Source organism: Aplidium turbinatum, chromosome 1 (genome assembly GCF_918807975.1).
Source record: "Aplidium turbinatum chromosome 1, kaAplTurb1.1, whole genome shotgun sequence".
NCBI classification, from domain to species: Eukaryota; Metazoa; Chordata; class Ascidiacea; order Aplousobranchia; family Polyclinidae; genus Aplidium; species Aplidium turbinatum.
This window is the reverse complement of record NC_137472.1, coordinates 33040026-33159056: the sequence shown is the minus strand read 5'-3', so window position 1 is coordinate 33159056 and position 119031 is coordinate 33040026. Positions and strand designations below refer to the sequence as shown.

The window sequence follows — 119031 nt, the reverse complement described above, 5'->3', positions numbered from 1 at the left end:
GTGGCCCATTTTTCTCTGCATGAAATTCTTTGGCCCATTAAGTTTTTATGTAAATAAGAACTATAAAATAGGTTTATAAACAACAAGCAGCAGAACATACTTCAAAAAAGATTATTTATTCAACCGACCAGTAGTGCGATGCTTGCTCCTGAACATTATTAACCAACATGTCAATTTTTGGAAGGGTTGAAGATAGCGCACAACGCATACCACCTTGAACTTCAAGTTGGAATATTGTTGGAATCTCCCAGTTGAATCCAAGCGCTGACACTTCACACTATCTTCTTTTCGTTGTTATCATTATCACACATCTTTATCCTTGTAATTTGGATGAAATTTTTCCAGGTGAAATTACAGTTTTGATGGCCTCAATGAATGATGACTGAAAACTTTATAACATAATACACATTCTCCATCTTCCTCTCTGTTATCAAAAATTGATGTAAATCCATACTGAATGTAATGTTCATCAAACTTAAAGCCTCAAGTATCGTCAATTCCACCCCCAAAATAATCCACAAAATAAAATGCTGCACGTACTAAAAAGCGGATTTGCAAAAATTCAAGAAGGCTATCGCTTTTAAAGATGGCTTAATTGTATCCACATACTAGTTCATTACATCAAACGGTGTTGTAAAAACTGAGTTGGTGTAAAACTTTGTGTTGCAATAAAAAAATGATGATTGCCACTTTGTAGCTAAAAACAGAAGCATCATCCATTGTTACTAAACAAACACACAAGTATAAAACTAACTACACTGTCAAAAATGAAGCGTTTTAATAAATCTCTCAGTTTTTTAAATAAGTCTGTGGCCCACCTCAAAATGCTTCTATGGCCCACCAGTGAGCCATGGCCCACTGGTTGAAAACCGCTGCTCTAGATAGATTTTTCTTGTGCTGCAATTGATATTTTAACGTCATTGTTATGTCATGATGCCTGTACACTGAGCGATTGTTACGACATGGTGTCACGGACAATCGTTCCCCAAATCAAACGTCACATAAAACCGTAAAGGTCTACTTAACCTGGCGTCTTACGTCATGGAATAGTGCTAAAAAATGAGCAGAGATTGCATCATCCCTTCGTAACACCTGTAAAACATTGCACAAGCCTTTTTAACACCTGTAGAATTGCTTCACAATGCCTATTGACTATTACGTCACAGATGCAATTTATGTGGTTTGAAATATCCCAAGTCAGTTTCGTCATTTTAGAATTTTCGCTGGAAAAGTTGGTCGAATATTAAAACTGTTTTGCTTGTGCTTACCAACTAGACAAAATTTCCGTCTTTTATCCCAGTAATTTGTATTGTGGTGACAAGTGTTAGTGCGTACTCTGTTGCGTCTCCTTTTCGACAGCCTGTGACTATTTTTTTCTTGAAATACAATTCGTGAAAAGACGTTTACAGAAGAGTATTTTTTCGGTGTCATAGCATACAGACAAAAAGATTCGGGAATTTTATGTTACAACTTTTCCACGGAGATATTATGGTTTTCCGCTGTGACCACTTGGAGCGTTGTGCAATATTTGCTCCTCTGGGACTGACATGTGCGAAGTGCTGCTGCCGATAAGACTTGCTAGTAGGCTACGTAACAGATAGTTTTATGATTGAGGTTAAAGTTATTTTGTGATATCTGGCAGGGTATGGGATGAAATGAAAGAAGTTTTTTTTTTTTATCTTTCATTTCATTTCCTTTACTTATGTAATCAACTGGCAACTTTTACTCAATTTATTTTACATTTTTTTTTTATATCTTAAAATCGTGTTAGAAAGTTAATGATGGAATTGAGATGGAATGATGGAAGACTGTCTTCCATCCCATCATCCAAATCTTTCATCCCGTTTCATCTTCCATCGCAAAATCTGTCTTCCATTCCATCTTTCATAAACTGTCTTTCATCTTCCGTGCAGGATAGGTTAGATCAACCACGTAGCAGCAAAAAGAGAAAGAATGGACGTCCGATTAATGATGATCAGGTTCAGGCTTTTTCAAGAGTTTGCACATATTTTGAGAAAAATGATGAAAAACATTTGGCAATTAGTAACCTTTGCAGTAAAATCAAAAAAATTTTCACGACAGTGAGTCCAGTGCATATGGTAACCGCTTAACCGGCAGTGGCACGAGAACTATTTTTCTTTAGGGGGGCTCAAGCTGCTGCAGTGTTGTCAGCGAACATTGAAAACTGGTAGTAAGCATTCGGTCCCCCTCCTGTGTATAAATAGATGCCAAAACGCACACATTGTAAATTGTAACAAATGAAAAACAGTAACAACAAAGCAGCTGTTCAGGAAATTAAAATGAAAACGAATAAATTAGAAAGTGATATGAAAACGACAGTTTGTGGAAATGAGTTCTCACACGCTTCCGAAGATTGCTTTTTACTCAGGTGCTTTTTCCATGAACTCTGTCATGAGTTTTTAGACATCGACATTGTCCAAAATGTTTTGGTGGACATGCATCAACGCAAGATGAGTATGGTAAGTCTTTTTTGTGTCATTGAACGTCTCAACCACATTTTTAGGCGCCATAGAGTAGTAAAGGAACGTTCTGATGATGCAGCTGAAACCTGGAGGCAAAGGCAGAGTTCCACAAATTTTCGCGTTTCTTTGAAAAGATCTAGTGTTTGAGGATGTAGTTGTGATAGTATCTCAGCAAACTTTTGAACGGAGTTTGCGGTTTGTCCACTTACAACATCGCTCAGCAAGGTAAGTTTCGTTTTTAGGTGACCTTTTCTGATGGCATCGGGTAAGCTGATCTCAGTATCAAATCTTTCCTCACCATTTGCACAGCTCAGAAGTACCTTCTCTCTGTTGGCTGCTGTAAGCAGATCCGCCTGGTCGAATCTTCGATCAAGCTCAGCTTGAACCAAATTAATGGCTTCGATGTATTGCCGTTTTCACGCTCTTTCTCCCCCAGGCAACAAAGCATCCGATTCTTCTGTGTTTCGAAATCTTGCTGGAGTTTTGATCATTTGGCATCTTTAGGTTATTGGCAGACGCAAAGACGTTCGCTGCTTCCATATGCTTGGAAACAAATTCATCTTTTCTGAGATTTTTTTATCCGTTTGCGGAGAATGGTGATGGATTCCAAAGCTGAAGAAGCAGAGACCTGCAGGTTGAAAAACTTCACCGCTGTAGGTAATCACAAAATAAAGCCACATCGTGCGTGCTTGTTTGACCAAGCCGAATATCTTTGCACGTACGTCTCCTCTCATCGCACAAACGAACAAAACGAGACGAAAAAGCAATATCATTTATTATTGTAATGTTCAGAAGTAGGCTACAGCGTGAAATGTAAATATTGCAGAATGATGTCCAATAAACGATGGACCGCCGTGTTAATAGGGAGGGTGGCTAGTACCGCTACTGCGAGGTGTAAATCATTGTGATTGACGACTCTTTATTGCGAATGATGAGCGCGACCACATGTAACAGAAACTCGATTCACTGTAGCAAGTATTATTCGAATAATTTTCTGAAAATATGTTATCTACCTTAAACTATTAGAATTTTCTAGGGGGGGCTGAAGCAATTATCGAAAATTCCAGGGGGCTGAATTAGCTCTAGGGGGGGCTTCACCCCAGGCCAGGATTTAGGAGCAGAGAGTGTAGGTGCCGCGGGCCCCCTTTTGAAGGACCCCCGACGTGAAAAAATTGTGATTTTGTATTTTTTTTTCAGCCTTTAAAGTTTCTGCAAAATGCAGTGCAGTGCTGGATTAATGCTACTGTAGACGTTGAGGTAGTTTTTCGCGCGGAAGGCGAAAAAAGTGCCCCAAGCCCCACATCAGGTAAATCCGGCCTTGTTTCAGCCCCTTGAGCACCCCTACTTCCCGCACCCCTGGTAACCGGTATCTGAAGTCCAAATTGCTTGCGCATTATGGAGATTTTGTATTTGTGGCTAAAAGTGAGGAGTTACAAACCATTGTAACTTTTCTGAAAAAAAAACTAGCAAAATTCTACGTGACTATTTCAAAGTGCCAAACAAGGATGACGAAGATGCCCAAAAGAAAGCAATAATCGCGAAGGTTGCCCAATTAATCAAAGGTGATATTAAGACTCTAGTCACACCCATCCTGAACGAGTATCCAAAGATCACAAACTTACAAATCGAGTCAACTCTCGGATATGTTCCCCAAAGCTTGCGATATATGCTCTAGCAACTTCTAGTGGAAAAACACACTCGCAAGAAGCAGGCAAGTATTTGCCACTCAATAATTCAAGCAGTTTTCCCAAGAACAGTCGTAGCTCCTTTACAGCTGGGCCTTGCTGCACAGATGCACCAACATTATCGCTCCAGGCTTCTCATTGACACCCTATCTGTCATGGTTTATTGCTCTTCCAATTCTGAAGTCCAACGCTTTGAGGAAAATGCAGCATCCACAGTTGCTCCAGATGTCCTTGGTGGACAGGCAATATAATGTAGATACAATGCAGATACATAGGAGATACAATGCTCCTGTTTGCTGCTGACAATGTTGACCACAACATAGTGACTTTAAATGAGAAGGAAACGTTCCATGGAATGGGAATGATTGCTGCTGTTACCCCTAGCCGGCAGGTTTGCTACACAATTGGTAGACAAAAATTGTGTGATCTCAAAGTCATAGATGAGACAAAAGTCTCAGTTAAATACTACCGTTTCGCCAAGTACGCAAGCAGTAACATCAAGTTCAGAACGTTACCTTGTTCTTCTTACGTTTGCGGCCGCCGCAGATCACGTTGTTACATCCAGGCGCCGCAGCCAATGGATTGTGTGTTCATCAAGCGTTGTGAGGTCCACATATCTGTCCTGGGGTCAATATACAGGACAATGGTAGATAAAGTGTTGTAATGTACAGTCCAAGAATCTGAGACACACGCAAAAGATGGTGAATGGGCGAGGTCCCATTGGAACATGTTGCTGTAGAACGTTACCAAATCTGCATGATGCTGACCGCAAAATTGATTTGCTTTGGGAATAGTCACTCAAATTTAATGTAAATGTTCCGAACTGGCAAGGAATAATGAGCACAAGGTACAGTAGGTGTGAGCATCCAGGTCAAACGTATGTTCTCTTCCTACTAATGATCGTTTTAAACATGTCAAAAACATGTTTTCTATCCACACTTGACTTCATCTGCAAGCTCACAACAGGGCACAACATTCCACCTATTATAACTTTTGATCAGTCATTGTGTTGGAAGGCTTCTGAAATTTTTGATGAAGTTGAGGACTCCAACTAAAAGATGTCTTGTTACTTGTTAGTTTCCATACGCTCATGAATCTGTTGGGTGCCATCGGGACATTGATGGAGGGAAGTGGACTTAAGGAAGTCCTAGAGACGACAATCTAAGGCGAGAATGCTGTGGTACACACGATGAAGGGAAAGGCTGTGCAGCGTGCGCTTCGAGGACATCTCCTAGTAGACCACAGCAGTGTCTCACCAACCAAATTGTCTCAGAGATCATTGAATGTCTCAGAGTGAGATTCGCCTACTTCAGGGGTTCCTAACCTAACGTTGAATATTAAGAAGCCATACTGAGCTGGAAGTTTATTGGAAAACATTCCTTATAACTGTTGTTAAAATTTTTATTCCAATCTATTTTTATCTTACAACTAGCATTATTTAACGCTATTTGTAGCTTAAGCTATAAAACAGTAGATGATATCTATCAAGAGCAATCATTTGACATAATTAACGCCCACTATCCCACAGCGTTGTACGACTTTTCAAAGCAACTGTGCTCCTTGTTGACAATTGACATGACCAGGGATGCCAGCGAAAAATTTCCAATAAACTTAGATCGTGTGTTCAAAAAAACCTAGATGAAGCAACAAGCAAAGAAAACCCAGATCCAAAAAAGATGTAGTAAAGCGGTTTAAAGTACCTGCATGTGCTTTTAACACCACTTTATATCATTACACAGAAGCCTCAGAAAGCTGCAACTACCGGTAGTAAAACGTAAGCCTATATATAATTAGGCTATACATATAATAGATGCTTGTTGGTAGTTATTATGGCATATAACTATATACAAAAACAAATGGGGTTCCTGTTCCAACAGGGCTATTGTTCGTCCACCAAGGTGCACAGCCAGAGATGGGCAAGATCACCAGTATTGGTGATCTTGAAGATCAAGATCACCAGGAATAGGTGATCTTGAAGATCAAGATCACCAAACTATGTGATCTTGAAGATCAAGATCAAGATCGTGATCTTGAAGGTCAAGATCACTTTCAAGATCACTTTTTTTTGTACTTGAAAAAAAAATGAAGTTTTTGATCAATGATGTTGCAAAAAATAGTTACTATGAGCAACCTGGGTAAAGGTATATAGTTGGTATTGCTAACTTTTACTTTTAATTACTCGATCGCTGGCCTAAGAATTGTGATAAGTTAGTGACTGTTGCTATTAGGCCTATCAACTGTTGACGTAGTTTGCGTAGAATCGCAACGTCACACCCAAGGCCGAGGTTAATTACAGTAATTCTGAAAAAGTCGCAAAATTTGCCATTAGTTTTATACTTTTTATTTATAATAAATAAATAAAAATAAACTTTGAACTACATCATTTTTTACCAAATTTTTGTCTGGTTCATGTGAGAGTTTTTATTCGTGTTACTATGTAGTTTTAACTTTCACTGTAATATGTCAATGTTTATTGCACCATTTACCCATCTGGCAACCTTGATACTGTTTTCTGCTATCAAAAAAGTTCAGAGGTTTGCGCTCAGACAAACCGTTCCATACTCAGACCCTAAACTAGTCTTGTTGATTTGCTGCAATAAACCACTTTACAAGACCAAAGTCGGCTAGAGTCCAGATTTTTTAAGACCGCCATTCTAGACTTTTGAAACATCTCAAATTGGGTCAAAGAAAGCAAATATTTCTTTAATATTCTTATACGTCAACATAAAGTACACGGAAGTTGACTTCTTTATTATGACCAACACAAAAAACTTTTTCAATTTTGAAATGGCAACACTGACCAGATTAGATGGAGACTTTAAATCGTCGTTTGTTGGACATATATCATATTAACAGTGGCTTTATGTTAGTAGTTTCTACTAACTACTTTTTACAGTACGAGTTCTAAAAAAATGCCTCTATCTACTAAGTAAACTTCAATTTTAAAGTGATCTTGATCTTATTATTCTTCAAGATCAAGATCACACAAAAAAAGTGATCTTAGTGGTCACAGCGGTAAACCATAATCTCTTCGTGGGAAAATTGTAACGTAAGATTCCCAAATCCGTTCGTCTGCATGCAATGACCCAAATATAACCACACACTTTCGAAACGTCTATTCAAACAGTGTATTCCAGTAAAATTAGCCCGAGGCTATCGAAAATAGGTGTAACGCCTACACCTCTAAAAAAACTGTCACTACAATACAGATTAATTGGATAAAAGACGGAACCTTTGTCCAGCTAGCAAGCACTAAGCCAACAGTTAAATGTGCGGCCAACTTTCAAACAATCATTTTACGAATGACCAGAATAGATATCAATATCTCAAATTCACGTATGCAGTACTGTGACGCAATAAATGAAAGACAATTATGAAGTCATTCCAACAGGTGTTTAAAGCTGATATAATATTCCTGTTTAAACAGGCCCAAACAAGTCCAAACAAGTTTGACACAAGTCTATGAACGATGGTGCAATTTTGGCACATTTTCTAGCAACTTCCATGACGTAATATTCAGTAGACTTGAACGGTTTTATATGACGTTTGATTTGTACAGAGATTGGCCGTAACACTTAGATCAAGATCAAGATCACCAAAAAAAAAGTGATCTTAGATCAAGATCAAGATCACCAAAAAAAAAGTGATCTTCAAGATCAAGATCACGCCCATCTCTGTGCACAGCTGACATGTTTTTATGATTTTCAGCATTGCTTGGATCTATTTCTCCTAATTTTCTGTGCATGATGTAATCTTCTCTGATGAAGAGACTCAAAATATTTCTATATTCTGTAGAAACCATAAAATACAGCTTCTGCGGACGAGTTTTTCAGTAACAGTAACATAGTACATGTTTGAAATATGCAAGTAACATGCACAATGCAAAAGTTTTTAAGAAACTTTTTAAGAACATACCGCAAAAAAAACGAGCATATACTTTGTTCCACGATTTACAAGTGCATCATAAATCCGTTTTGCACCATCAACCTTGTCAGTCTTACATTGAGCCTGAAAATACAAAACCAGCGCTTCCAGGGGCGTTGACAGGGGGCCTAGGTGGTACTTTTGAACCCGGGTCTGGAATATTTAAGCTGCCCGGATTTAAAAAATCCCTCGCGACTTCAAACATTGTCAAGATCTTAACATAATCAGATCTAAAGGAATTGCCATCAGAGGTTAAAACAAACATTTCAGCCGTCAGATGGTAAAGTACCTGACCTCCTTCTGGGTACCTGGCCCATTTCAGCTTTCTGGTGGTAAAATAACCACTTCAGCCACCAATTAGTAAAATAAGAATTTAGTCTAGTATAGTGATTTCCTTAAACACGAATATTACCCCAAACACGAACTTCAAAATAAACAGGCTAATATTTGTTCAAACTCAAAAACTGAAATGACACAGGTAAGAAGATTGCTATCCCTATTTCTGCACTAAAAATTAGAACAAAACTATTTTCAGATTGCAGCAATCAGCAAATTTTTGACCGAGGCCCAAACACCTTTCCCAAATCAAATTGAAAACTTTCTTATTTTCTGCACTAACTTTGCTGTAAATTCTCTTCTGGTGAACCTAAAATGACCAGTAAAACATCAATGGAATCGGGAAGTAATACTCTAGCGCCATGTGACAAATAAAAGTTCATAAAAGCAACCGCTAAATAGAGATAGTAAGTTTTGCGGATTCAAGAAATTTTATGATTGCGCAAGATTTGTTAAATGACCATGCTTAAACGACATCAATAAAAGTTTGTACACAACCTTTATTTATTCATAACATTGTCCATGAAGGGGGCCCGACAATAAATTGGTACCGGGCTCGAGAAATCCTGTCAACGGCCCTACACGAAACGACAAGAATAGCTACGTAACAATAAGAATAGGCTTCGAGAATTTTTTTTGTGAACCAAACCAGATAAACAAAATACAAAGTAGTGAATTCAGAAAACAGAAGCTACTCGCGTACCACCTGAAAAACCTTCATGTACCACTAGTCGTACACGTACCGCAAGTTGGGAACCCCTGGCCTACTTGAACTTGAGCAATTACATATGTATCAAAAACCTAAAATGGCCATGCTTGCGGGCAGGTCAGACATCAGGACAACAGATGGACCAACAAATTAACAACTTGCTGGACACTCTATGAAAAACAAACGCAAACGAAGAAAGCCAAAAATGAGACGGAGAGACGAGATTGACAAAGAATGTGGAACAACAAACTGGTAGCCTACATAAAAACACACGATCAACTGGATTGGCAAGAAAAGGGGAAGGCCTTCGCTCAACAGTGGGCTACAACAAGCTGAAAATGATGAAGCGGGTCGACCTATGAAGGGGGAACGAATTTCTACCATTCTTATGGGCAGAATTGACTATGGCCGACTGGACTATGGCTAAAAATGATTAAATCTGTTAACAACTGTGCACAACGATCGGTTCATCTCGAAAATTGCGTTTTTTGCAAATTATATCAGTAAAGAACCAACACTGTTAATCAAAAGGGTGGAAACCTTGGGGTGGAAATTTCCAAGGGTGGAAATCTCTCGCGGCAAGGGTGGAAAGCGAAAAGAATAGCGGATATTTCCACCGTTTAGTATTCAATCCACTCTAAACTGTGGAAATACACACGCTGTTAACAACGAGGGTGGAAAGGCTGAGTTGGAAATTATTGAGGGTGGTTATTTCTCGCGGCAAAGGTGGAATGAAGGAAAGGGTGGATTGTTCCACCATCTGAAATTTGTTTACATCACAAAATAGAGATAATTAACATATAGCATCAGTAGCTTTGCGGTAATCATTCTTTTTTTTAATTTAAAGTAAATTTTAATGCAACGTTATGTGATTTCTTGCGAATATGAATAATTTGGAATATTTTTGTTTTGCAAAAATTAAACTTGATAGAGTTCCTATTTCTATTAGCGTTCAGCGTTCCTAGCAATTGAATTTGAACCACGAATCTATTGGAAAATATGGACATTTCCACTTCAAGCAAAAGGAATAAGGTAAAAATAGGATCATCCTAAAGGGTGGAGCACCCGTGGCTCAGTGGTTATCGCCTTCGGCTCTGGTGCTGGTAGCCCGGGGTTCGATTCCAGGTCGGGTCATACCAAAGACTTCAAAAAGGGTACGATTGTGTTCTTTCTTGCATAAGGTAGTGAGGATAAATCGGGTAATAATCTGGTGACATATCACCCTCTTCCAATCTGCCTTGAGCCAGCATGGAAGCAGTACGGCTCATAAAATCACATGGAACCCTGTCAAGTAACCCATCTTGATGCGCAATCTGCTGCAAGCGGAGATAGCGAATGATTAGGGTGGAAATTTAGACAGCCTGAGAGTGGATGCTGCTGAGGTGGAAATTTCTACCTCAGATGAAGGGTGGAATTTTACAGCTTTTGTGATGGAAATATCCACCCTATAAGTGTATAGGGTGGGTGGAAGTTTCCACAGTTTAGGGTGGATTTTGTTGGGGGTGGAAATCTCCACCATTGGTCAAGGGTGGAAATATCCACCATTTTTGGTGGAAAGATCCACCCTACAAACGCATAGGGTGGAAAACAGAGACCACCCCTAGGGGTGGAAATTTATACACCTTTCACTTAACAGTGAACCAATACAACGCGGTGAAATGAGATCCAGGTTAAACGGTTTGTGACGACACAGTTGAATAAAGAACTGAGTTAGCAGAATAATACAGCATGAAATCGTCGAAAGCAAGACAAAAAATATATGGACTCTCAAAATGTATGGAGAATCGTCTCAATGGCTACTACACCAGACTTTTAAGAAAGACATTCAACATTAGCCGGAAGCAACACTTCACAAACAAAAACTTTATGGTGACCTGCCACCTCTCACTGAGACAATCAGAGGACGAAGACTACAGCGCTGGTAGGTCACTGCTTTAGAAGTCAACAGGAAATTAGTAATATTCTTCTTTGGGAACCAGACTATGGTACTAGGAAAAGGAGTCGACTAGCAATAACCTTTCTTCATTAGTTAGAACAGAATACTGGAGTGCAGAAGCATAAACTATCGAATTCGATGATGGACATGGATGTTTGGAGAAACTATGCTAATGGTGTCCGGTATGTTCGATCGGATAATGATAATTAGCCCCAGGAGTTGCTAGGAATGAGCCTAGCTATCAGCCTGGGTTCACCTTTACACCACGTTGAAGCATCTCCATGAAGATGAGTAAAAACAAAATCAGCTCTTTACACACTCCGATTTTGTTGAGAGTAAATCTTTGTAGAGGTAGGCTAAGTTATTTTTTATGTAAGGAATTGATTGGTCGTTGTTTTCATGTAATCTAACTTTAATTTTCAACTGGATGGGTAGAAAAACAAATGAATTTGTCACTCAACCAATAGACGATAACTGGAGTCTGATTAACAACATCAACCTCAGAAAATTAAGATATCTCGGACATATAGCAAGAAGCCACTCGTTGGAAAATTTAATGTTGACTGGGATGGAACAAGGCAAACGAGCAAAAACTTGCAATTCAAGGATGAACAGAAATAAAAAACTTCAACAATATCAAGGAAACTACGTTAATGAGAAGCATGACCTAGGTAGGCTACTACTAAAAACAAAAGACAGAACAAAATGGAGAGAGTTAATATAAAAGATCAGCTGATCAAACATGATCAATCTGTTGAAGAAGAAGAATTTTAATTTATCACTGAAGGCTTGGAAAGTTTGCGTATTTCCTGTGGGATTTCATTCCATACTTTCGAACCTTGTACTTTTAAGCTAGAGCTTGATTTCTTTGTTTCAACTCTTGGCAAATAATTAAGTTGTTTGCTAAGAATACCTTGTGTTCTTATTGAAAAGATACTTAAATCATAGAAAGGATCAGGTACTAAGGCACTTCCTCTATAGGCGATCACAAATCTAAAACTTCAACTAATCATGACATAAAACTCTAAAGTTTTTGCTCGATGTCAATCTTTATACCATCGACGACCAGCTATCTCCCACACAGCATTACAATTTTATTTTGCAATTTATTTGTTGCAGAACCGATTTTCGTTCATAAAGAACTCATCAGGACAAATATTAACAAATTATAATAAACATTTAGTCGAAGTAGAAATATCCAGCAAGATCATAAAATTTGCAAATTTGTACATCACCATCATCTGCTACTTGTCTAACAAAAAATGTCCCAACGTTCCAAATATCACCAGTCGCAGTGCTGAAAAATTTCATTTTCATGTTTCCTCTGAAAATGATATCCCTAGCAGCTTCTAAACCACCATCAACATCAGGAGCAAACACCAAAACATAGGTTGGAAATCTAGCCGCAGCCAAACACGGATCTCCTCTTAGCAATGTAATTTTAATAGATACATGGTTGACTTAAATTTGGTCATAAAAATTTGCTACTCCATTTATTTTAACTTTCTTCTTTATCATAGCAGTAGCTTCAGATTGTAAAAATTTGAATGAAATTTTACAAAAGTTGTAGTGCTTATACACGGAAAAAGAAGAACTGTTAACAATCTCAAATGAAATACTGAAATAGCATAACACATGCATGAAAACAGCTCAAGAACAGAGCGAAAAATAGAAACCAAATAAGGTAATGCTATGTGGGAGATTTTTATAAAAGCTACGTCAATAGTAGAGGTTTCATAATCGCGTAATGCTGCAAATACGCTGCAAAACATTGCAGTCAGTGAGAATGATAGAGACGACCACATACATACCTATAGATACCTTGTGTTATGATAGAGTCTTTTACTCAGTTTATTTGAAATCGACAAAATGTCCAAAAAGTAGACAGATTCTCATTTTGATTTTGTAAGTATATTTTTTGAATCTCGTTCTTGTTTAGACGGGAGAAAATTTTGCAATTACCTGTACAGAAAAGTTCACTTGAGTAAATTTCCAGCCGGAAACCACCTCACTAGAATATTAAACAAACACTTGCCAGAGTCCACATCGTGACGTATTTGGAAGAGCAGCCTGGTGTTTGTTTCTTCGACCTTGCTTCAATAAAAGCCATTTTCTCAAAAGCCATTTTCTCAACAGTCATTTTCTCAACAGTTGTTTTTTCAATATATATATTTTAGTTTTCCAGTAAATAACGTGGTGTGACGAATCCACACCATTCGCTTTTTGAAACGTGAAATCGAATCGATTGGACAGTATGCTAAGTTTTCAAAGACGTACTCTTTTTAAACATGAATATTTTAGTGTAACTTGAAAATACTTTTTAAATTGTTTTGTGCTAAACACTCGTAAACCTAAAAAAAGTAGCAAATCGTTTCGTAATAAATTCAAAACGAAACAAAATTGCTTTTCTTTTATAATTAATAAATCAAAATAAAAAAGGTAACTCTTCATCAAAATGAAATCTTTAACATTCCTTCTTATGCGATCGGTGGAGTGACGACATATTGCCCAATGCTAAGGTGCCTGTGATTGATTTTCTACAACTACGAATAATTCTTGCAATCTTGCTAGCATACAAGCTTCTAAACTTGCCAGAAGATCATGATGTGTATATAGGCCTACCTTGAGCATTCGGCAAAGAAGCTCAATTTCTCGCTCTACACACAATTTTTCAGCAACCTCGAAAGTTTTCTCGACGACTTGAAATCGAGACACTCATTTGTGCCAGGGGTGCATTAATTAAATCAGACACGGTGCTGATAGTAGGGCTTATACTGTACGTTGAAGGTGTCATATCTCCATCGCAGAAAGAAGCGGGAGTAAAAAATTTGGGGTAATCGAGTCTAGCCAATTAAAAACAATTGAATTAAATTGATAATATTTTAGTTAAATTATTATTACAAATTAATAAGTTTTGCGGAAGTGTTGATTGTCTCCTGTTAATGAACAACAATAATATCTAGTTTTGGTTTATAATCCTGAACACAAACATAGACCGACATTATACAGTGTTTCAAGCTGCGTATACAATCAAGTGAACGCCGCACATCTTTTCATGCATGCTCTTTTCATTACCAGCCAAGTCAAATATCTGTTTAGATTTTCAAAGGTTTATATTAGGAACTGCAGCACTGGCTCAAGGTAAAGTACGAACAGCCCAATTGGTAGGCTAAATAAAATTATGCGATTAAAAGAATATGTGTCCAAATCAGAGTTGGACCAATTTTAATAGTTTTAGTAGTTTCAATTACAAATAAGTTACACCATCAAAATGTTTAATTACCTTACATTACAATTGTATTATTTAAAATTTTCAAACTACAATTACTCCTAAATGTAATAAATCACACCATTCAATTACAAAAATTCAGTGCCTCAATAGGCTGTCCATGTTCAGCAATGATTTTTTTACAGTGTGAGTTTATCAAAAGCAGTAGAATTGCATTTGACAAGACATCAAAGTACGAGAAATTACATTTACATTACATTATAGATAGCATATTTTAACACACAATATACGCAGAGGCGCCGGAGCGATTTTTGACTGGGGAAGGGGGGCAAGATTATGAAAAAACACACTTTTGTTGCTGAAAGATCTTTTTTTTTTAAGTTTTAAAATAAGATATAGCGATAATGCTCATCTATCAGCTCATTGTCGAGTAATGATACAAGTGTTCGGTATACAAACAACAATGGCACGGGAGGGCATCATGCTCTGGTATAATAATGTAACCCACTGCGATACAGAATTTTGTGTCGTGAATATTATTTTGAAGCAAAGAAGAAAAATTATAATTAAGCTAAAAGCGAATAGCAGAAATTGTTACATTGCAAAATGTGCAGTAGCTTACAATTCAGGGGTCCGCAAATACTTGTTGGCGCGACCCAAAGAACAATCGTTCGAAATCTTTACGGCCCAAACGTTTCAGAAGCATATAATTTTGCGCAAAATACTTTGCAATTTAATATCAATTTCAATACAGTGATCCCCGCTTGTTACGCCCACATCAGGACCGAACAATTTTGGGCTTATTGAGCGGGAGGAATTTTTTACCACTCCTATACCTTCAGTAATTCAGGAATGGACCAAATTGGGCTTAATAAGCGAGTGGACCTATTAACCGTGGGCTTCGTCGTCATCGTCGTGTAAGCCTCTGGGGCCGAGGGTCTATTCTTTTACCACCCCAGACTCACGATGTTCCCGGACTACACCTGAAGGCTACTAGAGAGCAGCCAGTGTTTGGTTTTATCATCCAAGACGCGCAGACCTTCAACTCCGTTAGATGGCTTGAAGGTGGTAGCCTACAGTCATTGATGGTGTGATCTGCGGTCTGTTCCTCGGTACCACATTCACAGGAGGAGGAAGAGGCTATTCACCATTGGTGCATCGTTTAGCGGAAAAGTCTGACGTCAGGCATACCCATACCTGTCTTTGTAGTGTCAGGCCTATGGAACATGTGTCGGCCTAGGAAATGAACGAATGTAGTCTAGTTGTACTTGGCTTCCGTTTAGAATTCCATTTATGGTCCGCCCAAATCGCCTCAGAGATGTTTTGTTCATCAGCTTCGTTGATCAGAAGTTGAGCGGCTGGCACGCATGGGTGTTTCGATTTCAGTGGACGGGAGTGCTCGTTTGGGGAAGCAGAGATCTTGTGGTGGAGAAGATGGGTAGGCTCCAGTGCCCGTCGGCCGAGAGACAGAGTGGCTTCTTCGCGACAAAGCTCAGCAGGTTGGATGCCAGCGAGAATGGGAAGATTGTCCAATGGTGTGGGACGCAGGCATCCGGTCACTATGCGCAGGGCGCTGTTTGTGGCAGTGTCGATGCTGTGGCAGTGAGCACTGCAGCACCAAACAGGTACACAGTACTCTGCTGAAGAGTAGATAAGGGCTGAGGCCGCTATGCGCAAAGTGTCAGCTCTTGCTCTTCAGCTGGAGCCTGCCAGGCGCTTAAGTAGCGCAGCGCGAGGTGTCAGTTTCTTGCACAGTGACACCAAATGGTGGTGATATGATGTGAGCGACCTGTCTTGTGTCACCCCAAGATATTTTGGTTCGGGGCAAAAGGACAAAGGTTTTCCATTGTTTTGAACATGTAACTCATGATCAGCTTCCCGATTGTTTAGGTGGAAAGCTGCTGCCACAGTTTTGGTTTCGCTGAGTTTCAGTCGCCAGTTCTGGAGATAACCTGAGAGAGTTTTCATGTTCTGGCTCAAGGTGTCTTCTAGGCTTTATAACCATGGGCTAAATAAGCGAGGACTAATGTACCACTTTGGACAGTAGAAATTTTCTTGTACAAAATTGTACGAAACTCAGCACGTCAAAGACTATATGATTATATGTATTTTTGAAATACAAGCTATATTTATAGTTAGTTTAAACCCTTTTGTGACCCACTGTAGATGGTCTCGCGACCCAAATTTGGGTCGCAACCCACTATTTGCGGATTCCTGGCTTACATGACCCTAAAAGACACCATTGCCCCCCTGTCCCCCCGCTTCCGGCGCTTCTTAATATATGGCACAAGTAGGCACAGCAATTCTACATTGTATGTCATGCATGTAATTTATCAAACCTATTTGTAACTTGGTCCATTTATTTTTTAAATTACAATTGCATTACACAACAATAAGTCTTAGTTGCTATTGTAATTACAATTACATAAAAATGTGAAATATATGACAATACAGCTACAGTTGTAATTCACCCAACTCTGATCCAAATAAGATGTTACAAAAAAAGATTATTGAGTATTCTAGCCTATTTGTCAAAGCATTAAAAAACCGTTTGAGTCATTATTGATCTTCAAGAATGACAAGTGACATAATGTTGAATAAATCTATAATTTCAGAATATTAATAATAAGAACTGAGATTTGTAGTGCACTTTGTTTTTATTGATCTTTCTTGTAATACGACGTCTTGCTAATAAAACCAAACGAAAAAACACACAGCAACTGTTGGATTTCCAAACATAAAAACTGAGATTGATCAAAGATTTCAAATTTGATAATTAGAATCACCCCGAAATGCAAGACACGATACTTCTACAGCAAGCTACATTTTATACAGCTTAACATTTAATTTGCAGAATTGGACTCATGTACATCATATCTGTAAATTTGTCCACTTGGATAGCGTCGATCGTGGACGAGACCTTGATCGCTTTGGGAGATGGACAATTGGACATGCACCAACTGAAGGTTTTTATTATTTGGATTATACGTAGGGCTGAAAAAAGTCACTCGGGTTAAATATTTATGTTAATGTAGCAGGTTGATGTAACTAGAGATGTCAAGTAGGCTAATGGCACCAAAAAGAAACGTTAGGTCGATGTTTGCTTTTATCTTCTTTTTTCTTTTCTTTTTTATTGAAGCTACAACAGATATTTGTTGTTTGTTGCGATGTATGACCGATGATCATGTTTTGATCACTTTTGAACGATTGAACATTATATGCAGCAGGGAAGTACTAGGAAGTACAATAGGTCTAAATGCTTAAGCATTTAATGCACAGTTTTAACTACTTAGCCTCACGATCGTAAATTTACTTTAGCTTTCAATTCAACATGCAAGTTTGTATGAAATTTCTTGCTTTTATTAAAGAAGTTTGGTATTTTGATGTGCATCGTCTACTACCAATAGCCTAAGACCTATTTTTGTGTTCTGAAATATAAGCCTAGACTATTGTGATTACGTTTATTAATATTTTTTAGATGAAACGCATTCTATTTCACGTCGTTTTGAATCAAATGTAACTTCTTATGTGGTAGCTGATGATGGTCATGGTAAGTATGAAATTCTACTTAAACAAAATTAATCTTCTCATTGGCATTAGCTCAGTTACTCCATCAAATCAAAACGTGGATCTATACTTAGCCTATATTTCCTGAAAAGCTTTAAGTAATAGCAATATCTAAACAAAGTTTGAACCGAAAGATGCAAGATGTTTTAATGAAACTTTATAGACAAGTTTTATGGACAGGAGCATGGTGGCTTTTTACAACAAAAATTGTACCAGCTATAAACAAATATAAAAACTAACACGGCCTAGCCCACTGTAAATCTTATTGTAAATTCAAGAACAAAATTTTCGACATTAGCTAATACAGTAGATTATTATTATACATAATGAATAAAAGCTTAAAATTAACATTAATTCAAATTAATTAAACAATTTGCATAGACTGTGACCTAAACCTTAAAAATAAAATTTACGAAACGATACCTCTTATTCTTGATGTCCAAACTTGTTAGTTGGTCACTCTGTGGGCTTTTAAGGCATGCAAACTAACTAACAACAAATTAATATATTTTGCAAAGTAGGCCCATTAGGTAGGCTATAGCTGGCTTTAAATACTGAGTTGATGTACAATAAGTCTCTTTTAAAACTATTTGGTAGGAGGTGATCAGTGCCAGTGTCATTCAACATTTTGCGAAGCAGTTCACACAGCAGAGACCTTCTTGTTTCCATTCGTGGTTGAATTTAGTTTGGTGGCCTCGTGCATGCTTTACATCACTTGGAGCAACATTGGAAAGTATCCTCCTCCGTGTGAGCAAGTAATCAAACCAAGCTACAAGTTTTATGGAAAATACACAGGTTGGGCATTTCTCTCACCATCAAAATATCATAGCTGTGCTAACAATCACCTTACAGTAGTATTAAACTACCAATACAAACTTTGTTTCAGAGTTTCGCGTCTTTTATTAGCCTACATAATCTTTAATTATAAAGGGTGTCCGACGTTTTCTTTGTAAACAGTTCTTCGCAAACAATTCTTCGTAAAATTAATTCTTTGTAAAACAATTCTTCCCAAAGCATCTCTTTGTGCATGCGATTGAGATTTGATGTATACGAAGCAATGCTTTACTAAGAATTGTTTTACGGATTTCATTTCACCAACAAGTGTTTACGAACAATTTTTTTACGAACAACTGTTTAGGAACAATTTGCCTATAACCATTATAAAGACTGCAAATAAAAAATGTGTAGCTCATTTCATTATTATACAGTTTTATTAGCAATGTTTAACCTTTACATTACGTTGGGATCCAAAGGACCCAAAAAACATTTTTGAGTGAATAAATTTTCTATTACCGTTGTCGATCGGGTCTGATACTCCTTGACTTTTAGTGCATTCATTTTACGAGATGTCTTCAATGATGTATGGTTATTGTCGTAGGCCAATGCTAATATGCCCTACAAAATTTGTATCATTTGCTAATGGGGTCCATTGAACTCCAACGTCTATGAACTTGTTTTCGGATTGAATGTACTATTGCACTAGGCTATGTATTTTGAGTGGCAGTAGTAATGTGAAATAACAAATCAGGTTAAGGTCGTTGGAGACATAAAATTGGAATGCCCTGCCCAAGAAAAGTACTTTTGTTTTAGTAGCTTACTTACTTCTAATTTAGTGCTTAATTTTGTAAACATACACTCTGCAATGCATGATAAACCAGATATTGATGCCAATTCGAAATAAAGTAGCCTAAGCCCGATGTTATTTTGTTTTGTAACTTATAAGAAAAAACCGGCTTCGACATTGTTTATAAAAGTGTGAAATTATACTGTAACTTACCATAGGAATGAGTAGACGGGGACTTCTAACACATCATTTCAACATGCTGGTTTATTTGTCTACTCTCATTGCGTTCATTGTGTTACCCGAACTTCATGCTACAAGAGGTAGACTACCGTAGCCTATTAAGCATAAAAAGGGGTTTCAGACTTTGTAAATTAAGAAGACGATAAGATTTTTAATGTAAACTATAATGTAAAAATGTGTTATGTAAAAATGTGGGAGATTCCAACGTCTAAATAAAATAAATCTACAACCATGTTCAAAAGCACGAAAACAGCTAAAATGTAAAAAAAGTCAATCGCCAATCCAACACTGCCGAATGACGACAATATAATGGACGGTATAGCATTGTTTAAATTTAGCCACAGACACACGACAAACAGAATAATTTTGGTAAAGAGGTGACTTTCTTTAACCATAAACAGATGAAACCAAGCAAACACACGGCATTTAACATAATATATTAAACTGAACATAAGCTATCTACGAACGTTTTCGGCCATACACTTGTTAGCCCTTTTTAAGTAACGAAAAAAGTTTTTCGTTACTTGAAAAGGGCTAACATGTGTATGGCCGAAAACGTTCGTAGATAGTTTATGTTCAGTTTAATATACAAGTAGAACAAACACACAAGCGATTTTTAGTTTGAAATTTCCTTTCGATGGCAGTGTATAGGTTATCGCTTTCCAACCAACGGCGTACAAAGCCACTGACGAAGTCTGAAAAGTAGGCTAGTCTAGGCTACTTACTAAAAAAATACAATTGACAAAATGAGCTATAACGAACGACGCAAGCAAAAACATTTTTGTGTGTGCTCATCTTGTGTCCATTTTTAACTTTGAATAAATCTGTTCAATCCTTTCTGCTCTTACTCTTTTCATTTAGTAGGCTATTGCATAAGGAAAACGTAAAACGTGACAAACTGATTGCAACGGGCAGGCTGTTTTAGTTCTCTTTAATTTTGACTTTCGAAACACTCGCCGAAAATTTTACAGGAGCCACATTGGGCGGTGTGACTTTCTTCCTGATGATGGTGTTTCTTGTCTTGCTTGGCACATCAGGTTCAAAACTGCCCGCAGCTGAAAAAACTTATTTCACTGAAAACGCTCAATTACTCTATTATGATGGGTTTCTGGTAAGTGTCCCAACTCTTCCATCATTATTGTACTTTGATACCGTAACTTTAGTTTTTGCGGCAGAGATTTGAGATATCGCATTAGAAAATTGCAAGAAAAACGGCAAAATCTAAGCTACCAATTGCCCTATATTCTTTATAGCCTAGGGTTGCCATACCGTCCGGAAAATTCCGGACATGTCCGGAATTTAGTGTTAAATTTTGCGTCCGGAAGGAATTTAAAAAAATGCTCAAATGTCCGGAATTTTATGATGGGCGTTTTGGGAGAATTAGAATTTTTTTTTCTAGAAAATTCGCTCAGCCAGCTCATTTTACTGCATCTGCAATCGTACTGTGCAACACTGCCATTTTTTTTACTACGAGGTTGTACGAAATTATGATGTAACAGAGCGTTTGATTTATCAATGATGTTTACCACTTAGAACTTTATGGAGCTTTGGAACTTTCTTGAACTTATTGACCGTTGTGCTGAATCAGAATTGGTTAGATATAGATCACATGCTGCGAAAATTACTAGAACATTCCAACAGACTATAAAAGCAGGCGATTTCGCACATATAATCAGAGATTTACTTGAAATGTCATAGAGGAAGCCTAGTGAAATTTTGATATAGAATCCTCGACTAATTTTAATGGCTAATAGTTCGGTAGCGCATATATGGTCTCATGAAATAGTCATGCACTGTCCGGAATTTTGCTTTTTCAAATATGGTAACCCTATTATAGCCTATCCTTATGGGTTATACACAATGTGGAAAACAATTGTAAGAAAGTTGGTCAGTTAGGACTCAAAATCTTTGCTAAAACCTAAATGTCTTTTGCAGATGGGTTTGGAAACAGTGATGCTTTTGGTTACTCTGGTTGGATTCTATCTTTTCTATAAAATCAACCGACCATTAGAGAGAGATATTGTTTATTTGCCTTTCTAATACGACTCGATATAAAGAAACACAATTACATACAAATCAAAATATGGCAATAGAAAGGTCTGGCAGCACCGAACAACCTTGCGGTTAACCAGTCAAGGTGCTGCCTGTCATCAGTCATCTTACATTGCAGCATCAGACATTATAACTGTATCAATAAAATATAATGATGGATGGAACAGTAGCTTCGAAATCGAATTGATTATATAAGGTTTTGTAGAATATTGAATCAAGACCAGCTGGGAAAACATGAGCATATAATGAATCATATCGTTTAAGAACACAAATACGAGGTTACATGAGATAAAATAATTTAACTGAACGATTTTAACGATTTAATAAGAACTTAACAAGGTAATTTTATAAAGTTTTTTAAACAAAGCAAGGTGTTTGCTTTTAATACATTCATCCAATTCACTCCACAATTTAGTACCCCGATGTGTCAGAAGATTGTGTGCCACGGATTTGTTTATTTGTGGAAGAAAATACTTCATTTTATTTAGTTGTGGAGTGTTGTGCGAGTGAATATTATCAAGTTTTATAAAACGATCTTGCAATACAGGCGGTAGATTATTATTGGAAACTTTATGCATAAATTTTGCAATTTCGAGTTTGTAAATATCTTCACGTTGTAAAATATTCAAAGATTTGTATAAGCTAGTGACGTGACTGAATTTTGTACTTCTAGTGATTGCGCGAATAATATTATTGTGTCTTACGTCAACTTCCTTGATTAGTGTTTTACCTGCAGTACCCCATATAGTAATACCGTATTGAACACGACTATATACTAGACTATAATATAACATAAGCAATGTTTCCTCTAACACATAGTTACGAAGGCGATAAAATTAGAAAAGATCCCCATGCTGGATCAAGTGCTTCTTGTTATATGTTTGTTGGGTCCATTGGCACTGAACATATTTTCTATGGTTGCTGTGTTAATTGGACCTGACAACAAGACCGTAACGTGGATTTTGACACTATTTCGCCCTTTTGTTGAGATTTTCCAAGTCCTGTTGCAGGTACACTATATGTAGCCTATAGGCTACTATATAACGCTTGATATTGATACAGTTTGGTAGCATACTAAAATTTCTTTTCTGAATGGTAAGAAAAGAAAGTTCTTTCGGGCCGTCAACACAAGGCTGGGCACTTATTAACTGTCTGCACACATTGTAGGCTCCTAAACGTTCTTACTTGTAGGCTGTCAACTTAGCAATTGTGTAAGTTAAAGGTAGCCTACACACATAAGCTACTGTAATGCAGATTGACATTTTTAAGGTGCAATCTACTACTTTAGCATGTGTAACCTAAAGTGTTAGTTTTTCTTATCTAAATTATAGCCTTTGTACCCTTTCCTATTTCAGCTGTTTCTGATTTTTCGAAAGTATTTGTGTTTATTCTAAAAAAAATTATGCTTTTCTGCAAAGCATACTTCACGTTGAATGTGCTTTGCAATATGAAAGGCTTCAAAAACAAATTAAAATGCACAAATCTAGTCAATGTGTTTTGACGCAATTGCTTTCTTCAACAGAGCTAGGCTGCCAAACAAAAGTAAAATCTATTCGTCCGTTCATTATAAAAAAAATCTCAGTGTATTCTTAATCGAAATTACAAAAAAAATATATGAATCATTGCATTTATAGTTGGTGTTCATTCTGTACGGACTAAAGCGAGAACCAGTTGCCTCCCAAAGTTCCAAAGAAACGGAATCAAGACTTCGTTTCGGGTGAAGATATAGAAGTGTTTAAGCACTTTGCTATTAACTTGTTTTTAATGGAGATAGTGGCTAGTTGCGCGCAAACTAAAGTAGGCTATCAAAACTGCAAACTTTGTTTACTGAGTAGTGAGTATGTTTGAAGCCTGCGGACAAATAGCGGACGCTTGTAAAGTGGTCACAGAACGCCCAGGGTTGGAATTGGATAAAAAAAAATTCTAGGCTATTCCGATTGTGAGGCCCCTTTCAGCCATAGAAATGAGTATGTCAAACAACCACTAGTAGTGAATTGGTGATGAAAAAATGTGCACCCAAGAGTTAAAATTAACGATTCGAAGATAACCAAAATTTGAAATTTAATTGTAAATTTTTGTGAAATATTAAAACAGAAAATGTTGGTCCAATAAAATAAGTGAACTTTATTGTTAAGGATGTGTTCTTCAAAGAAATATTGAACTTAAAAATTATTGTCTGGTCTGTACGAGAAATGCTAATAACAAAATAAATATAACTATACACGTGCTTGACAACAATAGTGATCACATACTGCATAGATCCTATATGCCATAATCTGGTTCAAAACACATAGGCTAATAGCAACGCACTTTTACCATAAAAACTGACTGACTAAAAAACCTTTTCTGGTCTTCCTCGTAGCAAAATCATCCAAAATCTTATCACAAATTACGTGCATTAGTTTGTCACTTTCAATACACAAGAATACTCAGTGCAGACAACCTACTGTAGCCTTTCTTGCAGAAATGTACGAATTTTAGAATTTAAAATTTAAATCCACATTTCGATCTAAAATTCAAATCTTGATTAGCCTATCAGCATTGTAAAATTCAAATGCGGTTAAATTCAACAACAAAAAACTATCGTTATAAGTTCGAAGGTAAGAAACTTACAGTAGCCTCCCGTGTAGACTGAATGCTCATTTGGAAAAAAATCTTGGCTATATTACAGTTTAAAATGAAGAACAATCATTTTTTGATAATTTTTAAGAAGACATCAAAGTAGCAGAAATACAAATTCAAAATAGTTTATTAAAAAAGCTTAAACCCAAATCCGATCGCTAATGTAAAATCCGGCAGGATTTATATCCAAGTTCATGACCACCTGTGCAATTTTGAGACATGGTGGATCTTAATCTATTTTTAAATCTTTTAAGTTTTGAAAATGATCCCCCTCTTGACTAGTTGGTAAACATTTAGCTAAAAAATAGTCGAAGTATTGATTCTGCATTTGGAAACGCCATTTAAATGTTCCGCTTGTATATAATTTAATAAAGGTCAGTATGAAAAAAAATTTACTTTTCTGTAGGCCTGTGATTATCTTTCACGAATAGGCTATGTGAAAGCGCAAAAGTTTATCAGTAAGTTTGATGTTAACATCTTCTTGGTACGCTATGCTTCCAGCAGTGGTTCAACAACTTGTTGGATTTCTTGCTTACATTAGGTTTGCAAGAAAAGAAAACATTTGCGCAACTTTGATAGGCTATAGGCCTATAGCTGCTTTTTTTCTTCGGCCAGAAAATTGCATTAACCTACCTCCTGTTTATGATTAGCCTACTTACTTTATTTAGAATTAATTGCGTTTCAGAAAGTTTCACGTTATCACCAAGTGAAAATTTCTACAAATATATATGTTCAAACGTTTTTTCATATGGGCTAAGCAGCATATCTTAAATTTTGAAGCCCCTAAATCTTGAGACCCTACGCTTCAGCCTTTCCAGTCTGGTGGTAAATCCGGCACTGTGTAGCTTCTTTAAAAGCAAAATCTCAGTAATTTAATTGATTAAGATTAAATTGAAAGAAAGCGTTAAATAGATTCGTTTGATTTTTCAGTATGAAAGAGCAATCCAGAGGTTTTGATCCAAACGGTGAGACGTCTTCTAACGATGGAGGAGAACTTGTTAATATGAACTATCTCCGAGGTCGTCAAAATTCTATTACGTCTATTGTGTCCAAACTTGCTAACGTTCAACCAAATACCACAGCAGAGCTTCACACTCAATACTTTCCAAGTGTGGAGAATGCTAATGTGCGTTTTCAAGAAAAAGAAAATGATATCATACCAACAAACAACGAAACCCCTGTTATGAACCATCCAGTAATTTCTGTATCTGCACCGTGTGTAGAAGAAAACACGGATTCAATTGAAGATAAAAAGAAATCAGAAGAAATTTTGGGTGAAGACCAAGATTTTCCAAACGAGAATGAACAGCTTTCACCCCAGAGCATTCTTAAAATTGTGTCAGAGACCAAAGTTACTCGACCGGATAAGCTCAGATCTTGGCTTCGCGATGTAATGTTTTTCTTGCTTGTAGCAAACGCATCTCTGTGGCTGTTTCAGTCGGTCAATGGAACAGCATTCACCATTTATCAATTTGAATCGATATTTTACGGAGCAAGTGGTTGGACAATAATCAAGATGCTATGCCGCCCGCTCAGTATATTCTTTCGTATGCATTCTGCTGGCTGCTTGTTTGAAATGTGGTCGTTCGCATAAATCCCGCATCAGTGACGAAGCTAGAAAGAAAACTTTATTGGGAAAAGAAAACTGTAGGGGAAGGGGAGGGGGAAAATGTCATCCAACATGATGGTTTTAAAACGTTGTACAGTACTGAACAGATTAATTATTAGCCATTTTTTTAAAAAGTGAATCTTTTTGTCTATTCTTTTTCAATTAGTCTAACACATACTAATAGACTACTTATTAAATGCTTATGATATGATAAAAAAATATTTCTATAGCTTACTTTGTTTGACCATTTAGCGCAGTGCTTTTCAACCCCTGGGTCTCGACCCAAAACTGGGTCGCCGTTTCATTTGGCTGGGTCGCTGTAAGATGTGGTGATAAAAGATAATGGCTCTTGAGCAAAGTTTAAACTGCCTACCACTCCTTTAGTTTTCGTAATTTCCACTATTCAAACTACCCCGCAAGTTTCACCCGACGATTTTACCACACACATTTTGCGGTGAAGTGTACACAATAGTACACACTAGACTAGGAAATTGTAACAATTAATTGCTTCAAAAACCACACCAAAACTTGATCTTCGCAAAAGAAGATAATAAAATCTTCGCAAAATTGTGCTAAGATTTTTAATACACGCATCTGTTGACTTTTCTAATGTGAGATGGTTATCTCGCGGCAAAGTACTGGAGAGATTTGTAACTCTGCACATGGAGGTGAAGGAATTTTTGATAAACAAGAAGCATAGCTTGGCAGAAGAGTTTGCTGATCAAAAGTGGCTTTTGTTTGTGGCGTATCTTTTTGATATATTTTTGCAACTAAACATCTTGAATAAATTTTTGCAAGGACCAAACATACTGTAATGTTGGTCAATGTATCTGAAATACTGATTGCTTTTACGGAAAAGCTAAAGTTGTGGAAGATGAAGATCGCGTCCCAGATACAGCATCATTTACTGTTTTGAAGTTAGTGGAAGATATGGAGTTAGGCTTCAACGATGTCCAGCTTGTAGGTATTTGGGTTCATTAATACGAGAATTTGAATGATTTATTGACATTCAGTGCGACAGTGTATTTATGAACTGTTTTAAGAAAGAACCCTTGGTCAATTTTGGACAAAAGTCAAGAATGAAAAGACTGTTGTTGGCACGCACGCAGTAAAAGCTCTCCTGCTATTTGTTACTACCTGCCTGTGGGAGAGCGGGTTTTTTGCACTTACTCTCATCAAAACAAAGGAGAAGATTGTCTTCAGCCTAAAGATGACATGAAATTGGCAATGGGCAAGATAACCCCAAATTTTGACAAACTTGTTGAAACAATACAAAGTCAAAGCTCGTATTAATTAAATTCGACATTTTGTTGTTATGTTTAACATGGCCACCTGGAGATGTGGCCTGATTTGTCACATTTTGCAGATTTTGATTGCAGCTACTGCTAGTGTTTGACTGACATTTTCTGAGATTTTTTTTACTTTTTGTTGTCTCCTAATGATATAAAAGCTTTTTGTTGCCTTGGGGAAGCAATAGCAAATGAGAAAAAGTAAGTTGAAAAACGTTGAATCAGACTGTTATTGAAAAATTAACAGTCTGACTAAAATCTTTGAAATTAAATTTTCTTGGTTTTTCAACATGTAAGGATGTTAAAACCTATTGTGTCATCTGGGGAAAACATTAAAGAAAGCGTAAAAATATAATTTTTAGAAAAATTTATTTAAACATTCACCCAAAGTTAGCAAAATCTGAAAATTTCTGCAAAATGTGACAAATCAGGTCGTATCTTTAGGTAGCCAATGTGTTTAATCGTGTTATATGTGGGTGTGGCTCATTTTTTCATGCTTACAAAGCGTTGTGCTAAATGTAGTCTTGGAAAATGGGGTCGCCAAATCTTCGCTATTAATTTAACCTTAGTATTTGGGTCGCCACAAATAAAGGTTGAGAAGCACTGATTTAGTGGAGAAAAGTAACAAGAAATCTGTTTGGACTTTTTATATTTCACCTAATCGTAGTCAACCTTCATTTCGCCCCGAACAAGATAAAACTCTGTCCAGGCTTGGTGCTGTAGCCTAACCATTGATTCAGAAAAAAGGTTGTTTATCAACACCAAATCAAATTTCTAAAGGATTGAATCTGGACTGTTCATTAACTTCGTTGTACTAGGCCTACATGTTACAACTCTGTTTTTTGTTTAATTTTCTTTTGTTGGCCAATAGTTTGTAGTTCTGCACTAACTTTTTATTGTGAATTTCTACTTAAAAAAAAATATCTTGATAAGTAGCCTACGGTGAAAGGTTAATGATTAACTTTCTTATTAAACTTTTTTATTAATGGACTGTTCATTGTACTGCATGTTACAACTTCGTTTTTTGTTTACTTTCCGCTTGTTGGCCAATGGTTTGTAGTTCTGCACTAACTTTTTATTGAAAATATCTACTTAAAAATAAAATTAACTTGGTACGTAGCGCACAGTGGAAAACTAATGTTTAACTTTCTTATTAAACTTTTTATTATGACGAAGTAATAGTGCTTTTATTTCCAAGTTTTGCTCACACCACTTCGACTTGATTCGTTATACTTACAGTATATGTTCTACAAGAATCTACAGTACTATTTAGTCTTAATCAATTACAAGTTTTTGCGTTGACTTGTCTCTTTTGTCATCCATAAGTAATTTCTCAGTTATGTTATCGTGACTATAAGATATAAATGCACATGTTGGTGGTTTATTTACTGATTAGCTTTGTTGTACAATCATTCCGTAATCTTTTTGCATCTTAGGGCTATATCATTGGACATTGGTTGTTTATTTATCTAATGGAAATAGTTTCTTTGTTGCAATGTCTGCTGACTACGTAAATTCTTACTCAAAAACTTCCTCTCTAGTAGCAAACAATATTTTCATGACCAGAAAACATTTTCTACGCCTGCGAATCTTGCCACAAAAAAAGTCCAACAAAACCTTCGTCACCACCTCTGAGTATGCAGACGTTCCTGAAATTCGTACAAAACTAAAGCATGGATCAAAAAACATTTTTCAATATTTCACTTCAACATGATAATAATAATAATAATTGTGTTTTTATTTGCGCCCATTGCGATAACATACAGTGAAGCGATACAACAGACGACAGGAAGCAGCGAAGTGACAATAGTGACATATAGTCTTCGAGTCAACTTCTCCTCTTATTTTGGTTTGCCATTAAGTGTCTTTGCCGAGACACACCCGCATGCTCTGGAGCGGTGTCGAACCCACGTCCTTTCGAACGTCGTGTAGACGTTCTCACCACTCTGCTACGCAGCCGGCATGGTTAGCTTAATAAAAACCAAATTTAAATCAGAAGAATTAATGACTCAGTTGGATTTTAAACCTAATATAATGTGCATAATGGAAACAAAATTAAAAATAGAAAATCCGTTAGTTAATATTGCTGAATATAACTTTATACAAGAAGATCCTCCAATCAATGCTGGTGGGGTTGGAATGTACCATCATAATTCAATCATGGTACTCTGAAAGGCAAGATCTACAATTTATAATTTTTATACTTTAATACTTTCACTTTAATTTAATACTTTAATTTTAACTTTGATTTCATATACTTTAACTTAGTACTTTAACACTTTAATTTAATAGTTTCAATTCTTCCAACGCTCATTGTATGTAAACTTGTAACAGTAAATATTTAGTCAGCTCTTTACTGGCGACATCCAAGTGGCTCTCTGTGACCTTTGTGCATTTGCAGTTTGTTTATTATTTCGTTGTTTTGTTTTGGCTATAAACAGCTTTGTCTGACGCAAATAAATAATAATAATAATCAAAAACTGTGAAAACATGTGGATAGAGCTGTCTCATACCAATTCTAAAAAAATATATTATGGGCGTTGTATACAGACATGTAGGCTAGGGAGGGCCGTCAATGCACTTTTTTTGTCAAATCCCTTAGCAACTCGGCTCAGATAGGAGGCTTAGGTCACAAACAAATAATCTGAAAACCTTTTTTAGATCGGGCCGCGGGAAGACGCCGCACAAAAAAATCAATATCACCCAAATAAAATAAAAAAAATTGTTTTTCCAAAAAAAAAGTAGCCTAAGGGAACGTTCAAATGTTACGTAACGCTTTTTTTCCGAATTTTTGACCCCCCCCTCCCCCATGTAACGCTTTTTTCAATCCCCCCCTCCCCCATGTAACGCTTTTTCACTACGAATTCAGCACAAAAAACTACCATTCCGTACTCGAAAGCGTTACGTAACGTTTTGCTTGAACCCCTCCCCCCCGATGTGACGCTAACGTAACGTTTTGCATAACCCCCCCCCCCCTCCCCCTCGAAGGCGTTACGTAATATTTGAACGTTCCCTAATTAAAAAAATAAAAAATACACAAAACGACGTAAACAGTCAGAAACAATCACAGAACGTAATCTTTCTTTGACTCAAAACGTGGACGCTGTGAACGAGCAGCAGTTCGCGTCAGAATAAGTTCATGTCTACGACGTAAAATACGACTACTATCATGGCCGATGACTTCATCGCTCACTTCGGTGGCGAGTTTGACTGCGCGCTCAACTGCTTGTGTGCAGCATGGAAAACTGTCAATCGATGTAGGAGCATCGGTCTCGACGAAAAGCTCTGTGAGCTGTTGGATGCTAAAATCGCGTAGAATTGATGGCTCAGTGAGTTTCTGCTGATTCCACCGGAGCAACTAGTATGTTGTCATTATTTGCATTCAATCAATCAACGTAAAATACGACTGGTAGGCTACCACACTAGCACTATTACGAATTACTGTCCTGAATACCTGTAATAAATTGCGAATTGTGTTTTAAATATCCCTTCACTTCACTATTATGATTATATGTTTCACTGAAACAGAACCCGATTATGGTACTTGCTTCAGTCAGTAGGGTAACACCCTACCTGTTCTGCCTTCACTGAGCACTGATACTTATCTGATACCTGTGTCGTCCATATACCCTGACTTCACTTTTTATAGGCCCTATAGGCTACTAAGTAGCCTACTTACTTACATACCGTTCCTTCACCTTTTATATAGGCTACCAAGAAACCGACTTACGTGCATATCATGCCCGCCTTTTATATAGGCTACCAAGTAGCTATCAAGTAGCCTACTTACTTGCATAGGCTACCCTTTCATCACCTTTTATATATGCTACCAAGTACTTAGGCTACTTGCATACCCCGCCTTCACCATTTATATAGGCCACCAAGTGACCTATTTATTTACATACCATGCCTTCACCTTTTAAATAGGCTACAAAGTAGCCTACTTGCATACCATGCCTTTACCAATTCCATAGACTACCAAGTGGCCTACTTACTTACATACCATGCCTTCACCTTTTATATAGGCTACCAAGTAGCCTACTTACTTGCATACCATGCCTTCACCTTTTATATAGGCTACCAAGTAGCCTACTTACTTGCATACTCTGCCATCACCTTTTATGTAGGCTACCAAGTACTTAGGCTACCGTACTTGTATACCCTGCCTTCATCATTTATATAGGCTACCAAGTAGCCTACTTACTTGCATACCATGCCTTCACCTTTTATGTAGGCCACCAAGTAGCCTACTTACTTGCATACCATGCCTTCACCTTTTATATAGGCTACCAAGTAGCCTACTTACTTGCATACCCTGCCATCACCTTTTATGTAGGCTATGGTACCAAGTACTCAGGTTACCGTACTTGTATACCCTGCCTTCATCACTTATATAGGCTACCAAGTAGCCTACTTACTTGCATACCATGCCTTCACCTTTTATGTAGGCTACCAAGTAGCCTACTTACTTACATACCAAGCCTTCACCTTTTTTATAGGCTACCAAGAGCCTAGTTACTTGCATACCAAACCTTCACCTTTTATATAGGCTACCAAGAAGCCTCCTTACTTGTATACCCTGCCATCACTTTTTATATAGGCTACCGAGTACTTAGGCTACTTGTATACCCTGCCTTCACCATTTATATAGGCTACCAAGTAGCCTACTTGCATGTTTAACTGTATGATGATTGATGAATCAACCATGTTTGATGGGTGTGCGGCGCACAAACTCTGAATATACGCCACTGCAATATCTAGGGTTGCCATCGACATGAACCCCAAAATAAGGATAACAGAAAAATTAAATTTTCATACAAAGTAAAACAAACGATTTTGAACAAATCTCAGCATTTATACGAGCCATTATATATCACATGCCATATTGTTTGCCAGAAACAATGTGTTCCAGCAACTCATTGTTCGTAAAAAAATACTTTGTGCATCTCAAGACAACTCAGGTCTAGGTTTACTTTTACTGTAGTAGGGATTTGGCTGTCATTCCACTAAGTTTATTTACTAACTGTTGAAAATAAGACAAAATAAGGACTCAAGTCAAAAAGAAGGACATTTCCTAGCAATAAGGACAGTAATATTTTCTAAGATAGAGTTCTTCAAAATAAGGACAAATCTTAGAAATAAGGACGGTATGGCAACCCTGTCAACATCCCTGGAATGGGGTGATTTACCGATTAGGTCCCAGTTGTGCGCCGTCTTCCTGGCGTTCAATTAAAAAATGGTTTTTGATTTCGCCATTTACTTGACAAACCTCCTAAGAAACTCGAGTTGCTAAGCGATCTGTTTCCGACGGCCCTCCCTAATGTAGGCGGGGCAAGTTGAGCATTTTTTTTAATCTATTTTTTTTACTAACATTTTCGAAGACTCAAGTATTGCATTTCAAAAACATGCTAATAAGCCAAGTTTTAAGACAAAAACTGGTTGGTTTTATTTTTATTTTTTGCACTGTATTCGAGTAACGATTGCACAACTTACCGCAAGTTATGCGACACCACCGGGCAAGTTGTGTAGCACCATGAGGTAAGTTGAGGCAAGTTGAGCAACATATTACGGCCAGCAAAAACACAGACAATTGTAAAAAATCAGCTAGTTTTACATTGATTCACTACCTCCAGACTTTGAAACTATGTAAAAATAGCTAGTAGGCTACAGCATTTGTAAATTAACAAAGGAGGTTTGCATAAACTTTAAGCGAAATCGTAAAAAAAAATTTAAGGCTCCTTTAGCATAGTCCCAAATAGGTATGGAGGAGAAGAAATATGCAGCTGAGGTATTTCCCCTTGAGCTCAACTGAACTATTTCCATCCACTTTACATCCCTATTTTGGGCTCTGCTTGGGGCTTCAAATTTTTTTGGAGGTTGTTGGAACAAATTTTTCAAATTTTCCTAAAAGCAGTTTAGTAGCTACAGCTAATCAATGTTCCATTCACTGAATTGACAAGGAAAAATCAGTCGCTTTTCACAACGTGCTGTTCCACCAACTGCCTTTGGTACGGGCAGTTTCTTCACAACATCTTCTTTAGGCAACGAACACACATCAATCATCATCCTCTTTGTAAATGAAGTTTTCATTCTTCTCTCGTGTTGTCGCTATATATGTCAGGGCATCCGTTGGTTAGCCATTGCCTGGTATCGTCGTTGATAGATACTAGGCCTTCCATACCATAAGGTGGTCTGTATAGCCGGAAATCCTTGATAATGTGGGCTGCCGTCTGCATTTCACCACACTCACAAGCAGCACTCTCTGCCAAGCCCCAGCGCAACATGTCTGCACAAGTATTCATTGATGTCACAAGATGATCCACCGCATTTTATCAAAAACCTTGTCTCAAGTTCACCATGGTCGTCGAACCCATCAATTTGACTCACATAGGCTAATGGCAAGCTCTAAATTTTCCTTGAAATCTTACCAAGATAAGATCGTCAACGAGCAAACTCAAATTGTCACTAGCTTGTCACTCTCTTCATAGTGTGAGCCGATTGCACTCACGCCTGAAATGGTCAATGCATCATCAGAGCCGGTTGCTGGGGACTCTACTACCACGATTCTCTTTCTTTTATATTTGCTTTGTTTGGTAGAATTGTTGCCCTGTTTTTACTTTCTCTTCTGTTGGGCCGAATTTTTTCTTTGTTGCTGAAGAAATTGTGCCTCAATGTCTTTTTTTTCTGTTGTATTGGTCAGAATGGTTGTTTTACCTTTGCGTCTGTTAATCTTAGTTTTCCGTGGAGCTGCTTTTGGTGATGGGTAAACATCAGCAAGAGATTTATAATTTCCTGCGGGCTCAGAGAAGTTCGGACAAGGGTTGGCTGGAGGATCCTTTAATGGTTCAATGGTTGGAGGAATGGAAGACTGTGTGATATCGGCATTAGCAACAGTATTTTCTTCAGGATCTCCTGCAGTCACAGAGTTGCTCTCAATAACATTTTCAACGTTCATCGGTCTGTCAGTTAGCCTACTAAGCTTGAAGCAAACTGTTCCCGACAATTTTCACCAAATCAAACGTCATATAAAAACCGTTCAAGTCTACTGAATATTACGTCATGGAAATTCCTAAAGCATGTGCCAAAATTGCACCAGCGTTCATAAGAATTGTGTCAAACCTGTTTGGGCCTGTTTGGGCCTGTTTAAACAGGAAATATTACATCAGCTTTAAACACCTGTTGGAATGACTTCATAATTGTCTTTCATTATTGCGTCACAGTACTGCATACGTGAATTTGAGATATTGCTATCTATTCTGGTCATTCGTAAAATGATTGTTTGAAAGTTGGCCGCACATTTAACTGTTGGCTTAGTGCTTGCTAGCTGGACAAAGGTTCCGTCTTTTATCCAAGTAATCTGTTCTGTAGTGACAGTTTTTCAGTGGTGTAAGGCGTTGCACCCCCTCGTTTTCGGTAGCCGTGGGCTAATTTTACAGAAATACACTGTTTGAAAAGAAGTTCAAGTGTGTGTTTCTTCGGTCATTATATACAGACGAACGGATTCGGGGAGGTCTTTTTGCAGAACCACAAACTCTGAATCACTAAATACTGTACATCAAAATTGAAAAGATATATTCCTGCCGACGAAAATCCAGATATATGTTACTTGGGGTCATGGCGAATAAAAATGCAGTTTTTGCTATTTCAGGGATTCTAAACATGCTAACTGTTCTTCCAGGGTTGCTGCTGATCCAGTTGTCCATTGCACCACTATAATATGTCTTGAATAGCCTATATACCTAGGCTACAGCTTTGTCGAGTGGCGGTATAATTTATGGGGTGTTTGCGGAGGTGATGTGTTGTAGGAGATGTATAGTAGGAGATGTGTGTGTAAGCATCACAATGTCTTGTTTTCTGGCAAATTCTACAGCTTTGAAGAAAATATGTGATTTGTGATTATCCAATAATAGCCAGACTTTTTCTCAGGTGAGCAGCTAGTATGTTCAGAAAAATGCTCCAAATACGTCAAAAACAAATCCTCATTCATTGACCCAGATTTGCGGGCCCATCCCACTGATCCAACAGGTTTTTTTTTTCGCGCAAGTGGAGTGTGATCCAACAGGATCAGCGGCAACAAATTCGACCTTGCAACGCACTCGTGGAAAGATGAAAAAAAAGGGATGGTAGGCTACTTCCTTTTGCGTTTATAGTGCATGCCACCGCTTATAGTAGGCCTACAGCAAACACATCAGCAAACACAAGGCTACATCTGTTTGTCAATATATTTATTTATACAGTATCAAGCTGTCATTAGTAGCCTAACCATATTGTAGGCTAAAGGCTATTTTAATTTTTATGATTTGTTGAAATAACCTATTTTTGTGATTTGTTAAAATAATCTATTTTTACTTCACCTGATCATAACAGATCCAAAATTGATGAAGAATTCATTCACCGTCTGCTTGTTAAAGGCCGTAGCTCGACCCAAAGAAGATGCCTCTGGTTTTCGATTAGACAGGTTATTTCGACGCATAGGCTAAATGTAGCCTTGTAGCCAATCATCTCCTAAATCAAGAAACTAGATTGTAAAATATAATAGGTAGCAAACATAATAAAAACTTGTGGAATTATCTTCCACATTAAAAGCTTACCTGCTGTTTTGTTCTTGTGCCAGCTTTGAGGTATGGGTGTGCCATTACTTGAGGCAAATTTGTAAGAAATTGATTGCAACTTATTAGTTGATGATGAGCCATAAAATATGTACAATAGGGTGGTTCGTTTTTAAACTTTTTTTTTAATTCTCTCGGGGTAGTGCGGAAATGGTGCCAATGAGTGAGAAAACGCCCATGACAAAATTTGAGATTCGTAACAAATTGTCTTCAGTCTCCTCATGGGGCTCAAAATTCGAAAAACGGGGTCAAAAACGCAATTTTTCCAAAAAATTAAAAAAAACATTTTACAAAAATATTTACAGTTTGGGTAGATACAATATTATTTAGATATATCTAATTAACCTAAAAAAAAAGCTGGAGTCACTTGAACTATTCCTTCAGCTTCCTCACAGCTTCTGAAAAATTTCCATTTTGCTGAAAATTTCGAAAAATTATCCATTCAGAGCAGACAGTCCCTTGTACCAAGACAAACTACAAAACATTCAAAATCAAGGAAAGAAGCTATTTGATATTGCTGATTGTAAATGTTTCAATTCTACATCTTGCACTAGTTCTGCTTCTAAAAATGTGACCTGCAAGGAGCAGGACTTCTTGATTGACCAGTGCACGAATAGAAAAATGATTATTTTTGGTATTGACCACCGTGAAACGATCAGGGTTAGAAAAATGAATCAGCGGAAAAACAAACGGAAACAGTGCCAAGGAGCACAACCAAATCAATACGTTCAGCGCAGGATTGAACTGGCTTCATCATCGTCTGAATGAGACATAGACACATCGGTAACATGTGAAGATATAGTGATGCATTAACTTGTGAAGGAGCTTGCTGACTCTGAGAATGTTTTCGGTAAAAGCAACCAAAGGAGAAATCGTAGTCTCTCGTCTGTTAGCTCAAGTGTGCGACAGAGCAGGTGTGTCTGACAGAACAGCAGCCTTTATTGCAAGCTCATTGTTGCTTGACATTGGGGTGATAAGTAAAAATGATGACAGCTATATGTTACAGATCGACGTAAAATTTGTCGAGAAAGAAAAAATGTCCGCAGAGAAGCACAAAGCTCGAGTCATGCAGATTTTGATTCTACATTTGCCATTTATTTTGATGGACGCATTGATGAAACACTTACAAATGTAAAAAAAGGCAGCAAGTTTTCAAAATCACTAGTTAAAGAAAAAGATATATGTATGTTGCAAGAGCCTGGATCAAAAGTTCATTGGCCATGTCACTCCGGAATCTGGTTCTTCAAAAAATATTTTGAGAGCTATTATAAAATTCTTTACTTCCAACACATTCAATCTAGATTTAAAATACTTGAGAGCAATTGGTTGCGACGTAACAAATGTAAATACAGGCACAAAAATTGGAGCTGTTGCACTCTTGGAAAGAGCGGTTGGCAGGCCATTACAGTTGTTAATTTGCCAACTTCATGGAAATGAATTGTCTTTAAGGTATTTAATTCAAAAACGTGATGGGAAAACAAGTGGACCAGGTGGATTCTCGGAGAAATTGGCCAAGCATTGGGAAGTTGCGAACAAGTTGCTGTTAACGTTAAATCTCGCGCAATTGTAACTGAAACTATAGAAGTGGATTGTGATGACCTAAGTACTGACCAAAAGTATCTATTTGAAATCCACCGAGCAGTATCGAAAACCATTGTGAATGATCCTGTATTTCAACTTGATCCTGGAACAATATGTCATTCACGCCGGCTGACGACAGCAAACAGAATTTTCCGTCTCTATGTGACGAAATCCAACCCATCTGGCACTTTAATTCTTGTGGTGGAAATTATTATGAAAGTATATACACCAATGTGGTTCAAATTAAAGTGCAATCCATCTGCTACACATGGTGCTAAGCACATGTACGAAACAGAATACGCTGCCTGCCAACAGAAGTCAAACAAATCGTTCCTCCAGTGATGCAAAGAAATAGATATAATGGCTATCCATCAAGTGTTTTGTTATACATGTTTGCTGACGATAGTAAAATTATTCGGGAACTTGGATTGAGAAGAGTTTTGCGTGCCCCAAAACTGATAGCAAAACGAAACAGGGGGAGACTCAGGTAAGTTGGCCCAGCAAAATGTAAAATTGAATTTGTGAGCTATACTAACAAAACATATGTTAAAGCGAATGCTATTGAAGCGTAGAGAATTTACCACTCTAAAAGTGGACATATTCTTGCATCAAACCAACATTCTCAGGTATATAATTTTTCAAGTTTTCCGAAAAAATTAAAATGGACCATCTTGCCTTTCTGTGCGAGTAATTTGGCCCACCATGGAAGGTAAGTTGGCCACGTGGCCGAAAGTGTCCATCTACGGTATATTAAACAGCGGAAAAGTTCTCTTTCTCCTCAATTTTATTTTCTTTCTAATATTATTATTTCTTGGTTTTATAGAGGCATACATACATAATGGTTTATAACATAATCTACTATTATAAAGCTGTATTTTACCTCAGTAAACTATTTTTACATGAGTAGCGGTACACAAAATAAGCTTTAGAAAATAACGAAGGCTTTATCAAATATCATGTAGTTGGAAGGGCATGCCTTCATTCCTGCCGTTCTGGTCACCTTAACGATACTGATAGGTAAGACCTTGTTTGCAGTACAAACCCCATTTTTGCATGGGTACCAATATCGGAACATTTTTTAATGTATCTCCGAAACGAGATAGGCTACATTTTAGACCGTCGCTTGAGAAGTGGTTGCATATTTTTCTTTGACTCACACCATTCTTCAACATCTTAGCTTTTCTTCATACACCTGCTCAGACACATTTCCGCGATTGGTTTTCTTGATATAATTACTTAGCCTAACATTATTCTTACCATGTGGGTTAAGAATAAGTTGTCGCAATCTGTGGCATAAAAACGATGTTAGGAAGTGTATTATTGTTATTGATCGTTTAATGCCGATGTAAAGCCGCGATTTACTTACTTCGTATACTTGATGATAGGCTACTTCAAGCTTTCAAAAATAAGTTATCGTATTAATTAGTCAATTATTATCATTCTATATAATACCTCATCATGAAGGCAAGTTGGCCATGGTGGCTAACGTACTCACCCATGAAATGGGCCAACTTCCCTGCATGGCAACCATATCGTAAAAACTAAAATTTATGTCAAATTATCGAGCTTCTAACAACGGTTTCACCGTCAAAGTGAGCCTTAATAACTACCCTTGCGCTGCACTCATTAAATAATAACCTTTCTTATATAGTAAGAAAAACCTCACTCGACATCTAAAAAATTCTAAAATCCAAACATTTTAAAAATCATAATTTTTCATACAAAAATCGGGCTCACTTGTTTATATTGCTTGCTAGAGCCTACCAACCTGGTGATAAGGTAGTTTCAACAGCACTTTCTCATTATGTGTATGATATGTAACAATAACTATTGTACTTAAAAAAATATTTATAGTGGGCCAACTTGCCCATTAGGCCAACTTACCTGAGTCTTCCCTAGTGTGAGAGGTTTTGAAATTCCAATCATAAATTTTGACACCACGGCATTTTATGAATTAAGTGACTGGCAAAACGTTGATCTCACACCACCACCTTTGCTGCAAGATGTAACAGATGACGTAATGTGCAAAGCAATCAGTCAAGGAACTCCACTACCGTTGCCAAGTGAGCTCTTCAAAATTCCCTGCCATAGTGCCACACACAAGCAGTGGAAAGAATGATAAAGTTGGTAACGCAGCATCCAGCAAAGTTTGTGGTCAAGAAAGCAGAGATGGTTTCATTAGAGCAACGTTACTGATTGATTGATTGAATCTTTATCCTCGGACTGGGAAATCTTCTTGAAGAGCTTAATCCTGGCAGTTTCGCATACTTGTAGAGGCTTTGAACCACTAACGCAAGCCCGGTCACCGAGATTGACAGAGTGAAGTTTCCGATTGTTGAAGTCATGTTGCCGGGGAATTATTCCATCCATTAGATGCCGCTGAATGGAGAGCAGTCCTTAACGTGCGTTGCTCAAGCGCACACCCCGAGAGTCGAACCAGCGCCGCGTGATCTTGAAGCTTTGAGCCGAAAGTTACCGCCGAAGTTTGACAATAAAAAGCAATTTAACATCTGAACAAAAAATTTGTGTTTTTTTTGTTTTTTTGTTGAAAACCTTGATTGTGTTTGTTGATATAATTTCGCTGGTTTGCATCGCTTTCGTAAGCCTTGCTGCTTGCTATTGTAACCGTTAGTAGGCCTACACCCTACAGCAGGGGTGTGCAACGTGCGGCCCGCGGGCCAAATGTGGCCCGCGAAGAAAAATTGTGCGGCCCGTGAAGATGTACCAATTTTGAATTGTGTGCGGCCCGCGAAACGTGTTTAGGGGAGACTGGGGTTAGTTGGAAAGCGGGGTTAGTTGAAAAATCAGCATTTTTGCAACTCCCGAAAACTTTTTAAAATATTTACTGCCACCATGTGATGTAGTTTGTCAAAACACACAATCCATGTTAGTTTCGATTTGCTGAGTCCAGGTATACCTGGTTGGGCGAACATTTTTTATTTTTTTAGCTATGAAGTAAAATTTTTGGCTCTTTGGGAAACATCTTATGCGTCCATGGCGTTAAAGATAGACACACGTTTTTTGGTGTGTGTTAGCTGTAGTTGTTCCACAATACTGAGAAATAAATAAATGTTGGTCAAATGAACCATGCTTGAATATTTTAGGAAAATTGTTAGTCATGTCCTGATGGGGCTAGTTGGAAAATTGTAGATGGGGTTAGTTGGAAAATGTTTTGAATACTTTTGAATTTTTAAATTGTGCTTTTGAAAGTAGTATAAGCTCTAATATACTTGTTTTTAGCACATTGTAAGGTTTTAGTTAGAACTTTGAATAACTTGGAAAGTACAAAGGACATAGAGTAAATAAATTAAAAAAATTATTTTTTTTCAATGGCGCCCTTGAAAAAGGCTCATGGCCTACTAGAGTCCATGGCCTCCAGGATGAGAAACCCTGGTTTAAAGTAATTGGTTGTTGAATTTATTGCTTTTTTACTTGAAAGAAAGTAATTTATTTGCTTACAACGACATGTAAATGTTAACCTCATGACGTTTTCCAACTAACCCCATGATGTTTTCCAACTAACCCCAGACATGGGGTTAGTTGGAAAATCAATTGTATGTTTGTTTATTTTAAATTTCCATTAAAAGCTGAATTGACTCAATACTTATTTTTGGTTGTAAGATACAGGACACCATAGGTGATAATTTAAGCCGCTTCAAGTTGTCAGGTTATGCACCAGTTGTTTTAAATTTCACTTTAAAAGAAAAACTTTCCAACTAACCCCTATAATTTAGTTTAGTCTGGTACATGTGAACAATTCATTGTGGAGTGGATTATTGTAATTTTGCACCTTCTGTTAACCATTTTAGAAATTTCCCACCGGCCACCGCTAATCCGTTGTATTTAATTATTTGGAACGTCAGAAGATCAGAGGTGGAGCCCTGCTATTGTCTCTGGCTTTGTCGCCTTTTTATTTGATCTCTTGCTTTAGACCTTTTGTAGAGCCGGCTTGCGTCAAATTTAGCAGTTGCCTAATGTAGGCCTAGTCTATAGGCCTACAAGCAGTTGGATCAGAACAACTTCATCCTAGCGGCCCATTCCTTGCCAAATTTGTTGAACCAGCCAAAATAGAAAATTTGTTAAAATTAGAAGTAAAAAAGTAGAGGCATTGGAAGAAAAAAAAATTGAAAAAGTGGCAATTGAAAAGGGCAAAACAAAACAATTGAATGAACTCAATGCAAGACTGCAGCAAAAAAACAGTACGCGAATGAGATGTATGGTCACATAAAAGGCTTTATGAACAAATTACGACTTTGAAAGCCACATACAGACAGGAAATCTTTTCCACTTTCCAACTTTGAGAGACCATGGAATGCATCCTGAGAAGAAAACTGAATTTGCAGACCAACTTGAAAAATTGTTGTAGGCCTATGAATTTTTGGCTCGTTTCAAGGACTTTAAATCTCATGAACATTTGTTTGGTATATTCTCTTCGGCATTCAACACAGACATTGACAAAGCACCAGGTGATATCCAACTTGAACTGATTGATCTTCAAGAAAAAACGGATTTGAAAGCAAAGTATTTAGAAATGAATCTTGGCGATTTTTACCGCAAACATCTCAACCAAGATGACTTTCCACATTTGAAAAAGTTCATGGCTTCAAAAATGGCTCTTTTTAGCTCAACGTATTTGTGCGAACAATTTTTTCTAAAATGGGCGTCATAAAATCTCCCTATCGATCGGTTCTGACAGACGAACACTTGGAAAATGGACTTCGAGTAATTCGCTTTATTGCTAGCACTTCCATTGAAGTAAATTTGGAAAAATCCGTGGGGAAAAGAAGCCAGCTGCAAACTTCTCACTGAACTCGTTTAAAGACTGTGTGACAATAGATTTAAATAGCAGTTTTCTTCAGAAATTTATACGTCTTAACTTATTATTTCTGCAAGGAGATCCCCTAATAATACCATATGAATAACAAAAAACTACTTTTTTGTGCCTGCAACTACTAGAAATCATATGTCAAATAAACATGCGGCCCGCGGTTTCACCCAGTTGTTTATATCTGGCCCTCCTGTAAAAAAGGTTGCACACCCCTGCCCTACAGTAACTGCTGTTGTTACTGTGTATTATCGTTCTTGAGGGCATTACAGAAATCTTCATTTGAAACATCATGTGTTAACTAAGTAAAAGTTATTTTTACCTTAAAACAGCAACAGAAACATGTAGCCTATTGTTGAAATTCTTTCAATTCTTTATCAGCTTTCGTTGTGACAACCACGGCTTCGTCAGTGACGTAAATTCAAATAAAAGACGTCACTTTTTCTTACCAAATTAACCCAATTCCATTAAAAACTAACACAACAGCTCAGGGCAGGTCAATAAAGAGAAATGCTATGACGTTTTGTGGTTATGTAACCACACACAAAAATGCGAAATTTTCAGCAAAATGGAAATTTTTCAGAAGCTGTGAGGAAGCTGAAGGAATAGTTGAAATGACTCCAACTTTTTCTTAGGTTAATTAGATATAGCCTATCTAAACAATATTGTACCTATCCAAACTAATTTTTTGGAAAAAGTGCGTTTTTGACCCCATTTTTCGATTTTTGAGCCCCATGAGGAGGCTGAAGACAATTTGTTACGCATCTCAAATTTTGTCATGGGCGTTTTCTCACTCATTGGCACCATTTCCCCACTACCCCGAGTGAAATTAAAAAATAACTTCAAAAACGAGCCACCCTAATGTAGCCAGGGGCGCCGGAAGCGGGGGGGCAGGGGGGGCGGATGCCCCTCCTGCCCTCAATTTTTCTGCCGATGGAGGGGCAGGGGGGCAATGGTGCCCTTTTAAAGTCATGTAAGCTACTACACATTTTGCAATATAACAATTTCTGCTATTCGCTCTTAGCCTGATTATAATCTTTCATTTTTGCCTCAAAATAATATTTACGGCACAAAATTTTGCAACACAGTAGCCTACAGGCCTTAAAACTCGTTTTTATTCGGCAGCCATCGTGGCCTACCGGGAGCTCCTTCTCGGCGGCCAAATCTGTGTGCTTGGAGGCCAAAATACAAAATAAAAATAACGATAGCACAAGTAAATAGAATTAAACTTGCAACAATGCTAAAATGATCACTTAGCGTTTTTGAAATCTGGGCTTGGGTGACGTCCTACAATAGATTCGTTGCACCACGCAATAACTGCTTTATCGGGATAGTAATCCAGTACTGATGCGGGACCATCTAACTCTAACGACACTCGCACGAGTGTCTCCAATGTGGCTGATTTTAAAGAAATTCGCCACTTCCCTAGAATTCTTTTTAGCAACGATAAACAACGACGATGACGGCAAGGTAATAAAATAAGTATTTCAATGATGTGAAGAACATTACTAAAAGAAGAATAATTTTTGCAAAATATGATCAAAAAATGTTTTCCCCTCGGACGTCAACTAACCTAGTTCTCCTTTTTAACAACGATTCAATGTCCGACAACATCGAATCGACATAAAAACGACAATATTGCCAGTCGACATAAATTAGCACTTCGGATTAAGACTTTGTTAAAATAAACGTCAGGAATTACAAACAAGACTTACAGCGCTGGGGATCGCAGATGAATATATTCCATCAATAACTAATATTCCCGCACAATGTGGTCACAGCGGTAAACCATAATCTTTTCGTGGGAAAATTGTAACATAAGATTCCCGAATCCGTTCGTCTGCATGTAATGACCGAAAAAGAAACACTCCTTTGAAACGTCTATTCAAAATTGTATTTCTGTAAAATTAGCCACCTGGTTGTCGAAAATGGGATGCAACGCCGTACACCACTAAAACTTGTCACTACAGAACAGATTACTTGGATAATAGACGGAAATTTTCGTCCAGCTGACAAGCACTAAGCAAACCAGTTAAACATGCGACCAACCTCTTCAAGCAACAATTTTAAAATGAATGACCAGAATAGATATCAATATCTCAAACTCACGTACGCAGTACTGTGACGTAATAGTGAAAGACATTGTCACGCAATTCAAACAGGTGTTCAAAGGTGATGATGCAATATTTCATGTTTAAACAGGTTTGACACAAGTCTTACGAACGATGGTGCAATTTTGGCTCATTTTTAGGAAAAATTCCATGACGTAAGATTCAGTAGGGGAGGGTGGGGTGGTTTGAACCACTTTTCTCAATATTCCTAATGTCTGCTTCAGGATTCAATTTTTCAGCAATTTTTTTGCATGACATCCAAGTCTAGGATGTACTTGAGCAAGCCCAAAGTGAATTTGCAAATGAAATTTATTACAACGAAAAATATAAAGTATTTTCAGAAAGTTCTCAAGTGGTTCAAATCACCCTTGGGTTGGGGTGATTTGAACCACTCAAAAGGGTGATTTGAACCACACTGGGGTAATTTAACCCACCTTTTCAAAGTTGGATAAATACACATTGTTTCACAAATAATCAATGAAAAAGATGTCTCAAACATTTACAGCGGTATAAGTACAAAAATAATAAAAAACATGCAACACAAACAACGACCAGTAACTGTCAATCAACTGTCTCGTAAGAGTAATTAAGCATTGTCAACATCAATATGTTATCATTCCAAATTGAACTCTTTCAGGCAACAATTGAATATAAAATGGCTCTCCCTTCTTGCAGTTCCTCCCGCTTTTTGTGGATTGGGTAAAACTTTTACTATGTCGCTTCGTGGAAAAGACCCTTCATCATTTTCTTTGAATGTAAATGATGGCTTTCCACTCTTATTTGTAGATGGAACCTTTTGCAAGAAGCGAGCTTCAGGCTCCTCGTCGATTGTGCCCACGTCATCTATCTTGCCAATGTAATGACGTGTGTTCTCTTTGGTATTAAATTTAACAACAACAAAATCTCCTACAGCAAGTTCTTTGGGATTTTGCTCTTCATTTACACTACTTCCACTCTCTGATGCTGTGTCTGACATATCGTCCAAAGGAACTGCATCATCCTCATCAGAACTTGAGCTTTCATTAAGAGCTAGCACACGTTTTGTGGGGGGTTTCTTTGGCTTTGGTCTAATAATTTTTTGTTTTCTTCTGAGCAATTTTTCCTGCTTTGCACGTCTTTCTTCGTGCTGAATTTTTATTGCCTGTTTTTCTGGAGTCTCTGTGAGAACCCGACTTTTTACTCGTTTCCTTTTGCGTTGAACTCTTGGGGTTTTGCTTGATGGTAATGGAATAACTTCGTTGGGTGGTATGAAGCTTTCTGAGGCGTGATATTCCTCGAGATCTTGCAATGAAGATACGGGTAAATGTGTCGCACCTTCAAAGAAATAAGCATTATCAGTTGATCGGTTAGCAATAGTGTTGGGAACTGCGGCCATAACATTAGCTTCATTCACTTCAGGTTGATGGGAGGTACTTGTTTGGGGATTTGGTCTATCACTCAGAAGTGATGGGGCAAAATCTGTGTCTGTGAATATACTTTTGTTAAAAGGATATATTCCTGTAGAGGCAAAGCCAGAAGTGATGTTCCTTGGCGTCATAGCGTTTAAAAAAGCCTCCTTAACGCATTGTGGAATGTCATAAATCCGAAAAGTTTTGTTGTTGTAGGTTCGCATCCATCCATCTACAGCCTGGTTGTAATAGCCTTTAAATGGCCCAAACACTGATTTATCAAGCGGTTGAAGTTTGTGAGAAGTGTGAGGAGGCAAAGTCAGCAATTCAATGCCACTTTTATCAGCAAACTCCACAGCCTCACAAGAAACGTGAGACTCATGGTTGTCGAGAATTAAGAGGACAGGTTGAGAGGGGGAACAACCACTATGCTTCACAAAATGTTTCAAGTAGACCAAAAATTTTTCTTCGTTAATCCACCCAGATTTGGTACCTTCTCCAATGGATTCTGCTGGTCCATGTCTAACAAATTCCTCCTTATATCTTACTCTTGGAAAGATAAACATGGGGGGAATGGCAACACCTGAAGCACTGACAGCACATACAACTGTTACAAGTTCTCCTCTCTCTGCAGATGTCACAGAACCAACTTGTTTTTTTCCTTTCGTTGTCACGATATGATTTGGTCTTTGCACGGTTGTGACACCTGTTTCATCAAGGTTGTATATTCTACTTGCAGCAAAGTTGTACCTAAAACACAAAACGATACAATGAAGCCTTTTTCAGATCATAAGAATTGCTAAGTACAAAGCAATGTTAGGCTATTGTTACGAGACCTGTCCATAACTCTTCCAAGGTTGTCGAAAAACTCCCCAACAGTTGTTTTGTTGAAAGCTGTCGCTCTTCCTAAAGACGTCGCTTCTGGTTTACGACATGTCAGATGGTGTCTTTCCTTGAAACCTTCAAACCAGTCAATTCCTGCAAAAGTTTATGGGAAAGAATTGAGAGGTGGTGTGTGTTGAGTAATGTCGAAAAAACAAACCAATGTGATCTACAATGTGCTACCGTACACAATTTTCCACACAGAATTAATAAACAAGTTAATCGTGTCTGATTAACGAAACGTCGGAAAATAAATGCAGATTATCACTAAAAACACCTTGTGATAGTTTTGCTTATTTTACACCAGAAGAGCGTATCATGTTATTGAATTAAATGCCTGGTGAACAGTCTCATTCAATTTTTAAACAACATAGGCTTAAAATAAAACAAACCTGCCATCTTAGAAACCACCCAGTTACTTGGCATCTGAATGTTGTTCTTGTCAGCCAAACTGAAAGCCAACTCACGGCATTTGGTGCGTGTGAGTCCGTGAAATCTATCGTCCAGGTCTTTTATGTGCTGTGCGAGCAGACTTTCCAACTCCCAAGGAAACACCAGACTTTTTACCTTCGTTCTATTATAGCCAATGTTTTCTGAGAGTCTACCATTATCAGATCCAGGACGATTGCACTCTTTGTAATAGCGACCTAAAGTGGTCCTGTTAATATGTCTTCTTTTGGCAACTTCTCTGATCGACATTCCATTCTTTATTTCCTCCAAAGCAAGCAACATCTCCTCACGAGTGGCTGATGCGTGGCTTGTAGTTCTAACATGTTTGCGAGGCATAGTGATGGAAATAAAAACTTAAATTCAACTAATGCTTGTAATTTACTGTGGCCAATAGGAATACCCTGTGTAAGCAATTCGCAATATTACTACAGTTAACATAGACTGTATAGCCTATTTATAAGTAGCCAAATGCATACTAAAGCACTAGACTTACAATACATTGACTACTACAGACCGCAAACTATTTCAGAAGAAGCTACTAAAACTTATTTTCTTCTGGGAGGTTTGAGCCACCGGTTCAAACCTCCCGAATCAACTGGTTCAAACCTCCCTGTTGCCACCATTTTAAGAAACTTGTCTAATCAGCTATTAAATCTTTCACTTACAGAGCATTTGCCAGCATCATTAAACACCTTTTAGATAGGACTACTCATGGTAGTATTAACTATTGCCTAAGTAAAACAGCGAAGATGGCATGCAGCTACAAACTGAAATTCCTAAAATTTACTTTTTGCAAGGAAAACAAGTTCTAACCTGCTTGCGCTAAAATCGCTGCTGCTATCGCTCTAACGTAGACATGCTTTGGAATCACTTTACTTCCTCTGTCTACAGACATAGTTACGTCATTTCTACTTTTATGGTATCCGCAATCAGGGCCGTTGACAGGATTTCTCGGGCCCGGTACCAATTTATTTTCGGGCCCCCTTCGGCCTTCATCGACTATGTTATGAAAATAAAGGTTGTTTACAAACTTTTATTGATGTCGTTTAAGCATGGTCATTTAACAAATCTTGCGCAATCTTAAAATTTCTTGAACCGCAAAACTTACTATCTCTATCTAGCGGCTGCTTTTTTGAACTTTTATTTGTCACATGGCGCTAGAGTATTCTAGGCTCACCAGAAGAGAATTTACAGCAAAGGTAGTGCAGACAGTCAGAAAGTTTTCAATTTGATTTGGGAAAGGTGTTTGGGCCTCGATCAAACATTTGCTGATTGCTGCAATCTGAAAAGCGGTTTTGTGCAGTTTTTAGTGCAGTGCAATGCAATTTTTAGTGCAGAAACAGGGATAGCAATCTTCTTACCTGTGCCATTTCAGTTTGAGTTTAAACAAATATTAACCTGTTTATGTTGAAATTCGTGTTTCGGGTAATATTCATGGTTAGGGAAATCATTATACTAGACCAAACTAAATTCTTACTTTACTGTTTGGTGGCTGAAGTGGCTATTTGACCACCAGAAAGCTGAAGTAAAGTGCTGTGTTAAGCCCTTTGTGGGCCCCCGGGGCCAAAATAATTTTGAGCCCCTTATTGGCAAGCAGACTTATGATAATGTAGTGTGTATGTTAACTGCACTGATATGGAAAGGTGGTTCACTTCACTAGACTTTCTCACCAGTTGAGAAAACAATACAAATGTAAATAAGAGCAAACACAGGTCTATCAAGTCATAGCTACACCTTTGCTTGCAATGAAAGCCAAAAGTGTTAACGATTTCTAAACATTACTGGCAACGGTCATGAAGCGTATGGGTCATTCAACCCAGATCTTATATCACACAGTAGAAGCTGGTATCAAAATTTGACATGCTTATCACATTGAGTTCATACAATTTTTTACATCGGACAAGACTTGACAAAATTATGAGAATTTTAAATTGGTTACCTACATTTACCTAATTGGTTACCTAAGATACATTTACCATAATTGGTTACCTAAGATACACTATTATTAGAAACCTGTTGTTAATCATGCTATATTTCACTAAAACATTTTTTTTATTAATTGCTTTATTTTTGGAACATTGTGGTTGTTGAATTTAAGAAGCACAATTATTATGAGCAGCAGTTGCTGTAATCTAACTGTTGAATTAACTTTTCTACATGTAATTATTTTTTCATATGCAAACACCATTGGTCATGCTAAAAACAGTTGTTATTGAAATGGTGCATAAGTGCTGACTTATGTAGATGAAGTTTAATAACTTCATCACATGTTGCAACTACTTCACAGGAATCACAGCATACATAAGAAAATTACTATGATCCTTAACAAAACGGAGCAATATTTACAGTGTAACACTAGTTAATAGGTTTCTAGGTAAGGTCTAACAGCTTCATCACTCACTGACAACTTTGCAGTACTCAGAAAGCCTTCATAGGTTACTGGTGCTTAATGAAATGTTATAATGCTTACTGCACAATACCGGCTAACTACTACCTAGTTAAACTTTTATAACTTCATAAACAATCATCAACCCAGCAGTGTACAGAACACAGCAGAAATATAACTAATAGTAAACACAGGTCTATCAAGTTATAGCTTCATCTTTGCTTGGAATGAAAGAAATGAAACATAAAGCAGCAACGATTTGAAATCACAAACAAAATACTGGCAACTGTCATAAAATACTTATTATACTGGTATCTAAATGTAATATGCTGGTTACACTTGCTGATAGCTACCTCTATAAAGTCAGGGATATTTATAATTGCGGGATTGTAAATGCTAAAAATGAAATGCTAATTAATCTATGAGAAATGCTATTTTGTTTACTGTTCACAATTTTTTAGCAATAAACAAAATATGACTGCACAAATGGAATAGGCTACAAATAAGACAGACATTTTTATGGCCTACAGTTAAAGGCAGGTTAATTGATTATATATTATACCTATTACACTACTCAATGTTCGCTTATTACTTGCTGACCTTTGACTTTGAGGTCAGTTTTTGAATTGTTTGTCTTACTTTTGGTGGTCGTTCTTAAGCTTGTGGCCTGCTGATCACTTTATCTGGTTCTTACCACAGCAATTAAAGACATGGGTAAAGATGGCATTAAATGCTTCATGGTTTCTGGTACATTCAAGGTTTAACATTTGGCTCAACATAACTTTTGAAAAAAAAAACTATGCAAAGACCTTGGAGAAAATCATTCCCTTGTTTGGAACATCTGCAAAACTTTTACAGCACGTCTGCACCATTGCTAATCATAGTAAACGAATGTATTTCAATTGCCATAACGGCAAAGCAAAGTTTGCTAGGTTCTGACAAACCTCCATGTTCAGCCATTTCAAAGAATTCCTCTTTGAGAGTTTTGTTTATAAATCTGAAATGTTCAAAGCAAGAATGTCGGTAGTTCAAACAAGACATCTTCTTTATGAAATGCTGAATGAAATCTTGGTACATAGCAAGGTTACACCATTCTAGAACTAGATTACCGGTTGTAAACCAGTAACATTCACTTTGAAGTAAAGCTTAAGAAAACAAAACACCCTGTAAAACCAAAACGTTAGTTAAGCTAAAAGTGCAACAGCCTTAATGCAGCTTCTGACACTTCAAAAATACTTTTACCTTGCAAGTTATACCGGTAGATGTAGAAAAAATATTTTATTGTTAAATGGGATATCAATAGACCAACCATACTTTAAGCTAGTCCAGTATTACAAAAAGTATTTCATGTGTCTTGTTTACTTATTGGCAAACTTCAAAATCAATCGTACCTGACTCTTAAAGTTTGTGCTAACGAGAAGCTAACCTACAAAACATGAACGCTTTCACCTTATGCTAAAGAAAGGTTTCAATCTATGCTTTTGCAAAATTTAGACAAGGCATTGCAATTAAGTTATGCAAATGTCTTATATAATTTGCCCATTTATGACAATCATTTTAAAATGAGCTGTCTACTTCGTGGTTTAACCTATAACAGTAGTACACATAGTATGGTGACCCTACCACTACCAGTGTATAAAGCGGCTTCAGTTCAACAGTTGCCAATTCCAAAGTTTTACCACAAAATACGAAAAAATAAACAACCAAAATAATTAAAACACATTTATCTTAAACACACCTTTGTAGGAATTGGGCCTGTCTTGATTTCAAGTATTCAATTGCAACCAACCTGTTTTATTTCAAATGCAGGTAATTTTACTAATGTTGTCACATTTTAACTTAAGATAATGTGGTTTTTAGAGATGTTTTGGTATAAGGGCCCAGCATCTCATTGGTACCGGTACCGGGCCTAAATTATCTTGTCAATGAACAAGTAGGCTACACGCAGTAAACTTTAACAACTAAAAAACAGATTGTTACTGAAACGCAAAAGTCAATTACCTGTGGGCCCCCTGAAATTCTATCACAAAATAACGACCAAGATAATGTGGTGATTTTAGAGATATTTTGATATAAGGGCCCAGGCCCAGCATCTCATTGGTACCGGACCTAAATTATCTTCTCAATGGAAGTACACACAGTAAACTTTAGCAGCTAAAAAACATGTTGTCACTGACACGCAAAAGTCTATTACTAGTAGGCCCCCTGAGATGGTGGGCCCAGTACCCAGAAGGGGGCCCGGTACTTTACCATCTGACGACTAAAATAGCAGTTTTAACCTCTGATGGCAATTCCTTCAGATCTGATTATATTAAGATCTTGATTATGTTTGAAGTCGCGGGGAATTTTTAAAATCCGGGCCCCTCAAATATTCCGGGCCCGGGTCCAAAAGTACCACCTAGACCCCCCTGTCAACGCCCCTGTCCGCAATAACAGCCATGGTTCAAACCTCCCAGTGGCTCAAACCTCCCCACTCTCCCCTACACCTGAACCGTTTTATATGACGTTTGCTTTGTATAGAGATTGGCCGTAACACAATGCAACAGTGGCGATTATGACACGCTGACCTAATTTTGCGTCACTCTTTGATACTACATATTTTCGTCAGTCAATCCACGATCATTCTATTGCGAAATTAAATAATTGGCTAGAAGAGACCGGCGGCCAAACTTGGCCGATTGAGGAGGTAGCACCGGCGGTCATTCAAGCACTACTTAGCGGCCATGGCCGCAGGCTGCTTTAAGGCTTGACAGTAGGTTACATCATTATAATATAGCATGATGCCCTTCTTTGTATACCGGACACTTGTAGGCTATCATTACTCAATACATAGTGAGCTGATAGATTAGCATTATCGCTATATCTTATCTTAAAACTTGAAAAAAAATTGGCCTTTTAGTAAACAAAAGTGCCCTTTTTTCGTAATCTTGCCCCCCCCACTCAAAAATCGTTCCGGCACCCCTGAATGTAGCCTACAAGTTCTTTCGCATGATTTGCCAAATCAGTCTCATGGTTTGCCAAATCAGTCTCATGATTTTCCAAAAAAAAATACGATGAGCATCAATAAATGTAGCCTGCTTGATGTTGTGTTAGTCTGATATTTTGTGTGATGACTGTTAAAAATTTAAATTCTATGGACTTTGAGTCTGATTGCAAATAAATAAATAAAATAAATAAATAAAAATAACGTTTTTTAACCATGAAGTGATTTTGTATGATCAAGTTAGATAATCTTTCTATAAAGCGAGTTAGCGTCATCTGGTTTATTCCATGGTTATTGACAACCGAATTAAAGGACTTGCCATATTAGCAACTTCATTGACTGCACTTCTAAGCACACTTTTGTCAATATTACCACGATCTGTCTTCCGTTTATTTATACGTAGGCCTACGGTAGGCTACCGGTACGAACCATTTTGCTATTCGCAATTAATTTAATTCTCGGTAAAAACAAAATAGGTAGCCTAAGAGACGTAAGATATCTACGAAAATTGAATGAGGCTGTTCACCAGGCATTAAATTAAATAATATGAGATGTTTTACTGGTGCAAATTAAGCTAAACTATCACAAGATGTATACAGTGACAATCTGCTTTTATTCCGACGTTTCGTCAAAAGACAGGTATGCTAGACAGGTAGACACTACCTGGTCTAGTCCCCTGAAGAAGTCAGTCGTGTCTGATTGACGAAACGTCGGAATAAAAGCAGATTGTCACTGTATCCATCTTGTGATAGTTTAGCTTAATTTGCACCAGTAGAACATCTCATATTATTTAAGATATCTATGGTTAGGGTAAGCTGAAACTGCGGAAAAATGTTTGCGGAAACTGCGATCAGCGAAGGTTAGGGTTAGAACTAGGGATATGGTTAGAGCATAGATTAGTCTATGGTTAGAGTAAGGGTTAGCGGAAAGTGCAGAAAATGTTTGCGGAAACTGCAATCAGCGAGGGCTAGCGTTAGGGTGAGAGGTTAGCGGAAACTGCGATCAGCGACTTCGGCTTTGTGCTATCTTTCTCTCGACCTTTTGAGGGGGAAAATTTCAAAATGTTTGCGGAAACTGCGATCAGCGACTTCCGCTTTTTTTAATTTTTTCTCTCGATCTTTTCATGGTACAAACTGAGGGTACAAACTAGGTTGCATCCTGCCATGGGTGCGTTTTGCTACAATTGACTTTCTAAAAAAATAACGCGTTAAAATATTTTTTAAAATTTTTGTAATTTGCGGTGTGCGGTGCAGTGTCAAAGTTCCTGATAAATTGCGGTGTGCGGTGCGCGGATAGATAAGTCAGTTATGGGTGCAGTGTGCGGATAAAAATTTTGGGTTTGCTGCATCTCTACAACAGACTGAACCATGGCTTAGGTAGCCTACTATATTATGAATTTAGAAAAAAGAGAAAAAAAGGCTAGTAAGTTTTTTTCTTTAACAATTAATATGAGTAAAAAAAAATTCTAAATTTTATAAAGGTGTTGCGACCGTGCCATATTTTAAACCAGGGGTTCCCAAACTTTCTGTTCATCGGTACCCTTTGATCAATTTATAGATTCGCTCGTGTACCTCCAAAATTTTCTCATGTTTTTGGCTTTAGAAAGTTTAGATATTGCAACAAATTAACAGTAGAGCTGCATTAGAAGACTGCAGTGCATACATGATATTTTGTGCCAATCAAAGCACACACAGTTATTCATAACAATGTAATCCAAGGCAGTAGCGGCGCCACGGGGTGGACTGGGGTGGACATGTCAACCCCACTCCTATTTAAGGCCAATTATGTAATTCGTCGAGACCCGATGAGAAAACTTGGGGTGTATGCAGGGGGTTAGGGGGGCCTAGTGACTGCGTCATAAATTAATTTCGACTTCTTACGTATGAATTACTTTTGCAGCACTGACATAAGAAGAAATAAAGGTGCTGGTTAAGCATCGCGCATCGGCCGCCTTGGTCAGTGACGTCATAAAAATGTGTGACGTCATGCAAAAAAACGCAACTACTTTTAGGAAGGGTGCAAAAACGCGGAATAGAAGAAAAAGCGGAATGGCTATTGATTTTTAAATATTTGTAGGGAATAGTGCCTCCAGCTTTCTCATTTCTGCTTATAGTGCCTCCAGTTTTCTCATTTCTGCTTAGATCGTTAGAAAGCACGATGCTTCATCTACCCGAATGAATTAATCGCCAAGGCGATTCGATCATTGTTCATCATAAGCCGCCACCCGTTTGCTGTGATCGGTGAATAGTGCCTCCACCAAATATGCTGTAGCTTTCTCATTTCTGCTCGGATTTTAACAATTTTCCTATCGTTGGAAAGCATGATGCCTCATCTACCCGAATGGATTAATTGCCAGTCTAAAGTAGGCATTACATTTATGTAGCGCTAACTTAAACTTTACTATTTTGTACCAATTCTTAGCAATTCATTTTTAAAATAAAAATACCAAACCAACACAAATTAAAAGAGTATGTCTTGCTTTATTAACCTAACAACTTTCACGTTTATATGTTATCTACAAAACGAGAAATCGTTGTTCAAACGTAACCGCTTGACGAAGCTTTTTACCAAAACAATGCAAACACAAAGCGATCAATTTCGAGTGTTCATTATACGCCGCCCACAGTTTGATGTGATCAGTGAATACTGCCTCCACCAAATATGCTGTAGCTTTCTCATTTCTGCGCGGATTTGAGAAATTTTTTCATCGTTGGAAAGCACGATACTGCATCTATCCGAATTCATTAGTTGCAAGTTTAAAGTATGCATTATATTGATCTAGCGCTAATTTAAACTTTACTATTTTGTACCAATTCTCAGCAATTCATTTTTTACAATAAAAATACCAAACCAACACAAATTAAAAGAGTATGTCTTGGTTTATTCATATGTTAACTTTTACATTTATATCTAATCCACAAAACGAGCAATCGTTGTTCAAACGTAACCGCTCGACGAAGCTTTTTTCCAATGCATTTTTCAAGGCGATTCGATCGTGGTTCAGTATAAGCCGCCCACAGTTTGATGTGATCGATGAATACTGCCTCCACCAAATATGCTGTAGCTTTCTCATTTCTGCTCGGATTCTAACAATTTTCCTATCGTTGGATGGCATGATGCCTCACCTATCCGATTGGATTAATTGCCAGTCTAAAGTATGCATTATATTTATGCAGCGCTAACTTAAACTTTACTATTTTGTACCAATACTCAGCAATTCAATTTTTACAATAAAAATACCAAAGCAACACAAATTAAAAGAGTATGTCTTGCTTTATTCACCTAACAACTTTCACGTTTATATTTTATCTACAAAACGAGAAATCGTTGTACAAACGTAACCGCTCGATGAAGCTTTTCTCCAATGCATTTTTCAAGGCGATTCTATCGTGGTTCAGCATAAGCCGCCCACAGTTTGCTGTGATCGGTGAATACTGCCTCCACCAAGTATGCCGTAGCTTTCTCATTTCTGCTCGGATTTTAACAATTTTACTATCGTTGGATGGCATTATGCTTCATCTACCCGAATGGATTAATTGCCAATCTAAAGTATGCATTATATTTATGTAGCGCTAACTTAAACTTTACTATTTTGTACCAATTCTCAGCAATTCATTTTTTACAATAAAAATACCAAACCAACACAAATTAAAAGAGTATGTCTTGGTTTATTCATATGTTAACTTTTACATTTATATCTAATCCACAAAACGAGCAATCGTTGTTCAAACGTAACCGCTCGACGAAGCTTTTTTCCAATGCATTTTTCAAGGCGATTCGATCGTGGTTCAGTATAAGCCGCCCACAGTTTGATGTGATCGATGAATACTGCCTCCACCAAATATGCTGTAGCTTTCTCATTTCTGCTCGGATTCTAACAATTTTCCTATCGTTGGATGGCATGATGCCTCACCTATCCGATTGGATTAATTGCCAGTCTAAAGTATGCATTATATTTATGCAGCGCTAACTTAAACTTTACTATTTTGTACCAATACTCAGCAATTCAATTTTTACAATAAAAATACCAAAGCAACACAAATTAAAAGAGTATGTCTTGCTTTATTCACCTAACAACTTTCACGTTTATATTTTATCTACAAAACGAGAAATCGTTGTACAAACGTAACCGCTCGATGAAGCTTTTCTCCAATGCATTTTTCAAGGCGATTCTATCGTGGTTCAGCATAAGCCGCCCACAGTTTGCTGTGATCGGTGAATACTGCCTCTACCAAGTATGCCGTAGCTTTCTCATTTCTGCTCGGATTTTAACAATTTTACTATCGTTGGATGGCATTATGCTTCATCTACCCGAATGGATTAATTGCCAATCTAAAGTATGCATTATATTTATGTAGCGCTAACTTAAACTTTACTATTTTGTACCAATTCTCAGCAATTCATTTTTTACAATAAAAATACCAAACCAACACAAATTAAAAGAGTATGTCTTGGTTTATTAATATGTTAAATTTTACATTTATATCTAATCCACAAAACGAGCAATCGTTGTTCAAACGTAACCGCTCGACGAAGCTTTTTTCCAATGCATTTTTCAAGGCGATTCGATCGTGGTTCAGTATAAGCCGCCCACAGTTTGCTGCGATCAGTGAATACTGCCTCCACTAAATATGCTGTAGCTTTCTCATTTCTGCTCGGATTTTAACAATTTTACTATCGTTGGATGGCATTATGCTTCATCTACCCGAATGGATTAATTGCCAATCTAAAGTAGCCATTATATTTATGTAGCGCTAACATAAACTTTACTATTTTGTACCAATTCTCAGTAATTCATTTTTTACAATAAAAATACCAAACCAACACAAATTAAAAGAGTATGTCTTGCTTTATTCACCTAACAACTTTCACGTTTATATGTTATCTACAAAACGAGAAATCGTTGTTCAAACGTAACCGCTCGACGAAGCTTTTTACCAAAACAATGCAAACACAAAGCGATCAATTTCGAGTGTTCATTATACGCCGCCCACAGTTTGATGTGATCGATGAATACTGCCTCCACCAAATATGCTGTAGCTTTCTCATTTCTGCTCAGATTTTAACAATTTTCCTATCGTTGGAAAGCATGATGCCTCATCTACCCGAATGGATTAATTGCCAGTCTAAAGTATGCATTACATTTATGTAGCGCTAAATTAAACTTTACTATTTTGTACCAATTCTTAGCAATTCAATTTTTAAAATAAAAATACCAAACCAATACAAATTAAAAGAGTATGTCTTGCTTTATTCACCTAACAACTTTCACGTTTATATGTTATCTACAAAACGAGAAATCGTTGTTCAAACGTAACCGCTCGACGAAGCTTTTTACCAAAACAATGCAAACACAAAGCGATCAATTTCGAGTGTTCATTATAAGCCGCCCACAGTTTGATGTGATCAGTGAATACTGCCTCCACCAAGTATGCAGTAGCTTTCTCATTTCTGCGCGGATTCTAACAATTTTACTATCGTTGGATAACATTATGCTTCATCCACCCGAATGGATTAATTGCCAATCTAAAGTATGTGACTTTGGCCACTTTTGTATGATGTTAATCCACTTTTTATCGTTTATTACAGGATATTAGTTGTGTTAGTGATCCATTTTCTTCAATTTTGGCTTGATGGAGTGCAGATTTATATTTCAAAAATTGACATGCCTATAGGAAATACAAACGGAAACCAGGTGCCAGGCCATATATTAGTGGTACATTTTCGTTCGATTAACTTGATATTTGATACATAATCACGAGTGCTGATTGTTAAAAGTATTTTAAAAACTCTAAAAGGGGCCACTGACACCCGTTTTTGGGGTTGGCAATGAGCATGTTTTGAAAAAATATTACTGCTTATAGCTTTTTTTAAAACACTGGAGTGAAAACCACTTATAGTTTGTTTTTTTTGATACTCTACGCATGGACCAAATGACTTCAAACTTGGTAATATGTAAGGGCTCTTGATAGCCCTCAATATCGGTCATAATTAAAGTTTTCTCCCAGAACCATTGTAAAATTAAAATGTCTCATAATTGGACCATAATTGGACCAAAGTCCAGGTGTCTCATAATTGGACCAAAGTCACCCCATTTTACTTCTCGTATTAAAATAGGCGATGTTAAACTGCTTCAAGACGTAAAATTTGATGCTGTTAAGACTACTGATTTCTGCATCATTAAAGAGTTTCTATTGTTTAATCTTGAAAACTGGTGTTGCTGCGTTTGGCTAAATGTGTAGCCTACTATTTTTGCTTGACCAACTGAATCTTGACTTCAAAAATTGCGTAGGCCAAGCACATTGATCCAACATGTCTGGAATAATTAAAAATGTTCAAGCAAGATTCAATTAAAGGGAATTAGTAAACACTTTTTGCCTATTGTCTGCTTATGGATATCATTGCTTAAGTCTGTTTGGAGTTCATGGTGTTGTCCAAATGTCATATCACTTTCGGAGTAATTGATGTTATAATAGTGAAGTTTAAGTTAGCACATAAATATACTGTATACCTTGGACATGCAACCAATTGATTCGGGTAGATGCAGTATCGTGCTTTCCAACGTCAGTAAAATTGTCAAAAAAGCTTCATCGAGCGGTTACGTTTGAACAACGATTGCTCGTTTTGTGGATTAGATATAAACGTGAAAGTTAACACTTAACAGATGAATAAAAGAAGACATTTGTGTTGGTTTGGTATTTTTATTGTAAAAAATGAATTGCTAAGAATTGGTACAAAATAGTAAAGTTTAAGTTAGCGCTTCATAAATATAATGCCTGCTTTAGATTGGCAATTAATCTATTCGGGTAGATGAAGCATAATGCCATCCAACGATAGTAAAATTGTTAAAATCCGAGCAGAAATGAGAAAGCTACAGCATATTTAGTGGAGGCAGTATTCACTGATCGCAGCAAACTGTGGGCGGCTTATACTGAACCACGATCGAATCGCCTTGAAAAATGCATTGGAAAAAAGCTTCGTCGAGCGGTTACGTTTGAACAACGATTGTTCGTTTTGTGGATTAGATATAAATGTGAAAGTTAACATATGAATAAACCAAGACATACTCTTTTAATTTGTGTTGGTTTGATATTTTTATTGTAAAAAATGAATTGCTGAGAATTGGTACAAAATAGTAAAGTTTAAGTTAGCGCTGCATAAATATAATGCCTACTTTAGACTGGCAATTAATCCATTCGGGTAGGTGAGGCATCATGCTTTCCAACGATAGGAATATTGTTAAAATCCGAGCAGAAATGAGAAAGCTACAGCATATTTAGTGGAGGCAGTATTCACTGATCACAGCAAACTGTGGGCGGCTTATACTGAACCACGATCGAATCGCCTTGAAAAATGCATTGGAAAAAAGCTTCGTCGAGCGGTTACGTTTGAACAACGATTGCTCGTTTTGTGGATTAGATATAAATGTGAAAGTTAACATATGAATAAACCAAGACATACTCTTTTAATTTGTGTTGGTTTGGTATTTTTATTTTAAAAATGAATTGCTGAGAATTGGTACAAAATAGTAAAGTTTAAGTTAACGCTACATAAATATAATGCATACTTTAGATTGGCAATTAATCCATTCGGGTAGATGCAGTATCGTGCTTTCCAACGATGGTAAAATTTCTCAAATCCGCGCAGAAATGAGAAAGCTACAGCATATTTGGTGGAGGCAGTATTCACTGATCACATCAAACTGTGGGCGGCGTATAATGAACACTCGAAATTGATCGCTTTGTGTTTGCATTATTTTGGTAAAAAGCTTCGTCGAGCGGTTACGTTTGAACAACGATTTCTCGTTTTGTAGATAACATATAAACGTGAAAGTTGTTAGGTTAATAAAGCAAGACATACTCTTTTAATATGTGTTGGTTTGGTATTTTTATTTTAAAAATTGAATTGCTAAGAATTGGTACAAAATAGTAAAGTTTAAGTTAGCGCTACATAAATGTAATGCCTACTTTAGACTGGCAATTGAACCATTCGGGTAGATGAGGCATCATCCTTTCCAACGATAGGAAAATTGTTAAAATCCGAGCAGAAATGAGAAAGCTACAGCATATTTGGTGGAGGCACTATTCACCGATCACAGCAAACGGGTGGCGGCTTATGATGAACAATGATCGAATCGCCTTGGCGATTAATTCATTCGGGTAGATGAAGCATCGTGCTTTCCAACGATCTAAGCAGAAATGAGAAAGCTTGAGGCACTATTCCCTACAAATATTTAAAAATCAATAGCCATTCCGCTTTTTCTTTTATTCCTCGTTTTTACACCCTTCCTGAAAGTAGTTGCGTTTTTTTTGCATGACGTCACACATTTTTATGACGTCACTGACCAAGGTGGCCGATGCTTAACCAGCACGCAGCACCGAAATAAAGAATGGCAGTGGCTATTTGACCGGCTCCGGTCTTTGAATCTGAAACACTATTTGACCGGTCATGACGTCACTACATAAGCACTTTTTTCTTTCAAAGCAAAAGACGATAAGCGCGTTAAGTTTTAAATTCAACACGTTTTCTTCAACTGAGTCCGTGGCGCATACGTAACGACTCGGGCTGCCATTTTACAGGGAATGAGTTCGATACTATCCGGAAGCGTTCTTTTTTTTTTTTTTTTTTTTAACTACAAAAGGATACAAACTGATATGAATGAATCAACAAGTGAATAAAAAAGTTTCAAAACGAATTAAAAAAGCTTTTTCTAGTCTTTATTTTTAACAAATTCCTTTCATTTCTTAGCACAAATTCTCTGAAAAAATCACACCTTCTAATAGGCTGTAAGATTACGTTTCGCTGAAGTCCGAAGTTAAAAATTAAATCCAGTCTCATTGTCGCACAACAATCAGTCAAGTTTCAAATCATGGTAGCCACTTTAACAAGTCGAAATTCTGCCACTAAACTTGACTAGAATGAAACCGCCAACCAATCATAAGCTACGGTTTAAGTGACGTAAAAATGGCGAAAAGAAGATGATAGAAAGCAAATTAAGTGATGGATTTTTTGTCAGCTGGTTGGCTTAGGGGTTAGGGTTAGGGCTAGAAAGTAGTCATTCATTGACGCGGGTTCGATTCCCACCTCTGCTTTTGTTCTTTTTCTTCTGTAATTACCAAATAAAGTTCAAAACAAGCATTAACTCTCTGGATGAGTGCTAGAAGGGTCACAATTGGACGGTAGCCTCTTATAACACGTTCTGATTGGTTGGCGGTTGCATTGTAGTCATTCGCAGTGGCAGAATTTCGACTTGTTAAAGTGGCTACCTCAAATCATCATCTCAACCAACCCTTCAAGACAACTTTCCACTTTCAAAAATTTAGTTAAAAAAAAAAAAAAGAACGCTTCCGGATAGAATCGAACTCATTCCCTCTAGAATGGCAGCCCGAGACGTTACGTATGCGCCACGGATTGAGTTGAAATAAACGTGTTGAATTTAAAACTTAAGGCGCTTATCGTCTTTTGCTTTGAAAGAGAAAAAGAAAAAAGTGCTTATGTAGTGACGTCATGACCGGTCAAATAGTGTTTCAGATTCAAAGACCGGAGCCGGTCAAATAGCCACTGCCATAAAGAATCTTCATTGTTACCGCTCTGTTGTACGGTATTGATTGATTGTAGTCTAATTTTACCATTTTGAGGTGATGGCTTTTATCACAGCTGAGACACAAGCTTTGTAAGACCTAATAGGCAAAGGTTTTGATGGGGCTACCAACATGTCAGGCATGAATGAAGGTGCACAGCAACACCTAGTTGCAACGGGTGCCAAACTGTCGGTATATTTTCATTGTTTTGCACACCGATTAAGTCTTGCGCTTGGGCACAATGTTGAAAACGTAGCTATAGTCAAAACAACTTTTGAAACAATTGGTAACATCTAGGCCTACCACTTGATGGACTGTTCTCCCAAGAGACATTTTTTGTATAAAGAGCATTTAAAAAAGGAGGGAATCACGTCTGGAAAAATTGCATTGCACTCGTTATCTGATAAGCTACTAGATGGTCTGCACGTTCAGATAATCCGATTCGGCTAGTCCGATTCGGCGAGAGCCTTTTTCGGCGAGTGCCCTATTCGGCAAGTTTTTGAAAGGGAATTATCGGGTACCGTTCCCTAGCATAACTATTTTTACATCGTTTTAACGTCGCTAAATGTGCAGAAAGGAATAAAAATAAAATGTTTGAACTATTAATTTAAAATTCGTCATGTCAGTTCAGTTGTTTTTATTTCTGACCATCATATCAAAAACAATACACGTCAACATAGCAAAGGTAGAAGCGACAAAACGCAAACGCTAAATCGTGCTTGAATTTGTCATGTCTGTTCAGTTGTTTTTAAGGTAGAAGCGACAAAACACGAACGTTAAAACGTGCTTGTGACCAAAGTAAGTTATTGAGTTAAAAGAAATTTGGCACGGTTGCAACACCTTCAGAAAAATTTAAAATGTGAAGGGAAAATAAAAAAATAAAATGCTACAAAAAAAAATCATGTTTATATCTATGTATAACTTATAGATTCTATAAGTTAGTACTTTTGAATAGTTAAAATGATTAGTTTGGATCAACAAATGTGTTGCCTACAGCTCGGATTAAAAGGAAATTATCGGGTACCATAGCCTAGTTATCCCAACCAGCAGAAATTGCCGTTTTTACATTGTTTTAACGTCGCTAAACGTTGAAATCGTGTAGAAAAGAGAACTTTGCTGACTAGGATACGTTGAAACTGGGAAACATTCACAGAAGCTCTTCGATTTGTTCCAAGAACCCATTTAGCCTAACAGTTCATTTGTACATTGATTCAACATCTGAATACATTATCTTAAAAATGCATAATCTTAAAAATGCAACATATCGAAGGGTTTCTGTGAATGTTTCTCAGTTTCAACGCAGGCCTTAAAGCTCGTGTTTTTTTCCGGTAGCCATCGTGGCCTATCGAGAGCTCTTTCTCGGCGGCCAAATCTGCGTGCTTGGAGGCCAAAATACAATAATGATAGCACAAGTAAATAGCATTAAACTTGCAACAATGTTAAAATGATCACTTAGCGTTGTTGAAGTCTGGGCAACGTCCTGCAATAGAATCGTTGTACCACGCATTAAATGCTCTATCGGGATTGTAAACCGGTATTGCGGGACCATCTAACGACCCTAAATTGTTTTCACTGCTCGCAGCTCAGTAAATTGTTTTAACTGCATACCGCCTTTCATAAAACCTGACCATTTATTCCGTTATGATGTCACCATTGAGGGTGTGAAGTCAGTAGTCACTAACCCACAGTGTTCTCAACTATGAAGACACGTGTTTTACCCACGGATGTCAACTAACCTAATTCTCCTTTTTAACAACGATTCAATGTCCGACAACATTGAATCGATATAAAAACGACAATATTGCCAGCCGATGTAAATTAGCACTTCGGATTAACACTTCGTTAAAATAAACATCGGGAATTGCAAACAAGACTTACAGCGCTAAGAGCTCAACACCTGCTCTCCTAGGCCACATTGAAACGGGCTTTTGCCTGAGGATGGGTTTCTTTTATGTCCGGTTTTCTTTCTCCATCCTATTATTATTATTATGACTGCTTATCCACATCAATATTGGAACTGGCAAATTCAATCCACAACACTTTTCATTAGGCTGTCATTAGTTACTACATGTGTGCTTCTCTCTGTTTTTGTTTTATTTTTTGCTATTTGTTTTTTTGGGTTTTGTGGCCGTGCTAACTACTGATACATAGCCTACTACATAATTTTTCATTCAGCCACGTTTTAAACCTTTCAAGGTTTTGCCACCTTTTCCCGTTCGTTAACGTGCTGGTAGGTTTATATCGATTTTTGTAGTTCGTATCTTTTTTGTCCCGGACGCGTTAATGACGAAAAATATAATGATTGATTGATTGATGATGAATACAACAGTAGTGACTATGATGCGCTGACCTAATTCTGCGTCACTCTTTGATACTACCTATTTTCGACATTTAATCCACGATCATTCTATTGCGAAGTTCAAGCACTACTTAGCAGCCGGAATGGCCGGTTTCGGTGAGTCCGATTCGGTGAGTCCGATCCCTTAACGGGGGATTTTTTCAATTTTTTTTAAAATTATTGGGTACCGTAGTTTAATTATCATTGCCGTTTTAGGGTTAGGGGTTAGAGGTTAGGAACTCACCGAATCGGACTCACCGAATAGTAGCAGACCCCTTAGCAGCCATGGCCGCCGGCTGCTTTAAGGCTTGCAACGTATCCTAGTCAGCAAAGTTCTCTTTTCTACACGATTTCAACGTTTAGCGACGATAAAACGATGTAAAAACGACAATTTGTGCTGGTTGGGATAACTAGGCTACGGTACCCGATAATTTCCTTTCTATCCAAGCTGTAGGCCACACATTTGTTGATCCAAACTAATCATTTTAACTATTCAAAAGTACTAACTTACACAAGCACATTTTAACGTTCGTGTCTTGTCGCTTCTACCTTTTTCTACACCTTTGCTATGTTGACGTGAATTGCTTTTGATACCATGATCAAAAATAAAAACAACCGAACTGACATGAAGAATTCAAGCCCGTTTTAACGTTCGCGTTTTGTCGCTTCTACCTGTGCTATGTTGACATGTATTATATTGTTTTTGATATGATGGTCAGAAATAAAAACAACTCAACTGAACTGACATGACGAATTTTAATTTAATAGTTCAAACATTTTATTTTTATTCCTTTTTGCACGATTTCAACGTTTAACGATGTAAAAACGGCAATTATAATTAGGCTACGGTACCTGATAATTCCCTTTCAAAAATAAAATTTCAAAAACTCGTCGAATAGGGCACTCGCCGAAAAAGGCTCTCGCCAAATAGGGAACTCGCCGAATCGGATTAGCCGAATCGGACTTGCCGAATAGTAGCAGACCCTAGGAAAAGATCAAGAGAAAACATTAAAAATAGCTGAAGTTGCTGATCAAAGTGTCCCCAAACAAACCAACTGAAACGATTGAGAGAAAAAAATAGAACAAAGCCGAAGTCGCTGATCAGAGTTTCCGTTTTCCGCAAACATTTTAAAATTTCCAGTAATGATCATAAGAGTTTGCCAAGTCGCTGATCGCAGTTTCAGCAAACATTTCAAATGGGTTAGGGTTAGAAAAAGATCAAGAAGAAAAAATTAAAAATAGCCGAAGTCGCTGATTGGAGTGTCCGCAAACAAACAAACTGAAAAGATCAAGAAAAAAAATAGAACAAAGCTGAAGTCGCTGATCGGATTTTCTGCAAACAAACAAACTGAAAAGACCAAGAGAAAAAAATAGAATTGTTTTTCCGCAGTTTCCGCAAACATTTTAAAATTTCCAGTTATAGTCGCTGATCGCAGTTTCTGCAAACATTTTAAAATTTCCGAAAATGATCCTAAGAGTTTTTGTTTGTTTGCGGAAACTGCGATCAGTGACTTCGGCTTTTTTAATTTTTTTTCTCGATCTTTTCAGGGTACGAACTGTTCAGGGTACAAACTAGGTTGCATCCGTCATATGCAAACATTGCCAACAGTTTTTACCAATGTATATAAATATACCTTACCGGGTAAATATCTTATATACAACCCACATTCCCGCACAATGTTGTTACTTGTCAATTACATGTTATATATATGGCCTATTCATCTTAAATTAAATTATTTAATAACCTTTCTGAACAAGGTATTATTTTCAAGACTTTCTTTTTTCAGAAAACATGCTATGCTGACATTGTTTAGATTCTTTCTTATACTTTCAAACAAACCAAGTTTTTATTATTCCAACCCATTATTAAGAGAAATTTGTATGCATATTTAAAATCAAAAATGACAACCCAGGTAAAGTTTTAACTTTCTTACTTTTGAGCATGATAGCCTATATTTGCTTAAAAATTGTGTTGTTGTCATATTCCTTAGAGAAACTCCTGAGCGTGGAATCGGACAGCTACCATAAATGCAGACCAGACTTTTTGCATAATCGCCTTCGCCATCCAACTAGCGCGATGCATGGCACCTGAAGCTTGAAAGCGGATTCCATGCTCAGGAGTTTCTCTAAGGAATATGACAAAAAAACGGGCATTTTAGGTATGTATGAATACATAAAAGTTTAGGAACACTTATTTCGTTTATTGCTTTACCAGTTTTACAGGTTAGTTTATGAACTTTGTTTATTGAATAGCTTGGGCCGCAATACTTGTTCAGCGCTGTTTTGTGCTAGAATACCTAAAACAGGCTTTTTCTAAATAACTGCTTTTCTACTCAAGATAAACGCAATCACTGTTCAGAAAGCAGATAGGAAATCATGCTTTCTGCATCTTTTGACACAAAAACCGTATCTCTAGCTCAAGTAGTTTTTGAGATACGCAGATTTGGTATTTTGGAGGAGGGCGCAAAACTTTAAGGGGGGGGCACCCCTAAATGAATTTCAAATTCAAAATTTTTTTGCAGGAGTTATTTTTTCTGACAACCTCACCATTTAAAAGGGTGTCCCAAGCAAAAGTCAAAAAATTTTCATTTTTTGCCAAATATGAGCCACCCTACTAAACATCAGTAAAAAATATACCGTAGCCTATATTCAAGCGGGTGAAGAATAACTTAGTTTTGCGTCAAAAATCCGACTAGGTTTTGCCAAAGCTGAGCTGATACAATCTGCAGACTTTACTAGAAATAGCACCTAAATGAACGGGCGCCACGGTGCTCTGCACCTAAATATCCTGACGCCGCCTGTTTGACCGGCGCCTAACTGTCTGCACCTAAAAGACGTGGACCCTGTCTGTAGGTATTGTGTAAAGTGCATGGAACATCCATATTCACTTAATGTTGTGTAGGCTAGGCCAAGAGTTGATTTGTTATGGTTATTTTACATAGATTTACCATACATTCCTTTTTACCTTGTCTTCTGTTGATTTAAATAGTAAAAAAAGTGTAGAAATTTACTATGATATTTTGTGAGAATCATAGCCTCAGTTTTTGGTCCAATTCTTTTAGGTGCAGACAGTTACGTGCCTACCAAATACAAATAGGTATGCACATAGGCGTCGATTTTTTCTTAGAAGAGAGGAATTCTGGGTGGGCGAGAGTTTACAAACAGATTTCATTGAATGTGTATGTTTGCAAATTCGCAATAGTCAGTCTTTGTGAGAAAGACGAAGACAGTCGCTGTGTGTTTAGCGTCGCTGCAGCAATTAAGCTTTAATAGGTTTGATGTTTGCTTTCTTGCGCCTTGCGATCTTATGAGCGCTGCTTAACTAAACAAATGTAGTCCATCCAAAATTTTTGCGATGTGTCTGGCTTCGCGAAACAAACTCATTAACTGCTTCGGCGAGATCAAGTGCCTCAGCATGTTCACGATGGGTGTTCAAAATTGCCAGGTCATTCAAGCGCTGCTGCGTTTGTGTGAACGCAGATATGTTTTCAATCTGCTGAAAGTTGAATAAGAACGCTCCGCTTCGCACGCAGAACTTGGTAAAAACAATGTAAGTTTTCAATGCTGAGATGAAATTTAGTGACATGTCGGCTAAAGCAGAATTTTTGCGCATTTGTTCACAAACTTCTTGCACTGAGATTGGTCGGTCAAGTCTTTTGCATCGAGCAAACAGAAGCTTGCGCTCTCACATAACGTCTGCCATATTTCAGTCGCCATAAAACAAGCTTACGTCTTCCATTTCTGCACGGGTCACGTCTGGATCTTCCAGAAGGCGTCGCAATGCATTCGAAACCTGCAGCGCACGTGACTGATAACGACGAAGAAGAGAGCTTGCTGCGGTTTCAAAAACACTTTTGAACAGATTCACATAGAAATTCTCAGTTTCTCCAGTAGAAGTGCGACGGACTCGTGGAACTGAAGGTAAATCAATCTGCAAACGTTGACTTCACCAATGTCCATCCTTGAAGCACTGCTTTCTTCATCAATGTCATCTCTATGTTAATTTGTGCTGGACGTGGCTTCTTCAGCGTTATCATCTCGACGACTTTTGGAAGCTGGTTTTAAGAATGCACGAATAGATGTTTGACTTTGCTTCATGTTTAACTTTTCAATAATGAAATGACAACATCGCGCAGTGCCCTAATTTATACCCAGCAAGAAGTTTGTGAGGAAAGATTTGTAAAAAGAGATTGTTTCAGTACGTCTTTAGTTTGTATCGGTTATTTTATTGTCATGTTCATTATGATGTCATATTCATATTCTCTTACGCTGACCCGGAACTGAAGTTTAATTGTGACGTAACGAAAGTGAGACCATTCGGAAAAAAGATTAAACGTGGCTTTCTCTCACCAGGAATTGCCAGTGTGTGGCAGTTGCCGAAGCAGCAACAATGCAGTGAGCATCGAAAATGGTTTGCGGATGCTGATTTTTGTTTCTAACCGCTACGATATTCAATATGTAAATAGAGGAAACGTGCGACATATTCTTTTAGAAGAGAGGAATGCGGTAAATGCGCGTATCCGATTTAGCGTTTCAAGTACAGACACACTTGTCACTGTCAGCGCAATTTCAATTACCACGAAAAGCTAGACCACGCGGATTCTAATTGTCTTGGCTTACTGCTCTAGACAGGTTTTCAACGTGCGACGTCCCAAGAGAGAGAGATGAATTCGGCGGTTTTACAGCGTATTGGCTTGATATCAAATCGTGCCCAAACGCCCTTTTTTAACGCAGTGTTGTTGCGGAATTGCTTTGTTCTGTCGGATACCCAGCGAGAGACATAGCGTAAAACAAGAAGTTGCTCTGCAGTTGGTTGGATAATTCAGCGTTTAACAAAAACGGAAATAATTGTAACAAACACTTTATAAGTGTCATGAAAACAGGGTGGGTGAAACATATTTTGCCCACCCTTGTTTGACGGCCGGGTGGGCGCCGCCCACCCTATTTCGACGCCTATGGGTATACAGTATACACACTGTGGCGTCAGGATATTTAGGTGAGCATTCTACAGAGCCCAGTCGTTTAGGTGCTATTTGGTGTGTCAAATTACACTCATTGTTTAATTTTTTGTTGTGCAAAAGTGTTGTATCATATTGTTTGTTTTAAATACAAAATCTGTTCAATTGAGTGTCCTAGCTTTGGCAAACTAACAAAATATTGGCAATGCAAGCTGAGTATAGTAAGAAAATCTTATAATTAGCATAAAATGCGTTTTTCCCCCCTCCCCCTCTTGAGAAAATCCTGTGTACGCCAGCTGTCTGCAGTATTATCATTGTCCATCAAGAATAAAATAGGCTTTACTGGGAATAGCACCTAAATGATCGGGCGCCGCACCTAAATATCTTAACGCCCGAGTGTGTGCACCTAACTGTCTGCACCTAAAAGGTTTGCTCCATCAGTTATTTATGTAGTAACTTTCGCCTCTACCTTATATCTTACATAATCATTGCTTTTGAAACTACATACAAAGATACTTTTTCTTTTTTACCGGTACCACTCAAATTGTTCAATCACTATCACAATGTTGTTCACTATAAAGGAAGTTGAAGCTGCAGGACTATCATAGTGCAAGCAAAATATTGATTCTTATTCCTTAGTTGCTTTCAATTACTTAAGCCATTTATATTTTCAAAATAAAAAATCTTTTCACCTAGCTGCGCCTAGTGAAAGAAATAATTTGCAAGCAACAAGTGACTTTCTGGTAACTAGCCAATAGTGTCAGTAAATCAGCAGAACTGGTTTGCTTGTCACCGGCATTTTGTTTGGCAGGTTGTTTGTTGAAAATCTGTTTATCTTTCTTTGCATATGGCTAACCTACTTTTGCGTAATAAACTACCTGTAAAAAATCTGTGACTACCTAAATAGCCATTAGCCAATTGATGCTTACCTGTATAACAACAAAAAAGGTGTGCTGTAATAGAATTGCACAAATGCATTGTGTGTTTTTACAAATGTTCATTCCTACTTGATGATATTGTGCAAGTTTTTTTGCAGAATTCAGTCTCATCAAAAAAATCTTGGCCCACTTACAATTCAAGCAATTTTTCAAAATTTCAAAAGGATAATGCAGACAAACGAACTGTAAGTTTACTAGGTTATCATTTAAGTGTTATAATGTTACTTGCAATATTTGTCTACTGACTGCGCTTTTTAATAGTCTGTATATACCAGGGGTGGGCAAACTTTTTATCTCAAGGGCCGCATTCAGAATCTGAATTTGTTCGAGGGCCGCAGTATAGTATAATTAAGATTATAAGCCAAAACATGAAGTCTAAAATAGTCAAAACACAAGCTTTTATTTATTTTTAAAGTAACAAAAGAAACGGAGATTTTATATACAGTAGGCCTACACGTGTTACAAAAAAGATATAAAAAACGCTTGTCTCAATTATTTATTTGAATACAACCCACATCAAGATAACACTTTGCCAAACGCACTTAAAGCGAATTAAACAGAATACATCTGTGAGAAAATTAACATAACCAGAAAAACTGTCGCCATCGCCCCTTTTCTCTCTACCAACACCAAGAGTCTTGGCCTTGATCCAAGACTAAAACGAAAAAGAAAGTCTCATAATGCGACAGGCTGAAGTTAAAAATTTCAATTGTGATGTAATGTTTAGCAATGGCTGCTTCGACACTAATAATAGCCATACATTCATGCAAGATCACAATGTGGCTGGGGAAACAAACTACGGTACTACAATGCGACAAAAAGACTGTATATTTATCTTTATCAAGATGAAATATATGAAGAAAAAGTTTAATTAAGTCATTATAGTAATTAAAATTTTCAAGCAATTTTAGGATTATTTTTTATATAATTGCTTCAGGCTTTCGCGGGCAGCACAGAAAGTTGTTTTGGGCCGCAAGCGGCCCGCGGGCTGTAGTTTGCCCACCTCTGGTATATACCATTTGTTGGAACCAATTTTGGCCAAAGAAAATAGAGCAGACTGCCTATCATCTGAACATTATATGGCCATCAAGGCCTAAAAAAGATATGCTGATGCTTTTGAAACTGACATAGCATGATGTGAAGCAAGAGAGTGACTGGTGACAGACACACCAGCGGTGTGCAACACATATCTGCCACTCAAAATAAGTGTAAGCAACCTGCCATCAAAAACATAATTTTAAACTTTATGCATGAAAAGGGTATGGCATGGGTACACCATCTTGTCGACTACTCATGGAGGATGATGTAAGGCGCTCCTCCCTTCTGCAGCCTAGGGTCGTACTTTGGGCATGTATGACCATTGAGCAACCCCTTGCCCTCGATCAGGGACTCGGAAGTCATGGTAAGCAGGTGACAGATAAGGATTAAAGGCAATCAAAAGTCAGACTTACAGCGTAAATGGGGTTTACAAGGTAAGCACTTCACTCGGAAGATTGTCATAATGCGACTGTCAGCAAAGTCAAACCAAATTGTATAGGAACATGGAATGCGCGTACTCTGCATCAAAAGGGAAAACTTGCTTTAAGGTTATGCAGGAAATGAAAAGAATGAACATAAATATTTTTGGCTTAGTAGAAGTTTGTTGGACAGGCACAACTACATTGGATGGCTGCAAAATCTTATATCCAGGAATTGATCAACATCACAGAGGTGTTGGCATTAAACTCGATCCTGTTACATCTACAACTTTCAAAGGCTTTTGGTCTGTATTAAACAGGGTAATAGTTGTTAAACTAAGTGCTAAACCTTTTGACATTGGTATAGTCCAAACGTATGCCCCAATATCAGGTCACGATTGGGGTGATATAGAAACATGATTATATGATATGATGTCGTTGAACGTGCCATCAAACAATTAAAATCACAAGACATTAAAATCCTTATGGAGGATTTTATTGCTGAAGTAGAATTGAACATAGAGTGGGCCCACATGGTCTTGGTGAAATGAACAACAGAGGGAAACGTTGAATGGTGCAAAGGTAATGGTTACATAATCACTAATACCTGGTTGGAAAATTACCCAAAAAGAAAAAAGACTAGGAGAAGCCCTGGTGATAGATTAGATAAATCAGATCGATTATATTCTTGCTTAAAAGCGGTTTCGTAATGCCATTCTATCATCAAAATGAATACCTGGTGCAAACTGCAATAGTGGCCATGTTTCAGTTGTCTGCTCCCTTAGGGTCAAGCTCAAGAGATGCAAGAAAACTATGCCAAACCCAAAATATGCAATTGATGTACTATGTAGAAATCCTGAACTAAAAACAAAATTTTCTGTCTCAGTTAAAAATAAATACGAGTCACTTGAAAGTCTAACAACAACAATTAAACTACTAGAACAATTTAAAAATAGCGTATCAGAATCACTGGAAGAGTTCATACCACTAGTCACAACTGAGAAACAAAAGAAATGGATGTCATCTGAAATTCTTCAGTAGACGACATCCGGGCGAGCCCAACTGGGAAAAACCCACTTGGGCAACGACCATCTGGGCGGCAGTAGCGAAAGTTTAGCCATTCGAAACGGTGGTGACCTATATAATTTCTCTAGTTGCTTTACGGCGTCACGGTTTATCATGAAGCTTAAGAGAAACCCCTCAGAAAAGAGACAAACAAATAGCCAAAAAGTGGTTGACGCCAGTTATGAACGCTCCCTAACCTTAACAGTTATCGAAACTTGTCAGTCGCAATACCGATGCTGCTGGTGCATTTTGTTGAAACATTTTTTGGTATGAGCGACAGGCAGCAGAATCATCTGGCAACCACTGCGAAGTTCTGATTTTGTGTGACTTCAAGTCTTAAAATGTAATGACTGTCTTGATGTGTTCTGTAAACTGCTGATGCGCCTACGCAGCGTCTAGAGCCTTCGGATTAAAAAATATCAGTTGAAGTTTAGTAGCAGAGGACACAGCTTGTTGTACTAACCACATGCAAATCAGTAGCTACTACTGCAGTAAATTGCGGTATTGCGATTGACAAGTTTTGATAACGGTTAGGAAGCGTTCATAACTGATGTCAATCACTTTTTGGCCATTCGTTTGTCTCTTTTCTGAGGAGTTTCTCTTAAGTTTTACAATAAACCGTAACGCCACAAAGTAACTAGATAAATTATATAGGTCACCATCGTTCCGAACGACTAAACTTTTGCTATCTAGTTGCTAGTCGCCCACTTTGGCTGTCGCCCACATGGTCTCTCCCAAGTGGGTTCGCCCAGTTGGGCTCGCTCAGATGTTGTGTACCGAAATGCTTGACCTCATGGAAGAAAGGGAAAAGCAAAGAAAGAACAATAAAGATACAAAATTGTGAACAAGAAAATTAAAAATATGTGTGTTGAAGCTAAAGAAACTTGAATAAATATTCAATGTAAAGAAATTGAAACTGTCAAAATCAAAAATAGTAAATATATATAATATATGCACATTGCACAAGAAGGTGAAAGGGGTAACAGAAAAGAAGAGGTATTACACACAAGCAAGCAGCAGCAAGGCAAATGATGGAACAGTTTTGTTGATGAAAAAGACATTTTACAACGTTGGTGTAAATACATTGAAGAACTGTTTTACGACAAATGCCAAAAACAAAAACCAGGCATCTTCAAACCCATGGCTATTTTAAAAGAAGAATTCAGAATCGCTATAAACAAAACATGGGGAAGGTAGTTAAACCAGACCATAGGCGCCAACTTTTCAAACCTTGGGCGGCGAGAAAGGTGATGACGTCATAACCATAACGCTATTTTACTCAATTAAAATAGTCTCTGATTAAGCTTACTGTCTTGATTATATTGACACCTAGGTTGCAAACCGAATTTATTACTATTAGAACCGCTGCTTGAAACGATTAGTTTTACGCATGCAGTACACCCAGTCGTAAAATTTTTGATATTGTTAGCTGATAATTGGAACAGTTGGAAAACAAGCCGGTTTGTTTCCTTTTCTTGGGAGTGAATAACAACGATCAAGACAGTGAAGTTATCGAAATAAAGCGCAAAAAAAATCATGATCTCAAGCAGAGTGGAAACCCACTATCAGTTTTATTCACCTCGTTTTGCTAATTACTTATCTTCAAAGTTATTGTTACTTGAAAGTTACCTTAACAACAGCAAAATGCTTTCTCTTCTGTTTTTATCGAAAGTCTTTATAGTCTTTTATCGAATACCGTTATACTTGAGTATAGGAGGTGACGATATAGGTCGAGATGTTCGCAAGTGATTTTTACCTCAAAAAGACAGGTTCAACTTATTCACGGGACAAGCTGTTGTTTCCAGCTCGGCAGTTTTCAAAATGAACGCATTTTTCCTGCGGCAAAATGATTGCCGATGTAGATTACGGAGTATGAAATGGCGTCGTCCGAAGTAAACGTTTTAAATACATTTATTCACAGTGATTCAAACTTAATTTTCAACTTTAACGATTTCTTGCCAATTTTAAACTTTATGCACTTGTTGAGCAATATGCAAAGCTCACGAGACAAACAGCAAAAAGAGCTGTTTTAAGATATCAATTTTTTTTTGCGTGTAGGATATAATCGTTTTTATTACGTAACATTCCATGATCGTTGAAGTCGATGTCAAACCTTAGCAGCCGCATAAAACAATGATTAGGGTGCACCATTTGCCGAAAATTTTTGATAAATGAGCCTAACTTTTTTTTATATGTGAGGTTAGCTAAAAATATGACTGGTACAAAATTTCACCCCGATTGAACAAAGTTTAGACCCCCCACCCGGCCCTTAATTTTGGACTCTGATGTCATTTTTCCACGTTTTTGCCACTAGGTGCTGCTACGTTTATGCTACACGCATGGGGTTACTTTTAAAAGATGGCCCTTCAATATCCGCATCATATTAAAAAAATTTATTTTTAAATCAGTCAAGGAGTCGTCGAAAAATGGGTAAATTGATGTTTTATTTTAGTCAAAACACTGCAGTACGACATCTAGTGGCGAAAATTGAATTCAGGATATCTGCTAAAGTTCTTATCCAAATAAAATAAAATTGGTATCTAGACCCCCATTTTCGAGGGTGGAGAGTCCGTTTTTGCCGTTTGCTTTGCATTATTTGGCCACTAGAGGGCTTAATGCTCAGTTTCAAACTTCAAATGCATTTAAATTGTTGCCATAAACTTTTATCGTTTTTACAGGAAATTATTAATAGGTTTATCCTAAAACTATACATATCGTAACACTGGTTTGTTATGTCTGACTCTAGCTTTAGAGAATCTATTCTTGAAACAATTGTAACAGAAGATGACAAATGCATCAATGCAAGTAGGCTTCCAACCGAGCATCAAGTCCTTCTTTGCTACTTGGCACATCGTGTATGTCCAAGTGTATCTTCTAAACGAGAGGCTGCGAACAAAACCGTAGATTCTGTGATTCCTTTTTTTGAGAAAGCTGGTGTACCTACTGTTCATAAGCAAAAAATAGCTAAAGCTGTAGAAAAGTTATTGGGAGAGTTTGAAAGTTGGTTAAAGATCAAAGTAAGTGCCCGAAAATCTGGAAAACCTAAAGAAAGAATCAACAATTTTAGGAAAAGAATAAAAGAAAAAACCATGAAGTTTTGGCCAAGAAACGTATTGAAACTGATGACCAATAATGAGGACAAAGCTTTTTTGGAATCAATGATGTCAGATCGAAAAGCATCGCTAGCTGGAAAGGACAGGACAATGGCTGTTTGTGTCAAGAGGAAGAAGACCAGAAATGACCAAGAAGCTAAAAGAAGAAAGCAGCATGAAGTAGATGCAGCCCACTCTGCCTCTATTGTGCTCAGTGACAGCACTACTACGGACACAAGCACAGATGATGATAATGAATTTCATCAAAATTCCTCCTCCACTCGGATCATCAGGAAACACACAAGATCTGTGAAAATCGGAGTCAATGTCCAATTGTCCATATCCCTCCTGATATACTGAAAACACCGAAAGTAGTCCAAGCCTTAGTACGCAACAAAGTTTTGTCTTTTGCTATTTCAGCTGTGATGCATGAAATTATCACTACAACAGTCGGAGATCCTTCCAGATTAAGCTTAAGTTACACAACAAAAGTTGAAAGATTACCTATTCTTTTATCTGGTGTTGGAGGTACAAAACTGTTGGGTGTACCAGCTATTTCTCATAAGTCTTCCGATTCTGCAGGTACCCTCATTGCCAACGCATCTCTAAATCTGGTCAAAATATGGGACTGTCGCAACAGTTTGTCTGGAATGGTATTTGATACCACTAGTTCCAATACCGGAGCTCAAACGGCGGCATGCGTGGCCTTGCAAAATGTCATTTTAAAGTCTTTACTTTGGTTCGCATGTCGTCATCATGTAGGTGAAATAATTTTGAGCCATGTTTGGGATATTCTACAAATTGAAGTATCGAAGAGCCCTGAAATATCTCTCTTCAATAGATTCAAGCAATTCTTTCCTGCTATTCCTTCTTCAACCAAAGACCTCGAGTATATAAATATTCCGAAAAATTTAGCTTCAAGACGAGAAGAAATTGTCAACCTCTGTTACAATTATCTGCAACAGCCATGCAGTAGGGGGGACTACAAAGAGTTGGTCATGTTAACCTTGCTCTATCTTGGAGATACCTCAACAATAGCAAAATTTAAATCTTTCAATAGACCTGGTGCCTTACACAAGGCACGCTGGATGTCAAAACTGTTATATTCAGTCAAAATGGACTTGCTAGGATCCAGTATTAGCAACAACTTAAAAGGTATGTTTGTGAGAGGGAAACATAATATTTCAAATGGTTAATTACAAACTGGTGTGTTAAGAAAGGTTCCATCCTAAAGGTATGAAAACTAGTATATTATGCTGCAACAAATTTTAAGTCCTAGTTTTGCTTATACAACTGCTATGCATAGTCGACAATTTTACATAATCAAAATTTGTTTTTAGGGAAAATTTTTGGCAAAGATCAATTGGAGAAGCTTCAACGTTTTGTGAAATTTGTTGTGTTTTGCTACATTCCATGGTGGCTTACTGCTCCTATACCATCCAGCGCTCCTAAAAACGATCTACTTCTCCTTCATTCATTCCTAGAATACAAAAGCATGGATAAAGTAATCGCAAATGAAGCTCTTCGACGATTTGGGAAGCACATGTGGTATCTGACCGAAGAACTTGTCCCATTGACCTTCTTCAGCAACAATATAAAAGATTCTACCAAGCAAACAATGGCCAATAAATTGCTTTCTAAAGAAAATGATGGTGTGTGTAAGAACAGATTTGGTTCTGGATTTGGAAAACCAAAGTTTTCAAATTTACCGAAGGATACTTTTTCAGATTTAGAAATATACATTGGCGTTGATTGTTGGGTATTTTTCAATGTTTTAAGAATTGACACATCGTTTTTAAAGCAACCTGTTAAGACATGGAACAGCAACCAAGCCTACACAAATGCAAAACATGTGGTGGACAACATCAGAGTAGTCAATGATGCAGCAGAGCGAGGTGTTAAACTGGCACAAGACTTCCATGGAGCTGCACAAAAAGAGGATCGCTACCAAAAGATACTACAAGTCGTGGAAAATTCCAGAAAACTTCTACTTAATCAAAGAAATAAGAACACTAAATCTTCATCGTGGTTTCTGTGCCTATAAATTGTTCAACCAGAATTGTTTTTTCAGCTTGCATACTAATTTGTGCTTTATTGTTTGACTGTACTTTAACCATACTTAAAACTTATTAACTTTCAAAAAAGTGTCATTGTATTATATTAAAGACTTCTGTAGCGTCATCTAGTGTCCTAAATGTGCAAAACAAACAGCAAAAATGGACTCTCCACCCTCGAAAATGGGGGTCTATATACCAATTTTATCTTTTTTGGATAAGAACTTCAGCAGATATGCTGAATTCAATTTTAGCCACTAGATGTCGTACTACAGTGTTCTGACTGAAATAAAACATCAATTTACCCATTTTTCGACGACTCCTTGACTGATTTAAAAAAATGTTTTTTTAATATGATGAGGAAATTGAAGGGCCATCTTTTAAAAGTAACCCCATCCGTGTAGCATAAACATAGCACCACCTAGTGGCAAAAACGTTGAAAAAATGACATTGGAATCCAAAATTAAGGGCCGGGTGGGGGGTCTAAACTTTGTTCAATCGGGGTGAAATTTTGTACAAGTCATTTTTTTAGCTAACCTCACATATAAAAAAAAAGTTAGGCTCATTTATCAAAAATTTTCGGCAAATGGTGCACCCTAACAATGATGTCAGGTTGGCTAGGTGATGATAGCGGTAAGAGACGTCGTTAATGCAGGCAATACGGTATCTGCGACCTAGACTATTTAAACACCTTTTCTTTTAACGGTTTTCGATTTAATTCTCACACCTTGCGAACAAAACAATGCGTTCTGTTAAATCATAATTGATGTCACAGTGGTAAGACCTTCTTGAAAATAGCTCGTCTAATTTAGCTGGTTTACTTAATATAGCCGTGAATAGTTACGTAACTATTCCAGCAGCGTAAGTTACTCTACGATCTACTTTGAAATTTCCATACCGTATGTCAATGCCAATACTTAGAATCTTAGATGAACCATCGAATGGTAGTGTCGGGAATAAGCTATTCGACTTATACACAGGAAAAGAAAATATCGTCGATTTTCAGCTCGAAAGTAGGGGTTCGACTTATACACGAGATCGCCTATACTTGAGTATGTACGACAGTGCAGGAGTGTATATTGATGAGTGTATGAGATATACATTAATACAGTGCTTATTGAAGTAAAACACGGATGACAGTTTTGAAAAATGCATTTTTTCTTTAAGCTGTATTCACATAATTGTTTGTTGTGTCGTAGTTTCAACGCAATAAAGTTTGCTAAAATCGATTTCATGTTTGAAGTCACAAAAAATCTAACGGACGTTTGGATAACTCGTGAATTGAGAATAAAGATTCAACCTCGCATTCGCTTTTTCGCTACTACCCGTTTTGACTTTGAAGTTGCTCCTCACGCATGGGAAGATAAGGAGTGTGTGACTGTGAGCGTGCGTGCAGTGCGCATCTCAGTAGTAGTTCACGTTCCAGAGAAAGCCATGCGAGCAGCTGCTGTTTTGCGGGCAATAGCAACATAGGCTGTTTTTCGCTTTCGGCATTCTTTAAGTCCGTTTAAATGATCTAAATCTCATTCGCAAAGTATTTTATATTTGAAACACCACCTTCAATAAAATGAGCACAGTCTTCAAAAATCGCAACGTAACTACAAAAATGAGAATTAAAGTTTTAAAATTGGTTATAGGCAAATTATTCGTAAGCAATTGTTTGTAAAGCAATTGTTCGTAAGCAATTGTTCGTAAAACAATTGTTCGTAAACTGTTTTTCGTAAAATGAAATCCGTAAAACAATTCTTCGTAAAGCATTTCTTCGTATACATCAAATTTTAACTGCATGCACGAAAACATGCTTTAGGAAGAATTGTTTTACAAAGAATTAATTTTACGAACAATCGTTTTACGAACAATTGCTTACGAACAATTTGTCGGACACCTCAAAACGATAAGTAACGAAATGAAGAAAAGATTAGAAGCTGCCGAAATCTAGTTTCTCTGAAGAATGTTGAAGATCTCTTAGATTGAAAAGATAAATAGTGACAAAGTTCTGGAATTGGCAAAAAACAGAAAGGAGAATAATAACAGCAGTTAGAAGGCGCCAGACAGAATTTATAGTGCATATTCACAGGCATGAAGATTGTAGATTTGGAAAAATTTGCACTGTTGGGCATGATACGAAGAAACAGAAGCAAAGATAAACTTATTTAAACAGCTTGAACCAATGGGCCGCAAACACAACAATCAAAACTACCGATTTTATAAGGATGTCAAATGAAAGAGAACTTTGAAAGACCATGATCGCCGACATCTGCATCAGATTAGGGCTAGGCACATAATTATCATCATCATGCAAGAAAATAATATTTGCCCCTAAAAGCAGCATATTATGCTTATTGCATACAAGCAAAAAACTACTAACAGTGACTGTGACTAACAGTGACTCATCTCAGAAAAGCTGCAAAACAGGTGATTTTTTTGCGTGTGTCTTTAATTTTTAAAGCTGCGAAATCATGTTGTATTATAGAATTTATTGACAATAACTTGCAATGTATATATTCTCTTCTACCTTTTTTTTATGCAGCAAAATTCTTTTAGAAAAAGCTGTATTTTTTGTGTCTTGCCAGCCCATGTTTATGTGGAAAGAGTAAAACAAAATGTTTATTATATGTTTCAACAACATTTTTTGCCATATTGGGTTTTATGCCTGGCATTGGAAGATTCCAATTAGTGGACAAAAAGTCAAGGAAATCAACCTTCATGTTCATCTTGAAGCACGCAATTAGATTTTTTGCTCAGATATAGCTTTATTATGCAAATGGGCATTTGGCGTAACACCAACGTTACTTAGAGCATTGGTGCCTGGTTGAAACCTTTCACTTCAACACATGAACTCACTTTAACACAGCAACTGATTGTATTTTTTTAGATGTAAGTAATTACAATAAAATATTGTAGTCGGCAAAATGAATTTCTGTTTCAGAAAAAAACACTATCTCTGTACATATCAACTAAAGACAACACACCCCAACAAGGTAACTATTTATATTACCGAATTGATTGTTTGGCAGTTTTGGTTTTCAATTTGTTTTTTAAAAACTAGTTTGTGTTGTAAGAAAAAGAAGATATCATCTAGATTAGGTACATGTAATAAAAATTAGATATTCTTGTAGGCTAGACGCATATGCATCGTTTTTTTTTTAGAAGAGAGGAATTCTGGGTGGGCGAGAGTTTTCAAACAGATTTCATTGAATATGTATGTTCGCAATGGTCAGTCTTTCTCACAAAGACTGCGTTTACCGTCGCTGCAGCAATTAGGCTTTAATAGGTTTGATGTTTGCTTTCTTGCGATCTTATGAGCGCTGCTATACTAAACAAACTTCTTTTATATATGTTTTTGCGACCTAAAAAGCGCATGACTCGTGACCTGTTTAAAGTGGCGCCTTCGGATTTGCCGCATTTTGATTTGTAAAAAGGGATTGTTTCAGTACGTCTTTAGTTTGTTTCGTTTATTTTATTGTCATGTTGATTATGATGTCATATTCATATTCTCTTTCTTCGGAATGGCCCGTTTCGGCTAGTCCGATTCGGCTAGTTCCCTATTCGGCTACAGTTTTGGATTGTATATATTTTGTATTTTATTCCACAATTTCGTTTCTTTTGCATTCCGAAAAAGAAAAATAAATTGAAATGAAATTTAGCACAAAATGTTTGAACTATGATATTAAATTGAAATGTTTGCTCACATAAAATCGACATGTATCCTACGTCACCGTCTGTATGCAAACTTAGAATATAATCCTCAACTATTACAAAATTCCAAATCCAACGACGCCTTCTCTTTATTTAGAGAATGTTGTATTTTATTTCACAATATTGTTTCTTTTGTAGTTGAAATTATCGAAGCTTTAAATAAGTGGGGTTTAGATCTAACCACTAACCAGGGGCAACAAAAATGGTTATTACAAGTGGTGTTTCAAAGATAAAACACTTCGCGAAAGAGATTTAGATCATTTAAACGGACTTAAAGAGTGCCGAAAGCGAAAAATATCTTATGTTGCTCTTGCCCTCAAAACAGCAGCTGATCGATAGCTTGTCCCGTGTATAGATAAGTAGCTGTCTTTTTGAGGTGAAATTCACTTGCGAACATCTCGACTTATACTCGAGTATATACGGTATTCGATAAAAGACTGTAAAGACTTTCGATAAAAAACACAAGAGAAAACATTTCGCCGTTGTTGACGCTTTGAAGGTAAGCAAAACGTGCGATACGAAGTTAATAAAACCGATAGCGGGTTTCCACTCTGCTTGAAATCATGATTTTTTGCGTTTTATTTCGATAACTTCACTGTCTTGATCGTTGTTATTCACCCGCACGAAAAGGAAATGAATCGGCTTGTTTTCCAACTGTTTCAATTATGAGCTAACAATATCAAAAATTTTAGAACTATTCGTACTGCATGCGTAAAACTAATCGTTTCAAGCAGCGGTTCTAATAGTAATAAATTCGGTTTGCGACCTACGTGTCAAGTGATTCGAACTTAAATTTCAAATTTAATGTTTTCTTGTCAATTCTAAACTTTATACAGCAAACATTAAAACAACCTAGTTCACATTGTAATCTTGTATTGTTTTTTCCACATGTGCTGTTGATGCAAATAAAAGAACTTCTCTCTCTCTCTCTCTGTTGAGCAATATGCAAAGCTCACAAGACAAACAGCAGAAAGAGCTGTTTTAAGAATTCGATTTTTTTATTTTTGCGTGTAGGATATAATCGTTCTTATTACGTAACATTTCATGATCGTTGAAGTCGATGTCAAACCTAAGCGGTCGCATAAAACAATGATGCCAGGTTAGCTAGGTAATAATAGCGGTAAGAGATGTCGTTATTGCAGGCAATATCTGCAGCCAAGACCATTAAATACCTTTTCTTTTATCGGTTTTCGATTTAATTCTCACACATTGCGAACAAAACAATGCGTTCTGTTGAATCATAATTGATCTCACAGCGGGAAGACCTCTTCGAAAATAGCGCATCTAATTTAGCTGGTTTACTTAATATTGCAGTGAATAGTTACGTGGCTATTCCAGCAGCGTAAGTTACTCTATCTTTTTCGGCGAGTGCCCTATTCGGCGAGTTTTTGAAATTTTATTTTTGAAAGTGTATTATCGGGTACCGTAGCCTAATTATAATTGCCGTTTTTACATCGTTAAACGTTGAAATCGTGCAGAAAGGAATAAAAATAAAATGTTTGAACTATTATATTAAAATTCGTTGTGTCAGTTCAATTGAGTTGTTTTTATTTCTGACCATCATATGAAAAACAATACACGTCAACATAGCAAAGGTAGAAGCGACAAAGGGGCTCTCACCGAATATGGAACTCACCGAAACGGATTCACCGAATCGGACTCACCGAAACGGGCCATTCGGTATGAAAACAGAGTTAATGTAGAAAAACGCCGCTCACACTCACACTGTTTGTTTTGAAATTGCAAAGTTTTTTTTTTCAAGTTTTTTGCGCTGTTGTAAAATAATTATTTTGCAATAATAAGTTGCAAAGCAACTAGATAAATTATATAGGTCACTACCGTTCCGAACGGCTAAACTTTTGCTACTGTTGCCCACTTGGGTCGTCGCCCACATGGTCTCACCCAAGTGGGTTTGGCCCAGTTGGACTCGCCCAGATGTCGTGTACCGTAATTGCAATGGGTATTAAATCAACAAAACAACCTTTCAAGCATCAGTCAGCTGTTTTCAACTGAATAAACTGACATGTATCAAAACCGACTGTTCTTATCTCTACCAAAACAAGACTGATCACTTGCTCACCCACTGACTATTTGCTTTTTGCTAACTATTTCACTGCAACATTCATTCTAACTATGACACTTTAAATAATTGAATGTATAACAATGATCTACATTCTACTGGAGTAAATGGTTGACACTTGACAGCTGTTGGATGGCTTGCAATCTCTTTTTACAGTTGAACTATTAACTCACCTGTAGTGATTTGTTACTTTTCTATTTTTGTCTATGTAAATGTATCACGCTTTGGATGATTTTACAATGCAAATTTCAGCATTACTCACAATTTCAATGAGTACAGTAATAGCAAAAGTCTTTGAAATAGTTTTACATTCACCTTATAGCCATTCAGCCACAATCTCCTACAGTTTGTTGAAGTGAGCATTTTTTGACTGCATTGTTTTTGCTTCAAGTTTTGAAACTCTTCAAGCATTTCATATCGTTCTGTGTTTTAGCTCAATGCATATTCTCATTGCAAGGCTTTTTTTCCTTCAGCAATAGATCAACACTCGGTTTATTCAACACAATCAACGCTGTCTGCAGATTCATACAAGATATTTGCCACCATTATTTTCGGTTTTTCTTCATTATTTGATGATGATTTGGGCCATGTCTCTGTCTCATTGTCACGACAAAAACATTCTTCATCATCGTAAAATACCTCTTCGTCGGAGTGTGCTGTCGTAGCAGATCCATCGCTTTCAGCATTGGTGTGACTGCTGGAGCCTTGTCTGTGCTTGACAAAGTGAACCTATGCAAATAGATGGTGAAGAATTATTCCTTTCCTTTTTTCGTGAATAATTCCTTTTTAATACAACGTTGTTTGCAGTCAAATACATTTTATTTGATAGAGTTTGGAGAAATGTTTTAACTCTTGTTACATTTTCTGATTTTTTTTGTTGTATGATGTAAACAGTAGGCCTACAGCTTCAAGTCACCATTGTAAAATTTGTTCATTTTGCTTTCAAACGTTATGCTATAAATTATGTTGGATGTTTCAGTTACAGGATAACTGGAATTTTATTGGTTTTAACTTCAGTTTTTTGGTGTTGTTTCAGAGCATTATCTCTTATTTACCTTTATATTTCCTGGCTCAGGTGGCTTGATAGATGTTGTAGGGGTAGATTTCTTATTGTTGCAGTAGTCGTCAATCGAAAAGTAAATGTGACTGTCTCTACTTGGAGCATGCCGCAGCGTTCCCTTCAAATTTAGTAGCAACTGAGCGTATGCCTTGATTTATGACGTGGTAATAAAAAATGTCACATGTGGTTGATTCTTATAAGCAAGTAGACCTAGTACATGCAACAGCTATATATTCTTCATAAGTTCAGCTTTACCTGATGACTAAAACTCTCAGATACTTGTGAGGATTCGGGTAGTTCAACTTGGCGGGATCGTACGCTGTGATTGGTTGAAGCAATCGAAAAGTCGTAGGCATGATTTTGCATCACTCTGTGACAATGCGAATCATAATGTCAAATTGTTCTTAAACTTATCCATCCATTTATGCAGGACTCATTACTTGAGCATTTTCATTTGTTTTGCGACTAATGGGGTTTATCAACATAATAAACATATGCTTATTTATCATCTTTAAATCTTCTTGCTATGTTTTAAGAATTAGGCGCTGCTGTATTGGGAATTTTATATGCTTATTTTTTCGGTAGCTGAGTGTAGATGGCAGCTCGATAAGACACCTTCACCAAGTTTTTATACACAAAAAACATACCCAGAACTTCCATTTTTGAAGGATCCATGCATGCTGGCGTTGGATCTTAAAAATGTTTGTTTGCAGCATGCAACCATTCCAAAAAACACAAGTACAATCAACAATCCTGCCACAGAAGCCAAACCAATCAAAATCCACTTTGCCATTTCCTATCAGATAGAGAAGACTATTTAATGGGATGATGTGTTGACATTAAAGTTTGTTCAAGATTCTAATAATCTAACTTGGAGCTGATATGATGTTTTTGACAAAAGTTTTAGTTAATGCAGTGCAAGACTCATTTTCCAGAGGTAAATATTGATGCTTTTAGCTTTAATGCCAACATCTGTAGGGCTTTGTATGACGTGAAAACTATGGCGCTCAACCATCTCCTGTGGTTTCCAAGGATGAACATAGCATATTTTACAAACACCTCACTTTCAGCCGATGTGACAGTAAAGGGAAGTGTACCTTGTTGCATCGTTCTACTATTTACTGCAGTTAACATCATCATCACCACGAGCAAGAAAAAAGTCAACTAACTCAACAATTAATGATGAGAAATATTAATTCTAATACCTTTGAATGTATTACCTCAATGAGAGTAAAATTATTATTTTGTGGCTCGTACTTTTGTGTCTACAACTTACCCCTGTCACTACAGCATTTACGGCGTTCGGATCCTCAGCACTCTGTTTTCTCGTAGTGGTGATCTCCATAGGTTTGAATGTTGTCTGTTTTGTAATGAGATAAAGTTATATTTTTTTCTGAAACGTGCCAAGTACCGCAATTCCGGTACGGTAATTTAATTTATTTTGACATTCTCGCACAAAAAATGTTGTAGGTAAATCATCACTTTTCCTATCAGAAAGTTGGTTCTTTTATATTGATTCAACATCTGCAGATGGGCACTGCATCATGTATTACTTTTGTTGCAAAATTACTGCTTTCATTATAAATGAAACGTTTTATATTATACAGTATTTCCACAGCATACTTTTTTAGTTCAGTAGGCTCTGTAAAGCTTTTTTTCCTTACATGACAAACCAAGTTATCGATTCAATTGAATCCATACTTGAGTTACACTTTTGGCTGTGCTTGATCGCATTGAAGTTGTGATAATCGTTTGTGTTGCTCTTTCTTCATTGGATGTTGTCAGCAAACCCGCTGGTGCTGTCGTTCGTATTTTTTCTTCAACCCGCTCTTCAGTCGGTAGCTTCGGCGTGTTTCCTTGGAAGATAACATAAACGTTTATGTCGTGCTATAAAACATTGTTTTCTGCTTACTTTCTGACAGAAGGTTTGATTTTCTTGTTTTGATTTTATTGAAGTGGTTTATATTTGTTAACATTCTCAGTTTGATTACGCATCTGCATGTTGACACCTGTGCAGTGCATACCCTTGGGTGGATAAAAAGTCGAAGCTGTTCAACAGTCCATTTCATATTATATTACACACTGTCACTAATATACAAAGCTATCAGTAATATTCACTTTGTAATATTGCTGTGGTTGATATCACCCTTGTAGCTTGTGGTACAATTACGTAAGATGCTTCGAAACCCCTGAAACGGAAAACAGGAAATTGTTGGAAACTGCAAGCTCTTAATTGTTATTCAATCTATGAGCCCATTTCTTTTTGTAAGGAAAGTAACCATTCTGTGACTACATGATTTGCAGTATTAAATAATCATTTTGAAGTTCACTCAACAAACTTGAACAAATGAACATGCTGAGCGTTAACATTCAATATAAGGCGTGTATATTTGCAATCTACTATGGAAAATATGGCCCTCGTCAATGTGTGTCTGATTGTAAGCTACTTGTCAGTTCCCACATGAGAACTGCAGTTTATTGCAGTGCACCAGTTACTCGCTATGGAAACTTACTTTCTTGGATTATACATGTCAGACACGAAGACAACTTTCATGTCACCGCTGTGAGCCATAAGTGGCTGCAAGTTCAGTTTGTTGCAGTACTTTCCCAGCAAGTGGCGTTCACTTCTGCCATCGTATATGGATATGTGGTCGTACTCACAGTCGCTGTGCTCTTCCAAATCAATGTCTAAAAACGTTATCTGCAAAAGAAGTACCGGTAGCACCGATTCAGATTGCGAAGCATTCCAATCAATTGCGAAGCTGAACAGTTTTCGCTGAATACACAATAATGTATTTACCTTAATGTCTTCATTTTTATTTGCTTGAATGTTCCACTCACATCTTAAGCTGTTGGTGTATCTATGTGGATAATTAAGCGAGTGTATTGTTCCTGTTCGCCCACTTAAGTCTCTTTTCCCCCCACAGCCAGAAGCAGGCACTGTTGTATATGTTGCACGGAAACCTAAAGTAATTTCAAAAGCTTAGTTGCCGTTCTAAAAGTTGTAAGATGTAACTGTGTTGCGAATTATTATTCAATCAATATTTTCAATCTATATAGCAAAATGCTTATTACCTTTATCCGTGAATATTCCATTGCTTCTAAACGTGATTCTCAGTTGGTTTGATGAGGAAATGAAATTTCGTGGGACTGTTTTTCCACAATATCTTTCGACTGCAATAAAACGCCCTTCTCTCACGCCCTTTCCAATGTTAGTTATCTACATTTGAAAAATAAAGGTATTGTGGTTTTAGGATTCTTGAGTGTCTATCAATTCAAGATGACACAAAAATTATATACTGTAGTAGCGAGAGTGGCATAATAGCAAGGTGCTGTAGTATCGAAGTTTGACTGTATGGATACTTTTCTTGAAGATGCTTAATTGCTCAACGGCAACTCTAACTGAATTGGATGCGGCTCATACACAAACAATTTCAAATTGAGACTAATAAATTTTATACCATTTCAACATTGTGTTACTGTGTACCCTACCTGTACGCTGTCATCCAAGCAGTTATCTGGAAATCCTTTCCTTATTTGCATGTCTGTGAACTTTAATTCGATTAGCTGTTCAGAATAATTGCAGTTAGTCTTAAGAACAAGCCGTGAAAAGTTTCAACCAAGTCACTTTACAAAACGTTTTATTTTGAAAGTTTAGTCTCACCCAATTTCCGGTTTAATCATAAGCCAACATGATGAATCTACGAAAAAACAATCTTCAAATATAATTTAACGTCATTTTACGCAAACGATTTGCCGATAGAATATCTTACCTTATCATTATCGGTGAAAATATCCCACAAGCAGTTTCCGTTGTTGTTATAGTTTTGAGGGTAGTTCATGGACTGTATGCTACCCCTAGGATCACGTAATATCTGGAAAGCATAGACATCACCTTTTTTTCATCACCTTTGTTTCAATTTTTCAAACTCACGCGTTTTGACTAGTGCCATCTTTTTTATATAATACAAGCAGTTGCTTCGTTTCGGATTTTAGTTTTTACTCTTCAGAATGACCTATTTTCGATATGTGGCAATTATGCTTAAACTTAAAGGTTTAAATTAACCACTAATCTCAATTAAACGTTCTTGGCATAAGTTACCTGTGGACCTCCGCATCCCGATCCATTAACGAACTGGTACGTTGCTCGGAATCCGCTGTAAGCTTCATAATGATCGCTCATGAAACGAACCTGACGTCACAAAAAAAGCACCCTTAGAGTCAACATGACAATTTAGTGAAGATTTTAGTTTTACATTTCTACGGTAGTTTATTACAGTTGTTTGAAATCTCGGTTGCTCTACAAGTTTTTGAGTGTTTGTCTTCAGATTTGATTTTGCAAAGGGGAAGTCACCCAATTCTAAGATGGAAAGTGGAGAGTTTTTAGTTGTTATTCATGGCTGACTTGTATCTACTGAATACTTGGGCCAGTAAGCCGTATTATTATGCCTGTCTTTGCATAACTTCAGTTGCAGCTGTTGTGTGTAGCTATCACGTTTCAGTGAACAAACCTCCAATTTATTGTAGGTTGAAGTGAACGTTCCCGGTTGCATTTTGCCACAAAACTTTCCAAGCGATTGTTCCACTTGTCCAATCACGTCTAGGACCTGAAACATTTAAACGGTTGTTTTTACGAGTTCACGTCGGTTGGTGATTTTACCACTGCTTCTGCATTTGCTTCTATCTGTGAACATGAATCAATCTGACAATGCTGAACAATAACTAGCAGTGTCACGTCAGTGTTTTGATCAGTGTGAAATTCTGACCAGGATAGCCAAAGTATAAACTTAGAAACTAATGGTGTTTGTACTAGCCCAGAAGAATTGGCAAGACATTACCTTTAGTAGCGTATTTTTGACGAGAAAAGCCAAAGGTATGGTGAAAGGATAGAGCAAATCTCGCACCAGTGACGCTGGCCTGAGAACTTAAACGTCATCAAGTCAAGCAACAGCAGTGATTTTCATTTATCCCTTTGCACAACCAGTGATAGCTTATAGTGTCTGGTATTCGTTGGTCCAAACAGAAGTAGTTGCTGACATCATTCGCTATGACCAATGAAATTTTTCAATAAAACTCTCTGTATATTTTCCAGCGTGTACTTTAAACACCAGTATCTAAAACTCTCTTACTTCAACGTATTCCAAGCGGCAATTGTTGGGGCTAGCCTCCAACGCAAACCGATCTTCAAATGTAAGGACTATAGTTTGGCCAGTCGGCGCTGTGATGTCCCATCGGCAATTCGCATTGTTGTCATAGTTTTGCGGGTGGTTCATGCTTGCAATGAACCCACTTGGGTTGGTCAATGTTCTAGGACCTCCACAACCTAAATTTAATAAACAAGTTCAGAGTTAGCACCCATTCTACTATGCATCAGTGGTTCCCAAGCATAGCCTATTCTATTGTTGCTCTCTTTGCAGATGGCAAAACTCTATCAAAAATGTATGTTAAGTGCCAGTATAAACAAAAGGAGGTATTCACACCAAATAAGGTTATGTTTTTGTGATCATGTTGTATCAAACAATAAATGATTGTGTTAAAGTAATAAGGAATGCCACCGATTTTCCTTTTCTTCATCACTAAAAAAAAGTTATGAGGCGACAGCATGCCGCAGTCTCCGATTTGAAAGCCGTCTGTACTAGACTGCCAACTGCTGTGCTTGCTCACCTGATTCTGTGTCGATATTGCAGCCTAGTAGTTCTAGTCTCAACGCCATCCTCGTTTTGTTTGGAATCCAAGCCACAGGAACAATTTTAATTATCTTAATAAAATAAATGATTATATTTCATATTCGTGCAATGGTGTAGCTAAATTTCTTCGTTATTTAAGACTCGATTTGTCGGTGCCAACATTGGCTGACATCAACGAGTTTACTTCACAGTGTAAATACTAACGACCTGTTTTAGTCTAAAACAGATCGTTGGTATCTACATTGTGAAGTAAGCAACGATCATGCTGCTAAAAACGAAACTCAATCTATTCAAAAATTTATTGTGCAATTTATTTATTTGTTAAAGTGCAAGATAAAATAACGGTCTTTTAAAACATAAGTAGGTACGTTTCTATTAAATAGTTTGTGGTCTTCAATAATTTACAATAGTTTTACCTGGGCTTGAACAGGTTCTTGAAAGACGGTTGTTACTATAGTGTTTGTGTCTGTATTTCCGTCAAACACCAACGGTCCACCGCTAAACAGCATTTGTAACTTTAAACAATAAATACTTGCAAACGCACATTCCACTATTGAAACCAAAGGTATACTTGTGTTTTACTCACCCGATACCTTCAGATACTGCCAACCAGTTTGATTGCCTTGGATACTCTTTGTACAAAACTTTGTAAGCAGGAACCCACAGTTGGTAACCAAACCTAGCGATGACCTGGCCTTGGGTTTGCACCCCACTCACGTACATCAGCTTGTCCAAGTCGATCTAGAAATGGTCAATTTTGTCAAAATCTTATTATTATTTTTAATTACTGTATGCACAAGCCCATGAATCTTACCTGAATCCACTGGTCTGGCTTTGCATATGTGACCCATGCGCTCGCACCGTTTAAACGTGCATGTTCTTTTCCATAGTTTAAACCGGGCACTGCCACGGAAACCGATAAACTGTCGTCAGGGATATCCCCACTTTCCATGCCCAACTTTTTATCGCATGGTCTGTCGAGCAAACTTAATGGTGTCAAGACGGGCTCATCTAGCGGACCTTCTTCATCAACTGCTATGATCTGTGGTGATACGTGTACCGATGCTACAAGCAGCAACTGCAGAAAGTTCTTTGCTAATTTCATTTTAGTTTAACCCTAATAAAAATTGCAGTAACTACCAGTAGCCTACTACAAATTCTGAAGTTTTGCATAAAAATTTTAAAATCTGACTTCCTAGAAACAAACACACTTCGTTAGTTAAGTTTATAGCTACATCTTAAAGGCAGAATGCACATGCACAGTTGCACACTGTTTGCACTTTTCATCAAAACTTGTCAAAATATATTCTAATTGTTGTAGTCACTGAGAGAAAGTGAAGCCTTGCGCGTTCAATAGCATTTTTTTTTCTGCTTGAATGCGAAAGAAATTTGATAAAAAAAAATTTCTGTTTGCTTGCTATGCCATTTCACCAATAGGAAGTAATTGTTGGCGCCAAAATGTTTTGCTTCACGTTATAGATGAAATGCAGCTGTTCCTTGAGGTTGAAATTGTACTCGGATTTAAAACTTGGAAATCAATTGTCTGATTAAAATTTACCTCAAACCTTTTACTAGAAACTTGACTAAAAGTTAGAGAATTAAAACTATAAATCGGAGAAGTAATTTGGTGTGGGCTACACGCTACAGATATTTGCAATGAAAAGAAATTTTTTGCAATCACAGTATTCAGCAACCGAAAAATGTCTTCGGCTGATGCCCTTTGATATTTTCAAAATAAAACTGGTAAATGCTTAGTGCTGGACCTTTTCGAACGTAGCATCATTTGTTAGATGATGTGAAGACTTCTCGTGTTAATTGCTTGGCCCCGTGAAACGTGATAAGATTGTCTGTCTGTCGATCAGAAGGTTTTCTGTTCTATTCTCACCTAAGATATTCGAAATTGTGTTAACGACTTGCTTGAAGGTGGACACGAAGACTGGCTTCTTTGCTTTCCCACCCCCTTTTTTAAATCTTGACTTGTTAATTTGGGTTTGGACCATGCTATGGAGAATACAGTACAACGCTTTGACAATTAGACATAGTCTTGGATGAGGTGGCAGCGCAAAGATAATGTATATTTGCGGAAGTTCTACATGGTGATTAACGGCGGAAGTGTAGTTTTACCTTGTGTTACGCATTCATACTAGTATGACTACATCTCTAAATGAATTGTTTTGTCTTTCAGTCATTAAAAAGGACCGAAGCAACATTTTACTGCGATATCTTTTCAAGCAGCGAGACAAGAAAGTAAAGTTTTCTCATAACCTTTTTGAATTATATTGATAGATTATTATAAACGCGAATCTGTTACCGATATTTTTGCTTCATAGGCTTACTGTTTTGGATTGAAGAACTAGATGCGTAACCCATTTTTGTCCGAATCTAGCAATTTAATGTTCCTCTTCCTCACTTGTAGAACACTAGCACGGACCCCTCGAAGAGGAAGGTGGATTCTGCTGATGATGTAACAACACATTTAGATCCTGATGAGCCGAGAAGAAAAGTTTCTCGGAATAACGATATTGGTTCCATCGCTTCCTCTTCCACCGCGGCTGATCAACTTTCAGACCAAAATTGATGACTCCTGTAAACAAGATCATCGGTCCCAAATCTTTATGTTGCCGTGACCTATGCATTAGAATCATTAACTTTTCGAATGCTCTTGTGGGGTAAGAGCATTCCACCGCTCGTTCAGTTTGACTTCATTGGGTCATTGCAACCCGTGACAGTGGTAGCTCTCCATGTTTAACTGCCACAGCAAGTCAGGCCAGTCACGAACAAATTGTTGTGTGGAGGTAGAGCAAAGCTCTGCAAACCGACATTGCTGTGTTAAACCTTTAGAACAAAGTACTTTTTTTCGTTTGTTCTTATATTTGTAGTTCGCTAAATCACATTCATTACAATTAGCCGAGTCGAGTCACTCGTGTTCACAATAATATATCATCGACTTAATAGGGGAAATTTGGTTAGATGTCCCTCAAACGTTGAAAACAAGTCGTTGAAATCTTTCTGTCAAGTGTAAAAACTTTTACAGAAATCCCGGTTTAGTTTTAGAAACTTCGTCAAATGTATTACAATCTTAAACAAAAACCATTATTGGGCCACAAAATATGCAAATAGCGTCCGAAACTAAGTTAAGTAAAATTTGTCAATTTTTTCTGGGTGCAATCACCCTACACATGAATGTGTGCTTCTTTTACTTTGTTTACGTTCTCGTGTAATTTGTTATTTTTCGAAGCTATGTTGTCCCCCTTGAAATTGTTTTACCAGATCCACCGCTGCATTGGCACTTCAAAAACATGGCGTGCTTTTGTAGTTTTGACACGTTTGTTAACTGTACTTTAAGCTGCTTTTGGATGCATTATGGCATTGCAATCCAACTAGGCGAATCATGCAGTTGTAGCAGTTTTAATCTTGTCCCACAATAAACCTGTCGATTCATTTAAAAGCAGCTCAATACATTGCATGAAGAAGAGTGGTATGCTTCGCTTTGATTATTATCGATGTTTATTTATTGATTTTGTTTTCTGTAAGGTTTTGTTTGTCGCATCCAGGCTTACGCCCGGAGATTGAAGATTTAGATTAAGTGGACGCCTTCAGGCATGCTTTGCCAAAGACACAGCCACATGCTCTTGAGCGGTGTCGAACCGGCGTCGTTTTGAGTTTCCTTCCAGGGCTCTCACCAATGCAGCCGGTCAGTAAGGTGATCACAGGCTAGTGTATAACCTTTTGTTTCGTCATATGTTGTGCTGTACTTTCTCACATTGTAGCTAGCCCACAGGGCGAAACTTTTTGAAAGAAAGGCTGTACCTTGAAAAAACGCGAATTAAAAAAATAATATTAAATCCTTCGTTGTTATTACAAGTTTCAAATTTTTGTTCTGTAAACGAGTTGTATTTATCTCTTGTCAATCTCGGTAACCGGCCCTGCGTCAGTGGTTCAAAGCCTCTACAAGTATGTGAAATAGCCAGGAATAATCTTTCGCTACTTCTTTTCTGTTGAATGCATTTGTACCGTAGGCCTATAGCCTACTATTTTCGCAACAGACGAAATAAAAGGTTTCTTTTCAACCTATCTGAGGCTTTGTCAGTCCGAAGATAAAGATTTAACCCTTAATCACTAATAAAATTAATTTGCGTTCTTCTGGTGACTATTTACTAGGTTACCTCGTGATGTTAAAGATGATAACTAGCTTTTTTTTTCCGACGTTTCGTCAGTCAGCACGACTGACTTTATCAAGGTGGCTAAAACAGGTTAATACAACCTGTTCAGCAACGATGGCACAACACAAAAACATACTGATAAAATGAGTAAAGTAAAGCAGCAAGAATCAGAATTAAAACACGCAACAAGATACCTAGAGGTTAAACTAAATGCAGTGAATGCCTAAAACCAGTAGGCTACTTCCCGCAGCGTAAATTTATGTATCTATTGGGCCACTGTCAAGAAACGTTGAAAAGACATCAGACAAGACAGAAAGCAATGGGATTAGCAATAACAATGGTAGAGAAGACGCACTGAGAATGGAAAAGGTAAAGTTAAAGTAATTTGTTGTACACAGAGGGGAAATTCTGACCATCTTTTTGGTTAAGAGCATGTTGTGCCTTCTGGTTTATGTACCATTTTTCTGTGAACAATCTTTTTGTATAATCCTTTTCAGTTTTAAGAATGGTGGCGTTGGTCCAAGTAATTTTATGGTCTGAGTTTATAGAGTGTTTGCAAAGAGCGGAATGCTCTGGACGTTGAAATTTAATAGCTCTTTGGTGCTCGTTGATTCTAGATTTAAGATCACGTTTTGTCTGTCCAATGTCCTTCTACATTGGACAGACAAAACTGCGATAGGTAACCAGCTAAAACTTTAGACGTCCAGTTTTTCCAAAAACCTCAACATTTAAACCAAGCCTTTTCGAAAATATAAAACATTCTAATGGTCATGTCATAGTATGTAATGTATTGTATAACGTTTCGCTAACCATATCGTTGGCGTCCACACTTACATGTTTCTCGGCAGTCGAGTATATTGCTACTTGTGTGATCTCCCATACAGAAACACTGAAAAGCGAGTAAGATTTTTTTAATGGTGAGACAGGGTGCTGAGATTCAACATAAACTCGATTTACTGTCTATTTGCAGAAAACAAATGGCTTCCTGCTAATCACTCGGCCAGCTTTGAACATAAAACTGCAACCTTGCAAGTACAATCACAACTAGTCAACTACACATCTCGATTCCGAGCTCTTCATTTTGTCAATTTGGCACAGGATCAGCGAAACACTTCAAATAGAACATTAGTTTATTTTTATGGGAAAAACGCAGAAAATCAACGGACACTGAAACTTTATGTAGCTTTGGAGAAACCGGACACTGGGGAGCGAATTCTAATCATCATCATCGTCAGTTGTCGCTGAATTATTTACTGATCTGCCATCTCGCTTGCGATCTGGTCTGCCTTCTGCATGACCTCATCGATATCGCCAACCATGTAAAAGGCGCCCTCTGGTAAATGATCAAGTTCGCCTGCGACAAAAAAAGTGTGAGCAGTGAACTGCACATATTGGTTTCAATATCAAGCAAGGAACGCAAATTTTTTATTTTAGTTTGAGTAAAAGCGTTTTGTCAATTTGTGGCTAAGCCTAAATAATAATCCATCTCTTTGATTATCCAAGAGCATGAAAACCTGTCAAAACCAAAACGACTCGATGTTTAAGGTTTGTCCGAAGTAAATACTGTGCGATTGATACAATGAACAACCGCACTAGATAAACTTCTTTAATTTTGCAATCGTTTCCAGATGAACATGCAGTATTGTGTGTAACTGCTGCCAAGGATAGCAATTGCTTTCATGGAACTATTGATAGGCCGTTTCACTTACCATCAAGGATGAGATTAAAACCTTTCATGGTGTCTTTCAGTGATACAAGTTTTCCGGGTGTTCCAGTAAAAGTTTCAGCGACCTGGCATTTACATAAAAACTTTGTTAAAGACGCAAATAACAGTTGATCTGATACAAGTGATCCTACAAAAAATAAGACTGCATACTTATCGGCTGGTGACCATCGATATAAGCTTGGAACCAGTTGAGGATAGTGACAGCTGCTAACGTAAACGACAGATCATAATTCGAGACAATTTGTCAACGCTAAAGATCTATCACATGTGATAAAATCTACAACTTCTCACTTGGAATGGTTGGGAGAGGAAACGCTGAATCTTTCGGGCACGCGTCACAGTCAACTTTTCTTCCTGGGAGAGTTCTCCCATTCCAAGAATAGCAATAATGTCCTGAAGAGACTTGTGATCCTAAAAAAAAAAATTTGTGAACACAAATGTCTACACATGTTCTACACCACACGATTAACATATAAACTGACCTGCAAGATCTTCTTGACCCTTCTGGCGCAGTCGTAGTGGTCCAAACCAACGATGTTGGGGTCCATGATACGGGACGACGATTCAAGGGGGTCCACGGCAGGGTAGAAGCCGAGTTCGGCGACTTGACGCGATAGCACAGTCGTGGCATCCAAGTGAGAAAACGTTGTCGCAGGACTGGGATCGGTCAAATCGTCAGCAGGCACATAAATAGCCTAAACATGGACTTTTATAGTTACTGAAGACTTAAGTTTTAGGGTTTAAAGTCACCAATGCTTATTATTATCCAAACAAAACTTCAGGCAAAACCAAACCTTCGTCTTTTACCTGTACAGAGGTGATAGATCCCTTCTTTGTAGTGGTAATGCGTTCCTGCATGGTACCCATGTCAGTGGCCAATGTTGGTTGGTAACCCACAGCTGAAGGAATTCGGCCTAACAAAGCTGATACTTCTGATCCAGCTTGTGTAAATCTGAAAATTAATTTTGAATCTTTGTTCATCGCAACTAGATGGCAATAATAAGTTAATATCAGTAACATGACAGCAGCGATGACACTTATAGCAAAAATGAAGAAAATACGATACAGCCCGGGAAATTGTTTCCTATAAGTTTAAATACGCACCGGAAGATGTTATCAATAAAGAGCAGCACATCTTGACCTTCTTGATCTCTAAAATATTCAGCAACTGTCAATCCAGTGAGAGCGACTCTGGCACGAGCACCTGGTGGTTCGTTCATTTGTCCGTACACAAGCGCTACCTGAGCACAATTACCATGAATAACAGCTACTGCTACATTTGCAGCTGAATGTTCAGTACCGGTACTCTTACACTTTTATCACGTTTGTTTGTCAGAGAATTGCACACTGCAGATGATACTATAATCAACCACATATTGGCAACACTTCATTACTTTTGCAATCGTTTCCAGATGAACATGCAGTATTGTGTGTAACTGCTGCCAAGGATAGCAATTGCGTTGATGCAACTAAACTTCAATATTATTTTACAGGTAAAATGATAAATACAATATTTTAAGTAACAATGTATTTCATGTTGAAGTCAGATGTCAGATTGAAAGTACTAATGGGAAATATGTTTTAAATTGAATTAAGTAAAAAAATCCGCACACCAATGCATGGTATAAAATACCTTTGATGATTTATCTTTAAGAGAAATGACACCAGAATCAATCATCTCGTGATATAAATCATTTCCTTCTCTTGTCCTTTCACCAACTCCGGCAAATACAGAGTAGCCTCCATGAGCCTTCGCGACATTGTTGATCAGTTCCATAATAAATACAGTCTTTCCTACACCGGCACCACCAAACAGGCCTGAAAATATACGTGATGTAAGATATTGGTGACGTAATTATGACTAAACATATATATAATTAGATGAATCTGAAATTCTAATAACATTTCTTGAGTCACAACAACTTACCGATCTTTCCTCCTTTTGCATATGGAGCTAGTAAATCTACAACTTTAATGCCAGTTTCCAAGATTTCTTGTGCACCACCGGTGTCAATCAGATCTGGGGGTGGAGCGTGGATGCCAGCAAAGCTATTAAGAAATATATATAGTTCCCAATAAAAATAAATCTACAATCCTACATATATATACACATTTTTATTATTTCGACAGTAGTTGATACCGCCGTCTTTGTAATTAGTACAAAAATTGAGTAGTGTGACTGTGGTCTATTTGTAAAGCTAACTTTAATCAAAGCATGCAAATTGGCATTAGACTGCCATAATAAAAAAACAAGGCAATGTCTTTTGTGAACAAGCAACTTGTTTCCAGTTAAAAACAATAAGCAGTTAAGCTTAGCATTAGCAAGCATACATAACTATAACATAGTCTGGCAAAATAGTTTTAGTCTGGTGCCATATAGGCTATGTTTTATTTTAGAAATCAAATGCTCAAATTAATCAAGCAATGTTGTCAAGAAGCTCTTTGTAAAAATACAACTGATAAACTTTGAAGTATATATTCATAAGAAATCAAATTCATTAACCATTTTCTTATGTAAAGTCTATACCATGCAAATGACAAATACAACCAGTTGCATAATTGATATATCCTTCTTGATTTTGCAATCGTTTCCAGATGAACAAGCAGTATCATATTTAACTGCTGCCAAGGATAGCAATTGCCTTTAATCACACTACGTAAACTATTTGCTTTATCAAAACATGTAGGGTTTTGTGTTTAAACAAGCGAATGCCCAATGAAGCCGAAAACAACCAACTTGGAATCAGTGAAATTTGAAAGTCATAACACTTCAAACTATAATTTCTTATATTATCCAAGACTTTTCTATGCTTCATTTAATTTACAAGTCGATTCATGACATACTGCTCAGTGTCAACAGGACCACGTTCATCAATAGGCTCTCCAATGACATTAATGATTCTGCCCAGAGTTCCAGGACCAACAGGAACTCTTATTGGAGATCCAACATCAGCAACTACTTGACCTCTAACTAATCGCTCGGTAGAGTCCATAGCAATTGTTCGAACAGTGTTTTGACCTGCAAAATTTAGGTTGGATTTAGAATGTTCAAATCAAACAAATTCCACATGATCACTTTGAAAAAGAGATACATACCAAGATGTTGAGCCACTTCAAGGACAAGTCTGTTGTCTCTTCCTTCTACTTCAAGGGCATTGAGGATTGGAGGCCTCCCTTCTTCAAAGTGAACATCAACCACTGGCCCAATAACTGCTACCACTTTCCCCTTCAATGTTGCTGCTTCAGCTGGCTGAGCAGCAGATTTGGCATAATTACCTGAGACAAAAAAAACATTAGAGATTAAATGTAGCATTTGTAGAGTGCAATTTAATTTAAACCAGAGCTGTAAAGTCAAATCAATAAAACAAGCATGGCTCTTAACATAGTAGCAAATGAGAATTGAGAAACAATCTTTTTGTTTGCAAAGTTCTCACTTCAGTGGTGCAGGTTAGCTTGTTTGCTGTACTTTTTTACTATATCTAGAAGAGCTCTTCTTTATTTCTAAAAACATCAAAACAAAAATAATTTGACAAATATCATTCAGAAATATTAAAAGGCGGACAGAATACTTTCTACTACTGCTAATGTGGAAGCAAAGCATCAAAGGTCATGAGTACCCTTCTACTGTAGCTGTAGAAGTTAGCCATTACCACATTTACTCATTTGTAAAGCTGTTCAATTGTAAGTCGCATCTGTGGGTGCAAATTAACCTAAGCACTAAGCAGTCAATGTTTGCGAACCACTCTTAAAACGTATATTTTACTCTAAAAAAGTTCATTTCATACTGCATGATATGTGTAGACTATATGCTGATCCAATTAATAGACATCAAAGCTGTTTTTTAATCATAGTTATAGGGTACCAACGCCATGTTTGGCTCAATTGAATTTTGAACATCTTTTGACCGACTTTAGAAGAGAGCTGTGTTTTTTTTTCGGTCATTGACCGATTTTTTAGCAAAATGTCCGAAAAAACATATAGTCAATTTGGTCAAAATATCGGTCAATCAATGTTTCTCAACGAAACTTAATGTTGTTGTAGCCAGTCAGGAAGTGCAAATTTTGGTTTGTATCAGCTACTTAAAAAGAAATATTTTCATCAGAAACAATGACTGAAATGAATAAAAAATGACAGAATTTTTTTAAGTCATTTCTGACAAATGACCGAAAAGTCTCACCATAAAAAAAAAACAGGAAAAGAGCAATACCTTTTTTGCAATAGGCTACTGTGTTAATTCGGCTGCACAAGCACAATGCACATGAATGACACAATTAGGATTTATAAGGTATGATATGGACATGGCTCCTGGCTAGGTTGGCAGATACGAAATTCTGCCCTAATTTGAAAAAAAATTTGAAGTCGTTGAAGACAAAAACTTGTAATTTGAGAGATTTCTTGGCAAAGAACAATACCCAAACTTTAACTCTAACCCACTCTGGCAACACCTGAGATGAAACAGAAGCATTTTGATCACTACCAGCAGTGTAAAAATAGCTACTTCATCAATATATATACATATGGAAACACAGGTCTTAAAACTCATGTTTTTTTCGGCAACCATCGTGGCCTACCGAAAGCTCTTTCTCGGCGACCAAAATACAAATAACGATAGCACTAGCAAATCAGGGTTGTCGTAATTTACCCAACACAAAAAAACCCAGGTGATTTAAAAAAAAAAACGCAGCCCAACCCGCATGGTTTTTTTTTGGGTTTTATTTTAAAAAGATGCAAAAAGGTACATTCATGCTTATTTCACCTCAAATACCACTTTTTACCAATGAAGTACCTCTCACTCATAGTACATGCTGGCATAATTCAATAAAACAATGCACTAGGGCTGTTTAACTTTGAAGGCCTTCTTACATAAATGAGTTTTAGTGTAGTAAAAAGCGGCATTACTTGATTTTTGTGTATAGAAATATCCACTGTGTTTTCAATTTTTCCTTGGAAATTTCCTTCACCATCACATCCTTCAGTCCTAATTTGAAGTTTGTTTTAAAGGCCTACTAAATGAAAATTTCAAACCGGAATTAAGCATTAAAATGCGTAAACTGAACATTCAAGCATACATTTCAAGAAAAATTACCGAAAAAAAAATGTTTTCAATGGCGCTGGCAAGGCCCAAAGTCGAATGTTTCATTTATTTCCTTTTTTTTAAAATAACCAAAAGTGCAAACACTGCTCGTCGTGCTCGAGAATACGTCCCAAAAGACAGCCATGACAAAAGCCACGTTACCACATCTGATGTTTTGAGCAAACTGTCTGATGTTTTGATGTATTGTACTATGTACATATATACATACATAGCCTACAGTCAAATCGCCGCAGTAACAATTATTGCGAGATCAGCTGATTGCTAGTCTCTAGTGATGCAGACTGTAAAGTCGCACGCTTTGCTGCTCAAGCCCAATTTCGTTTTGAAAGCTTGACAAAAGAACACGAGCAGTGGTGGTCAAACCGCAATGGGGCAAAATTTTATTGAAAATCATTTTATGGTAGCATGTTAAACAGAAAGAACGTGGAAAATCACCAAGTCAGGTTTTTCCTTTAGTATCCGTTTAACCGTATCTGTCACTGCTTCCTTTTGGCGGCAAGAGTTACTGGCCGAGACCATCAGGTCTACGTCTCTCTTATTGCCAATTACTCCGTCGGCTTATATCAAATAACACCGGGAAAAAGTATGCCGTTGGTCAAAAGCCTTATCTATCACTTCAATTAATTTATTTTGCAAAATATATTTGTAATTATATATTTTAGGTAAAAAAGGTGGTAAAGACTTGGTTTTAGACCTATTTTCGCCATTTCTTGGTCAAATTTTTCAGTTGACATTTCATTTTGAAAGTCTTATTGCATTGAACATAGAATTTCATCAATTTTGTTTTTCCGTTTCTGTGGAAACAGTATTACATGCACTTTTTGCACTACAAAGCAATTTGCACAAATAACGAATTACCTTCCTAATTAGTGTGTGCCAGCAAAAAATGACTCATATTGTGTCAGAGACCGACTTTATACCCAGACAGCAAAATCGACGTTGAATCAATGTAAAAAGACGGATTTTGCTGCCTGGAATTTTAGCGGCATTGCGTTAACAGGAAATGAAACCGCACGCTAATAGTAAACTGTCAATCAAGCTATTGAACAAACCCGAAATTTTCCTGCAATTCATCACTGACTGTGACAAAAGGTTTATTGTGAACTTCACAATTATCCGATAGCAACATAATCGGGATTAAAATTTGGGGCAAGATAAAAAAGTAAAAGTCAAAAAATCTCAGGTTTCTAGCGTCACTGTTTCTATGTGAAATTGCTGAATTAGCAGAGGGCGAGACCATAAGGTCTATGCCAGTAACAGATACGGTTAAGTATATACCTTGTAGTACTTTGCTTCATTTTTTTAATTTTCTGATAAAAATTGGACAAATACGATGCTCTGGGTTTTTTGTGTTTTTTTAAGTGGGTTTTTAAAAAAAAACCACCTGGGTTTTTTGGGTTGGGTAAAATACCGACAACCCTGCATGATGATGGTGTAAACAATTTTGCCCCCAATTTTTGTATGCACTCTTGATTAAAATACAGATTGTGAAATCGCAAAAAATTGCGTCTAGTATGCTGGTACACGCCATCCCCAATTTTAACTGCAGAGTCTGCACTCTGCAGGTCTAGTTTAAACGTGCGGGCGATTAAATTTCACGGATTGTGAATTCCAAAAAACAATCAGCAGTTTGTGAATGAACATACAACCAAAAAACGTCAGACAGGAAATCAAACAACCATGTATACATCATTCAGTCTTCAAAATCAGCGTAGGCTATTGTCGACACGTGAATGGCACTTTTTCACTTTTTGGTCATTTTGCAAAAAATAAATGAAACATTGGACTTTGCGCCTTGCCAGCGACATTGAATACAATTTTTTTCTTCAGTAATTTTTATGAAATGTATTAGTAGAGTCATTTTCAGAGGATCCGTGACCGTGTTGAGGATACCAAAGTTTCTCAGTGGATTTAACAAGGGCAACTGATACTAAAAAAAATAAGCTCCCATATACCTCGCGAAAATGGCGGGAAAGTTGTTATTTTTGACGTTTTTCAAAATGGCCACCACCGCCATCTTGGAAAACTGATAAAGTTAAATTTCTTGACGTAGATGGCCAAAAATGACAACTTAGATGTCAATTCCCACTAATTTTGGTGTCAGAAACACAATGGGATGGCATAATTCATGATTCAGAGTCTCCTTGACCTCAAAATCCAAGATGGCAGACGTATGCAGTCCCCTACTGTTTTAAGATTCACTATCACTGCAGGACAAATATGATGCACAGCTGTCAGAATCACTTCCGCTATTATCATCGCTGTTCCCTATATATAGATGACTTGAAGCTGTTGGAAGTTCCAGGGATGGTGGAAGTGCAGGTTGGGTATAGCGTACTGGGAGGCATTTGCCATTTACAAGGTGCCATCCATGGCCAATTGGTGATGGATGATTGTGAAGCTGGAAATTTTTAGTCATTCATGATTTCTTGTGTGACTGGGTGGATTGTGCCACAACTCTTAAGGAGGTTGTGAGCTTCTGATGATTGTTCTACATGGTCAACAATAGTTTTCTTGCCTACTCCATAAAAGCCGGAGTTATGATCGCATCCGGTAAGAACATGAAGTGGGATCAAAGACTCCGCCATTGCCTCATCACACAAACATCGAGCACTTATCAGATGAGATTTGCGTTTCAAGCACAAAAGTCCTGATATTTTCCGAGCCACATAGGCTGCCTGAACATAGTTATCGGTATCCTCAGTGTCTATGACAACCGCTTCTGAATACCCCTCGGATCGCAGTTTACTATAGAGTGTGAAAAGAGCTGTGTCTTCTTCTGCACTTCTGCTTCTTCTACCATCTCCAAGAATGAAATCCAGAAATCTGCTTGTGGAGCACCATCTCAGTTCTCGCATAAGGAGTCAACAAGCACCTTGAGATCGGCATTGTTCTCTAACTCAGCATTTGCATCATTAAGTTCTTGTTGGTCTGCTGAACAGCGTAACTTACTGAGATATGCCTGAATCTCTTCAGACAGAGTGGAACCTTCCCAACGTTTGTCTAGTGCAGGACTTCCCAAACTTTTTTGCTCGCGACCCCTTTTAATCTCCTAAAATTTTCCGCGACCCATTACGGTCAAAAGAATAAACAATGCGAAATATACGTTTGTGATATTTATTGAAAGGTTTAATTTAAACGAAAACTAAAAACAAGCTATCCGTACTTGAAGCCTACTACTTCACTACTTGTAGCCTGCTGGAAACAAAACCAAAAAGTAAACATATTTATTCAGTGTGATGGGTGCGACTGCTCTCTGCCACAAAGCAGGTCCAGCCGTCACTCAATGTTTGTCAATAGGCGGTTTCAATGTTACTTACGCTGGAACGGTAGTTTATCAACGTTGAAAACACTGACACGCACAATCGCACATATACGTGGAGACAAACCGCAGGAGTGCGGTTACTGATAAGCCTTATGATGGTGAATATTCCGCTCTAACGTTAGGCTAAGCCAAAAAGTGTGAAACTTTTTTCCAGAAAATTCAAGCCACAACTTAGAGTCAAAAGATAGATCTGCAAAATTTTCCTGAGATGTGAAAGAGAGGTGCTCGGTACTTTGTTTTTGCATTGCAAATGGATCTTAGATCCAATCTAAATTAGTATTGTCCAATTCTAGAAGAAACTACTTTTTAAACTCTTTTAACAGTCTTGACAAGTGGCGATAACCAGAGGCTTAATAACGCTTGATTCCACGCCATTGTTAGCCAAAAACTTTTCAATAAATGAGAATATTTCAAACGAATCATTTTCAATCTTTTGTTTCTAGATGTTTAATTTTTTGATAAACGCTCCAACTTTAGATTTCAATGTGAAAACATAGATGTTTTCTTCTTGGAAGGACAAAGTTAATTCGTTCCCCTTTTTTCAAGCAAACCTGACAAGTAGCATGATTTGAAAAGCCTTTCCAAAAACGTCTTTACAAAAACGGCAGACAAAGGCTAAACTTTTTTCCGTTGGAAAAATCACGACCTAATTTTTTAACACTAATAACTTTTTAAGGCTTTGGCTTTAGTTTTGAAATTCACGTTTACAATGCAGCAAAGAGGGTTTTAAACTCCTATTCCATGTTTCACTATATTAACTTACAAAATACGGGTGGCCTATTGAGTGCACGACTCTTAGTAAAGTTAATAACTTTCGCAGCATCTTGCACATACTGTAAGTGTTAATATGCAGTGCTTTGTGTTAAATTTGTATACTTTCTGCGACCCCCGAAGTTCATTACGCGACCCCTCAAGGGGTCGCGACCCCCACTTTGGGAAGCCCTGGTCTAGTGCATGGTGGACCAAAGCCTCGTAGAAGAGTTGAAGGCAACGCACACCGCGTTTGAAGTGTTTTCCACGCAGAGCTGGATCTACGGATCCATTTGCAACGACACCTGCAGCCACCAATACATCCGAAATGCCTGAGCCTTTGAACCTCTTGTAGACCGCATTGATGAAAGACATCTGGATATGAAAGGGTTCCATGAATGGCAATATGTCAGCAGTCATGTCTGGATTCTCACTTTTCAATTCTAGCAATAATGCGTAGACCGGATGATCACCGACAATAAAGGCAAATGGCATCTTCTTGTCATCACTTCCCTTTGCGAGCTTGCGCAGGACTTCATACAGAATGGTCTTGCTTAGTGGATCAGGATAAGTCATGTGATAAATTGCTTGACTTTTTTGGGTTTCTGGTGATAGCTTGGCCTGGAAGCCAGAAAAGGCTGGTACGGTCTGATCTTCTGGCTTTGGTCTTGTTCCGTTTGCCTTAGCTTGGGCCAATGCATGGATAACACTTCTCATTCTTTGAGGAGCTGTGTCCAGATGTTGTTCATCCGCTACCCTTGGTCTGATGGCCGTTGTTCACCACGCTTGACTGTTTTGTATGGTTCAACTCTTTGCATTGGGCTTCCAAGTTCTTTGAGACTAGCAGAGAGGTAGGAAGGCAAAGTGGTGTTTACAACTGGTCTATCTTCAATCAGGGTGGGTAGATTTAACTCAGGCAAGTCTGGCTGGACAAACATGACATTTGTACGATGTGATTGGCCACTTCCAGTCAAAGTGTCACTTTTGAAGTCATCGTTGTCGACTATACATATTGCGGTCTGCGGGTGTTCCTTCATAAAGTTCAAATGGACACTCAGTTGAATGCTTCAGGTCAGTAGCTGACCAGGAATCTCTAAGCATAAGTACATTAGGGTGTAACACTCCGACCAACTTACTTGTTGGCTAGTTATTGTGGTTTGCGAAATGACTTAACTTGATCAATGGAAAAAAAATTTTGAAAAAAAAATATTGTTTAAGCAGGCCACGCTCCCTGTTTTGTCGCAAAATCCCCATTACCCCACAATTTGCTATATCTCGTATCCTGGTGGAGATAGAGAGCTGCTTTTGCCACCAAAAGATGCAGAATACCAAAGTTTCTATCCGACTTAAGAACATGCTATAGCCCTAAAACCTTTACTTCTTTCCATAATTGAGAAAAACTGTTTTGAGAGTAAAATCTGTCACTTTTGAAACAAAATGCTTGTATTCAGATCTTGGCTTGCACGATTGTCATTCAGTCATTAAAAACATAACCTTTAAATCAAACTTGTAAGCTGTATAAGAACAGTGATGTTTTATTCAATAATGAGGCAGGAAACAATCAACACAAAACTATACAATACATGCTAGACCAGTGGTTCTCAACCGAGGGTCCGCAGACCCCAAGAGGCCCGTGAAGCAATTTCAGGGGGTCCGCAAAAGTTTCCGAGTTTTCAGCATGATTGATAAATTACAAAATTTAAAAATTGTTTGTGCTTTGTTTATGTATTAGCTTACAGTGATTCTCAAACTGTAAGTTGCAACCCACTGGTGCGTCGTTTAAAATTGCAAAGAACATTGCACAAAGGTTTGATTTTTTAACTAAAAAATACCATATAAATGACTTAAACCTTTTAATAAAGCAATGTTGGCTATGTTCAACTTAATTCTTTTGAGACAGCAGATTGTTGATCAATGATTAACTTGGAAATGCAACTCACAGATTTTGCAATGACTGTGATTATAACGAATTAATATTGATTACAAATGAAAAAAGAGAGAAATTCTTTGTAACGGTCACAAGTATTCTATTAACTTTTGATAAAATTTATAGAAAAACATCCTCAGCATATAAATTAGGCCTACTGATGTTTGATCCTGTGTGCCAACAAATTATAGCTCATAAGTCATAACATAATTTCATCAATCGTCAAGTGCGTTGCGAATTCAGCAAAATCTTCTCAGTGTGTTCCTTCGAAACTTATATAACATATGATTCCATAAGGAGACGCGATATACCAAAAATTCAAATAGAAATTTTTAGGGGTCTGCGACCGCTTTGAAGGCACCAAAAGGGGTTCCACCAAGACAAAAAGGTTGTGAACCACTGTGCTAGACAAAGTACATTGTCCTGTTAATTTCTCATTGCGATAACTCTTTGTCTTAATGTCAACATCACTTGTGTCACAAATCTTTTTGCTATTAATTGTTTTCTTCATGTGGCCTATCAATCGATCACAAGAAGTATTGTTGTTTCGAAACACTTCCTAATCACGGAATGGCCCGTTTCGGCGAGTCCGATTCGGCGAGTCCGATTCGACTAGTCCGATTCGGCGAGTTCCCGATTCGGCGAGTTCCCTATTCGGCGAGAGCCTTTTTCGGCGAGTGCCCTATTCGGCAAGTTTTTGAAATTTTTAAAAGGAAATTATCGGGTACCGTAGCCTAATTACAATTGCCGTTTTTACATAGTTTTAACGTCGCAAAACGTTGAAATCGTGCAGAAAGGAATAAAAATAAAATGGTTGAACTATTAAATTAAAATTCGTCATGTCAGTTCAGTTATTTTTATTTTTGACCATCATATCAAAAACAATACACGTCAACATAGCAAAGGTGTAGAAAAGGGTAGAAGCGACAAAAACGCGAACGTTAAAACGTGCTTGTGACTGAAGTAAGTTATTGAGTTGAAAGAAATTTGGCACGGTCGCAACACCTTCAGAAAAATTTAAGATATGAAGGGAAAATAAAACAAAGGAAATGTTACAAAAAAAAATGAAAGGAAATTATCGGGTACCGTAGCCTAGTTATCCCGACCAGCAAAAATTTGTTCCAAGAACCCAGTTAGCCTAACAGTTCATTTTTACATTGTAGTAACAGAATGAAAAGGCTAACCAAATGTGTGGCCTATCGTTTTAACGTCGCTAAACGTTGAAATCGTGTAGAAAAGAGAACTTTGCTGTCTAGGATACGTTGAAACTGAAAAACATTCACAGAAGCCCTACGATACGTTGCATTTTTGAGATAATGTATTCAGACGTTGAATCAATGTACAAATGAAATGTTATGCTAAATGGGTTCTTGGAACAATTCGAAGGGCTTCTGTGAATGTTTCTCAGCTTCAATGTATCCTAGTAAGCAAAGTTCTCTTTTCTACACGATTTCAACATTTAGCGACGTTAAAACGATGTAAAAACGGCAATTTTTGCTGGTCGGGATAACTGGGCTACGGTACCCGATAATTTCCTTTCAATCCAAGCTGTAGGCCACACATTTGGTTAGCCTTTTCATTCTGTTACTACAATGTAAAAATGAACCGTTAGGCTAACTGGGTTCTTGGAACAAATCGAAAGGCTTCTGTGGATGTTTCTAAGTTTCAAAGTATCCTAGTCAGCAAAAGCTCCCTTTTCTACACGATTTCAACGTTTAGCGACGTTAACACGATAGGCCACACATTTGGTTAGCCTTTTTATTCTGTTACTACAATGTAAAAATGAACTGTGTTCTTGGAACAAATTATTGCTGGTCGGGATAACTAGGCTACGGTACCCGATAATTTCCTTTCAATCCAAGCTGTAGGCCACACATTTGTTGATCCAAACTAATCATTTTAACTATTCAAAAGTACTAACTTATAGACATAAACATGATTTTTTTTTCGTAACAGTTTCTTTGTTTTATTTTCCCTTGATATCTTAAATTTTTCTGAAGGTGTTGCGACCGTGCCAAATTTCTTTCCATAGGCGCCGACTTTTCAAAAAACCTTGGGGGGCGAGAAAGGTGATGACGTCATAACGCTATTTTACTCAATTAAAATAGTCTTTGATTAAGCTTAGTGTCTTGTTTATATTAACAAATAGGTCGCAAACCGAATTTATTAGAAGCGCTGCTTAAAAGGATTAGTTTTACGCATGCAGTACGCCTAGTCCTAAAAATTTTGATATTGTTAGCTCATAATTGGAACTGTTGGAAAACAAGCCGATTCATTTCCTTTTCGTGCGAGTGAATAACAACGTTCAAGACAGTGAAGTTATCGAAATAAAACGCAAAAAATCATGATCTCAAGCAGAGTGAAAACCCGCTATCAGTTTTATTAACCTCGTTTCGCTAATTAGTTTACTTCCTTTCAAAGCGTTGACAACGGCGAAGTGTTTTCTCTTCTGTTTTTTATCGAAAGTCTTTATAGTCTTTTATTGAATACAGTAGGCTATACTCGAGTAAAGGTCGAGATGTTCGCAAGTGATTTTCACCTCAAAAAGACAAGTTCAACTAACACGGGACAAGCTGTTGTCTCCAGCTCGGCAATTTTCAAAATGAACGCACTAAAAACCATTGTTGACGTAGATGACGGAGTGTGAAATCGCGTCGGCCTAAGTAAAAGTTTTGAATACGTTTATTTGCAGTGATTCAAACTTAATTTTCAAATTCAATGATTTCTTGTCAATTCTAAACTTTATGCACTTGTTGAGCAATATGCAAAGCTCACGAGACAAAACAGAAAGAGGAGATCATTTTTTTATTTTTCCGTGTAGGATATAATCGTTCTTATTATTACGTAACATTCCATGATCGTTAAAGTCGATGTCAAACCTTAGCGGCCGCATAAAACAATGATGTCAGGTTAGCTAGGTGATAATAGCGGTAAGAGACGTCGTTAATGCAGGCAATATCTGCGACCAAGACCATTAAACACATTTTTTTTTTATCGGTTTTCGATTTAATTCTCACACATTGCGAAGAAAGCAATGCGTTCTGTTTAATCATAATTGTCTCACAGCGGGAAGACTTTGCGGGCAAGAGCAACGTAGGCTTTTCTTGCTTTCGGCATTCTTTAAGTCCGTTTAAATTATCTAAATCTCTTTCGCGAAGTGCTTTATCTTTGAAACACCACTTGTCATCACCATTTTTGTTGCCCCTCAACCATAAATTTACGGGGGGCGCCGCCCCCCCGGAAGTTGGCGCGTATGTTTCTTTCAACTCAATAACTTACTTCGGTCACAAGCACGTTTTAACGTTCGCGTTTTGTCACTTCTACCTTTTTTTACACCTTTGCTATGTTGACGTGTACTGTTTTTCATATGATGGTCAAAAACAACTGAACTGACATGACGAATTTTAATTTAATAGTTCAAACATTTTATTTTTATTCCTTTCTGCACGATTTCAACGTTTAGCGACATTAAAACGATGTAAAAACGGCAATTATAATTAGGCTACGGTACCCGATAATTTCCTTTCAAACATTTTAAAAACTCGCCGAATAGGGTACTCGCTGAAAAAGGCTCTCGCCGAATAGGGAACTCGCCGAATCAGACTAGTCGAATCGGACTCGCCGAATTGGTCTCGCCGAATAGTAGCAGACCCTCCTAATCATTCTTACTCCCTGCTGTCAGATATGGTGAAAATGCAGAAGTTGCATCCATAAATGCTGCCAGCGGACAGTTTGACCACAACAGAGCTTTGGTGTCTGCTTTTTGCTGTTGAAATCCTAGATACATCAATGTTGGCATGCAGTGCACCCAGAGCAGCTGTCTTTGGGTTCAGCCATTTCTCACTGTGGTCAATGAAGCATTTCTTCGCTGGCTCAGAAGCATTACATGCTTTCATGAAGCTTCTCATTTTTAAGACAACTGATGAACCTTGTACGGCACTGGGATGCAAGTCTTTTGTCTGTTAATTTACAAACATTAGAACTCACAAGGTGTGATGATGTTGAAGCAATTTCCTCTTCACTGCCACTCATACACTCAAATTCACTGGATGATGACTTTGGCATTTCCTCTTCAAAAGATGTCTCTAATTCATCACTGTTACTAGTAAGATCAAACTCATCACTAGCGTGTTTATGGCAAGTTCTGAGAGTTCTGTTTTGTATTTGCTTCAAATGTATTTGCTTCAGACAGCCACATCAACACTACCAATCACCATGTTACGTTCTGAGCGCTGATCTAAAAGAAGTCTTAGCTCTTTCGAATGAATTCTTGAAGACATTGGACAAGAGCAAATAACCTTTGTTCTCCAATGGTCTGTGCAGGGGCGAAATGGCCTGTTTTGGCTAGTCCGATTCGGCTAGTTCCCTATTCGGCTACAGTCCGATTCGGCTAGTCTAGTATATATACATTTAAGTAATGCTGAAAGAGTTTTTATCACAGACGTATTGCTGAGTATATTTTGATGTGATATTTAACACCAGCAGTTTTAAAACCTGAGGTAATTACTTAACCAGCTTAAAAGCATTATTTTGGTGACCTGGGGAAAATTCATTATTCGACTTCTTACATCTTTGTAATCAATTTTGAGATAAACATCATAAAATTTTGTATACCAGTGCTGTATATTGGTGAAGGACACTTGCAAAATTATACTGATTTAGTTCTGTAAAAAAGTTTGAGAACAACAATACTGTCTTCTGTTCAATGACTGTAATAGTTACACAGTTGTGAGTTTGAATAAAGGCTATCTGTAATGGCTGAATGACATTCATCTGAGCCATGATCTGAAATACAAGCATTTGGTTACGAAAGATGCAAATTTTACTGTCAAAAACAGTTTTTCTCAATTATAGAAAAAACTAAAGGGTTTAGGGCTATGGTACATTCATAAGTTGGATATAAACTTTTGTATTCTGCATCTTTTGGTGGCAAAATTAGCTCTCTACCTCCATCGTGGGATGAAATATAGCAAATAGTGGGGTTATTGGGGTTTTGCCACAAAAATGGGGAGCGTGGCCTGCTTAAATGATTTTTTTTTTCAAAAATTTTTTCCCCCTTGATCAAGTTAGGTCATTTTGCAAACCACAATAACTAGCCAGTAGCAATTTGTAAAAAAAGTGTGTAAAGTGTTACACCCTAAAGTACATCGTTGTAACTGATTCCCAGGCCATCCTTATGTAATATGTCTAAGCTTACCATTTCTCTACTCTTTGCCATACCATGTAGCAGTAAAGATAGGTTTGTCTCAAATGCAGTACGTCTTCCAGTGATGTAGCTGGTCAAAATAGATGCAATTGATCTGACTGGGGGCGTGTCATCGACTTCAGACTTGGTGGGATGCTTTAACCAAGTGATGAGCTTCAAGAGGAGATCATTTAGGTCTTCATTTTCTAACTCATGTATGTATGGAGGCCAAGGAATAGTTTTTGTTTTGATGATCTGACCTCTGAGTCTCCCAGCTACATTCTTCATCAGGTTATCGTTGCTTACACCTAGAGAGGATATTGCAGCCTCAAGATATGAACCTGCAGCTCTTGTATCATATACCAGTTCACTCACATTCTTCTGACCTCGTTCATGAAATGCTATGTCATTTCCGAATTCCTTGATCAGAATTTCCTTCAAGAAACTGGACTTTGATGTGGAATAGTACCCATAATTTGAAGTAATGCGTTTGTAATCCATTAGTAGACCTTGCAGTGTACGGATTTCATAATTTTCAAAGAAAGCTTGACGGACATGATGAAAGAAGATTGCTTGGGTCTCTCGAAGATTAACCTGTTGCAAATGCTCTGCATTTTCATCAGACAAAGATTTATTCAGAGGGTTGCTGACATAATTGCGCCAACATCCATGATGATAACGAATTTCCAATCCCAAAGCCGTTCGACTGTCTGGGATAGATGCGAGTAGGGTATTCAATCTTTCTCTTATAAACTCATCTAACAGACAAACTGTATGCAATTTGAACCGGTTCCATGCGTCTTCTGTTGACAGAAGTAAAAGTTTGGATTTGCCAGGATTATTGTTTTTTTTTTGTGGTCTCTTCATACACCACACGCAGAGATTCTTATCATGAACCACTCCAGTACTAGAACGAAGTTTTTTAAGCACATTTCCTGGCAGTTGTTGACTTGAAGTTGATGCTTGAGCTTCTTCCTGTTCAGATTTCTGTTTTCGATTGTGTGCTTGCTGAATATAGCGATTACTGCTGACCTGGATGCAACATTTATTATGCATGTAGCCTACAGGCCTTTAGGCCCCTTGTCCCATTCCACTGCTGCATAGGCATGCTGAAATTTATCAATAGTTTCAGAGGATTTGTGACCGTGTTTACGATGCCAAAGTTTTTCAGTGAGTTTAAAAGCATTATATTTGTCCTGCAGTGATAGTGAATCTTAAAACAGTAGGGGACCGCATACGTCTGCCATCTTGGATTTTGAGGTCAATGGGACTCTGAATCATGAATTATGCCATCTTATTGTGTTTCAGACACCAAAATTAGTGGGAATTGACATCTAAATTGTCATTTTTGGCCATCCACGTCAAGAAATTTAACTTTATCAGTTTTCCAAGATGGCGGTGGCGGCCATTTTGAAAAACGTCAAAAATAACAACTTTCCCGCCATTTTCGCGAGGTATATGGGAGCTTATTTTTTTTAGTATCAGTTGCCCTTGTTAAATCCACTGAGAAACTTTGGTATCCTCAACACGGTCACGAATCCTCTGAAAATGACTCTACTATATTCTTGAATGTTTAGTATATATACGCATTTTAATGCTTAGTTCCCATTTGAAAATTTCATTTAGTATGCCTTTAAGCAGACGTGGGCAAATGTTACTTTCAAAAGTAACAGTTACAGTTACTCGGCCAAAATAGTAACTGAGTTACTGTTACAGTTATCAATTTCAAAAATGTAACTAGTTACAGTTACTACATATGAAATCGGTTAATCGAATCACCTATTTGCAAGACGTTTTGATACGATTATACGATTGATTCGTTTAACCAATTTACTAAAAAAAAGCTTTATTGTGAATGGGCGTAATTGTTGGGAAGATGCCTGTGCTGACTAGGCTGCAACACACATTACAACTGATGATTCCTACAACTGTTTACAATTCTGGTTAAACTTTAAAGAGTTTACTAGTTCTATGTTACATAACACTATGCCATATGTTCCATCCAGCAAAACTGGTCCTTTTTACATTGATTTATTATCTGCAGACGTTAAAACAATGCAAAAAAGACCAGCTTTGCTGACCTGGCTGAGCAGGTATGATCAAAGCGTTTTTCTGCAAACTGCGGCAATCGAACTTGTTTTCATCTCACCGATCTCTGTGACGTCACAACGCGAACTTTGACCGTTGAAGTTTTTGATTCAAGCGTGCTATTTTTAGCTCGTACCAGCTGTGTAGTTTTGAGTATGGAACGTGGTCTACGAAAATAGTGGTATGGTAGAAAAACACGGCTCACACACATTGTTTTGAAATCGCAAAGTTTTTTTTAAGTCTTATGCGCTGTCTGGTAAAATAATTAATTTGCAATGTTCTTCAACTGAACGAGACTGTATATACAAATGAAATTATGCACTGCATTTCACAACAGTAGGCTACTTTTTTTCAACAATTTAAAAAAAAATCTCCAAAGTTTTCTGGTAAAAACTTTTGGACATGCAATGAGGCAATTAACGCAATATTTGGTAGTCAGACATTTAGGAATCAGCACTCAATCCCTTAGACCAGACTGTGCTTAGACCATGGTTGGATGAGTTCACTAATCACTGGTTCTCTAAAAACCGAGCTGCATAAGATAAATAAAACTTAACTTTTGCAGGTGACCGTAGTTCCTGGGCTATGCCGTGTGGCACTGACACACAACGAAAAAATTCCTGATGACAAGTTTTTGTGTGTGTTTAGAATGTAAGGAATATTTTGTAAACGAAACCAGTTTTTCCAAAAGTTTTGGTCATTTGAAGTGTGTTTAAAATACCTACATGCTTTGGCTCCTTTTTGGGCTACTTGTAAAGAATTGGATTTTGGGATTGGTTTGAAACGTGTTTTTGGCTGGGCAATTTTGTGGAATCTGGCAACTCTGCAAGGTTTGTTTTTTTAAATGTAGCAAACCTCGCAAATCTTGAGAAAGGTTGCTACAATGATGGCCGATGAGGTTTTCAACTGTTTATAGTTTGCATAAAATAGATAGGCCAAGACTACAGACAACCTTACCATTACTTGCTGCTAGTCTAAATCTATCTTCTTTAGGGAGACTATGAAAACCTATTGGGGTAGGCTTTCAAATGCTGAAACCTTCTCAGGCTTTGCGAGGAATTCAAAGTTTGTGACATTTAAAGACGCCCGCTGAGAAAACCTCATAACTATCAATTGAAAAATGCACAAACCTTTCTCAAAGTCATAGCCTAGATAGTAGTTACCATCACTAGGTAATTGTACAAACCTTGTGAGGTTTGCTACATTTAAAGAAGCAAACCTTGCAAAGTAGCCAAATTCCACATTATTACCCAGCCAAAAACATGTTTCAAACCAATCCCAAAAACAAACCAATTTTTTTGCAAGTAGCCCAAAAAAGAGCCAAAGCATATAGATACTTTAAACACATTTCAAATGACCAAAACTTCGTTTTGTGTCACACGGCGTAGCCCAAGGCAGGAACAACGGTCGCCTGCAAAAGTTATGTTTTATTTATCGTCTGCAGCCCGGTTTTTAGAAAACCAGTAATTAGTGAACTCACCCAACCATGGTCTAAGGGATGAAGTACTGATTTCCGAATGTCTGGCTACCAAATACTGCGTTAATATTAACTTTAAATATCTCACAAATGTTAATCACAAAGGCATTGCTTTACAGTAAATGTATTTCAGGCCTCGGAACAAATTTTTTTTTTCCGGCGGCCAAACGTGTCCGACTGAAGCAAGCTGTTCGGTGGCCAATCACAAGCACATGGCGGCCATCGGAACTCCGACGCACATCAATTCAGTCTTCAAAATTAGCACATTTTTACTTCGGCAGAAACGTTGCCCAGGCCAAACGCAAAAGTTGAAATTGCCTTGGCAATTGCTGTGAACGTTTATTACAAAACAATTGTTCCAAAACATGTAAAACAAGAAGCGAAAAATATACTAAAGTGGTTTATCACGTTTGTTTGATTTGTTGTGATGTAATACTGTAATATAAAAAGTAGCAATAAAGCGAGCAACAAGATACGCACGTCGCACGCTATTACAGTAATTCACGTTAAATAACTCATGGTAAGTTAATTTTGGGTTGATTCAACGTTCGAGTCATCACAAATCGATTTAATTTCCTGGCGGGTTATATTGCGTAACAACAATGTCCAATAAGAAATTCATGTTTGTTTTACGTTAACTCAACATCTAACAACGCTGAATGATCATAAAATAACGTTAATTGCTCAACCAGGTACCGTAACAAATTAATAGCTCCCTGCAAGAAGATTGCCTCTATTTACGTGTACAGTAACATAATTTCGGCACAATTGGGATACTGCGAACAACACAAAGTCTGTTTGATAAAGAACTACCGTAGCTGTCGAAATCATCAGATGCTGTATCGGAGCACGAGGTTATCGCGTCATCACTGGAATCAGACACATCAAGAGGCTTATCGCTTAGCTGCAAATCTACACCGTCTTCGCCGTTTGCAATGAAGCGTCCACGTTTTGCGACTTTCGGGCTTTGATACCAATCCACACGCCTCTTTCTTTTTCGTAGAGCTCCATCAGGGTGTTGACTAATGAACAAATCTATGGCTGTGCCATAACGACTGGGAGGAATGTCTAACACTAACCTTACAAGCGCTCGTGTGGCCTTGGCATTTTTATTGCTGACGCTAATTTCGAAGATTGAATATATCACATCAATAAAGGGTATTGTGGTGTCACTTGCATTTTGCATCCTGCGGATATCAGACATCAGCTGCTTGGTCAATCAATAATGTTAACAATTCAAGCATAGACAGTGTGTATTGTGATTTATCGGGTGCTTTGACTGCTTTCTAATCCTTTGTGATTATAAGTGGCAAAGTACTTTATTCACAAGGCCGCTTGCGTAAAATTGTCTCGGAACGTCATGGCAGACAAATGCGGCCGACGGAAGAGTGAGACCCGGCGGACAAAATGTCGGTTTTTGTAGGTTAATTGCGGCCATGGCCGCGATGGCCGCCTTCAGTTTCGAGGCCTGTATTTATATCAAAACTAATCATAACCAACAAAGCAGAGATTTTGATATCTTTTTATAGATGAGAATAGAACATCTGCAACATCAACACTAAACAAATAACATATTCAAAAGGGTTTTAAAAAAGGAAGGGGCTATTTTTCCACAATCAGGTGTTGCCAGAGTTAGGATTAAAGTTAGGAAGGGTTAAGGTAAGGGTTAGAGTTAAGAATAAGATTAGGGTTTTGATCTTCCCAGGACTAAAAAAAAATTCTAAAATACAAGTTTTTGTTTTCAACAGCTTTAAACTTCTCTCAAATTAGGGCAAAATTCCTTATCTGGCAACACTATTGAGGCTATTATTACATTATATAGTGTAAATATAGCCACAGCCTTTAAAAACCATGCACCCGATGAATAAAGCGCCAGGAAAATTAAAAAAATACAATAAAAAATACCATCTGGCAACCTTGTGGTTTGCTAGGTTTGCTACATTTAAAGACGGCCCTAGCTAGGTACAACATTAAGTTTCGCTGAGAAACGTTGTTTTTTCCGACATTTTGACCAAATTGACTAGCCTATACATTTGACCAAATTGACTATATTTTTTCAAACATTCTGCTAAAAAATTGGTCACTGACCAATAAATGACCGAAAAAAAAAACCCAGGTTGCCAGTGCCACATAGGAAACTTGTGCTAAATGGTGGCAGCAATAATCAAACATTCTTACAATGGGTACCGTACCGTAAGTACTGGTACCGTACCTACAATGCATGCTCATGTCCCTATTATACTGTAAAGCAACTTAACAAAATAAAATAGCGAAATTTTAAGCTTGGCTTAAAGAATTTACACAAGAAAATTACTTTTTATCATACAGTAGGTATCAAACTTATATCATACAGATGAAAACTCAGCATGACTTACGATTGTTCACAAGACATGTTGCTTGAACAGCAGTGTTTGACAAAGGCTTGGTAGATTTCAATGCCTTAATGCAGTTCCTTGCGGTGTTTAACATCGTTTTGCTTCCAACTGCACAAATTGGAAGTATTTTGCTCTACCTATCAAAAATCCTAACCTCAATTCAATACCAGTTTCCGAGACTGACCCTTTGACAAGCAAGACCAGTATATTCAAGGCAAGCCAATCACAGCAATCTGTTGAACTCGTCACGCTACCGTCCTTGCCCCTGTGGACTTTACATCGATCCCGAAAGTATAACATGTTTTCAAAATCTGCAGGAAAACTCACAAACCATTCTATACATATCATAATATTTGTATAAAGCTTGAGGAAGGTGTTTGAAGACATTTCTTATTTATCATTAAACATTTTTAAAATCTGTTCGAAAGTGTTCGAAACAAAAATGAATAGA

General features: G+C 37.5%; 6 protein-coding genes across 6 annotated transcripts; 3 read left to right on the top strand and 3 right to left on the bottom strand.

Moving 5' to 3' along the window:
• The first annotated feature begins 4451 nt into the window (after nt 1-4451).
• LOC145764978 (proton channel OTOP2-like) lies at nt 4452-25941 on the top strand. The gene is made up of 11 exons (XM_082576699.1): nt 4452-4559; nt 11167-11255; nt 14083-14214; nt 17157-17290; nt 17781-17852; nt 18467-18664; nt 20645-20784; nt 21609-21695; nt 22571-22735; nt 23360-23442; nt 25278-25941. Exons 1-11 carry the CDS (start codon nt 4452-4454, stop codon nt 25939-25941), a joined length of 1872 nt encoding a protein of 623 aa, XP_082432825.1.
• Nucleotides 25942-44192: 18251 nt separating this feature from the next.
• LOC145771732 (uncharacterized) lies at nt 44193-46739 on the bottom strand. The gene is made up of 2 exons (XM_082583463.1): nt 46596-46739; nt 44193-46509 (listed from the first exon to the last, which is right to left on the bottom strand). The coding sequence occupies exons 1-2, from the start codon at nt 46601-46603 to the stop codon at nt 44985-44987; spliced, it is 1533 nt and encodes a 510-aa protein (XP_082439589.1). The 5' UTR covers nt 46604-46739; the 3' UTR covers nt 44193-44984.
• Nucleotides 46740-66164: 19425 nt separating this feature from the next.
• LOC145775363 (DET1- and DDB1-associated protein 1-like) lies at nt 66165-94306 on the top strand. Its single transcript, XM_082586653.1, has 5 exons — nt 66165-66292; nt 70374-70460; nt 80873-80924; nt 92655-92716; nt 92886-94306. The coding sequence occupies exons 1-5, from the start codon at nt 66281-66283 to the stop codon at nt 93045-93047; spliced, it is 375 nt and encodes a 124-aa protein (XP_082442779.1). The 5' UTR covers nt 66165-66280; the 3' UTR covers nt 93048-94306.
• On the top strand, nt 77000-78219 carry LOC145768392 (uncharacterized). The gene is made up of 2 exons (XM_082579878.1): nt 77000-77044; nt 77230-78219. Exons 1-2 carry the CDS (start codon nt 77005-77007, stop codon nt 77931-77933), a joined length of 744 nt encoding a protein of 247 aa, XP_082436004.1. The 5' UTR covers nt 77000-77004; the 3' UTR covers nt 77934-78219.
• Nucleotides 83948-91574, bottom strand: LOC145776020 (uncharacterized). The gene is made up of 19 exons (XM_082587432.1): nt 91284-91574; nt 91056-91210; nt 90886-90967; nt 90447-90540; nt 89912-90105; nt 89294-89389; nt 88885-88974; nt 88556-88657; nt 88275-88349; nt 87858-88002; nt 87583-87746; nt 87296-87483; nt 86901-86971; nt 86484-86638; nt 86059-86142; nt 85430-85578; nt 85038-85152; nt 84778-84900; nt 83948-84451 (listed from the first exon to the last, which is right to left on the bottom strand). Exons 1-19 carry the CDS (start codon nt 91572-91574, stop codon nt 84215-84217), a joined length of 2610 nt encoding a protein of 869 aa, XP_082443558.1. The 3' UTR covers nt 83948-84214.
• A 1438-nt stretch (nt 94307-95744) lies between the features above and the next one.
• LOC145775353 (ATP synthase subunit beta, mitochondrial-like) lies at nt 95745-118791 on the bottom strand. The gene is made up of 11 exons (XM_082586644.1): nt 118581-118791; nt 99455-99634; nt 99203-99377; nt 98286-98407; nt 97992-98176; nt 97463-97599; nt 97166-97310; nt 96841-97053; nt 96650-96769; nt 96342-96423; nt 95745-95986 (listed from the first exon to the last, which is right to left on the bottom strand). The coding sequence occupies exons 1-11, from the start codon at nt 118672-118674 to the stop codon at nt 95883-95885; spliced, it is 1557 nt and encodes a 518-aa protein (XP_082442770.1). The 5' UTR covers nt 118675-118791; the 3' UTR covers nt 95745-95882.
• Between the last annotated feature and the right edge of the window lie 240 nt (nt 118792-119031).

What these genes read in the sequence shown, in the direction of transcription:
- LOC145764978 (XM_082576699.1), top strand. Translation starts at nt 4,452, where the DNA reads ATGCTCCTGTTTGCTGCTGACAATGTTGACCACAACATAGTGACTTTA. An exon ending in GTTTTATGGAAAATACACAG is followed by an intron (nt 18,665 to 20,644) that starts GTTGGGCATTTC and finishes AAAATTTTACAG; the next exon opens with GAGCCACATTGGGCGGTGTG. An exon ending in GAATCAAGACTTCGTTTCGG is followed by an intron (nt 23,443 to 25,277) that starts GTGAAGATATAG and finishes TTGATTTTTCAG; the next exon opens with TATGAAAGAGCAATCCAGAG.
- LOC145775363 (XM_082586653.1), top strand. An exon ending in AGACAACACACCCCAACAAG is followed by an intron (nt 80,925 to 92,654) that starts GTAACTATTTAT and finishes TTTGTCTTTCAG; the next exon opens with TCATTAAAAAGGACCGAAGC. An exon ending in TCAAGCAGCGAGACAAGAAA is followed by an intron (nt 92,717 to 92,885) that starts GTAAAGTTTTCT and finishes CCTCACTTGTAG; the next exon opens with AACACTAGCACGGACCCCTC.
- LOC145768392 (XM_082579878.1), top strand. Translation starts at nt 77,005, where the DNA reads ATGGACTTGCTAGGATCCAGTATTAGCAACAACTTAAAAG. An exon ending in TATTAGCAACAACTTAAAAG is followed by an intron (nt 77,045 to 77,229) that starts GTATGTTTGTGA and finishes ATTTGTTTTTAG; the next exon opens with GGAAAATTTTTGGCAAAGAT.
- LOC145776020 (XM_082587432.1), bottom strand. Translation starts at nt 91,574, where the DNA reads ATGAAATTAGCAAAGAACTTTCTGCAGTTGCTGCTTGTAGCATCGGTA. An exon ending in CAATATCGACACAGAATCAG is followed by an intron (nt 90,106 to 90,446) that starts GTGAGCAAGCAC and finishes TATTAAATTTAG; the next exon opens with GTTGTGGAGGTCCTAGAACA. An exon ending in GACATGTATAATCCAAGAAA is followed by an intron (nt 86,972 to 87,295) that starts GTAAGTTTCCAT and finishes TTTCCGTTTCAG; the next exon opens with GGGTTTCGAAGCATCTTACG.
- LOC145775353 (XM_082586644.1), bottom strand. Translation starts at nt 118,674, where the DNA reads ATGTTAAACACCGCAAGGAACTGCATTAAGGCATTGAAATCTACCAAG. An exon ending in GATCTATCACCTCTGTACAG is followed by an intron (nt 97,054 to 97,165) that starts GTAAAAGACGAA and finishes GTCCATGTTTAG; the next exon opens with GCTATTTATGTGCCTGCTGA. An exon ending in TTTTAATCTCATCCTTGATG is followed by an intron (nt 95,987 to 96,341) that starts GTAAGTGAAACG and finishes TTTTTGTCGCAG; the next exon opens with GCGAACTTGATCATTTACCA.